General features: G+C 38.5%; 1 protein-coding gene across 1 annotated transcript; it reads left to right on the forward strand.

Annotated features, from left to right (window-relative positions):
* Nucleotides 1-599: 599 nt before the first annotated feature.
* On the forward strand, nucleotides 600-82,965 carry LOC139147551 (dynein axonemal heavy chain 5-like). The gene is given in 74 exon segments (XM_070718677.1): nucleotides 600-896; nucleotides 26,020-26,242; nucleotides 27,321-27,371; nucleotides 28,315-28,472; nucleotides 28,757-28,880; nucleotides 28,883-29,112; nucleotides 30,112-30,288; nucleotides 31,025-31,138; nucleotides 32,312-32,419; nucleotides 32,653-32,962; nucleotides 33,454-33,590; nucleotides 33,965-34,050; nucleotides 35,435-35,963; nucleotides 36,410-36,581; nucleotides 37,044-37,189; nucleotides 38,281-38,452; nucleotides 38,606-38,878; nucleotides 39,368-39,546; nucleotides 40,007-40,103; nucleotides 40,504-40,634; nucleotides 40,870-41,071; nucleotides 41,778-42,013; nucleotides 42,881-43,099; nucleotides 43,489-43,790; nucleotides 44,383-44,623; nucleotides 44,923-45,122; nucleotides 45,582-45,899; nucleotides 46,539-46,746; nucleotides 46,996-47,157; nucleotides 47,551-47,775; nucleotides 48,213-48,385; nucleotides 48,663-48,841; nucleotides 49,489-49,676; nucleotides 50,059-50,253; nucleotides 50,680-50,814; nucleotides 51,234-51,395; nucleotides 51,622-51,868; nucleotides 52,541-52,782; nucleotides 53,366-53,506; nucleotides 54,199-54,442; nucleotides 55,034-55,176; nucleotides 55,634-55,768; nucleotides 56,222-56,344; nucleotides 57,223-57,436; nucleotides 57,707-57,816; nucleotides 58,185-58,471; nucleotides 59,063-59,132; nucleotides 59,831-59,953; nucleotides 60,394-60,524; nucleotides 60,712-60,865; nucleotides 61,423-61,587; nucleotides 62,046-62,272; nucleotides 62,792-63,014; nucleotides 63,675-63,776; nucleotides 64,173-64,415; nucleotides 64,611-64,739; nucleotides 65,479-65,703; nucleotides 66,212-66,339; nucleotides 67,046-67,214; nucleotides 67,701-67,856; nucleotides 68,136-68,291; nucleotides 68,424-68,606; nucleotides 69,225-69,329; nucleotides 70,254-70,507; nucleotides 70,902-71,092; nucleotides 71,348-71,635; nucleotides 72,011-72,240; nucleotides 72,512-72,664; nucleotides 75,179-75,451; nucleotides 75,949-76,211; nucleotides 76,797-76,953; nucleotides 77,139-77,291; nucleotides 78,283-78,495; nucleotides 81,016-82,965. Coding segments are annotated over 74 exon segments (14,028 nt in total). The 5' UTR covers nucleotides 600-767; the 3' UTR covers nucleotides 81,403-82,965.
* The last annotated feature ends 45,220 nt before the right edge of the window (nucleotides 82,966-128,185 follow it).

The raw sequence follows: 128,185 nt of genomic DNA on the forward strand, positions 1-128,185 counted from the left end.
TCGCTGGAGAAAATCAATACGAAATCGATTTCTGAATGACTGCAACGGCCCGGGGCGGGAGTTGGCCACCGGAGTCAATGTTCGGATCCTATGGTGGGCACTTTTCCATCGGGGCAACTTTTATTAATTCGAGGTTGTTTAAATCTATTGTTATCGTTGTCGGGGACACGGTGAAGGCTTGCGAAACATGTTCAGACGACGTAGCATTGTCCGCTGGACCAGTCAACATGGGCTAGGGGTTTTGCTGGGAAACGCGACCACTGACAGGTCATACTCATAGTGCCAAGCTGGTATTCATATGCACACAACTCGGAGCTTGACCATTGTACCCGTCCACCCCTAGCTCCTGTGTGCGCCATTTTCGAGGGGTCTAACCTTGGAAAAGGGAACCTCAAAACCAGATTAAACCAACACAAGGTTGCGTTTGGTGATATAATAAAAATTGAAAATCGGGAATATGCATAAAATAATAACTTAAAAGCATCTGTGCCCCCTAAATGCCAAAGTTGGAGCTCTGCGCATAACGGAAATAGCAATGACCTACCCTATTTCACAATGCAATCAACCATGCTAATTGCCATGTCGTTAGGTAGAAACTTATAAACAGACCAAGATGGCGACTTGCTATGGTGACTAGTGTTGCAACGAGCAGTTGGAGGCGATTTTTTGACGTTATTTTGAATCTCAACTTGACTGAGACGGAAAATTGAACATTATACTTAATCGTACAGCTAGTGTCTCAGTCGTTTACTCGACTACAGGCGAGGATGTCGGAAATCGAAAAGCCGAAGTCGCCTGTCCAACCGCGAAAACAGAAACGGACGACCAGCGCCGACCCGAAGAACAAATCGCGGTTAGCAGCCCTCGCTCCGGGTGAAAACCTCAAAGAAAAACAGGTAAGCTATCGGGTTCTAATTCGACTACACTACAAACTGTGCCTGGCCTTGGTAAAGCAGCCAATTTACAGTAGCAGAGGAGACTTTTTTTTAATGTGTAACCGAGTTCCCTGGCTCCTGTGATGTGACAGTCGAGGTAATCCCAGAAACTTGTCTACCGTCTCTCGTCTCACGGTCACTCCACAAAGTGACCTTGCTCATCTACATCTCGTCTTCTTTATCAATCTATTCGCATCTAAAGAAGGCAGGTTAAATGACCATGCAACAACGGCCGTGATCGTCAGCCGGCTCAACAACTCCGTTAAAACGTTAGTGACTAAATTTGCCACGCATGAAATATTTACGAGAGGGTAGCGAATTGTAGTAGTGATGCATGCGATCTGTTGACGCGCTCTTTAAAATGGCACCATTTACTGGTGAAAGGGCCGTTAATAGCTCGCCAGATTGCCTGTTTTAATTGCAAAATTGAAACGAAGATCGACCCACTTATTTCATAAAGTATCTATTGTGTCATAGTGTCAAGCAACCACCCAGGGCAACTTCGTTTTTAAACTTATAAGTTGATCCCCGAAAACGATGTAAACACTCACTGAAGTCAAGTTTGCTTTTTCAAAATTTGTTAGGCGTGAATTCGTTACGGCATCAAGAAATGTAGCTAGGAAAACACGAGAAAATAATTAATGGCAAAATCGAAGTTTTCACAGCACAAGCTTTGGAATGTGTCATAGGGCAATGAGAGTATTGAGAGTGGTCAGGCGCACACTGAAATCTGCAGTTCGTTGTCCCTGGCATGCTTGACTTGGCGGCGTCGGTGTCAGAAGTCATCCGGAATATGATACCCTGTATAAATCGTTTTCTCTTGAATTTCATCCCATACCGATGGCAAGGCCCTTCCAACGGGCCAAGTACTGAGATTATACAACAGACGACCTTCCAGAGACTATGTACTTTCCTATAGGCATACCGATGCACAGAACGTCCAAACGTAGTGCAGATGTGGGCTTCCTCCTCCGTGCTTCAAAGACGGTTCCCATGACTCTAAACTAAGCATGTGGCAATATTCTCAAAATATGTATATTTTGGAGGACTTAATTTTTTTATCAAAAATTCCGGAGATTAAATCACCTGGTGTGATCACCGTATTACAATGAAAACAATATCACAAAGGAAGTTAGCACTGCTCTTTGTCCAAGTAGGGACGCTGCACTGCACTGTGTAGATACAAATGTGTAACATGTTGCTGGGCTAGTTGGCTACTGACATGCCATATACTATTCGTTACGCACACACTTCTGTTTATCCCCCACCCCTTAGTAACCACGAGCAGAGCATTTTAAAGATGTTTCTGAAAATATCAAAGAACCCAAATATTTAGTTTTGAATGTTTTCTTTGGACAATATGAAAGTAGGCATGAATATTGATGGATTCAGTTGTGGGGCTTCTGTGTTCTTGATATTTTTTTATGTCAAATCTGATTATAGTAACAGCAAATAGAGTTGTATTAATGTGGAGGTGTTGTAGAGCGTGTAAAAAGCGTGGTCCCTTAGCTCTTGACGCAAATACCTTGTCTTGTTCACAAGAACGAGCAAACTGTTCAAATCTACCTTGAGCTGAGCCGTACCGTAAGGCCTAACAAATACCGTATGTTGTGAGTTTGAACCTGATTGGTAACTAGCCGTACTTCTCCAGATCACAGTCCCATCAGACTGTGTCCATATATGCAAGTATGACAATGTTTCACAGAAACACAAACAGGTTTACAGAAAGTAGTGTTGTTAAAAATGTTATTGTTTGTAATTTGAAGTACGTGTATCACTAACAAATAGATGTGAATCTACACCTTTATACCTTGTATACCTTCATATATATATATATATATATATATATATATATATATATATTATACATATTATACACACACACACACATATATATATATATATATATATAGAGAGAGAGAGAGAGAGAGAGAGAGAGAGAGAGAGAGAGAGAATCTTCATTGGACATTACAGTGCTCGATGCGCTGTTATACATACATTCACTCATACACACATGCATGCATGACATGCACTTTCCATGCATGTCTATTAATGTGTTTGTACATGTACATGTATATGCATATTTACATACACACAAACATATAAATAGACATGTATGGAAATTATATGTATGTATGTATCAAATGTGGATACATACATATTTCCATACATGTATGTGTTTGTATGTTTTCAAATATGTAAGTACATGTACTGCACATGTACCTATATGGAGAGAGATAGATAGAAAGGCAGTGTGCTCTCCAAGCTTTAATCACTTACTGAGCTGAAGAAAGTTCTCTCTTCACAGCAATAACTTTCACATATAACTAAAACTTTAATTTGTTTCGACAAGGTGGTTAACATTTACCAAAACACTAACAGTTTACTATATTTTGGATAACAATATTTACATGTAAATGTTCAAGGTAAAGATTCCATCCGCGGTCAGAGACATTCCAGTGTTGGTAGTTGTACTGTAAACAGAGACCTTCTATGTACATTGAACATCAGTAGTGTATTTACCCTCTGAAATGATACCATGGCAACACTGTCTAATTTCCAGTGGACCAGAAGTACGTCCACACACACACACACACAATCAACAGTACCCCTTCAAGCATTAATTAAAGTTAGGCAATGATTAAAACTGACATGGGTGGCTCTAACCCATTTTTAAAAGGATCACCTTAAAAAAAAAAAATCCAAAAAACAGAGCATTTGATATTACGGCAGCTGATGACACAGACAGAGGGGGCTATTGAATCCATTTGATTCACAGTGTGTGTATTCATTGTTGACAGTTTTCACTAGCTGCCACTTCAGTGGAGAGCCCTAAGGTTGGCTAACAGACTCTATGCAACTTCTTCGAACGTGTTCTTTTCAATTTTCACTCCGTGACGCAAGGGTATTGTCTCGTGGAACAGAAACTGTATGTTCTTCACAGTAAAGCAGCATTAGCCGTATTTGATCAAGACAAATGATGCCGCTAGATCTGCGTGTAGGCATGTTGTCTTCAGTCAATTTACTATCACAACATATTTTTTAGAGCGTTTGGTTAGAAAAAAGATTAGGGTAAGATGGGAAAATTACTGAGGTCATAATTTTGAAAAAATGTCTCTTGTCTCCGTGCTACTTGTTTGGCACTAACTAAATACGCTATTGCGACAGACTCAGAAACGTATGAAGGGAAGGTGACTTTGAAATCTCCCCAATGGCATGTTGTCTTGAAACAAAAGAGTTGCATTGATGCCTTGCAGCTACCAATGACTCTACATGTAATTACAATATGGTCACACTCAGTGGTCTCAGACCTTGTGATACCTTGCTTCAGGCTATTGAACTGTAAGGTCTCAGGCCTAAGTAAGGTCTCTGTGTTCAATGGGTTCAATCATCTTTGCTGTTTGACTTCCACGATCTGAAACAATTGCCAGGTGTTCTTGCTCAATTAGCAATTGTATTCAAGGTCGGCGATTATTCTTACCCACTACCTTGGAGCTGGAAATCCTCTCCTCAGATCCGCACTTGAGCTTTTACTTCATTTCATGACAGGTTGGGTCAATAATACGTCATATGTATTATGTCAGCAGTCAAATCAGACAATTGTTCATTTAGATGAGATTTCTGCCAGAAAACTGCCATTTATTTGGCTATTGTGCCCTCTGTCAAACAAATTTGAAGCACCAATAATTTTCAATCATAGACAGTAGAGGGGTTCTCCACTCTTGCCCACTGGTATCTTTCAAGAATTTTCTAAACTTGCCTGAGGAATTTGGCAAGTTAGGTAGCATCCATTATTTACGGCTGGGGGTTTGGGGTCGGAGGATTGTGAGGGGTCACTTAAAAAATTGAAAGCTACAGGGGGGTTGCTCAAAATGTGGAGAGAAAGAGGGCGGTTAGTCAACTTTTGGTGCAGAATAGATTGAAACAGATAGATTGCACCATTTCACACATCAATTTCAAAAAAATCTTCAATGCAAGAGGGGGGGACACCCCCTCTCATGCTCTCCCCTCTTTGGGTGTTCTAACAGTTTTACCTAGTAAAAGTACAAACTGATAACACCTCTCAGACTGCACCAGACATCACAATTGCATACACAACAGACCCTAAACAGTAGCCTAGCTTAACAAAGAAAGTTGAAAAATTATCAGTATGTGTTCTTCTTTTTTAATGACATCATCAATAAGAAACTGCTGTGCCCTTACATCAATAATTATTTTCATACGAAGAAAATTTTTTTTCCCTAATCAAACTGCCATAATGACCATCAAGGCACAGACCAAACCTGATTATGGATAGGATGTGTAACATAATCTACATTTAAAAGTACCTCAACGTTTATCAAATTATGTTCACTCGGGTACATGTACTATCACAATCAAATTAACTTCACTCTAGTTTGAAAATAACTCTTTGAATACAGAACAGGCAGAAGTTGAAGTCACTGTGTGCAAAATGAAACTTATTGCCTCCTCACTTTTAAAACCTCAGAAAAAGAAATAATATTTAAATCAAATTTTACTGACCTTCCATTTCTTCATTCTGAATTGCTTAAATTTCTGTGTTGAAATAACAGCTGAGTCATCAACAGTCGATTTTAGAACATTTTACTGATTCAACAGTATTTCTGACAAAGCTCCCAGTCTAAATATTTGTCTCTGAGAGAGATGTTAAATAATTGTATGTTATCACCTTTCATTTCGGTGACTGTGTGCAGTATTGTGTTTGGTTAAGTGGCAGACCAACAGAAGTGACTTTATTGAGTCCACAGAAAAATGTAAAGCTGTCAGAAATGCCTCTTTCAGTACTTATCGAAAAAATGAAGGGAAATAGTGAGAAAAATGTTGACAAAAACATTTAAACTCGTTAATGTTCAGAATTTCGTATGAAAGAAAATCCACAGAAAGCAATGTTTGATTTTCAGGGTGAAAGACTTTGTCACATATGAATAGCTATTGTGATGAAATATCGAATATAAATATATGTACAATATGATTACATTGTGCTTTACATAAAGGAGAATCAATTTTGTTGAATTATTTTTAGTCCCATTCATACCAGAAATTTGAGTTTTATACATTTCAAAGCTAACTTATAAAGTCAAAGGGGAAAAAAATTGCATGTAGGCAGCTACACATGTATCATTTGAATGATCAGTAAGTTATTGATACTTTTTTGTGTCACAAGTTACATTGTAAAATTTACATTAAGTTACGAACAATTGATTGTTTTGTACATAATCTGACATATATATACTGTGCCATTTTGTTCAGTTTAATATTTCAAAATCAATTCCAGCAGTCTCCGAACATATAATATACAAGTACATGCGTGCCATCAAGTGGTTGTGTGATCAACTCCATATAAGTCACATGATTATTTTTTCGTTATCATGATTTTATTTTGTGCTGCAAACAAACGTACAACAGATTTCCTGTTCAGTGAAATTTTTGCAATTTTATTATATTCATCTTTATCAAATACTGCAAAGATTAATAAATAAAATATATTATAAAACAGTTGCAAAAATGTACTGGTTTGTAAAAAGAGTTAAAAGTTTCACTAACAAACATCTGCTTTCTTTCCGAGAAAAATGAAAGGAGGAGAATTTACATGTATTTCCCTTTCCAGTATTATGAAAAAAATTGAGTTTTATATTTGTACGTCAAATGAGCAAGGATAGTGCCAGTTGGACTTGAACTAAATTTGAACAGAAAAAGTGCTAAAAATAGCATGTAATAATTAGTAAAAGACATTCTGAGTCCTCTGAATAATTTCTTAGTCTTTCAAGTGAGTTGCTATGGAAACACCACCATCACAAGTGAAGACATGTCTGTGTGTCATGTGAAACCCTGCATGTGAATGAAAATCGCATCAAGCACCATTAAACTTGTAGTGTCTGCAATTGCCTGTGAATGGAATACCTCACTGTGATGTTTAACTGCTTCCTTCCCTGGTTCCTGTCAAACTGAAAAGCTGAAAAGCGGTCTTTTCTAACTCTAATTCCAAATGTGTTTCCTCTCAGTCATCATGACGTGACTGCACAATGAGGCTGTCGGCTGCTGAGCACAGACAGCGTTCAAACAAAACGGCCACATCATCCATACAGACATTTGGAGTGTTCTGTGAACTGTATGCGCAATGCTCCTTGTTCCAGTGCATCGCCCTGCCAATCAAAAATTCTACTATTTGATCATATTCTGTATCTATTGAAAGAGAAGAATCGTCGATTTACATGTGTGTTTTCATCAATTCAAATATTCATGCTGTGAAAATTGTGGTTTTACCCGGGCTTCATTCAAAATCTGCATCAATTTATTTTGGTTGCCCAGGTAACTGCAAACAAATGTTGGAAATTGTCATAAACAAATGTTTGTACGCTATGATTAGAATAAGAAAGTAAATAAGCAAATTCTACAGCTGTATTATTTTATGAGTACATGTAGCTGCAGCTATATTGTGTGTTATGTATCATGTATGCAATACAGGGTAAAATTTTGAGCTCATTTACATGTAAACATGCGCAGGTAGTGGACAGAAATTACATAATTTTTCGCAAGACCAGGAGGGTAGCTTGATAGTGCAACGCTGTAATGTGATGTGATGGCTTGTCAAAATAATCAGTCGTTGTGAACTCTTGTTCAAATGGCCATACCTGTTAACGTACCTAATTTGCATGGCTGGGGTTATTGCCCTGTTTGCATTTGCCTGTTCAATTTAACACCTTTTCATTTGTTTTCATTACGCTGTTAACTGCGGTGTTGCAACCTGTAAACTGTAAAACAATATTCACTCGCTCCTGGAGAATCGATTATTGGCTGTTTTGGGACTGTCAGTCTGTGTATATTGCATCCCCTGTACCAATGACAAAGCCATACAGTATGTAGAAAAACGGCTGCATATTATTATGAGAGAGGGCAAAGAGTTTTTATTGCAGACAATCTCTTTTGTATTGGCAACATAAATGGAGGAAAATAATTTCGAAAAATGAAAGATGTATAGTACAATACGAAAACAGCAGCAACATGTGTTAGTCAGCTTAAAATTTTATTACGGTCATCTCATCATTTCTGTACACATACTTGATACTACACAATGCATATTTGTAGTGTGCGATATAATTTACGTGTGTCTGCTGTGAAAATTAAGTTTTAAGAGTTTGTGTTTTTGTATGCATGATTGATTGATTAATCAACCTTTACAGGTGCTGTCCCATAATTCAACTGTCTCTTAAATTACCAGCAGTGGCATGGCAGCTGCCAAGTCTGAAATCTTATTTATCCAGTGTTACAGTAGTGTATTTGTGCAAGGTTACCTGTGTCACTGTCAATTATATCGGAGCTGTGACAGTGTGCATATAACACATGTAATGTACAGGGATTACATACCAAGCTATCTGTGATAAACGAAAACATGGTTCAGTTACCGGAGTAATCATATTTCTTTATAGTAGATATTCAAAACTTGTTTTGTCAAACGCAATCATTCATGTAACATGTCAAAAAAACCCCACAAGGGTATGGTGAGTTGCTTAGTCTGTGATATCATTGAGTTGGAAAGATCCTTAATTCTTTCATATGTAATATTTGTTTTGTGATTGGAAGTGATTTAAAAAGTGATATAACTGATACAGGAGTGATACTGTCGTCATGATACCAAATTTCTTCCGGCACACACTGGCTCTAACATTTTGTAAATAGAATAAACAACCCTTTTAATTTATTAAATATGGAATAGGGAATGCAGTGTTAGAAATTATTCTTTTGGGTAAATTTTATTGAGTTCAAAATTTCAAATCGACATTTTGTTGGTTTTAGGCTTCATTTGCAGTTGTGCCGTACTCCTGTGACTCGCATGCCTACAGAGTGATGACTCTTGGCTCACGGTGGCTTTTTGAAATGAATCCGGTAGCTAATAAATAAAGTCTTGAGTCAACCCCCTTTGAACCACAGTGGCTGCAACCAGTTATTTAATGAATGAGTGTCTTTGTTTTTCGCTGAGACTCCCGACACAGTTAAGGTATCAGCACACAGCTTCTTGGCAACTCTTTCATTTTGTTCCCCTAGGAACACAAATTGATTTTTTTATCAAAAGCACTCCTCATGACTTGTCTGCACTCTTTGCTAATAAATTGGATTGTAGATGAAGAAAGATGGCACGTCATGACTTTAACTATACTTGCAGATAAACTGACTAGTTCACACAGAATAGTTCACTGGCATTCTTGGTGACAAGAAACCATATCTAAATGTACATGTATAAGGTTGTTGACAATGTTAGGTACATTTTCGCCCTACACCAGTCCTGACGTGTTTTGATCTGATATAGTGAATCAGAATTTATTTAAAACATTAGCGCTGTCAATACTTTTGACTCAATAAAAATTGATTATTGTCAGTCTTTTTTTCAGTCATCTCTGAAATAATTATGAAATATTTACAAATGATAGCAAATGTTTGAGCAGTAGATAGTTGTTTGCTAACATGGTATCTTTGCTTGTATAAACATTATTAACCCACGCATTGATTTTTTATTTACGATATGAATTCTGTTATTTTTGTACTGAGGCAATTGTGCTTTTATTACTGTAAGATGTGAAAGAGGTATCATGAATAATACATTGAAACGATAAATTGTGCAATTGTTACTCATAAATTAATCATGACTGATAACCTTTGACCCTTCTCAGACTATTTGCTCTAATAAAACGTGATGCAGCCGCCATAAATACCATAACATGATAATGACTTCCTAGACAGGTCACCGCAGTGAAGCTTGACATACATGTACACACATGTATTCTAATTTCATATCTATTCACCATGATATTCTTAGTTGTGTCATTACACAAAACTACCACGTTCAACTCCCAGTGCGGTATTGCTGGCTCAGGACCCTGCTCTTGCAACACTACAACGTTTTAACATGATGCGCAATGGCTAGATTGTGTGTGCAGATTTAAAGATATGAGAGAAATTATTGGTTGGTGAAATCCAAAGGCAACAGTGAAATTGTACCTCTCACTTTTGACAAGTCATGCATTCATTCTAAGTTTGAAAATTGTCCAGTGATTAAACCATAAAGTGCAAGGATGTTTCTTGACGTACTTTGCCTGCTTTTTCAGTGCCTGAGGACTGAAAGACTTAAACTTTTGCTCAAACTTTTCTTTAAAAAAGGAATCTTTCAATATTCTCTTTCAAAATCAAGAACAAAAATCAGGGGTCACCATGCAAATTTTAGTACTTAAGAGAAACAAATTACCCAAGATTTCAAGATTTATCAATATTTGAAATTCAAAATGGCCGCCATCCCTGTGATAACTCTATCAAGAAGAAATAAATTTCTCGATTTCCTAAAAACTAAGCCGGTGAAAGTTTATCTTTCTCCAAGAGCTTCAGAATGAGCCCCCATAAGTGGTAGATCAGAAAAGAATTGTAAAGGTTTGAGTCCGAATACAAGTATGTATCTGTCCCAGAGGCGCGATCTATCTTAAATGTAACCCAGTCAGAAAAAGGAAATATTTTTGTACAGTGAAATAAAAGTTACAGTTACAGGTATGGACTGAAATGCCATGCCTTTGTTGAAATTTTGCTGTGACTTGTGTTATAGGGTTGGAAAGGAGAAAATAATGACTTCAACTATTTGAAGGCCCTTTGATGCAGTCTTACCGTGGTCAAAGTATTAAAACTGTAGTCAGCCAGACAGATATTTGAAAGACTCTGATAATAAGTTTTTAGACATGTCAAGTCTGATAAGATAAGTATTGCATCTGTGATAAAGTTGGCAAACTGAAATGATAGCAGATGACTATCTTGATGTACATGTACATGTACATGTAAACACAATAATTCAATGTGTCAAGATGATTAATTTTTTTCTCAAAATTATCTGGGACCCATCACGATGATTTGGATCTTTTGTTGTGAATTCGTTATATTTGTGTATTATTTATTGGCATGTTTCTTGAAACTTCCTGATCATTTTTTTTTGGCACATGTACAGCATCTGTACGTGTACAGGTGTTTATTTTGCAGTGAATGGTTCCAACTTAGTTCTTAGTGAGTCAATCTGCAAAACCCTGAGACAGCCAACTCCAGTCAAACTGTATTGTAAAGAGTGCTTGGTCAGTGTTTACACATCTTTCTTCAACTTGAGACAACATAGACACGAGGATTTACTGCTTTCCATGGATTGAAATGTCGTGAGCTACACGCATTGGCCTTTTAAATCCCTCCTGGTTTTTGTCTAGGGATGACCTTTGTCCTCCCGGCTTACAATGCTATCCTTTCAACACCAGAGAATGCATAAATCACGGAGTGTCGACCAAAGATTACTGGCCTTTTCACGAAGTAGAGAATTTGCAGTCAAGAGATTCCAGCGTTATAGAAACCAAAGTTGTGCACACCGCGGAATATTTATCGCCAGGATTTGATGTCGAGTCATGCTTGGTTGTATTTCTGACATTGTTTTATAATTCAGTGACGAATAATCAGAGGCGTTTGTAGCCACCAGTACGCACTGGTGGCGTTCAGAAGAACTTCAAAAACCAAACACAAAAATGCTCTGCTTAGCAACATATAAACAATACCGTAAACAAAGTTGGTAACCATGGCAACCTGCCCTGATGATAAAAATTCAGGGGTTTGTTAAATAGAGGAGAGGCACCATAAAAGAATCTATTATCCAATTTTTTTCAGGGTCATTGCCGAAGGTGCTCCCGTATGCTTTGTGTCACTGAGATCGGGACAATTCCTGTTGTGGGGGCTTTGTCTGAATAACGGCGTGCGCTTCAATTGTGGGTGGGGGCTTTTGTCATTCCCTTGCAGGGAGGCTTTTCATAACATAGAAGCTATTTGCTGCATATCACTTAAAATATAACGGTGAATCATCCAATGGTCTGAAAAAAAGGGAATTATCTCACTCTACGTGTTCAATGTACAATTCATACACTCCCTGAGATCGGTATAAATACACATGCATGCTCTTCTATTACTGCAGTACCTAACTGCAAGTTAGAAAATTCTATCGGTCTTTACAACATGTCTAGCGTGTCTCACTGAGTATGATTGCTGTTAGAGTGTACAGCTCATACATGTAACCAGCTGTATAATCTCCAGATGACATCATTTTAATTACTTTTTTATAATTTTGCAAGTTAACACCATTCTAACACCCACGGCCACACATTTTTACCGAACCTGTTCAGCCCCAGGTCTACAATCACCATTGAGAACAATGGTTTTGGGCTAAACCATGGTGGTGAGAGGGTTAAGGTAGAACGCACCTCGGGGACAGATATTCAGACTCTCAAACTTTTACAATATTCTTTTGGCCTACGACTTGTGGCCGCTCATTTTGAAGCTTATGGAGTAAATAAAGTTTTCACCTGCATAGTTTTGTGAAAATTGGGAATTTTATTTTTCTCTGCCATCGAGATAACACAGGAATAGCAGCCACTTTGAATATCGAATATCGGAAAATATTGGGTCATTTGTTTCTCAAGTGCCAAAATTTGCATGATGACCCCCAAATTTTATTCTTCATTTGAAAGAGAATGATGGAAAGTTTCATTTAGAAAAGTTTGAGCAAAAGTTTAAGTCTTTCATTTTCGAGGTGCAAACTACATGTACCGTACCTTAAATTGAATTCTTGACAACCGGAAAGTGTCTTGTTTACCCATCTTCACTTCTTAAGAAGCAGGGTAAAGATCACAGGAAGTTTGAATTGCCAGTGTTTGAGTTGCCATCCCAAGAGATTAAGCAGAAACTAAATGTTTGCACAGAAGCCATCTGTAGGTGGTCCTTTTGGACAGAAATATTTCATCAGCGCACTGTAACCTTGAAGTCAATGTCAAATAATGATACACTTTTCATAAAATGGTGAAATTTTATTTTATCCATAGCATTACTGCTGTTTTTATGTGTGAAAGTTTGTGCATAGTAGCAACTTTAAATTTAAAACATTAATAGTTTGCACTTTGAACAAATCTCAAATATGTACGTGTACAATATGGCATTTCTCCTGAAAATAATCATTCATAAATCTTACTACATATTGATTGCAGCCATTGCTGTATTGCCAAAATAAATTAAGGAAATATCTGTCAAAAATTGCACAAAAGGTTCGTAAGTCAGCGGTTCTACATGAACTAACAGAAAATCTTATATGTTTAGAGCGTTTCCAAACTTCTGAGCTCCTGTTGACCGTGGGTCGTCTCTGAGAAGGGGACCAGTGCACTGAACAATGCATCGCCGGTACAACTGTAAACAGCAACAACAATGGCTGACTTGTCACACAATACGTGACATGGAGTGGTAACTCTGTAGCAGCTGTAGCCATAACATCAGTTGTGTCAATGGTTTGTTATTCACATACAACAGCACACCAGATTTATGTATAGACATTATCACGTCCTGGTACGCTATATCGACAGTGTTTTACATGGCTCATATAGAGAGATAAATATCATATAATATTGGCACAGATTGCAGGAAGTGGACAGATCTCAAAATGTTTTGTGCACCTGTACAAGCAAAAAATCAGATAATCTGGTGGCATATCTGTAGGAGTGTATAGGAAAAATGGTATTACATGTATTTGTTTTTATGGAGTCAGTTATTTGCTGCCATTTGGTCACTAAATTCTGTATTACAAATTGACCATCATAAATAATAATAACACCAACCATGTGTGCACACAACATGAGTTTTTGTGTAATTCCAGCGTTGGCTTTATGACAGTTTCAGGGTTAAATCTGCAGAAGTATTGAAGAAATTTACCAGAACAGTTCTGTACCCTTGGTCTGTTGTACTGTCCTTATTTTAAAAATCACAAAGGCAAAATTCTGCTAGTACTGTGACCAGTATCTATGGTTTTGCGAATAAGGTGACATGATTAAACTTAGGACTGAGCCATGATAGTAAGTAACGTTTTTGAAATATCTCTTACAGAATATATGCAATATTGAAAATCCCTGTCGAAATGCAAAAGACTATATACACTATACTATATATAGCAATTGTATGCAAATTTTGCCTGAACTTCATGGCTTACAACGCTTTAAATAACTATTCGACATGTGGTATTGGATCTGACTGTAGTCCATTTTTGATCCCTCCCTGATCAAGCTTTTGTGTCAAAGGTCTGATATACAGTATGTCAGTCATGAGTATCTCAGCTACAGCACAATTTCAATATAAATTTTTTGCCCTACTCATCTTTCAAGAAAAACACAGTAGCAGCCGTCTGGCATGTGGTTTGAAGATGCCAAAACATTTTGACAGGGCAGTTGGAAGTGTAATCTGGGACCTCTACTTGGTTACATTCTATGGAAATGTATACGCGTGTGCCGTAACTGAGGAAAGCTAGTGGAAGTGATGCATTTGTGTGCTAAAAGATAAATTTATGCCTTAACATGATGTATCTTAATTGAGCTTGGGTTACAGTGACTTATACAGAAAGAAAAAAGTTCTTTTTGTCTGTACTAGAACTCTAACCTATTGAGTAACCATTGAGTACCGTATTTGTTAGGGCCTGCTGTTTTCATGGCAAACAGCTATGGAAGGCAATGGAGATACACACGTTATAAATGGCGTATGATGTGTAATTAATCCTTGTGCATGATACAGTCTATTACAGAGGTGTGTGTCCATCTGCAGTGTCACTTTTGGTGACTGCTTGCTTTTCTTAAACCAGTATTATGAAACCTTTCACCGCCATGGGGGATGAGACAGAAAAAGTCTGAGTGACTGTTAGTTTCTTTGCTAAACGAAAGGCTTGGAATAAAGTGACATGGAGGCAAATTTCATTACATGGAGAAAATGGAATTCAGTGATATTTATACAATATTTTATACAAATCTTTGAAAATGTAGTTGCAAAGATGTTTAATTTAGGTATCTGGTGCGAGAGATTGTGAAAAAAAGACCAGCTAAAGAAGCAAAGAGTGGAATAGTCACACAATTTATTGATTATTCTAATGAATAAGTAATACAGGTAGAAGCCTAATTGACCGCCCGGTTGGACAAGTAAATTGTCAACTATGTATGGCAGTGAAATCAATATTGAATGTCCTGGGTTGCATTGTTGAGACACGCAGTCAAAAGATACAGACAGACACTTCAAATACTACCAAAATAATAGTGTCCTCAAGGACTTTATCGCCTTTACACACAAATTGAAGTTAGGTTTTAACTCCAGATTGTTGAAATTTTCCGTGGGATGAACTGCACTTTTTCCTAACACTGTGAGACATTTGCGAGGGATAATCTGGTTTACTTTTAAGTTCAGGAATGTTGATGACAAAGGGTGCATGTCAACGGTGTCTGTGCATTGTATAACCTGACTTCCAGCAAAACCCAGCTTGTTGTCAGAGCGCCCTCTAGCGTCCACGTGGTGGTTATTTTAAACGTTGTGACCCTCTACCGGGTGAACTTCAGGCCTGGTTTACAATGTAACTTACTGGATATAACTTCGGAAATGTAATGTTATTATGATCTGTGATATCTGATGTGTATCGATCAGTTAACCGGTGAAAAAGTGATGGCAGCATTTGTAGACGTGAATGAAATGCAAGATAAATTACCTTTTCTCCTCAATGATGTAAGTTGCTCCTCAATAATGAAAGTTGATATTTTTGTCTTGAAGATGACTTCCACAGGTGAAGAGCCTGTGTTGTCACCATTACATCGAAAAAATAAAATTGTATTACACTTATAATCTCTTTTCTAACTTTTATATGTACCGGTAAATTGTGCATGCCTAGCACTATGTATGATATGTTGATACAGAAGATGATACAGTGAAATCATGTCATACACACTGTTGGTTGGTTTGAACTGTTTACAGTCTTTGCTTCTATCAGGCCTAACGTGACACTGTTGCCTGGGACAACTATAGTAAACAAAATCCCTTAGAAATACATGCTGTAAAACAGCTCATTATCAATTGCAGTCCCTTCTGTTGTAAACCCATGGCCAACATTGTTTACGCAGGTCTGTTCCCACAACCTCATTTCAAATCATGTTATTGAAATACTCCGCTGGATAAACAAATTAATGAATGGTGTATGCAGGTCTATTTTACTTCTAACAAAAGTCTGTGGTCGATAAATGTTACATGGGACATTATATGTGTATGAGAACATATGCACTTTGTACATGTCTTATAGTAGTCTATTGTACAAGATAAAATGTTTCACATCTTTCAGCACCAGTACTAGTAAGATAATGAATGGTTATAGTGGGTTGCAAAAGTATGCCCAACTTTAAATAGGCTGCATTGTAGTACTCTGTATGTCTCCCTCTAGAGTTGGAAGGGTAAAATATCTACAGTATTGCTTTGTGGGTACCTGACCCAATACCAGGTTCTGTTCCTCACTGAACTACACTATGCGAATATGTTACGTTTTCTGCCTTTCTTTGTCATCTGTTCTCACTACTTCTGCTTGTCTTTGTCAGTCAAATCTTTTGGGGCCACATTGTAATGTTGATAATTTTCCCTTTATTTCATATTGTATAAACTATATGTATACCATAGATAGTAGTACGGTACATGTAGTAGTGTCTCATAATGAACATCCTCCATATTAACTGTACACTGTCAACCTTGCAAAAGAAGGACATGCAGCATTGACTTTAAATTTACTCCGAAAGAATTATGATTGAGAAATGACAACAGAAAATGCAAATATAGTGGTAACATCTGGTTGTAACTTGTTTTGGAGCCTACATGTGTGAATTAAATTGGCTTGTGAACTTTGGTATAAACATTTTTGCTGTCCCCCTCACCGCCCTTAAAGGGAAGCCTTAACCTTTGCAGTGATAATTACTGTATATGTGCTAACCAGCTTAAATGAAAACACAGCAAACTGCTGTTTTATCATACATGTACATATTTGAGCGACACACTGGTAATAATACATGTAGTTGTGTTAGCAAACAGGATATATCAAACAGTTTGCAGGCATGTGTTTACAAAGATTTTGCTGATGTGAGCACCTGAATTTTTCACTACAATGCAATATACAGCATACATGTACCTGAGCAATACATGTATGTACATTGTATACTCAAGTAAAATTTATGCAAAGTATCAACAACAATTTAGTCACGGTAAATTGTGTAGTTTAATCACTGCCCCCACCGTGGGTGGAGGGACAGTGCCAATATGTACATTGTAGTTAGCTAAGCACAACAGAAATTCTGGAAAACCAACAGGGCTCTTAAATGAAAGTCATCAAATTTTTTGGGTTTAAATTTGTGTATGTGCAAGTTTGTAATACTGTTCAAGGAGCGAAATGTACTAAAACGTTATCATAGCTCTTCAAACCCAAGTTTAATTTATTTGATTTTATACCATCTGAAAGCATTACTGTAAAAATGATGTACATTTTCACTTGTTTTAATCCTTCTAGTGCCATGGTATCGCCCAAAACCATTTTTATAATTTGTGAGTGCGGACCTGTATATAGAGAATTGGGGTCGAGCAGGTTAATCAGTGTTCACTCACCTCAGACACTGACAAAATAGTAGTATCAGTAGTTTTCTCACCAATGGCTTCTGACCAGTAGCTTATGCTACCAGTGTTCGTTTTCAGGATTGTTCCGGATAAAAAATATTGCAATCCTTCTCAAAGCAGTCACAATAATCTGAAAGATTATGGTTTGAGATAATATAGCTATTCAACAGCCTAGCTTTGTACTCCTGTATTGTTTGTTATCCGAGCTACAATCAAAGAAAACGTCATTACCACAATGCCCAGTAATAACATACTGATGACATATTTCAGTAACCTAGGGTGTCCAGTTTACCTGTTTGCCTAGGTGGTCACGATGTGCATTAGTTGCCATGGCGTGGCATATATGACAAAGCACACATGAACATGTGCTGTCATTTGGGCCTTTGTTTATGTCGGTAACCAGTAGCAACAGCCCCGAAGGTACAATGTCAGGGCCAAATATAGATTGAAGTGATATGCTATTAAAGGTTGAGTGGGGCTGGAGTGTGTGTGTTTTCGTTTAATCTTTGATGGAACATGTAAATTGAGAGAGTCACCTGTGTTTAACGGCAACTGAAGCGTCATTGAGAGTTTTAGGACACTAGTGTTAGAACAGTATGGGCATGGAAGCGGCCGGCTAGTGTTATAGACGATGACCGAAATGCAGGCTACATGTACCGTACTTGAATAAAATAGCCACTAAACATTTACGTAAGAAACGATTCATTTAACAATGGTCGGAAGGTACTTACTCGAATAATACAAATAATAATTTTAAGGCAATTTTAATATTATCATAACTTATTCATGAAAGAGGAAATTGAGGGCTATTCCATTTTCACAGTAGAGGGGACAGGTTGAAAGCTGACAGGACTTTCCCTTACACTTGTTCAGGAGCAGTGAAATGGAAATATTGTCACAAAATGATCTGTCTCTGATATTAAATCGACATTTAATACCTTCTGAGATGCTTTGAATGTGCATTCTCTAATTTGAAGACAAGTTTCAACGCCCCTGCAAATTACAAGCTGACCACCCCTCTGCCATAATAAGGCTGAACTTAGCTGACTGTAATACCCAAGCTGTATTAGTCGTGCATTGACTTATTCTGATCTCGATCCACACTGCATGTGACACATATGCCTGTTTCCATGGCACTGGTGTAACGTGCTAGTATTAATTACAATCGTGGAGTTGCATGTAGTAACTGCTGAGATCTGGAGGGACAAAACTGAAATTCAAGCTGATCCATTTCAACTACTACCGGTGGCTCAGGTCCCACTGCTGGTATTTGTAATTCCCCGTTGAAAAAGGATCCCACACACAGCTAAAACACTGGCAGCCTTATCAGAAAACATGGCTTCTATGGTGAAGATGAAGACGTCAATGGTGGAGAAAGTAAGATTTACAGCACTGCTCTTTCTTTATCGTGACCGTCAAGACTCTGCAAAGTCTGTCATCGTTTCAGCAGAATGCTATAATGAATTATATAGTCTGTGAGCTATGATGGCTTTCCACTGTCACCCCTGCCTACACACTCTGTGTTTATTATCGCAACCAGGAGAGAGCTGAGCATTTTCACAATATTGATAGCGATGTTATTGACACAGTGACAGTGTGTGTGCCCTATGGCAAAATGTCAGACTCTGAAATTAATTTAGGTCACAAAAATGGCCACATACAAAGACGGTCTGTAAATCCTTAAAAAATAATGACTAAATTTTCATCACAATTAATGGAGAGAACATTTGCTAATTTGACTGGAGCAAACAAATTTTTATTCCCAGTGTGCCTAATTGTATTGACAATATATCTTTGAAAAAATAACAATCGATTCTGAAAAATTCTCTCATCAAATAGAATTATGAATAATGCAGAATGCTGTAATGAACACCCAATTAATGTGATCACTTTTTAAGATATGGATCGTAAATTTTGGAATTTGTATTCAATAGATAAAAATTAAGCTATTATACTCTGTCACAGTATCTCATAGACGGTTTCACACACTGACATATTTCAATAGCTACCCTTTCAGTCACCTAGACAGTCACGAATACCCGTGTAAACCTTCCACAATTTCTCTCTTATAAAATTGGCTGTAGGCCCCATCGGTGCAGCAAGCCCAACAAAAGAGCAATCAATTTGCACTTGACTGCTAAGGTCACTATAAATTTACATGTCAAGTCACATTTACACATGACAGGGTTGCGATGAAGAAATCCTGTTTTATTGCCCCTTCACAGTTAGGCTCTGATTATCCCATGTTCCCACACTGCAGAGAGTCTATTCACGTGTAGAATATTACTGAAATCTTTGCCCTCATCAGAATACCATATATCATTATAAGTAAAGGTGATAAATATTTCTTGCAAAAGCTGTATGGAAACCCATTATTTCGTGTGTTTTTCGTATTTGGGGTTTTCATATAATATGAAAAACTGAAATATAGTGCAATGTAAAACATAATATATTTTAATTTAGTTATGTTTCAAGATTCATTAAACTTTCAATATGCATTTATTATTTTTGTAATAAAAATCAGCTACTGATCTTGTTTTCCTAGGCTACGTACATAGTACACTCACTAGTGTATTTCTCATGGAGACTGCTGTGCATTTACATACAATTGTCCAAATTATATATCGTACAACCAGCCAGATAAAAATGCATGCATTGGTTGTACCGGGATTCACAGACGCATAGCTGGGTAACGGCAATGCAAATTTCTCATTTACTGCGAAATTAAATTGTTGTTAAGCAACATTGGCAAGGTGTGTCATGTGGGTTAGTAATCTGAAAGAATTATGAAATACGTAATGGTCAAAACGGGAAACAAAATTACAGAACGTTGGTTAGAAACCCTGCAATTCACCATCTCCCATGGTCTGCAAACTTTAAATTGAAATCTTTATGGATGAGGCTTCATTTTGCGTATAAGTACTATACATGATTACATTCAAATACGCGTGTACCCTGTATGAAATCGGAATTCTTCAAATGATAACATTGCATGATATAAAGTTAATGAAGTTTCTATAGTTGTAAATTTAACACAATGAATCAGACACGAGATTACAGTAGCTAGGCAGAAAACAGTTCAAGCAGGTACGCTGCCGTGGATTACAGTTTACCAAGTTGTGCATCAGTGCTCTAAAACGACGGACTGAAACATAGCAATCAGTGTACAGATGGAGAATGGCACCTTCTGTACATTGCTACAAAATAGTCTGTACATCATACCAATAAAAAGCCAGTGCTTGTATGTAAATGTTTTGTTCACAGTTGAATAGCCATTGGTATTGTAAAGTTGATGATGCTATTTTACTAGGGTTTGCCATTGAACTGGCAAAACTGACAGAAATCTTGCTAATAATTTGATGAGGGGGGGGGGGCGCGCGGGGGGAATACATGTAGGATATAACTTCTGAAGGTGAAACTTGTTCCAGAGGCATTCTGCAAAATTTTCACTTCTGAGCCATGAGCGTTCACAGTGGGCATGCACAACAGAACTGTTGCAGTAATGACTTGAAATGTTATTTTCCTGGCAGTGATAGCTGCACTGGGCTGTCATTACTGCAAGGAAATTTCTATATCTGTTGTTTGGTAAACCATTATGCCAGATAATTCCATCAGTATGTGGATCTTGACAAGATTCATGCACACATAATGCCATTTTACTGTACATCTCACGAGGGCCAGATTAACCATGCTGACCCGGCTAGTGTCTGCAGGCAAAAAACTGTCCAAGATCATTGGTACACTATGTTCAGGGATTGGATGTTCAGCATGGGAAGAAGTCGGCTTAAACTTCTAACATTCAAGTTGTCATTTGTTCTCCATAACAAATACATACATGTAAATAAACAAGCAAACAAATGGAGCCACTGTTACCTATGTTTATTATAGTACATTATCAGCAAAAACTACTGTATTTGTACACTGACATTTACTCAAGTTGAAGGTGCAATCCATACACCATGATACTTGACTTTTATCTGGTCATAACTTTTACGTAATGTAGCTTTTCAAAAGAGTATTTTAAATTTGGTTTGGTCAGTTTCAAGCGGATTACACAAGTACAAATGTAAATCTTTTTTGAAATTCTCTTACCTGTGAATGGTACGTAAACTATGAACATGTAAACCAAATCCCACCACGCTTGTAATATAATCATGGTGCGAAATACGGTTTGTCAGAAATCTTTTAGAAACGGAGACAATGCGAAAGCGCAGGCCATAGACCTGACACTATTGTTCAACATTTTAAGAAAGCAGATCAACCCTGAGGCTAGACTTTACAAGATTAACACATTTCTGAAGGAAATTCCCCAAACAAGGTCTACTTTTTTAGAGTCAAAGTTGAAACTAATCTTTTGTAGTGGATGTTTGGCAACAACTTGTTGTGGTATGCGTGTACCAAAATTCTACACTATACATGTACATGAATGCCCAATGACGGTAAATGTATTTAATGAATAAAAAGCAAATTGCAAGAACCTGCAGTGATTGCCCTTCCCAGTGCCAAAATGTACCGGAATTTGCAGAGTAGCATTATTTCAAGTATATTAGATTCATAGTACCAGTGGTAATGATTTAAAAAGATCACACAGTACAGTGTCCCCCCAGTGTTTAGGTGAAGGTGGGGAGTACAGTAACAAAACTAGACGAGATGATTAGGAAAGTACATGAAATTCAACATTGTGAATTTTCAAGTGTATGCTTTGTACTGTATGTATAAAAGTCACAATTATTGTCACTTTAAATTGTTAGGCACAGTATTAAATATGTCCAGTTTAGGTACTGGTACATGTACTGTACATCTTGTATACACAGGCCAGCAAACATCCAAGGAGAGAGGCGTGTAGGGACAAGATATATGAGTGTTGAAATCACGCCCGATCTTAAACATGTACTTGCATTAATGTGGTTTTAATATGTGCGTTAAATGTAGTTTGAACTGGCTATGTGAGGTGTGTAGTACTCACTGGTTGCCATGGCACAATTGCCAAACCATCTTCAAAGTCACAGTTAGAGATTGGAGTAAACAAATCAGCAAACAAACATACTCTGTTCATCCTCACAGGGGTCTGGTAAACAATCAGATTCAGAATAGATAGTGGCCAGCCTGTATTCTGATATCTTTGTCTTCACAAAATTTTGTGCAGAAAATGGCATCAGAATTCGACTCAGGATTTGGAGCAACAATAATGATGTTAATAAAGATTTTGTGTATATGAGTTTGGTAAAGCATGTTTTGCATGTATTTGCACCTGCACGGAAATTCGGTCTGGATCATTACAGAGGTAAATTACCAGATGCAGACTGTGGTCTTTTCTTGTCCAGAGCACACAGTTGAATATTACAGAGAATGGTTAGCTTTTTGTGTTGAAATAGATAAATTCATTGTTTGACCTACACAACAGTTGGGGTAGATATTCTGTGCCTCTACAAATTCAATGAAATAAATTTTTAAATGGAGAAACTAAAACCTTTTATTGATGGAAAGAAAATTATAGAAAGTCAGCTTACCCAAGGTCCATCCAATGCCGTGGCTTTACCATTGTGCAGTTGATATTGTAGTGCTGAGAGACTAATCCAATATTGGCAACTCAACTGTAATCACATGCAATCACAAAGTAAGAGATTGATAGTAAAGGAGACTGGGGTTGTTATCTGTTAGTTGTTAGGTGGCTATCAAGATAGGCATGAAAATCAAACAAGTCCATTGACGCATGTAGTTCATTACCTCAAAAACAAAAGAGAAGACGAGTTGCGTGTGTCCTGAAAAAGGAATAGCCCAGGGTGACAGTGTGCGGTATAAATGCTGAATAACCAACGGATGGTGTCAATATGGACGAGGAGAAGCCCAGTACTGATGGCCCTGTACATGTTGAGTTAAATCTTTTGATGTTCAGCATGCTAGCGGGGTTGAGTAAGGTAATTTCACACTGACAGTATCCCGGAATTCACCCTTCACCCTTCACGAGATCCTAAAGTAATACGACAGAATTATTTGAAGGATTTCAATAAGGGGTAGTGGGAAACATTTTGTCGATTTATTGTGACTTTCCATGTGTGTGAAGGCTTACAATTTAAATGCTATCTATATATATGGTGTAAAAATGTAATGTTGGTTAAGTTGTTGAGAGTTGTGATGATTGTCGTCTATGAAAGCATTGTGAAAATGATTATTTATATACACGCACCAAACAATAACTTCATAGTGCGTTTGTGTAATCTTGAGGGCATAGCAACCTGAGTCTTAGTGTTTTGTCTACCCTATAGATGGCTGATATTGATTAGGCAGGGAGAAACGCACATGTATTGAGGTGCTCGCTTACATGTACATGTACATACCGGTACACGGTACACGCATTGGATGCTGCCAAACATTGTACATTTCATGCACGTTTACCTGATTGTAAGTCTCTCGGGAACAAAAATTTCCCCATTATGTAGGTGTTTTGAGGAAACAATTTTATATTCATGAATCAGTATGTAAATGAAATCAGCAGTCTCCAACATACAAGCATGCACTGGTTAGAACTATTTGCCCATTGTGGCAAGTAGACATTATCTGGCTTTTATTATAATCTGTGTTGGCAGTCAGGAAGAAAAAGATTTACAAGTAGGGAACAATTGTTACCGTGGGTCTGTCATACTTGATTCAATAATATATAGATTACTTTAAGTTTTCAAAAATAGCATCAATTGTGAATTCCCAGATGTGACATCTCAGGTGCGTGTGTGGGTTGATATCCTGTTTGCCTGGCAACCGTGTTTGATTACACCGGACGCCATGGCAACTGGGCCATTCAACTCCCAGTCTGTCACTCCGCAAATTACAGTTGGGGAGATTTGAAATTTTTATGATTCCATGAAGTGTTTGTATTCAGTAAACATTTTGAATGACATTTTTAAAAGGTCAATGGAAGTCATCTTGATATATACCATGTAGTGTCGATCCAGATCTTATTTTTTCTAAGGTTGCCCACAGTTTTGACTTGTTCACAAATTTTGTGTGAATGACGCCAACTTTTTCACATTTCAAAATGTAAAATGTTAGGTCGCGACTGCATTTGGTATGATGTCAAATAATCAACTACAGTATTTTCTTTGGAAACTGCTTAAAAGATTCGATCACAGCCCCTCTACATAGATTTGATATCTCCCTCTGAGTCTAATGGTCCAGCCATATTGTTTTATGTGCCATGAATATGAATGGAGAAAGTCATTAAATTGCATTCCAAAGAATTGAATAAGTTATTACTACTTTTCACAAGTCTAAACAGATGCATACAAATGTACTTTCAAGTCACTATAAGCTATGATACCATCTTTGGTTAATAGAATAATAATTACACTGGCAAACGCTGTCTTTGTGATTTTGTACATGGCCTTACCTGTATCTACATGTCCATGCCCAGTGTTATTGATGGATCTTGGTGAATTCTTTTGAGGTTCATGTACTTTCCTGATGAACCTGACCAGAGGGTGGGTGTGTGTGCACACGTGAATATTGGTTGCCACAGCAATGAACTGAGATAGCTCCAGTTATTCTGTCTGTGCATAGTAATGACTTGCTAGAGTTGTCAGTGTACTGTAGACATTTTCAGACATGTCAAGTACAATTGTAGATATACATGTACATGTACGCGAGTCCTTTGACAGCTCAAAGGCACATAAAGTTAACTGTTGAAAGCCTTGCAAATGGTATCACAACTACATGTATAAACAATCACGCCTTATATAGATGTTTTATAGTCACGTACAAAATTCTAGAAATAATCAGATGTTTTTATTTGAAGTCCATTTCATTGTTTGCATTTTCATCAAAGCTTTAAAAATTCTATGAAAGAAATTTTTCTTAAAGTTGCATGATAGTTTATGCTTTTTCTGTCATTCATTTTCAATGAATTTGACTAACTTTTGTCAAAAAGAAGACTTGTGTATTGCGATCCAAACTTTCATTTTGTTAAATGTGGAAAGAACACTAGCCATCAAAATTCAAACATTACATGTAAATTTACTCACACTATTTAATAAATCAATGTTGCCTAGTATAAGTGTAGTCTATGAGACTTTCTTCTGCACAGAACCAATATTGCCAAGCGGATTCAGTTCCACTTTTCTTCATTTATACACAATTTTGAGTCAAATTGCAGGAAATATGATTAAAAGCCCACAACAATAAGTAATTCAGGTTGCACATCAGTGTGGTATTAAATTATAACTTTATTGGAAAACTAATGAATTCATGAACAAGTCTCATGGCGATAACTTAAACGTAAGTGGCTTTTGATTAAAGAAAATCAAGTAAAGTGTTTTTTATGCGAGGAGAGAGAGAAATACGATCTCACGTCACCTGTTACTGTGCCTAAATAATGGAAAATAGTGCTGGCAGAAAATTTCCAGATCCAGCCTCTTCAGAAATTTAAGACCCTGTAAAGAAATAATGTATATGATTTTTTTTAATAACAGTGTCAAAATGTGAAATTCTTTAAATTTGAATAAATAACGGAAAAAGTCTAAGGCATTTTTTCTACTTGACTGTGAGTAAAATGCTCCATTTTCTGGGTTCTTTTCAGCAAAAACTCAAAGAGGAAAGAGATGCCAAAAGGGCACAGCTGGATGCTCGGCATGAATATGTACTGGAAACTGTGGCAACAAACCTTGGTTTGGAGAAGTCGGAGACAGAAGATGCAATCCTGGACGGCACGCAGATTGAGGAAATGGATCGATTTTTCAACCCTGACGGTCCAACAACACTAATGTTCTTCTACCAAGACATTGATCCAGGCCCAGAACCAGGTAAATTTAACTTCAGATTTGTGATTTTTCAGTAATTTTTAAATCTTTAGAAATTTTTTTTTTAAATATTCCTTTTTTTTTGGATGACCTATCAGAAGTTTGATAATGAATTGCATCCTCCAATCAGAAAGACTTTTACATGCAAATTCATCCCATGCAAGCCAATCAAAGACCTCTCAATTTCATCACTGAAATCTCATTTGTTGTCATGACGCAGTCAAACATTACCAGCTTACACGGCTCAAGAACATTGATTTTCTGATATCCCTAACGATAAATTGTCAACATTTTTGAAAAAAACAATTTTCTACTTCTTTGCATGTGCAGTTTACTGACCACCCTCCTCAGATGACATTAATAATGGTGGACACATAATTGACTGTCATCAATAATCAATTGTCATGTAATATAATATATCACCTAGCATTGCACATACAAGCTGCCTGCTTTCTTATATGTCCAAAGGTTCAGACATGGAACTTTTGTGAGATCTGCCAAGGTAATTCTCATTGAAAAAGAAAAGTAGCAAAACTTTTTCTTTTAGATACACGGTCAAACTTTATTGGCATTTCCCTCTGTCTTTCAGCACCACACAATATTATGCATCATTTGCTCTGAATTACAATGTTCATTTCTCACCAATTTTGATAAGTTCATTCTATTTTGGTCTTCGATATATACCATTAATTGTAGTGCTAATGAAACATTCCTTTTTAGGTGGCAAAATTTCCAAAAATTCTCATTTTCAAGCTACATTCAGTTAATTTCTCTATCTTCAGAAAAATAATTAATTGCCAACATCCACTATACATTTCAGACTCTTTGCCAAACTCTGTAAATTTGAACAATTTTGTCCGAAATTTTCAGCACGACTGTCAACCTACATGTATACCATCAAAATCCCCCATCTCACAAGGGTTCCATGGCATGTTCCGGTACACACCAACACCAGATCCACACATCTGTATCTGCACTAAGAGATAGCTTGCTTGCAGCATCCGTACCTATAACATTCTCACATTTAAAAGAAACATTAACCGTAAAACCAACACCTTTATTTTCCCCCCTCTTCTGACAGTGGAGCAAGTCAGACAAGGGTCAGCCTCACAAAAAGATGCGGAAGCAAAACGTAGGCCATGTGTGTGTCTCTCTCTGATTCCCGTTATATATATGTGAAAGGGTGTCACATCGTCCTTGTCTAAACTCTCTCTATACATGTTTCCTTGTAATCCTCAGGGCCTTACTTTGTGTGTGGTTTATACTAAAAAAAAAGCAAATTTTTTTATAAATTTGTTGTGCACTTTTTGTCTAATTTATTCAACATTCAATAACATGTGATTTCTTTATACGTTACCCTAATTGAAACCATTCCATTCTGCACTTTGTTGTAACACCTGAGTTGAGTTGCAGTGTGACTGTGTTTCCTTTTTGACCAAAATCTAACAATATCTTGCGAAGCTTACAGCAAAACGTGACACTGTCTCCTAAAAACTATAATGCAACGAGAAAATAACATCAATGGTTTCTATCATGCCAAGTCACGTGCGCGCGCACACACACACACACACACACACTGAAACAAGTGTGACATATTTTTGACAAGTAAGTGTTAATGAACTTGATGTTGGCAATGAATCTCAATTTTGTACATATACATGTAATATATGTCTTTTATTTGCATCTAACTGGTAGAAGTATTTTTGAAACACATTTTCACTTTTTTGGAGTAATATCAAATACAAATTACAGCTGTCATATTCCCTTTCACCCAACATCGCTATTTAAAAATGTTGTACTGCAGACAAACACAATTATTAGGTGAATTCATCAAATTTCATAAGTGATTCTTCCCACCATGCTAATGCAGCCTGTATCGCATGACACCCATATCCCATACCACTTCAACCACATCTACATCTCATGAAACATTAAAAAGCCTTCCATCTACTCTGTTTCCATTCATGCCAAGTGTTGCTATGAAATGTACCGTGCAAATGTATATCTACGGTGGTACACCTGTAAAGCCACTGTTACGTTACATTGAATTTCAATATCACATTTCATTCTTTCAGCGGACCAACTCCGACTTGGTCCGTCCGCGGCGATGAAGAAATCCAACAAACCCAAGCTGTATGTGACAGACGGTAAAGACAGCTCTCTGCACGGCACTTGTCTGTTTTTCTCCAAGGCAGACTCCAGCAAAGCCTTGACGGTGGACAATATTACCAAAGTGAGTATTGAGGGGTACCGTGGCTGTTGTAGAATTTTTTGCCATTTGCGTCAATAAAACATAACTTACAATGTACATGTACCTTGTTCAGTGTCAAGTAAGTGGTCTTGACCTTGTACAATGAATATTTTCGTATTTTATAGTAACAAAATGATATCTCCCCCCCTTTCCAAGTCATTCCTAATTAGAACATGGGTTATTGTAAATGACGACCTACAGGGGGTCCTATGAACTTTGACACAGAACTTTCATAAGATACTTATTCGTTTGTTTTGTTCCCACAGGACTTAACCTACACAGTACTAGATACGACTGGAAATGGCCTGTTATACTCCGTGGAAAATCTGCTGACAAACATTTTCATTCCTTCACTGAGGAAAAACACCGGTGCCTGGGGAAGATTGGTGGCGTCGAAGGCGCGCACATACGGAGCGATTTCCTCAACACCCTGGACGCATTTGTCAGCGTCCTCGTCGCAGCTCAGGAATCATTGGACGACAAAGTTGAACTTAAGCCCTGCCAGACTTACAATCTGGCACGGCTCAAGAAACCCAATGATTACATAGTTGCGGCCAACAGCACTGAGTCCCTGGAGGCCATTGAGAGCTGCATAGCTGTGTGGATCAAACAGATCGAACAGGTGAGGGGTCGCAGAGAGGGCACTGCGGCAGTCAGAAACATCTGCATGTCTACCCAGCTGCTCTGATGTGGTTCATTTCAAGGCGTTTTGAATGCTTTTCGCTTTCTCCTTTTTGTAAATCAACAAATGTAGCAGGCATGCAACTTTCTACACTTGTTGTGTGGTCTTTCTCACTAACACTGAACCATGCAGAGCGGTATCACTGTGTATAATTTGAAATGCAGACAAATGGCAGATTTCTCTGACTTCAGCAGTGAAACGTTGCAAATAGTTGATTTTTATTCACTGAGTATATCTCTGTGGTGGTTTCGTTTGTGAACCTCAGTGTGCATAGATGAAGGAAGTGCTACAGGTTCTCTCACACGGTTCCACAGTGTCATCTGTGAAGTGACAGCAGACGGCATAACTCTGCTAAACAGTGTCCAAGAAAAGCAATAGTCAAAATGTAGGGACTGCAGCAATGACTTGTCACGGAAAGGTGCTTCTCTGGTGACAGTCACTGTCACACTTGTTATCATAACTACACTGTCACGGTCACAAGCATTACATCCTGACTTCCACGTCCGTGATTGACATACTGTAGCATCATTGACAGTGACCATAGACTGACCTGTGCTGATAGCTGCATGCTTCAGAGAGTCGCACATTAAGTCTTTGTCACCATAAGTACCACAACTACCACCACCATTCTATATATACACCACAATCCTTAAACAGAATCACACATGAGATGTGACATCACATACCCCTGTAGAAGTATATCGGTAATTATGCCAGCCTTAAAATCATCAGCATATGAGACCAAATCTTCAGTGTACATATATGCAGTTACCCATGTAAACACATTTAGAGCCATAATGGTAACATCACTGTCATTTCAAAATTTGCAAAATTCTGTACAAAATTTGCAGCCCATATTTTTCAGTCAGAAAGCATTCCAGTATGTTGTATAGCCCACCTCATCATAAACACAGAATGACCACTGATATTTCTTCCCAGGTACTGGCTGAGAGTGAGCAAATGCGCAAAGAAGCCGACAACATCGGACCCCGGGCAGAGCTAGAACACTGGAAGAAACGTATGGCCAAGTTCAACTACCTGCTGGACCAGATAAAAGGGTCAGAGGTCAAGGCTGTGCTGAATGTCCTACAAGCAGCCAAGTCCAAAACAATTAAGGTGACTTAACATGTGTAGCTATGATATTGAAATTATCATTCAAGAATTGAGTTAAGGTACATGTAGTATGCACCTCGAAAGTGAAAAACTTGAACTTTTGCCCAAACTTTCGCTCGATGAAACTTTTGACCATTCTCTTGCCAAGTCAAGAATAAAAAGTCAGGGGTCACCATGTAAACTTTGATACCAGAGAAACAATTTCTCTGACATTTACCAATATTTGAAATTCAATGGCCACCATCCATCACTGTATGGGGAAAAATGAAAGTTTTGATTTTCAAAAAATTAAGAGAATGAAAATCTTTCTCACTCGATGAGCTTCAAAATGAGCCCCCAAAAGTAAAAAAAATTTGAGTCTGAGTATCTGTTGCCGAGGCGCATTCTACTTGAAGAAATATCAATTTTGCAGAAGAATAATGAGAGGTAGGATATCTTTTGAAATGAAATGCACCAAGTGTGGTACAGTGAGAATTTTCAGAGGAAATTAAGTCGTGGAATGATGAAATTTTCACAGAAAGCTATAGAGGAAAAGAAAGAATTATAAAACAATTAATGTAAGAATTACAAAATACTAGTAGTAGTACCATTCTGAACTCTGCAAAAACTTACCAGCATTTGTGTAATGGAAAGTGTACAGCTCAGTCAGAAAAAAATATGCTGATTAAACTCCCTCTGTGTCCATTTGTATTGTTTACTTTGTTTTGCTTCATATATTCCAATGAATCTGTGTCCACAGATTTGGATGGACTTGGACAGGAGAATAACAGACGCCGCCAATGAAGCCAAGGACAATGTGAAATACCTTTACACCCTGGAAAAATTCTGTGATCCACTCTACAATAGTGACCCAGTAAGTCAACTCTGTGACAAGGCTTGATAATTACAATGACAGTAGCAGCATAGATAACTCTGTAGTTGATATTTAGTATATTTATTTTAGAAATTTCATGTGCAGTCAGTAAGCAATGTTGAATCACCCCGTATTTATTTTGTCTACATACATGTAGACTTGGGTTTGGGGTATTACATATGATGCAGTCGTCTGTGTTTGTTTCAATGGGCAACAGACATATCACGACCCAGACTATCAACATACCTCAGTTGTCATTGGTGAATTTATTGACCAACTGTACCGCTCTAGTATAGTGTTCATTTCAGTCGCTTGGGAATACCTGTGAAGGATATAGAATTTGAAGCCTTTGTTTAATTTGTATGTCAGATCAAACAAAAGGAATCAATTTCGATGTAAAATCTAATTAAATTGAAGAGATCAGTAGATATGTCATGCCAAACACAGTATGGGAGAGGGTCATATGTTACCGGTATATGTTGAAGTTACCCAGGAGTGACTCACAATTACTGTATAACCATATTGTCGTAGAACCAGAAAATGGTGTTACAAAAACACATGATGTGTCGTGTCCTACAAGATAATTAGTTTCAAGCCAATAATTGAACTTTATTTTTCTTCTGTACTTCAGTTTTATGACAGAAACCAATTTCTGTTACCAAAATTTGGTGATGAATTGGTCAAAATTTCAACTTTTATCAAACTTACTCAGAAATATGAGATGAGTCTCATTCTCTCATTTGTGCATTCGCTTAAGGTAGTATGCACCTCGAAAATGAAAGACTTAAACTTTTGCTCTAACTTTCCTCAATGAATCTTTCAATCATTCTCTTTCAAAATCAAGAATAAAAATAGGGGGTCACCGTGCAAATTTTGGTACTAGAGAAACAAATTACCCAAGATTTACCGATATTAGAAATTCAAAATGGCAGCATCCCTGTGTTAACTCTATGAAGAATAATGAAAATTTTCGAATTTCGAAAAACTAAGCCTGTGAAAAGTTTTCTTTCACCAAGAGCTTTAAAATGAACCCCCACATGTGGTATATCAGAAGAGAATTGTAAAAGTTTGAGAGTCCAAATGTCTGTCCCCGAGGTGCGTTCTACCTTAAAGCAGCATTGTTTTCTAGTTGTCATTAACAAGTTTGTTTTTTTTCTATCATCTTCAATCAAGCTCGGTATGGTCGGCACAATTCCTGGACTGGTCAATGCTATCCGTATGATCCACAGCATCTCAAGATACTATAACACCAGGGAGAGAATGACATCGCTGTTTGTCAAGGTAAGTTTCATTCTTTCTAAAATCAAGCCCAGAGTTGTTCTTCTTTTGTTTATTTTTTGTTTATGTAGAATTCTCACCATAGTGTTGATCAAATGTTTTGAAAACGGGAATTCTCTTCGCAGCTTCAATCTTGGAACGTGCCCTCAAATGCCACAATGCATGTACACAATTAGGAAGAATTCAGTTCTACTGAGCTGTCCAACCAATCGTAAATTCTAATATTTACTTTTCAGGTCACCAATCAAATGATCACAGCCTGCAAATCCTACATCACCTGCAACGGAATGTACAACATCTGGGAGCAGCCCCGGGACGAAGTCATCGAGAAACTGCAGGCCTGCATCAAACTCAACCAGGAGTACCAGCGCTGCTTCCAGAAGACGAAGCAGAAACTGGAAACCATGCCGGAGGAGAGGCAGTTTGACTTCTCCGAGATGTACATCTTCGGGAAGTTTGACACCTTCCAGAGGCGACTTCTGAAAATCATCGATATCTTCGATACGATTCAGATCTACCTGCAGCTGGCTGACTGTAGAATTGAAGGTGAGTGAGTGAGATCAAGATTTCTCCAAGGGTTAATAGTACATCAATTCTGAGTCACCTTTCCACCCATCAGGCTATTTGGCCATCCAAGAACAACTGGAATAGTTTTCTAAGACTTATATATTTTGAATTCTTGTTCCACAATAATAGCATTGACATAATCAGAAAGGAAACTATCAGAAACTGCAATAAGAGCATTGACATAATCAGAAAGGAAACTATCAGAAAGTGATGTAATTAGCTTGTGTTGCCATGCATAATATAAATTACATGTTTCTGAAAAAAAATGAAAGCAAAGCGAAAAGTCAAATCAAGGCTGTTGAGTTTATTGAAAATTGCATTAATACATCATAAGAAAACCAGAATTTTGTATTTATTGTCACGTTTTGAAAACTACAACAATCAAGACAGAAAAAAATTAACATCATTATGAAAATATTCTGGTACTGTTGTTGAATATATGATTTACTTGTGGCAATTCTACCCCCTAGGCATGGAATTAATGGCAAACAGATTCCATGTCATCATGACCAGCATGAAGAAGAAACCGTACGATCCTTTGGATCAGAGAAAGATGGACTTTGACTCGGACTACGATGAATTTAAAAGACAGTGCTCTGAACTCCAGGTGAGAGCCCGGACTTGAACCGTCATCAAAACTTACACGTGAAACAACCAGTGTTATCAACATGTAGAGTTAGACCTGTGTACAGAAACTTGTAGATGGATAAACTGAACAAAAAAAGCAATTGAAAATGAGTTTTATCATATGCACCTGAAGTGCTTGTTTTGTTGAAACAGTAGCAACATTGACACATTGAAACCAAGTAACCAAGTAAGTAACCTTAGGCAGTATGTCAGCACCAGTCTGCTGATCCAACCACTTTTTACGGAGAAAAAATTTGAAATTTACACCTGATGAATTCTAATAATAATACTCTAAGTAATTATTATCAGTACTAGTGAGACAATATGTCAGCATTTCTTGTTTTTTATTTACAGACCCAGATCAAATCTTTCATGGACCATACATTTGACAAGATTCACAATGTTGGCAGAGCTCTGCTGCTGATCAAGAAATTTGAGAGGTGGGTATTAAACTCCGCTTTTGTCAACACAAGTGTCACAGTTTACAATGAATGCTTAATACAAGGTCATTTTGATAAAAGACGGTTATAGACGTGAAGTCAAGCTTTTCAGTGGCCCATGTGTCAAAGGAATTTATGACACCAAGAATCTTTCCATGTAACTTGTTTATAGACATAGATTTAAGGTGTACAGTTTTCCTTGTGAATTTTGCCCTGGATACGGCAAACTTCATCTCTGTCCAAATGGTTGGTGGTCATCTCTGCAAGAACTTTCATTGGAAAACCCTTATGTACACTGTAAATGTGACACAAACATGACTAACAATAAGTCATGTCTGTGTATTAGGCCGAACAAAAAAAATTGTGCTGTTCCGATAACCCGACCTACCCTATTTTTTACCTGCCGGCGGTCCTAAACTTTTTAAAGCGAGGTAAACACGGAAGTAAAAAAAAGAAAGAAAAAACCCCCAAAATCATGCGTTCTTTACTCGGCATTTGATTTTTGCTTGAACGAGGATGTCTTTTGTGGTTTTTTTTCCTTTTATGTACGGTACATTTTTCTGGAAATGTTATGGCCAGTGTCTGACCGCCCTGAACTCCTGAAAAATGCATATTTAAAAATAAAAATATTTTGGAAAAAAAATCCCTGCTGACCTACCTACCCTATTTTAAAAAACAATGTTATCGGAACAGCACAATTTTTTTTGCCTTAAAATACAAGTGTAAGGGCAGAAACATATATGGAATTCTTAAGGATGTGTATGCTATGAGAACAATGTCACCATGAAATAAAAGTGACATCCATTTCTTCTTTTGCCAAATGCATAAAACTCTGCCAGTAGCAGTTAACGGAAAAGACATTCTTCAGCCTAAAAAAACTTTAAAGTCCCTGCACATAGTTTTGAGATGATCTTCATTTAACCCTTTGAGCGCCAAAGTCAATTTTTGTCACCTTTATAAAATGTACCCCAGTCAAATTTTTTTCAGAATTTTGCCAAAATTTTGGTAAAAATTTATAGCCAATGAAATGTGATGTCCATTTGATCCAAAATTATAAAAAAAAATACAGAAAAATTCATAAAAATTGGTAAAATGTTGCACTAAACTTTTGGTGGAAAAAATCACAACACTCAAAGGGTTAATGTCTTCACCCATTAAAACACCATGTTAGGAAAATTCATGCTGACTCAGCTCTAATTCTGTCTGTCAAATACAATATGTTCCTGCATAAAAGTATACGGCAACCACAATATTGCAATGACACTCACAGAGAAGAATGTCAGAGATCAAATATCGATAGAAATATACAGTACTGTTATCTTAACAGATCATTAATTCTTAAGCAATATTTCTCATAAATGGTTGTCTTTATTGAATCGCATAGATTGAACATTGGAGACTTGGGCATTGAAGACAAATACTCCATCATCTTACAAAAATATGGAAGAGAAATTGACAACACATCACGCAACTACCAGAAGAATAAAAACGACCCACCAGTTGCAAGAGATCTACCACCAATCGCTGGCAAGATAATGTGGGCAAGGCAGATGTACAGACGGATCCAGGAGCCGATGGAAATATTCCAGCAGTTCCCGAACATCTTGCAAAGTCCGGAGGGAAAGAAGATTATCAAGAACTTCAACAAGCTCGCCAAGGTCTTAATGGAGTTTGAAGTTCTGTACCACCGCGCCTGGCTGCGTCAGGTGGAGGCGGCCAAGTCTGGCCTGCACGCGTCCCTGCTGGTCCGCCATCCCGAGAGCGGTGACCTGTATGTGAACTTTGACCCACAGATCTTGACCCTGATCAGGGAGACGGAGTGCATGGCGAGGATGGGGCTGGAAATCTCCATGGCAGCAAAGGGTTTGAGACAGAAGCAGGGCTATTTCAAAGAGAATTACAATAAACTACAGGTGAGTGGAATTGTATCTGAAAACAGGAACGACAGCTTTACCAGACATCAAACCCTACTTGATGGAAAAGGAAAATAGGATCAATTAGGCCAAAACTAAGTGTAAATACTTGTTGCATAAAAAGTTGATATTCAAAGAGTAGCTCATGAACATGTTTCATAAGTTCAAGTTTGCTGAAGATTAATTACAGAATGATGTAGTCGTACGATAATTAAGTACTGTAATAGATGATACGTAGGGGCTTAAGAAAGTGAAAATTTGATTCTGTGTATACTAGAATGACTTTGTTTTTCAGTAAAGAGACTGTGAACAAACCACACGGTAAAGACCTGTAAACCTCAAGACGTATACACATATTGAAATATCAGAAATATCAGTGAATCCAGACATCCATTTGCTATGTATCTGTGCCCTCATTTGACTTTTTTCACTTTTGTTTTGTACAGATGTTACTGTCCGAAGTGAAACGTGTCCGCGCCAAGATCCATGTAGCTTTTGAACCCCTGATGGCGCCACACCTGTCCAAACTGGATGAGGCCATTGACCCCGGCCTGACCACGCTGACATGGACTAGCATGACCATCGATTCCTATGCAGACAATGTCTATGACTCTCTAGGTAATGTTGCACATCCCTTCTCATACACTTTGAGGTTTCTTTCTCTTTGATGGCGTGGCCCATTCTGTTGGTTCTAGGACATGTACCTTTGAACATTTACACGACACTCCCAAACCCTATTCCTAACTCTGGCTTATGGGAACTATCCTGTCAGTAAATGTCTAGGGGTAACCACCCTGAAATTATTTCATTCAATGCCATTCTCTTTACGTACGTGTATTTCTGCTGTGGTGAATTATGCCTTCAAAGTCTGTTTTTGAATCGTCCAAAACTTTACCCTATGGTACACAGTGACTCACTTTCTCAGTAACCTTTTTATGTGCTGCTCAATTTTAAGCTTGCATTATGTTGTATGAATATTAGTCGAATCAATCCAAGCCAGAAGACTAAATTGAAATTTGGATAGTATTGTTGAAATTAGCAAACCTAACTTGTTTCTGGTTTTTTCTTCTGTCATTGCAGGTGATCTTGAACTGTTGATGGACCGTGCCAATGACCTTGTACAATTCCGTATCAATTCTGTCCTGCAAGACATGAGTACAATCTTGCTCTGTGAACTTCCAGAGGAGGAACCGTGGACTGTGGAAAAATTCCTCGAGAAAACACAGGTAAAATGAAACAGCTCAATTCTGAATTTACATATTTTGAGAGCATCTGTCTGTAATATCAACATACCTTAAGGTAGCTACATACCTTTTAGACACTTTCAGATTTTTATTTTTTTCATAATTGAACACGTCCCAAACCCCGATACAGTATACATTTTCTGAAAGCCCTGATATAGAGCTATCCGACCAAGCACAGTACACGGTCATTATTTGCATAGGAGTCACGTGACAAGCGTTTTGCTGAACCTTCCAAAAATCGGTTTTTCCCGCCCTATGCGAACACGCTGCAAGATTTCCGGTTGGAATTTCTTCATTGACAAGCCTTGACAATATCCTTCAAAACCGTGTCTGGGATTTTCTTTATATGCCTTTGTTTTTTTTAATGCGCTCTTAAAGGCGTTAGATGAAGGTGCTTTTCAAGGAATTTTAATTATCACGCCATATAATTTGAATGGAGCCTCCGGGAAAAAATCGCAGACACTGTTTTGAAGGATATTGTCAAGGCTTGTCAATGAAGAAATTCCAACCGGAAATCTTGCAGCGTGTTCGCATAAGGCGGGAAAAACCGGTTTTTTGAAGCTTCAGCAAAACGCTTGTCACGTGACTCTTATGCAAATAATGACCTTGTACTGTGCTTGGCCGGATAGCTCTATATCAGGGCTTTCAGAAAATGTATACTTCATTGGGGTTTGGGACGTTTTCAATTGAGAAAAAAATAAAAATCTGAAAGTGTCTAAAAGGTATTTAGCTACCTTATTCAAATGCTGATCCAACCACAGAAGTTATGCTTAGTCAGATAGATTTTAATTGCATTTCAGTCTTCACGTTAACTTCACTTGATTGTTTTTGCTTTCATAGTGCACTTTTTGAACTTCTGTTATGTGTAGCATTGCCCTTTGTTGTTAGAAAACACAACACACTGGTTTTGAGCCTTACAAAACTTGCCGAAAATGCAGACAAACAAAAATATGTGATTTGCCAGTAATATTTTACAGATTGTGAAAAGTTTTTTTTTATGAAACTTGCAGAGCAAATAAATATCGAGCAAAAAAATTAACGTTTCTGAAAATTTTCTCCTCTCTTGTCACCAGGAATTGTGCAACAGGGGTGCCATCACTCTGCAAATTAAAAGCACACAGGTAGAAGAGGCTGCAAACGAGCTAATCAACATGCTGATCATTGATGAACAGGAAGACGATGATGAAGAGATGGAAGAAGAGCACAAAGAAAAAGAGAAAGATGAGGATGAGGATGAAGACGAAGGTTAGATCATAAAAGATCAAACTTTATTGTATTTCAATTTTCTATATTCAATTTATTATCGCCCAACTCTATGCAAATAGCATGACACTTCTGCTACTTGGCAAATCTGAAAGAGCCATTTTAGTGATGCTGAAATTTTTTTTTATTCAACAGATGAAGATTCAGAGAAAAAGCGCCGCCATAGCGACACCGCCTCCCGGGGCAGTGGACGCAGTCACAGCAGACACACATCCAGGGTGCAGTCGGCGGCCGCTGTGACCTTGGCCAAGAAAAAGAGGGAACAGAGAGAAACGCTGGAAGAGTCCGCCCAGGAACTCTTGTCCCATTTCAATCATCGCAACCTGGACGCCATCTTGAAAGTGACGCGTTCAACCCTGGACTCAATCAGAAGACGTATTACATCAAGTTCTCATCTGGCGTATGTTGGTGAGTTTTGAAATGGATGAATTGTTAAAATGAATGCTGCTAAGGAAAGAGGCATGTCAGTCACCAAAATTCTGATCTGTACAGCGCATGTAACTTTCAAAGTCAGTAACACCAGTGCAAGGTGAATTAATCAACACATGCGTGGTTGAACCTTATGACTCACTGTCAATAAAGTGTTTCTAGAACTTCTCTCAGATGGAAAAAAGAACCAATAATGCACATATGTTGTCATACATCCTTTCTTTTAAGGTAATTTTGATTTCAAGTTAATGAGTAGTGATAACAAACTTGAGAAACTATTTGTTGAGGAAGGGTAATATTTATACATTAGTGAGAAAAAGATGAGTTATACCGGTGCTCTGTCAGGAAATTACAAGAGTTTTGCAAACCAAGATTCATTTTACTGACAAGAGATTGAAATAAGTCAGAAGTTGCAGCACCATGTACAGGAAATGTCTGACTCAGCTTCTTTGCCATTTCTTTTCACAGAGGAGGACAAAAGCAAGAAGGAATCTCCGTTCTTCCGTTGTAACGTTGCCCTGGCCATTCCGCTGATCGTGATGCAGCCAGCGCTGGATGAGGTACAGCAGTGTGTCAACAAAGCGGCACAGATGGTTCTGAGCGTGGCCAAGGGTGTGGCACAATGGTCCAAGGAGAGAAAGAAGAAGGTAAGATGCAAATGATGATGTGTCAAACAGTAAAAGTCTCTTCGATTTTCAAATGGTCCTCGTTGTTTTGGCTTTAGAGATGTTCTATTTTGAAGTGAAATGAAGTTAGTATAAATGTGTGTAAAATTTCTGCATCTGTTGCTTATTAATAGAATGACAGAGAGAGAGAGAGAGAGAGAGAGAGAGAGAGAGAGAGAGAGAGAGAGAGAGACTCTCAAAGCAAATGTTAAAGTTAGGAGTATTTCTGCACTCCTTCTATGTAAATAGAAGACCGTGTAAAGGTGTTAGATGCCTGAAAAAGGTATGAAAAGGACATTGGTAGTAGAGTGAAAATTTCAAATTGCGATGTATGAATTGCAAAGAAATCTTCCTGGGGAATGGAATCGACATTGACGGTACAACAGAATTGGTGTGGACAATTTGAAAGAATTTTGAAATATTAGCACGTTATTCTTTGCAGAAAAAGCAAGATGACGTACACAGTGAAGACCGTGAAAGGCGTGGCAGTGTCATCAGTATGGCACACTCTGAGAGCTCTGCATCATCCAGACTTAAAGGTAAGATTTCCGTGTCTTTCTGAGTAATCCACCAAAATGATAGTGATGGGGCTATAAGTTATGTTGAACTGCAGTCAGTCAGTCTTGCAAATTTTACTCAGATTGAAATGAGAGATAGAAACTCAACAATTAGTTTGATATAATTGAATTATTTATACAAGGGACAGCCTGTTTAAATAGGATTGTTGGGTACCAACATGAAAAGGCTTGTACCGTATTGCTTTCTTGTAAGTTGTTGGCTGAAAGTTTTTGGCTCTGTAGGCAAAGATTTTTAAACAGCGCCCCCAATGGCAGGATCTGAAAACAATATCAGGATCAATTCAAATGGTTAAATATATGCCAGCAAGTTGAGAACAGGGCTCTATTTCTTATTTTGAGCTATTTTTTTCTATCAAAATAGGTAAAAGTGAAGATCCATATTCAATGGCACCAGCTCAGCCTAAGAACAACTACTTCAAGAATGTCAGCGAGAACAAAGAAATTGCCAAGTTGGTATCGCTTCTCTCAACAGCCATTAACTCCCAGAAGAAGGTGAGTAAATTAATCAAGTGTGGTGGTTTGATAAAATGATTATCACAGGTAAAAATTGCTTTTGTTTGTAAAGCTGCGATTCTGTTATGAAAACCTACACCAATTGAAAGTGTAGGTATATAAAGTGTTTCTGAGCGAATTCTGAACGAGAGAAATAACATATGTACTGGACATCGACAATACAAAAAGCATGCATCCAACTTTAATGTTGATGTCTTCCCTTTTTACCTGACAGGAAGTAACCACAGCGCTGGATCGGTTCAAACACTACCACGAAATCTGGCAGAAAGAGCGAGATGAAACTCTGGAAGAGTTTATGAAGGAAGATCCAAAACTTGGTGATTTCAACGCCATGATTCTCTATTACATTGACCTTGAAAACCAAGTCAGGGATGAACCCGAGTTCTACAATGTGGGCGCCATTGCTTTGTACACACGTAAGTATGGACAGAAAAGTTGAGGAAACTTTCAAAAAATATCTTAATGAGAGATAGATACTTTATAATGTAAGTTACCGTGTTGGCATTTTCCTCATTCTTTTATTTTTTTTCAATTCGAAGTAAATTTTGTTACAAGAATTGTCTTTGCCTTCTAGTTTCACAGCCTCTCAAAGTTTTAAAACTTACCATAACCTATTAAGGAGCTATCTTGTATGTCAATTTTCGATATCAAAAAGGATTTTCAGGTTTTTTCCTCTGCAGCACAAAAACATTGATTCATTAATGTACAGGTAAATTGTAAATCGCAATCTAAAAATGACCACGGTGAACACAGCTCACCGCCAAGAGACACACAAAGCTTGCCAAGGAAGAAAATTAATGTTTACAGACTATAGCTACGCTTAAGATATTTGAAATATTGAGAAATAAAATATCATGAATGAACATACTGTACCGAAAAAGACAAAAAATTTTTTATCCTGTCTTTGAATTTGCTAAATATCCTACTTGAATGTATGTCATAATATCAAATTGAAGTACTCCAACTAATTGCGGTCAATGATTTATTTTTGCCTTACCAAATTTTGTAAATGTTATGATAAGGATTGGAATTTTGGTATGCTGGAGTTGATAAGGTGTTTTCTAATTATTAGAATCGCAGTGATTACATAAAACGAACTTGATCTTCTGTTGCCAATTACAGAAAACTTGAAGCTTGCTTTGACCACCGAAACCCGCGCCTGGGTCATCCACTTCGGGAAGTACTGCAACGACAAGTATCGCACCATGATGGAAGAGACCTTCAACTTCATCGAGGACATCACAAAGCGGCTGAGCAGACCGATAAAGGACTTGGATGACATCCGGGTGGCCATGAAAGCACTGAAGGACATCCGGGAAAATGAAATCCGCATTGACATGGAAATCGGGCCCATTGAGGTGAGTGTGGATTGTGAAATAGGTTTATCCTACATTTCGCACACGTCAACAGTTGAAAAATTAAACCAAGACCTTACGTCTGCAGTATCTTAACATCATATGAACCGTCATTAAGCAATGTTTTTGTAGATTTACTGACTTCAAAAAACCCTACTTGTGAGTTCTCCCGAACCATTTACTATTGTGCAGATGCAATTCCAACATCATTTCTTTAGGGTTTGTGTCGTAACATTTTCTCGAGAGGTGACATGAATTGTAAAGTCAGATTTCTGATGAAAATAAATTCAATGCGCTGACGTCTTGGATCATGATTTCATTTGCTCTGACCTGTGAATTTGACGTTTTACAATTCCAACAGACCAGTAAATACTAATCATATTCTGTCATACTGTAGGATAAGATTACCACAATAGCCTTTAGATCACTGAATTTAGCTGGATACCTAAGGTGGGTATCATCATCACATAGAAAAAGCATTTGCTCACCACTAATGAATCACATACAGGGTTTTCCACAAGGGGATTTGTAGGGTTCGCCTCTCCTCTGTTTTTTTGTACAATCTATTTATATGTTTATAACCATACAAGTGAATGCATTTTCACAACAAAGAAATATGCAAATTGTGTATTGTTATGTAAATTGGCCTCCCTGTGTTTTTCCAAGCTGTGGAAAACCCTGATCATGTATTCTTAAAGGCCTGTGCTGGCGCCAGATAGTCTTGCAAGGAAATATACTTACTAGATTACAATTTCAATTGAAAAGAAAAGGCTATGACACGTCCATAATCCTCTTACAGACTAGAACAAACTTGATCCCGGGGATCAAGTCCCTGGCCTTTAACCCGATCTGTGTATGTTTGTATTCCAGGAATCCTATGCCATGATGCACAAATATGAACTTGCCGTGGCCAAGGAAGAGTCAGAAAGAGTGGACTCCTTGAGATATTCCTGGGAATTGTTGGTTGCCTTGGCATCAGAGAGATCTGGCTACCTGCTCAAGATACAGCCTCAATTCCGTGGCAACCTGATTGAAAACGTCAAAGTATTCATCGTCGACTGTGACAAGTTTTATGAAGAGTATGATACAGTAAGTACTGTCTGGCTTAGAACTAAGAGTTTCTGTAGATATTGAAGGATATAAAGGATTGCTTTGTGCTTTCAAAAATTTACAATTATATGCAATAGTTTTGATATTCCATTCACCCTGCATCTGGGAAAAGTACCAAATTCGGGTTCCCCTTTTGCTTTGACATGGGTGCTGCCATTGGATGACTTTGAAGAGAAAATCCTATTTTTCTTCCCATGACCATGGAGGTAGGAAGACACCACCTACCTCCATGCCATGACAAAAACTTTGCAATTTGTGCAGTTGCATGAAGATGATTTTCCAAGAGTTTGTTAGATGTCTGATAAGAAATGTTGATAAAGTGCACGCTCCATAAATTCACTGGAAATTCCCATTCACCATCCATATAGGTTGGTCCCATGGTACCAGGCGTACCACCAAAGGAAGCTAGCGACAGACTGGTGATTTTCCAGAACAACTTTGACACCCTGTATCGCAAGTACATCACCTACACTGGCGGAGAAGATCTGTTTGGTCTGCCCGTGACGTCCTACCCCAAACTGCTGGAGATCAAGAAACAGCTGACCCTCCTCCAGAAACTGTACAGCTTGTACAATGATGTCATCGACAGGGTCAATGGGTACTATGACTTTTTGTGGACTGATGTGGACATCGAGAAAATCAATAACGAACTGCAAGACTTCCAAAACAGGTAAAATATCTAGATACTCTCATCATTAGCTAATGTCTGAGTTCTGTTGGATATCTAGATTGTCAACCTAGCAGGTTACATCTTAGATATGTTTGATCCCATAGTGAGGAATGTTCTCATTGAGTTACCTAAATCTTATCATAGTTTAACCCTTTCACCACCATGGTTTGGCCCAATTTCATTGTTATCAATGTTTACTGTGGACCTGTTCACAGGGAATCGGGGTTGAACAGGTTAAGTTCTGAAAGTACCGGTACATGTAATTTCAGATACTGTAAATTCCTTACTTATGTGCTGAGATGTAGGATCACAATGATGGTACAACTCGATGAAGTTTGGTTTTGTTACCATCCCTGACGACCAATGTTTTTTGTTATTTGTTTCTACTGACTCTTCTAAAATCGACAGAGAGTGTCATATCCTGCTGCTGGTACTTTCAAAGTTGATTAATAAATGTGAAAAATTGTACAAATCCATATACTGTTATAATAACGGCGATCATAATTTCAAGAAAAGACCAAGCAAACAGAATTCAAAAAATGTGCATTGAGTAGTATCCCAATAAGATCGTCTATTTCTCTGTGGAATACAGATGTCGCAAACTCCCCCGAGCTCTGAAGGAGTGGCCGGCATTCAACGACCTCAAGAAGACCATCGATGACTTCAATGAAACGTGTCCGCTGCTGGAACTGATGACAAACAAGGCCATGAAGCCCCGTCACTGGACTCGCATGCAGGAAACGACTGGCCATGTCTTTGATGTGGAACGAGAGGACTTCACCCTCCGTGAAATCATGAGAGCTCCCCTCTTGCAATACAAAGAAGATATTGAGGTAAAATTTCACTCTAATCAGGCTGTGATGACATGCTGAAAATGGCTATTTTGCCATAATGTGGTTAGCAAACCAAGAAACTCTCTGATAACTTAGTAGAACATACCGGTACACAAGAAATTTTCAGTAATTATGGTTACTGCATCTGTAAGGGAATTGATATTCTTATCATGATGTTTGATTATGAATGTGTCAGTGCATTATGGGATACACACAACCACGACCCCCGACCCCATACTGGGATGTTGTACTGACGAGTTGAAACTTCCAACACGTTATTTTCAAATTGATCTTTCCAGGATATTTGCATCTCAGCTGTCAAAGAGAAGGATATTGAAGCCAAACTGAAGCAGGTCATTGCTGACTGGAGCTCACAAGTTCTCACCTTCGGCAACTTTAAGAATCGTGGTGAGCTTCTGCTCAGAGGAGACAACACATCTGAGATTGTGAGTCTGATGGAAGACAGCTTGATGGTTCTAGGTTCGTTGCTAAGCAACAGGTATGCATAAACAGATTGTTTATTTCTAATTGGATTCCAGCAAAACAGACTAGCAGATTCACTTGTTTTGCTTCTATTTTCCTTGTCAAAATTTTATTATCTCTCATTTTGGATACGTCTTCTGTGAAATCTTGTCCTTTCTGGCATTTTATCAATTGCAACTTGCCAGTTATCCACACATATTTTTAACATCAAGGCAAACATTTCTTGGCAGAAGTCACCTGTCCATCCACAGCCATTTTGAATATCAAATTTGGTTTCTGGTATCAATGGTAAAGCATGGGACAAAGGAGATTCTTTCTCTGAACATTTTGAAGAACAGCTCAGTTTTATAACATTTGCGTAGTTTAAAGAAATCTGACTCCATTCAGATGATCAACAATCTGGATGAAATTTTGCTACCACAAGAACAACTTCGGAAACAATCTCATTCATGTCACCATTGCACCTCAACAACAGGTACAATCAACCATTCAAGAAGAACATCCAACTGTGGGTTCAGAATCTGTCCAACACTACGGACATCATTGAAAACTGGATGCAGGTGCAGAACCTGTGGGTGTATCTGGAGGCCGTGTTTGTCGGCGGCGACATCGCCAAGCAGCTACCCAAGGAGGCCAAGAGATTCTCCCAGATTGACAAGTCCTGGGTGAAGATAATGACAAGAGCTCATGAAAACCCCAACGTCGTACAGTGCTGTGTTGGTGACGAGACCATGGGCCAGCTGCTGCCCCATCTCCTTGAACAGTTGGAGCTTTGTCAGAAATCTCTGACTGGGTAAGTTTTGTCAATTGGATTTGTCTATTGTGAAATTTAACCCTCTCAACACTATGGTTTGGCCCAAACCCTTTGTTATCAATGGTGCTTGTCGACCTTTTACAGTGAGTTAGGGGTGAACAAGTTTATTTCCAATTTTCCCCTTTCACCACTGAAGATTGGTACATCCCCATGGTTGTCAGCAAGGTGGAAAGGTCCATACACAGAAAAATAGGGGCGTGAAAGGTTTCAACTCTTTACAGCAGTGATTGAAGAGGTGCTATTCTTTGAAATCTAAGAAAATTTTGATCTGTGTAACGTGTTCACTATTGTTTTTGAAAGAGGAGTGAAAGAAATAGCTTTGTTCATTTTTATCTTTGCTTTTTCCAAACGAAAGATTGTAAAACATTGAAGTATTTTGTGAAGATGTGCAATATGTACATAGAAATATATGATAAGAATGGTGTGTCGTCCTGTATTTATGTACAGCACCATTTTACAGTAAAATTCTTAAGCATACAGTGTAAGTGCTTCTATTTACTAGTATATACCACACACCTAGGGCTGCATGTTATAATTGCTGCCCTCTACAGGCAAGAGAATTGTATATGATATATACAAAGTAAAGTATAATCTAAACCTTTTTTCTCTTTTTGACAGTTACCTTGAAAAGAAACGTCTACTGTTCCCAAGATTCTTCTTTGTATCTGATCCAGCACTGTTGGAAATCCTGGGTCAGGCCAGTGACTCTCACACCATTCAGGCTCATCTTCTCAGTGTCTTTGATAACATCAAGACTGTGAAATTCCACGACAAGGACTATGACAGAATGCTGGGTATTTTGTCATCGGAAGGTGAAACCATAGATGTAAGCGTAGCCCCCTCATTATCCACTCATTCACCCCCAAAAGTTAATGGTTAGGTCCTGTTTTTTGTGTCGTTTTCTGGAAGTGCAAATTTATCATGCTTGCTCATTTAACTAAAAATTTGGGAATTTTTTCAAAATTTCAATTTGTACCTTTGTACCTTTTACCAAACAGATAGAGAAGTCAGTAGTTCTTCCTGCATGTTTTTTATAAAAATGACATTTTTTCAACTTTCCTTCTTCCTCTTGTAGCTTGAAAAACCAGTGCGGGCAGAAGGCAACGTTGAGATCTGGTTGATGAGCTTGCTGCAGATGTCCCAGCATTCATTGCACGTCGTCATCCGTACAGCAGCCATAGCTGTGCAGGACTCCAGCTTCCAGTTGATTGAATTCCTGAACACATACCCTGCACAGGTGAGTCGAAAGACAGACATACTGAGATTAGGCCTTCAGTCTGATCAGACACTCACCTTCATGTCATGCATATTCCTTTTCAGATTTGCATCTGTCAGAATATTTAAATTTTAACTAGTACTCAAGTAGTGATATACCTAAAAGTTATATTTTACAACTGACGATTCCCATCTTTCAGAAGAGAAATTATAGACCAATCATAACACTTATAGTTTGATTCCAGCTGCATTTTTAAACAGCGCCCTCGTGGAGCAAGTATGATATTCTTTTGTTTTCATCCATGGATATCTATTTTGTTTTATACCTCTAGGCAGCAGAATGTTATCAGATGCTATCATGTCTTGTTTACATATTCAAAACCATTTAATCACATTTCTATTCACTTTATCCTAGGTTGGCTTGCTTGGAATTCAGATGATTTGGACAAGAGATGCACAGGAAGCCCTGACCAATGCCAAGTATGACCGCAAGGTCATGCAGCAAACCAACCAGGCCTTCTTGGAGTTACTGAATGTTCTCATTGACATGACAACCAAAGACTTGAAGAAAGTGGAGAGAACCAAGTATGAGACTCTGATCACCATCCACGTACATCAGAGAGATATCTTTGATGATCTGGTATGTGATTTTCAGATTGTAAATGACGCTTGCGTTCTTAATCTCATTGACATGATATCCAGGTACATTGAACTGTGTGACAGTGTTATGTGAAGTTTGGTACAAGTCGAAGCCATAACGGTGTCATCTTCTAGTGGAAGTTTGAATTTGTTACTGACGATAATGATAATGATAATGATGATGATAACTCCACCTGCAAGACGTTGCTGTTGATAAATGTCAAAAAAGAAGAATAGATTCAAGCAAATGCAATACATTGGCATATTCTTCTTTGTATCTTCAGCTGTCCAAAAAACTGATAAAACAAACCAATATTTAATAAGATTGCTGCTCACAAAGTGTCCAAGTTGAACATTATTGAACTCATTATATCATTACATATAGAGGCATTATCACGGAAGAACTCAAAAACATGCGTGCACTCTTCTCTTCCATAGTGTCGTATGCACATCAGAACACCCACAGACTTTGAGTGGCTGAAACAGTCACGTTTCTATTTCAACGAAGACAATGACAAGATGGTGGTCTCCATCACGGATGTGGACTTCATCTACCAGAATGAGTTCTTGGGATGTACAGAGCGTCTTGTAATCACACCGCTGACTGACAGGTGAGACAGCAAACATACATGATCATTTACATCAGAAGTGGACAAAATATCACTTGTTAGTGGTGGAGGAAAGCTGAATGTTTTCCCTCCGTCTTTTATGAACATGTCTAACAGAGTGAAGAAAGCTCAGTTTTGACAGATCTTATGAAAGGTGTACTGTTTACTGGTTGATAGGATTTCAGTTGAACCCTTTTCAAATCTTTAACTGAAACTTTATTGTTTGCCAGTGTCAGGAATACCTGAAACTCAAACAAAATTCATGATTTTCATCTTACAGATGTTACATCACCTTGGCCCAAGCCCTCGGAATGAGCATGGGCGGTGCTCCAGCAGGTCCCGCCGGTACCGGCAAGACAGAAACCACAAAGGATATGGGACGTGCCCTCGGCAAATACGTTGTTGTGTTCAACTGCTCTGATCAGATGGACTACCGTGGTCTGGGACGTATCTACAAAGGTAAAAGTTATACACTCCATTCTTATTGATGCTATTTCAGAAACTAGAATGCTGATAAGAAATATCGTTCTGCATTCTGCTACATGGCCGTCTTTTTCCTATCATAAAAAATGTTGTGGGTAATTTCATGTCCCAGTTCCCTAATAAGAAAAAACATAAAAGCATAATAGTAGACACATCTTCAACAACCAAATATTGTTGTTTCTATAGTCGAAAGCAGAAGCACCTTTCTGCACTTTAACATCTCTTTGAATGTTAAGGTAGTGTGTGCCTCAAAAGTGAAAGACTGAAAATTTTTGCTCAAATTTTCCTCAATGAAACTTTTCACCATTTTCTTGCCAAATCGAAAATAGAAATCAGTCACCGCATAAAGTTAAATTCTAGAGAAACAAACTACCTAACCTACCAATATTTGAAATTCAAAATGGCCGCCATGTATCTACGGGGAAATATAAAATTTTAGATTTTCGAAAAACTAAGTATGTGAAAATTTTCCTAACTCCAAGAGCTTTAAGTGAGTTCCACAAGTGGTAGATCAGAAAAGAATTGTAAAAATTTGAGAGTCCAAATTTCTGTCCCCTAGGTGCATGCTACCTTAAAACATGCAGTCTCGCTTACTAATGCACATTTCTTGTCCTTGTCATCAGGTCTTGCCCAGTCTGGTAGCTGGGGTTGTTTTGATGAGTTCAACCGTATTGAGTTGCCTGTGTTGTCGGTGGCAGCACAGCAGATTGCCATCGTACTGGCTGCAAAGAAAGAAAGGAAGAAGGCTTTCATTTTCACCGACGGTGACAATGTGGACCTCAACCCAGAATTTGGTATCTTCTTGACTATGGTGAGTGAGTTAGTCTGAGAGGGGGATTATCATCATGTAAAAATGTAGGAACATCAGAAGATCATGAGTACTCTTTGGTACAAGTTACAAACTCCATAAAACGTGAAGGAATAATCCATTTTTCTTTTATAAGTATCTTTCCATGTTCAGACGTCTCACTAATATCATTTGAGCTTTTAATTAATTTTTGTGCTGTACACAGAGTTGAGTCAAAATATCAGAAATTTGCAAGTAAATAGTCTATGCAGCTTTGTGTTGCCTGATGTTGTTAGCAATCATCGCTTTCTTTCATGATTTTATGTACAGCATCATCTTATTCTCAGCAACAAAAAGATACATTTTGGATTAATATACGCTTCTGGCATCTTGTTACTCTTTCTAGAATCCTGGTTATGCCGGTCGTCAGGAACTGCCGGAGAACCTCAAGATCAACTTCCGTACCGTTGCCATGATGGTGCCGGACCGTCAGATCATCATCCGTGTCAAACTAGCCAGCTGTGGTTTCATGGAGAACATCATCCTGGCCAGGAAATTCTACACTCTGTACAAACTTTGTGAGGAACAGTTGACCAAACAGGTAAGAGTTTCACGTCACGGTTTGAAACATGCTTTAAATAATTTGAAAAATTTGTTTCATCCTTATTGTAAAAGAGAACAATGTACTAAAAGCAAAAAAGGACCTATTCTTGTTATTTTTTGGTAACTTATTTTTAAATGATAGTACTGTACTGTAAACTGGCAACAACAGTGTATTGATTAGCATTGATTATCATGTAGTAGTTGTAATATTTTATGACAAGGACATGAGGACTTACTGCCCTCCCTGCCAAGTGGACTTGTATGTCGGCTCAAAAAAAAATTAACATGACAGTTATCCTCTGTTTTGAAAACGTTACAGGTTTCATTCATTGACAATTATTCAAATCTAAGATTGTAAAGTGCTGTGTATTTAGTGTATCCGTCATACCAATGATCAAATTTGGTCAAATTTTGCCCCTACCAGGTCCACTATGACTTTGGTCTGCGAAACATTCTGTCATGTCTGAGAACACTTGGAGCTAACAAGAGAGCCAATCCCACCGATAGTGAGAGTACAATTGTCATGAGAGTCTTGAGAGATATGAATTTGTCTAAGCTGGTGAGTAAAACATTGGAACCTCTTGATTTCTGTCTGTCTGTCTGTCTGTCTGTCTGTCTGTCTGTCTTTATGCCTGTTTTAATGTATATTGATGCTTGCATGAATTTTGTCTGTGAATGTCAACAATGTCAGTTTTTTAAACCCAGCTTTCTCCATCTGTATAAATGTCTACAATATGTCTCTACATGTGTCTGTGTTAGGCTGAGGTCTAGCTCAACTTTCTTCATTTTTGTATGCACTTGTACACATTTCATTGGTATTTCTGTAATCAGACTTTAAACTTGTGAGAAATTGGCGCCATATGTACCGAAACAAGTCTGTAATGGACAGCTCTTTGGTTTGTGTTACTACTTTAGAATAGACAGACATAAGTCAATGTGATATACTTACCATGTTATGTAAATTCTTTCTCTTACTAGGTTGATGAAGACGAACCTCTCTTCCTGTCCCTGATTAGTGATCTGTTCCCTGGCATCACACTGGACAAGGCTGGCTACCCAGAGCTAGAGGGCGCTATTGTCCACAGAGTTGAAGAAGCAGGCCTCGTTGCCCATCCATCATGGAAACTCAAACTGATTCAGGTGAGATATACAACAGTGGAAAAATCAGAAGATAGTAATCTTGTCAACCCTTGATTGGAGAATATTGATCTTAGCAATTGTTGTAGTCCCAGAACTCAAACCACTTGATTTTACCAGCCTCCATGTACTCAACACAGAAAGATAATTACACTTCACCAAGCCCTATTGTGTTACAAAAAATCAAGCTTCACTCACATACATGCAACAACTCTTCCAATCTCTCCAGCTGTTTGAGACACAGCGCGTCCGTCACGGCATGATGACTCTGGGCCCCAGCGGTGCCGGCAAGACCTGCTGCATCCACATGCTGATGAAGGCCATGACTGACTGTGGAGAACCACACAGGGAGATGAGAATGAACCCCAAGGCCATCACCGCGCCACAGATGTTTGGTCGACTGGATGTGGCCACCAACGACTGGACAGATGGTATCTTCTCCACCCTCTGGAGAAAGACCTTGAGAGCCAAGAAAGGTTGGTGAAATATCAATCAAAGAGCACATGCACATTTGCGGAGAGGTCTAGATTTTAGTTTCATGAAGCCTGCTACGATAATTTGTCCCTTCTATACAAAAACTCATCACAAAGTAACATTTCGCATTTTAATGCAAAGAGTAGAGAAATTATATTTTGCTCTGTAATAAGATGGTTTGCTATACATCAACCAGACATAAAATTTGTCACTGCGCACATAAGCTGTATTGCCTATGTTTTTTGACTCCATTAGTCACTGTTGGGCATTTCCACATGTTAATATGTGTCAGTATCTAATGACCTCAGATTAGCATATCAAAAGCCCAGTGCTTGAGGGATGGATGTCCTCTCAAATTTTCACATTTTGACAGTATGAAGGAAATTTGTGATTAAACCTAGTATCTTTTCACTCACACTGGTGGAAAATTTTTATTGATACTTTATGATTGACATAAGTGTATATTTGGTATTCCACATTTTGAAAATTATCCTTGATAAAAGAATAAATTTCGTGACGTCCCTCTTGCACGTGTAAAGTCAGTGATATCAATATGTCAATATCACACTAGTGAGCGCTTCCAATTCTCTAGTTTGTTTCATGATACCCTCGTCATGTTACCATGCTGGTGTGTTCTCATGATGAAATTTCTCTTTCACAACAATAAATTACAGCTGAACACATCTGGCTGGTTCTTGATGGCCCGGTAGACGCCATTTGGATTGAGAACCTGAACAGTGTGTTGGATGACAACAAGACACTCACCCTTGCCAACGGTGACCGTATCCCCATGGCACCCAACTGTAAAATCATCTTTGAAGTGCACAACATTGACAACGCCTCACCAGCCACTGTGTCACGTAACGGTATGGTCTACATGAGCTCCTCTGGTCTGGGTTGGAAACCAATTCTACAGGTGAGAAAGCCCTGTTGCCTATTGATGTGTAATTCTTATATTGTCTACTTTCCTTTGATTTATGGGAAACTCTCAGTTGACTTTATTGAGTGAGCATGGATTCCAAACAGAGGATCCTTACGTTCCTGAATGTCTTTGAGTTATTAAACCTGCTGGAAAGTCTTGGAAAAGTCCCTGAAAATGAAATTAAGTCCCGGAAAGTCCTGAAAAATTGATAATTCCCACAATTTTCAAAAATGACTAGATAATCTGTCATGATATTGAACAAATGATAACATAAAAATGATATACTTGTAAAAATGATATCTGAAAAATTTTATATTCGACCTAAAAAGTCCTTGACAATTGCTGAAAAAGTCCTTGAAACTCTTGGTGTTTTGGTGACTTTGAGTGTGTTGACCTTGTAAACATTCTATTGCATAACAACCATGAATACTGACAATGCTTGTCTACCTCTGTGCATCCTCGGTTGCTTCCGTTCCGGATTTTTTTCATTGTCACCATCACAGTGTTAGAGAGTTGACATTTCACAGTTACCAATGGAAATTTAATACTTTTATACCTTTTGATATTATTTGGACAGGGTTGGCTGAACAGACGCTCCCCACAAGAATCTGCCATCTTAGAAGGCCTGTTTGACGGGTCATTTGCACTGATCTACAGATACGCCACTCAGAATTTGGAATTCAAGATGGACATTCTTGAAGCCTTTGTCATTCAACAGGTAAGTCTCAGCTGACTTTGTGACAGAGCCAGATTGAACCTCTGATTTCCGTAGCAAGTGGTCCTAATAAAAGTCAGAATGGCATTATTACAGAAGAATTGGGAGAAACCAATGTAAGTGTGGGTGACGACGGGGGTTATTCTGGCTCGGACATTATATGTTCCTATCAATATCAATCCAAGAGATACCGATTGAAGCTGTGAATTCAACATAGTTACACTCTGCATATCTTCTCAAATTGTAAACCACTTTGACAGTAGTTCACAATGTGTAGGATAAAGGCAACTGGCAGTAACAAGAGATGTGGACATATGGATGGATGTACGAGACACATGTAATATGAGAATGATGTTTTTACAAGAAAGTGACAGTCAGACACTAGAATTACAAAAATAATGGCTGTCAGATGCAAATGATGCAAAAAATGGTTACAGAGGAAAGCAAACAAACAAAAAAGAAATTACAAATAGCCATCAAGACAGACTGAATGGACTTACCAACCCACTTAAAAAACAAATATTCACAAACATAGACAGAAAAAATACTCATGAACTTGGTAATGTAGGTCATGCAACATGAATTGTACCTGTAACCACAAAAGCCTTCTGCCACTTTTTGTTTTCAATGATGTAAACACAAAATTGTGATGTCAAATGTCACTTCAACCCCCCTCCCCTCCCCTCCCCCTCCAGGCAATCACACTGATGACTGGTCTGGTAAACAAAGACGATAAGGACAGCGGCAACATCACCAATGACTTCCTCAGCAAGGTCTACGTTTTCATTGTCATGTGGAGTATCGGCGCCTACCTGGAACTTGAGGACAGAGCCAAGATGGCCGAGTTCATGAGAAACAACGAGGAGTTCACGCTAGATCTCCCTGACATCCCAGCAGATTCAGAGGACACCATATTTGATTTCTACGTGGATTCAGACGGTTAGCAAAATTCATTTATTTTCTGCAGCTGCAAACTCTTTGAACATTCCGCCGAGATATTAAAACAACACTCACATTATCAAGAGGACATTTGTCTGTGACCATGCTTGTGCGACACTAGCCAACAAATCGCTTTAGTGATATTATCTTTGTTTCAATAGAAATCATAAACTGAATCAGTTGCTCTCACTTCTTTCTCACAATTCGAGCACTCTCTGTACAGCATCGATGGGCGTATGCAAAGGTGATAGGCCCACCAAGCGGCTCACCACTATGATACAATCACAGTTTCCTCAACTAACACGTTCGCTCCACCTACGTGATAATAAACTCAACCAAGTTTTAACTGATTTGAACTTTGTCCTTTTTATTTTGTCTATTAAGAGACAGACGAGCCCATAGACTTGGGGCAAGTCTTACTATTTGACAAGTCAAAACACAGAAATCCTTCACAGTGTCTTGACCAGCTTGTTCCCACCTTTGTATCCACCTCCACCAACCTTTTATAAAGAATGGAACATCCATCACAAAATGTCAGTGTCATCCCTCAGATCCGTGAATTTCAATGGTATGCAATTTACTTTTCCTCAGGAAAGTGGCAACACTGGGACACAAAGGTGGAAGAGTGGAACTATCCCAAGGACTCCACTCCGGAATACGGATCAATCCTGGTACCTAACGTGGACAACGTAAGAACAGATTTCCTCATCCACACAGTGGCCAAGCAATCCAAGGTGAGAGATACAGTCCCATTTTCTCTGCAAAATGGATTCAGAATGAATTTTAATACAATATAAAAGTCAGGCATAACAGTTTAAATTATTGATGTTCCAGAATCAACTAGATCAAAAGCATTTTTTCTGGTGAACATAGACACTATACAATTTGAATAAAGAAATGAACATGTTCATATCCAGCATTATGAAACATTGTACGCGTGTGTTCTAGAGCTACCTGTTGTCCTCATGCGCAACAAATTTGACAATATAGTCATCGACTTTCGATGATATCATGATTCATGCTTTGAGAACAAACAGAGAACAATCATCATGTACCACAAGCTATCCGCAAGAACTGATTCATGTATTTAAAAGTAAAACAAAGTTCTATTGCTGCGAAGTGAAACGTGTATCGTCCTACCAACTGACACAAGTTGAAGTAACGGGTAGAATTTTATGACTTGATACCTAGGCTGTGTTGCTGATTGGTGAGCAAGGTACGGCCAAAACAGTCATGATCAAGGGATACCTCAACAAGTACAACCCGGAGGTTCACATGTCGAAGAGTTTCAACTTCTCGTCTGCAACAACCCCAATGATGTTCCAGGTGAGCTGGCCGACAATGTCAAAATAACTACCGTAACCCACAAGTTGTGGAAAATATTGACACAGCAATTGTAACCCATTGTCAATTCATGTGCTGGGGTTAGTCTTACAAGAATGCAATGGAAAATATGACCGGCAGAAATGCTCAGCACAAAATAGTCATGCAAGAGATGTGCAGCCCTCAAAGGCTGTGACCACAAAAATCAAAAGATATTCTCATTTTTGACAAATGCATATGAATATATTCTTAAATGTAATCGATGTGTTAATTTTTGATATCCCAATGATAGTAAAATACGACTATCAATTATTGTGTGTAATGAGAGATAGCAATTCCGTGACTCGTTTTCCTTGGATCCATGTGTGCTATGGAAGACTTCGCCAAAAATTATAAAACCACTCAGATTCTTAGTATTAATGGTATACGTTTTTTCGCTTTGTACATTTCCAACAGCGTACCATTGAAAGCTATGTTGACAAACGTATGGGTAACACCTATGGTCCACCAGCTGGCAAGAAAATGACAGCGTTTGTTGACGATATCAACATGCCAGTAATCAACGAATGGGGTGACCAGGTAAAGTACCTCTTTATAACCCTTTCACCACCATGGTTTAACCCAAACCCAGTGTTATCAATTTTGATCAAGGACCTTCTTACAATGATTTGGGGGTGAACAGCTTAATGTATTGTGAAAGCTGTCCATCTAGAACATGCTTTGTATGGCAGAAATGTCCTTAAAGGTATACAGTCACCTGTAATCTAAATATGCCCATATATGGTCAAAGGGGTATTCCTTTGAATTAAAAAAGTCAACGTGAGGGCGCTGTTTTTAAAAGCGGCACCCGCTTAAAATCTGTGATTGGTTAGATTTTCTCTTTCATGGTAACTGTGGCAAAATTTGAACAGGTGACAGTATACCTTTACTAGAGAGGTGTTCTTATAAGAAGGGTAAAATTTGATTCAACTTGTGACTATTGGCTTGAAAACCTTTACAAAATGCCCTGAATACAAAGGTGTCTGTGTGGATAGGTTTTCTCTGCATTCAAGAGGATTCATCGAAACATTGAGACAGAAACTCTATTCTGCTACCATATGATGGATGTAATAATCAGTTGATGGTGTATGCTTGTACTTAACAGCATGTCTAGTTCCAATCCTTGTGCTTGATCATCAGATCATCACATAAAGTTGACGTGCACCAAAAATTTGAGAATTTAACATCATCCTTTGGGACTCAAAGGGTCAAAGGGTGACACAAATGAAGTGAGTGACATGAGAAGGCCCTCTAAGACTGTTGTCAAGAAACACTGGCCAAGGTGTCATTTGCATTTGTTGTTGCTTCTGCTCAAAAGACATGTCAGATACCGCGTCCATGAGGATTGTCAGTCCTTTTTTTGAACCGGATAGTGTTTCAAAATAATGGAAGCTCAATAACTCTGCTATGTCTTCTAGATCACCAATGAGATCGTACGTCAGATGATGGAGATGGGAGGTTTCTACAACCTTGACAAACCCGGTGACTTCACCATTATCGCTGACATCCAGATGATGGCCGCCATGATCCAACCGGGAGGCGGTCGCAATGACATCCCTCAGCGTCTGAAGAGACAGTTCACCATCTTCAACTGTACCTTGCCGTCCAATGCATCCATCGATAAGATCTTCGGTAAGTAGGAGACTTGAAGCTTACTTTGAAAATTCACAGATGAACTTGGTGACCTTAAACAAGGTCTGAGTATAGTGGTTTCTGTGGTGTTAAATAGATTTGCAATTTTGTATTTCAAGGGAGTGCTCTCGTGGCCACATGTAGTGATAGAAATGTAGGTCAAGATCAGTCACAGACTGATCAAGGTCAGAGATAGACATGAAGGATTTTGCTGACTTGCTATAGGTTGTCTTCGTTCTAATCATCTCTCCGTCTTCTTGTTATTCACAGGTGTCATTGGTACTGGCCATTACTGTAAAGAAAGAGGTTTCAAAGAAGAGGTCATTGAACTTGTCACCAAACTTGTACACATCACACGTAGATTGTGGCAGCTTACTAAGGTAAAGTTAATTTTGTATTTGTTTGTTTGAATGTTTGTTTGTTTGTTTGTTTTTTCCACATACTCTAGAGGCTGGAGTTCTGGCTCATTAAATATGCTTCTAGATTATTGTTTCCCAACAAGAGGGAGGGCAGATAACATTGGCAAATAGAAATGTCTCGTGGGTTTTTGGTACTTGGTTTGCAAAGAGGGTCTTCAGTACTACTGCTGCATTGTATATGAAAAAAATGCCTTTTTGACAGGATTGCGACGAAATTGAATCCTTGCTAAATATTTGCTGATTCGAAGTATTTTTATTAGCCTTTGATTTTGGTATGTAGGTGTAATTATGTACAATTTAATCATATTGTGTCTTTGTAATTCCCACAGATTAAAATGTTGCCAACACCAGCCAAGTTCCACTACGTCTTCAACTTGCGAGATTTGTCCAGAATCTGGCAGGGTATGATCAACACCATCTCCGAGGTCGTCAATGACAACAAAGTCGTCATGGCGCTGTGGAAGCACGAGTGCACCCGGGTCATCGCCGACAGATTCACAAACAAGCCGGACTGCGACTGGTTCGCCAAGACCATGCACCGAGTCGTAGAGGAAGAGCTCGGCGAGGAGATCAAGACGTATCTGGATCACGATCACTACTTTGTGGACTTCCTCAGGTGAGTTGGAGATCTGCCTCTGAAAGAAAGATGGATGGTGGCAACTGTCAGAGAAGACAGTCCAACTGTACAGTGATAATCGTTTTGCATGTTTCTGCAATATCAACAGCCATGGTATCTCAAATATGCATGTAGACCCTTTCACCGTTATATTTTGGTGTAGCCACGGTGTTGTGTAGGAGTTTGACCATGAAAGAGAGAAAAGATGGTGAAAAGGTCAATTTAAGAGGAATGGCTGAATAGTTTCCAATGACCATTATTTTGGAAATACGTACTGTTTTGTCCATTTGTATAGCCTGCAAAGTGATTCCAAAGAACATCTCGCCAGACAGTCTCATAGAAAAGTGCCATTGATTATTTATCTATATCATACTAATCAACACAGTTACACATTCATTGTTGAACAATAGTACATTTAGCTAATCACACTTTTATTGGAAGGCGAGGGTGAGCTGACTGAAAATAAAAACAGACTGAAAATGTTTCAAAGCGCAAACTCAGACACTTGCAGTTACTGGCAGTGTTCGTCACAAATGTATTGCTGTTTGGTACAATTACTGAAGACTGATACTGAGTGTTTTCAATTTGCAGGGAGGCGCCTGAAGCAACAGGTGATGAGCCTGAAGACATGGACTTTGATGCGCCAAAGATTTATGAACCGGTATTTCACAATTTCTATATTTCTAAATCTTGTTCTTTCTTAATGCTGAAATACGTTTCAATTGGCCCTATATTTCAGTGATAAATACGGGGCAAAGTATCCTGTAAAAGTTATCATTGGAAGGCTCTTGTAGTACAACATCATAAATTCAATGGTTAGAAGTGACAAGACGTCTTCAAAGCTTAAGACTTGAAAGTGTTTTGAGTGCTTGAATCCACATGATTATTCAAATTTGGCGTGTATCTACCGGCATGCATGTGTGACGGTCAAGGTTTAAAGACCATGGGTCATGGTCACACCAAAGAAGGCTACTTTACAAGAACATTTCATCAAAGCTGAAAGTTCTGCTCACTGGACATAGATGACTGTTTAAATCCAAGCAGACTTTACTTTTTCCAGTTACTTGATCCCTAACCTTGTTGGAGTAAGTTGCGGATTGTGTCTTTTCCTTAAAGCTATTTCTAAACTACTTGTATTCCTATAGGAGTAGGTGACATTGATATGCATGGCTAAAAACACAATTCTGCACCTTAAAGCCTTGATGACACCCCGCTGTTGTTCATGTTCAAAGTTAAACCACTCTGCAGGAATATTGGGTAACAAGGTTTAAAAATCAACTTCAATGTTTTTCATCATGACCATCAAGCATGCCATGTGGGCAAACTCACTGCAAATATTTGTTTCCACTTTGCCTGTAGATTGTGTCGTTCAGTGATCTGAAAGAGAAACTGGTGATGTACATGCAGCAATACAATGAGACCATCCGTGGTGCTGGAATGGATCTTGTCTTCTTCAATGATGCCATGACTCACCTGGTCAAGGTAGGCACACACTTTTCCGTCCGCTAAGATTGCAAGGGCAAACATTCTCCCAAAGAAATGGATAATTCAGATCTACTATACTGTGCTGGACAAAGACACATCTGCCTGATATTTTGTCATGGTAATGATCTTAGTACACTTGCCCATCGTGACTCAGTGACAAGACTGCACTTCACCTAACAGGCGTCTCACATTTGGTAGCAATGTTCTAAAAAATGGAGTTCAGTGTTTAACTACTAGAAAATTACATTATGTCAACCAACTTTGGCTTATAGGCGGTTAATTTTCTTTTCAAAATACTTTCAAGGAGATATCTTCTTGGTATGAAATGGAATTTTTCAACAGCACAGATATATTATGGAGTGTCAGCAACTGAAATATATGGCTCATTAGATGGCATATTATGGTTAAATGACATGTCTCTTCATCTCTCTTTGCAGATTTCCAGAATTATCCGTACGCCACGTGGCAACGCACTGCTGGTCGGTGTCGGTGGATCTGGTAAACAGAGTTTGACTAAGCTAGCCTCATTCATAGCTGGCTACAAGACGTTCCAGATCACCCTAACAAGGTGAGGAAAACATTAACTGACTAAGGCTACATGAATCAGAAATTACAGATTGCACCAAACTGGCAGTCTGAGAGAACTTGAACTTGTTGCACCATATTAGTCCGTGTCAGTGTGAATTCAAGATTTATATTCTGATTCAGATTCAGATTCAGAACATTAAGCTTGAATATTTCTTTCAACTTTTCAGGTCATACAATGCGTCAAATCTGATGGACGACTTGAAGATCCTTTACAAGATTGCAGGTCAGCAAGGTCAAGGTGTGACCTTCATCTTCACAGACAATGACATCAAGGAAGAGTCCTTCTTGGAATATCTCAACAACGTACTCTCATCTGGAGAGGTGAGTAATCAAATAACAAACACCCAATTTCTTGGTCGTTATCTACTGTCTATGTCAAAATATGATAGATCTCTGTCATGGCAGTATGCTTTGGATGCTAGTAATAATTTTCTATGCACTACTTACATCTCAGGTTTTTTCAAAACTAGATGGAGTAGTTTCTCTCCGTGATGAATACATTTCAAATTTCATATTTTTGACATTCATTTCTTAGCTCCCATATGCTATATGTAACTTTAGGAGGTATTCGTACAGCAAGAGAAAATGTCTGTGATCCGTATGCCTGTATGTATGTATGTCCATCCAGATCAAAAACTTGAAAACCGCAGCACTTAGTATTTTTCTTATTTCTAGCTTTTGATATGCAATATTGGAATGTGCCCGTGATAAGTGTTTAACAGGTTTATCAATACCTAAACGGAGATACACAACAAACACAAAAAGCCTTTTTCTAGAATTTCAGAAAGCATTATCAATGCATCACAGCAGATAGACAATGAGTCTCTTTACTGCTAAGATATAACATTAAAATTTTTCCCCGATTTTTTATTACCAAGTTGTCTAACTTATTTGCCCGGGATGAGATGGATGAGATCATGGGTGAACTGATCCCTGTCATGAAGAAAGAGTTTCCAAGGAGACCACCAACCAATGAAAATCTCTACGATTACTTCATCACCCGAGCACGTCAGAACCTCCACGTTGTACTAGGCTTTTCACCGGTAAGGTCATCTGCAAAGAACTTATGTTTTCAAAACTGTTGTCTCTTCCAAATTTACCTTACAAATACCTTCACCATAGACTGATGGGGATTGTGAAGCTGTGACTCTATGATTCATTGTCTTTAACCTGTGTGTCATAGGTCAACGGGGAGTCAGGGGTTACCAGAGGTTCAGGGTTCAAAAGGTTAACAACATTGGATGTAAAATTTAGCAGTACCCGTATGTCACATTGGATTTCATATCCTTTCATTTTTTATACTGCCATAACCAAACGGAAAAAAATTTTCCATTTATGTTGATATCTGTGTAATATCACTGAATGTGAAAACGTTGGAAATTTACTGTATCAATTGTAATTGTATCAATGTAATTCCAAGTCCGTGGCAGGGTTGTGCAGTATCCAAAGGGCTCAGTGTAGCCGAGAAAAAAGTTCTTATTGTATTTGTCACCATTTATAGGTTGGTGAGAAATTCCGAAACAGGGCCTTGAAATTCCCTGGTCTGATTTCCGGCTGTACAATGGATTGGTTCAGCCGATGGCCGAAGGATGCTCTTATCGCCGTAGCCGAGCACTTCCTGTCATCGTACAACATTGTGTGCTCTGATGAAGTGAAGAGACAGCTGGTGCAGGCCATGGGAACCATTCATGATGGCGTCGCAGAAACTTGCGTGGACTACTTTGAAAGGTTTGTTAAGTTGTATCTTTCTCTGTAAGTCAAACAAGCCAAATCAAAAGTAACAGAATTGAAAAAAATAAACAGTGAATTGTTGCTCCGTTTTATCTCCGTCAACAACAGGAAAAATTGTAGAGTGTATGCTCACCTCATTGAAAAAAGTCCAATCTATACCTATACCAGAGAAAAATATCAAGAAATTGACATACGAGTTAAATTTTTTGAAATCATCATAATGAATGCATTAAGATACAACAGCATGCACACATCTACTGTACATATGCAAAGTGTGTAAATGATTGCTGTGTCATATGCAAATTTTATGATGAGGATTTCTTTTTGTTGGAGATGATTCTGAAATTAAGTGTATTTCACTGTGCACAATTGACAGGAGGTAAATGTGAAGAAATTAAAAGATTTATTTAACTTTGGTAGATAAACATATTCAATTATTCAAGGTAGCCCCAGAATTTGTAATGTATCTCCTATCATCGGGTCTTACAATTCTTTCTCTTTTTTTTCACTCCACAGATTCCGTCGTTCAACTCATGTGACGCCCAAATCCTATTTATCGTTCATCAATGGCTACAAGCAGATCTACACGGACAAACACAACGAGATCGGTGAACTGGCCAATAGGATGGACACCGGTCTGAACAAGCTGGTGGAGGCCTCACAGTCCGTGGCACAGCTCAGCATAGAGCTTGTCGAAAAGGAGAAAGAATTGGAAGTCGCCTCCAAGAAAGCTGAAGAGGTCAGTGGACGCACCCAAGCCCTTCCAACAAAATTCCCAGAATGCCATAAGTATTAAAAAAGGCAACCTAATCTCTGACTTTCAAGTGTATTCTCAGATTTCACAAAAATTATGAGACTTTTTTGTTTAATAAATTGAAAGTTGAAAAAAAAACAAGAAAAAAAGTAAGAAAACATTGAAAATAAATGTTATGCAAACAGTTTACAGTAGGATAGGAAAGTACGACAGAGAGAGACAGAGACAGATCAGACAGAGAGAGTATCCAGTCCCTACCTGACAACACACTCGCCAACATTGAATGAAACACAGTTTCTGTATGTACAAAGGGGAACAACATTTTCCGAGTGGGGATGGGTTTTGTTCTTTGAGAAATTAAAGAGTCGATATGGCCCACATCTTTTCACACCATGGCTGTACTGGTAGTGTGCCTTACCAGCAATGCAAATAGCATGATGTACTGTGAGAATGGCCTTGTAGAAGGGGAAAAACATAGTGATTTAGAGTTGCCTTGTCCAAAAACCGCAAAAGGCTATGGAAGTGAATTTCAACATTGTCCATGAGGACTGCTCGGAATCTTTTTGAGTTTCTTGAAGAGGGTTGAGCCTGATTGGAAGAACTGAACATCTTAGGAACTGGTTTTGTATTTTCTTATCATCGCAGGTATTGGCTGAAGTGACTGAGAAAGCGCAAGCCGCTGAGAAGGTCAAGGCTCAAGTACAGAAAGTGAAAGACAAAGCCCAGGCCATTGTGGATGACATTGCTGTAAGTTTAGTGGCTTTTTTCCTGTCAGGTTTTAGAATAATTGAAGCAAGATCAATTACAACTTTTAGAGTTTTCAAAATTGATGTCAAGAATTTTCACCGTTACATCTCGAAGAAGGAAGGAATTCTAATGAACCAGTTCTCAGAAATAGCAATTTAAGGCTTAAAAAGATCATTCTATATATTTCCCCACATGCACTTGAGACAATGTAAAGTAAGTATTGAAATTTTGCACATAAATTGCATACAAGTGTCAGTGATGTTTTTTTAAAGTAATTCCTCAATCTTTTAAGCTGCCATGTGAGTTTAGAATCCTAAATTCTTAAAAAGACATCTAAAATCTTTGATCTGTAAGACTACAGCAGCAATTAAAAATGGAAAATTCTGATTTTCACAGGTTGACAAAGCAGCCGCTGAGGAAAAGCTGGAAGCTGCTAGACCCGCTCTGGAAGAAGCGGAGGCCGCCTTGAACACGATCAAACCTGCTCACATCGCCACCGTCAGAAAACTCGGCAAACCGCCTCATCTGATCATGCGTATCATGGACTGTGTCTTGATCCTCTTCCAACGAAGACTCGACACAGTGACACAGGACCCAGAAAGACCCTGTGTCAAACCATCCTGGGGAGAGTCTCTCAAGGTTAGTGGACTGTTTTCTCACCGTGACAACTGTATGTCATAGTGACTGCATGTACCCGTCCTATCTGCTCGTTTCCTGTCAATGTTAACATGACACTCAATAACAAATGTTAGGAAAAAACTGACGCAGATAATCAACTTAACTCTTTGTATAACTTTCCTCCGTCTAATTTTGCAATACCTTTTCTTTTTCCAGTTTATGGGCGGCTCAGGATTTTTGAACGGTCTGTTGAACTTCCCAAAAGACTCCATCAATGCAGAGACAGTGGAGCTCATGGCCCCTTACCTAGAAATGGAAGACTACACATTTGAGAACGCTAAAAAGGTGAGCTGGAACATTTCACTCTCCCCTGGGCGAGGGATTGTGTGGTATCTACATTGGAGCACAAAGCTGTCGTTTTTGAATCATTTCTGTCATAATAGATGTGTATCATAATCTGTTATTACACTAAAGAATGTTGTTGTGAAAAGGTGGAATAATATCATAAGAGGTAAAGGACACAAAATGTACAATTACAGGGAGCAAAGTTACACTTTATTCATGTTCTATTGAGATCTTAAAATATTTTTAAATATGGAGGGACTCTTTTTTGTACTTCCAGTCCATCATTATTTATCAATTAAGTAAGAATAAATGACCAATCTCATCTCTTTCTTCAAGTATAACGAACACTACAAGATAACTTAACCCTTTGAGTGCTATAATTTTTCCCACCAAAATTTCAGTGCAACATTTTACCAATTTTTATAAATTTTTCTGTAATATTTTTGATAATTTAGGATCAAATGGACATCACATTTCATTGGCTACAATTTTTCACCAAAATTTTGGCAAAAATCTGAAAAAAATTTGACTTGGGCACATTTTATAAAGGTGACAAAAATTGACTCTGGCGCTCAAAGGGTTAATACACCTATTCTAGTTGTTTAATGAGTCATTTTACTATGTATGAGTGGGCAGTTTTTACCTGTCAGTGTAGTGAACTGAAACAGTGTTCCCCCCCAAAAAAATTAACAAAAAAATGTGACTTACAACTTAATTTTGTTTCCCATCGTGCTTGTAGACTTGTGGTGACGTCGCAGGTCTATGCTCGTGGACAAAGTCCATGGCGGTGTTTTACGGAATCAACAGGGAAGTACTGCCCCTCAAAGCCAACTTAGCTGTCCAGGAGGCACGTCTCAACATTGCCATGGGTGACTTGGCCACGGCTCAGGAACAACTGGATGCCAAACAGAAAGAGTTGGACATTGTGCAGGCCATGTACGATGCAGCTATGAGAGAGAAACAGGTATGCCTCACAGACAAACTCAGTATAGGTAGTACGCACCTCCAAATTGAAAGTCTCTAACTTTTGCTCAAACTTTCCATACAGAAACTTGCAACCATTTCATTTTGAAATCACCAAAGAAGCAAATCGGTCAGTATTGATCAAACTCAAAATGGCTGCCATCCTTGTGTTAACTTTATGGGGGAAAAATAAAGTTTTCAATTTTCACAAAATTATCTACGTGACAATTGCATTCACTCTAGGAGCTTCAAAAGGCTTTCTCATCCAAATTTGACACAAAGCCATTAAAATTTTATGTTACACAGTTGGACCTGTCAGCGGTCAAGTGTAAGTGTTGTGAATCAGTAAAGGTTCCCTCTATTGCACACTGTGCACCAGTAATTATCTAGCCTGTGTGCTGATGGTAACTTGCATACCAAAACCCTCATGAAAGAAAGAAAAATTGTGAAAGATGAATATTTATTCATAAACTAAGATATGGCTGACATACTACTTTGTGATTGTGTAGACACTTTTGGATGATGCTGCGACTTGCCGTCGCAAGATGGAAGCAGCGTCGGCGTTGATCAACGGACTCGGAGGAGAGAAAGAAAGATGGACAGAACAGAGTAAAGAATTCAAGGCACAGATTGGAAGGTAATGTGACATGATTGTCAAATCTCTTTCATCAGCAGTACAGAACAATGCTTGTGGAACTGCACAGACAACCAGGGATGAACAGAGTGGCATGACATCAAGCAAAAACTTTGACACTGATTTCAATATAGATCAGCCGCATGAAGTAGACATTGGTTATGCATGTAGCTTCAGAAACAGACATGCCTGGACAAGTTTCTTGCAGATTAGTTGAATTTTGACATTTCAAGAGGCAGGGCATGACATACCTAATTCTGTCCAACTTGGTAAAAGGACATAAACCTATGCCATTTATACTATTAGTAATGTCTACTTGTTTACAATCCAATCCAATATGGGCATCAGTCACAGACAGGGCTTTGGTTACCCGCATTTCTTTTTTCATGCGCATCATATCGACTTCAATTTTGGTCACTTCCAGTGACAAATTCCAAATTACAAGGGGGACTATGTCATTGTCAATGACTTGTTCCATATGGTACAGTATCCAAATTATGTAAGAACTCATATGTAACATTAGTATGATAAAGTTTATTTATTGGTGGAAAATTTATTTTCACAGACCCTGTATTTGATTTAAACTTCCAATGCTCTGACAAGCCTGTCAGACCCACTGCTCTCTACAACACACCACTGACATAGCACATTTTTGTTTTCATGAAATATCTTATGTTGATTATCTATTTCTAACTTTTTCGCGATTCAGACTGGTTGGTGATGTACTGACTGGGACAGGGTTTTTGTCCTACTCTGGTCCATTCAATCAAGAATACAGAGCAAGGTTGGTTAAACAATGGCAGAAAGAGCTGAAGACCAGAAAGATACCCTACACTGCTAGTCTCAATCTCATCAGCATGTTGGTGGACAATCCAACGGTGAGTTGGTATCCTTATCATCAACTCTTCATCCCTCAAAATAACGCCTTGTGATTCATTATTTTTTTAAGGAGAGAAAGTGCTGGAGAATCAGATAAAGTTGGCACATTGTGCTTTATACCGGTATACCTAAAGAGAAGTTATCTAATGACTTCTTGGACTTTGAGTATGGAAAGTATTCTATGAATGTTTTGTTATTATCAACAGGCAGAAAGGCTTCATTGCCCATCAGGAGTTGAATTGCCCAAGAAATTTTCATAATATGAGTATTTTGCCTGTGAATATTTTGTAATGTTGGAGCTTATGTCATTTTTGTTTTACTTTGTTTTGTTTTTTAACCAGTGCTGGTGAGAAAGCAGCTAAAACAAACATAGAGTAGTAATTTTCAATACGGCCAATAATAAGACTAAATCACTTTCTACAAGAAGTACCAAAAAATTGCACCCTCACAGTCATTAATTTTCACTCCGTTGTTTACCATTTCAGATCAGTGAATGGAATCTGCAAGGTCTTCCCAACGACGAGCTGTCCATCCAGAACGGTATCATCGTGACCAAGGCATCCAGGTATCCATTGCTGATTGATCCTCAGATCCAGGGCAAAACATGGATCAAGAACAGGGAAGCTCACAATGAGCTGCAGGTAATTGCTGTGGTGTCACTGAATTGTCCTACATTTAAAGAGTTTTGAAATATGTTTTCATGAGTCAACTTTCCAGTAAGTTTTTTAAATCTCTGATTAATTGACTTATTAACAAGAACATATTTATTTTGTTTACCGTAAGGTTTGTTTAGTACTTGTCATTTTATTTCACATTTTCAAAGAAAAACAAATTTGATTCATGAAATTGATTGACAAGGTCATAGGTCAAAGGTCAGCTTCAAAATTACAATTTTCACATTTCTCTCCCCCTCTGGATAGATGACAAACTTGAATCACAAGTACTTCAGGACTCACCTCGAGGACAGTCTGTCACTTGGCAGACCACTGATGATTGAAGACGTCGCCGAGGAGTTGGATCCGGCTCTTGACAACGTCTTAGAAAAGAACTTCATCAAGACTGGTAGCACACTGAAGGTATGATAACACCCTGATTTGCATTCCTTGATGTATATTCTGGAAGACAATTGCACTTGCCAGAAACACATAAAAAAACCTTGTTCTGATTATGATATCTTGTATCCATGATATTTCCACTACCCTCAACAGGTGAAAGTTGGAGACAAGGAGTGTGACGTGATGGATGGCTTCTGCCTGTACATCACAACAAAGCTGGCTAATCCGTCCTACACGCCTGAAATCAGCGCCAAGACATCCATCATCGATTTCACTGTCACTATCAAAGGTTTGGAGGATCAGTTGCTGGGAAGAGTAATCTTGACAGAAAAGAGCGTAAGTTGTCAATTTCCTTTTTTTGTCATTTTCACCTATTCATTACATATTCATTTCAATAATAATATTTCCCGTGTCACGTTGCATCTGCTGTACCTTACAGGCTATTATTTTCTATGAGCTGTATAAGTTGCTTTCAATGTGAAACGACCTTGTTGTCTGACGCAACAAATCTAAAACAAATATTGTTTCATAAAGAGAGATTCTTTTTTGAGTTAAAGCACATCTTCCGTGCTCTCAGTCTCTCTTTCCATTGACATTGTGATTCTAGTAATTTTCGGCCACATACTGTATTTTTTCAGTTGTGATACAGTTGCTAGTGAGACATTTTAGCTTCTGAACACAGACCTTTCTTTTTTTTAATTCATTCTTGCCATGGTTCAAGAGCAAACAATATTAAATGTGGCATTTCATTCTCATTTTTGTAAATAATGTATTAAAGAGGAGACGCTATCAACAAATTGACACTATTCAGTTATTCCATTGATACTTTTCAACCTTTTACAATTTTTACCAAAATCAATCAATCAATCAATCAATCAATCAACCAATCAAAATGCTCATAATGATATGATCGATTGCTTACTAAATACTCGTTTTCTTTCTTCACTCCTTCAGGAATTAGAATCAGAAAGAACCAAACTGATTGAAGATGTGACAGCCAACAAAAGAAAGATGAAAGAACTTGAAGACAATCTGTTGTACAGACTCACCAACACACAGGTAAACAAGATCGCAGTGATTTTTCAGAAAATAATGTGATCAGTGTCTATTTCAGTAAAATATTGCCATGAAAATATTTTCTCTGTACTTTCAAGAGATGTTTTGCCAGATCAGAAAAAGCTAAAATTAATTTAAAAAACTTTGATTTAAGTTACTGTAGTTATTAGACATGAACTCTAGTACTCTCTAGAACTGTTCACCCATAATTATTGCATTCAGTGACATGAGGGCTATAATTGCCACGTTTCTCATCCAAAAGATTTTAGACCGTATATACTAACAGTGAAAAGTCTTTGGGATGACTTACACTCAACACTTAAGTTGGATGTTGTGTTCAGTCTTTGCACACAATCGTAAAAAAGCCTGTGATATTGTGTAATCTGCATATGGCCAGGTGGTGAACCTCATGCAGACATCTCTTATGCACTGTAGTGAAAAACATTTACAACAACTTAAGGTAATATGCACCTCGAAAGTGAAAGACTTAAACTTTTTCTCTAACTTTCCTCAAGGAATCTTTCAATCATTCTCTTCCAAAATCAAGAATAAAAATAGGGGGTCACCGTGCAAATTTTGGTACTAGAGAAACAAATAACCAAAGATTTACCGATATTAGAAATTCAAAATGGCCGCCATCCCTGTGTTAACTCTATGGCGAAAAATAAAAATTTTCGAATTTCAAAAAACTAAGCCGGTGAAAAGTTTTCTTTCACTAAGAGCTTTAAAATGAACCCCCACATGGGGTATATCAGAAAAGAACTGTAAAAGTTTGAGAGTCCGAATGTCTGTCCCCGAGGTGCGTTCTACCTTAAATTGAAATGCAGTTGTTATCAGTACTTTCCAACTGTTCAAAATGGAAAATGCTTGTAAAATTCCACTCTGGTAATTAACATAGCAACAATATGAATCGTGATTCACCAACAGGGATCTCTGGTAGACGATGAATCCTTGATCACAGTACTCAGCACCACCAAGACAACAGCCGAAGACGTCAGCCAGAAACTGCAGACTGCCGCTGAGACGGAGATCAAGATCAACTCGGCCAGAGAGGAGTTCCGTCCGGTGGCCACCAGGGCCAGCATCTTGTACTTCTTGATAGTTGAGATGAGTCTTGTCAACTGCATGTATCAGACTTCACTCAAGCAGTTCCTGGGGCTGTTTGACCAATCTCTGGCTAAGTGAGTCAAACACTGTAGTAATTTTTTATAACTCTGTTATCATAAACTGTATGCAGAGATCATTGGATTGGGATCAGCTATAAGTGACTTAAACCATACCAGTGCAAGTTAAACTGTTGGTTAAAAAGCAAGTCTTTGTTGTTACTTATATATAATTATAATTCACTAACATAAAGGTGCACATCCTTTGTTGGGCAGTGAATCTAGACATTGCAGAGTATGACATCATTGTATTGGGATTTTTCAAGTGATCACATCGGTTATAATCGCAGCAAAACAGACTATAGTTTCTCTATCTTCACTGAAACATTCCAGAGGAGTACTGCCTAGCCTTGTTCTATATGTTTGAAATGTCTGTTTTTAAAAAAAATATATTTTCAATATTTACTTTTAGCTCCACAAAGAGTCCAATCACCAGCAAACGTATCGGTCACATCATTGAATTCATGACCTTGACCGTGTTCAAGTATGCAGTCAGGGGTCTGTATGAGAGAGACAAGCTGAGCTTCACCCTGTTGCTGGCATTGAAGATTGACCTGCAGACAGGCCGTATCAAGCACGATGAATTCCAAACACTGATCAAGGGTAAGTTCACAATAACATGTTACATCATAGATAGTTGAGAAACTTCTCTACTCTTGTCTATGTTTCTCCAAAAAAGCAGATCTGAATTTTAGAAATACCAGACGAAAATTTATTATGTATACAGAAAACAAGCATGAAGATTTATGGTGTACAGAAAAAAAGAGGAATATTACCAATGCTGGCATATACAAATGCCAGTAACATGTAACAATGTGATGGTTTTTGGTCATCTTACTTTCTCTTTTCTACCACAAGGGGGCGCCTCGCTTGATCTGAAGGCCTGCCCGCCGAAGCCAGCCAAATGGATTCTTGACCTGACGTGGCTCAACTTGGTGGAGCTGTCAAAACTCAAGCAGTTCAGTGACATTCTGAATCAGATCTCCAGGAATGAGAAAGCATGGAAGCACTGGTTCGACAAGGAGGCTCCGGAAGAGGAGATAGTTCCGGATGGATACCATAACTCCCTGGATATCTTCAGGAGGTTACTGCTGATCAGGTCATGGTGTCCGGACAGAACACTGGCACAGGCCAAGAAATATATTTGTGAGTACATTTGCAGATGCATGTGAGATGTTTTGAGCAATTAATGCAGTTCTTAAAAAGCTCAATTTATAGCATTGTGGTTGTACATCTTTCCCTCTTGGTGTCTTCCTTCATTGTTGTAGCAAGCTGACTATCAAAACATAGGTGTAAAAATGGAGTAATTATTTTCAGATAATAAGGGAATAAATTTTAGAATTTCATGCTCATTAAGTATGCATTAGTATTAGTGTTAGATTGGTAAAGTCTCAAATTTCAAATCATCAGAAAGTATCAGTTTCTTCATCTGAAGTCTAATACAAGTGACCAATGTTGATGTAAATTTTGCAATCGCCAATGGAACACCGCATAAACTAGTTTTGTTCTTTGACATCACAGCTGATGCAATCGGTGAGAAGTATGCGGAGAGCGTCATCCTGGATCTGGAGAAGATGTGGGAGGAGTCGGACACCAGGACACCAATGGTGTGCCTGCTGTCCATGGGGAGTGACCCTACCATGCAGATTGAGACGCTGGCAAAACGGCACAAGGTCGACTGCCGGGCCATTTCCATGGGTCAGGGTCAGGAGGTACACGCAAGAAGACTGCTACAACAGTGCATGACAAATGTAAGTGGGAAATATTCTAATTGATCGAAGCAGTGTAAGAGTATTATCGTCTTTTATAGAATGCTTTCATAGAACTGTTCCTAGAACACTTTCATAGAACTGTTCCAATAACACATCACATGATAGAGTGAACAGTGAAGTCCTTTCAAAGATCTATCGTATATTAGACAATGAATATTTAAAATTTTCCTGCAAACTATGTGACCTTTGACCTCATACTGTATTGTCACCTTTGACCTCACTCCCCTATCCATGTCTTGTGATTCCACAGGGTGGCTGGCTCCTGCTGCAGAACTGCCACTTGTCCATGGACTATCTAGAGGAACTCATGGATGCGCTGCTGGAAACTGAAACCATCCATGATGAATTCCGCACCTGGATCACCACGGAAGAACACAAAAAATTCCCAATCACACTGCTGCAGGTGAGAATTATGTGTTGAGTATCAAATCTTCCAAGAAAAGTTACATTTCTTTTTTTCTTTCTTTCTCTCTCTCATTCCTTCTTTCTCACATAAGATGCATCATTTCAAGGATTGGTATTGCTAGTGAAGGAAAAAGCAATTGCATAAATATTCGTAACAGATCAGCAAGGGCAAGTATCCAAACTTCCACATTGCTGATTGATATGCGAATATTGTCAGTCATATACTAGGATACTCTGAGTTTGTCAGGAAAAGGGTCTTTGTTAGTCCCCACGGACACCGTCCGGGGGGACTTATAGGTTTGGTCATGTCCGTGCGTGCGTCCGTGCGTGCGTGTGTGCGTCCGTGCGTCCGTCCGTTCACGCAGATATCTCAGAGACGCCTGGAGCGATTTCGTTCAAACTTGGTACAAGGATAGTACCCTACCTCATACAGATGCACATCGATTTGTTTCACAATGCGATCAAATTTGGCCGTGTTAGAGGACTTTTTAGTTTTCACCTCCATAGACTCCCATGTATAAGGCAGTCCATAGACTTCCATGTATAAGGCAGTCCATAGACTCCCATGTATAAGGCAGTCCATAGACTCCCATGTATAAGGCAGTCCATAGACTCCCATGTATAAGGAAGTCCATAGACTCCCATGTATAAGGCAGTCCATAGACTCCCATGTATAAGGCAGTCCATAGACTCCCATGTATAAGGCCAAGAAAAATAAAAATTTAGTTTCTCATCGTATTCATATTGCAAAAGGATGCAGTTACACAGTTTTTAGTCCCCAAAGATAAAGTCAAGGGGGCTTTTAGATTGGGTCATGTCCGTCCATGAGTCCATCCATGAGTCCATCCGTTCACGCAGATATCTCAGACACTTTGACAAAATGTCACGTGCCTTGGTGACCTTTGACCTCGAATATACATATTTGTCCATAACTCAGTAACCACAAGTGCTAAACCTTTCATATGTGGTATGATGGGACACCCTATGACACCACATATTGTACCTCATTAATTATGTGCATATCTAATTTTGAGTGAGCCAATAGAGCTAGAGGTCTGATTTTTTGTATATATGGATAACTTAGCAATACAATTTTTTTGACAAAATGTCACGTGACCTCGGTGACCTTTGACCTCAAATATACATATTTGTGCATAACTCAGTAACCACAAGTGCTACACCCTTCATATTTGGTATGATGGGACACCTTATGACGCCACATATTGTACCTCATTAATTATGTGCATATCTAATTTTGAGCAAGCAAATAGAGCTAGAGGTCTGATTTTTGGTATATAGGGATAACTTAGCACTACAATTTTTTTTACAAAATGTCACGTGACCTCGGTGACCTTTGACCTCAAATATACATATTTGTCCATAACTCAGGAACCACAAGTGGTACACCCTTCATATATGGTATGATGGGACACCTTATGACGCCACATATTGTACCTCATCAATTATGCACATGTCTAATTTTGAGCGAGCCAATAGAGCTAGAGGTCTGATTTTTGGTATATAGGGATAACTTAGCAATACAATTTTTTTGACAAAATGTCATGTGACCTCGGTGACCTTTGACCTCAAATATACATATTTGTCCATAACTCAGTAACCACAAGTGCTACACCCTTCATATATGGTATGACGGGACACCTTATGACGCCACATATTGTACCTCATTAGTTATGTGCATATCTAATTTTGAGCAAGCAAATAGAGCTAGAGGTCTGATTTTTGGTATATAGGGATAACTTAGCACTACAATTTTTTTGACAAAATGTCACATGACGTCGATGACCTTTGACTTTAAATATACATATTTGTCCATAACTCAGGAACCACAAGTGGTACACCCTTCATATATGGTATGATGGGAGACCTTATGATGCTTCATACTGTACCTCATTAATTATGCATATATCTAATTCTGAGCAAACCCATAGAGCTGGATGACTGTCATACATATGCACATAGATTTGTTCTGTGATACGATCCAATAAGGCCGCCATGTGGCCATTTTATTACGTTTCTTTCATGTCCTGAACTACAGCTCAGACATGTATCAAGCAAATTTATTCAAAAGTATTTTTATCACAGACCTAATGAAGAGGACTCTATCCTCTCTGAGGACCTGTAATCAAAGTACCCATTAACAAGTGGGGACTGTGTCATCAACGATGACTTGTTGTAGATGCAGTAGTTTGAGGTTCATAATAACAAGGCCAGGTGATGAGATGCTCAATATATTAAAATATTCAGTATTTTTGTTGACACCAAATATTACCAGGATGATCAAAATTTCTCTATCATTTTCCACAAATAAATTTTCGATCGACAATGTAATATTAACAATCATAAACAACAGTTAATAATGCTGGTCATTCACAATTTCAGTTCTGAAATTTATGTTTAAAGTCATTCACATGATTGGTTGATGGCAGTTACCATGGCAGCAGCATCCTTTGCTTTAAGTTACTCAATCGGTCTTTTTTCTCTGTTTCTGCAGATGTCAATCAAATACACCAATGAACCGCCTCAGGGTATCAAGGCCGGTCTGAAGAGAACGTACAATTCCATCACTCACGACCAGCTGGAAGTGTCCAACATGCCTCAGTGGAAGCCCATGCTGTATGCCGTGGCCTTCCTCCACACCACCGTGCAAGAACGCAGGAAGTTCGGCCCCCTGGGTTGGAACATCCCCTACGAGTTCAACACGGCAGATTTCAACGCCACTGTTCAGTTCGTGCAGAATCATCTTGATGATATGGACATCAAGAAGGTAAGTTCTTGAAAGTTTTGGATATCATTGAAAGTGGTCATTCTGTATCAAAATTTGGTTGGTAAAGTGTCATTTGCATAAATTGACGACTGCAGACTTTGGAGCAAGAAGTTATCACATACCATTTAATAAAGATGTCTCTTTCAAAATTATAACATTTAAACTCTAAGCCCAAATCAAACATTTCACATGTAAGTTTTAATCAGGCCCTGTTAGTTTACAATATTTGAGAACTACTCCCCATAGGTGCATTGTTCTCCAGAATATGGAGAAATAAAATGCCATGAACCGAATATTTGTTACGTCATTGCTATTCAGGTTTTTCGTTTTGTTGCACTGCATGGTGTAACTAGTCTCAACATAGCGATATGCAGTTTCCAAAGAGCTAAAACCCATCCGTGCAGACTCTATCCCAGATCAACCCAAACATCAGTCTGTCATAAAAACATCTCTGCCCTGTGTACGCTTTTGACAACTTAAATTTCTCCCCCACACAGGGCGTGTCATGGAACACTGTCCGCTATATGATCGGTGAGGTGCAGTACGGTGGCCGTGTGACAGACGACTTTGACAAGCGTCTTCTGAACACCTTTGCCAGGGTGTGGTTCAGTGAGCAGATGTTCCAGCCCAGCTTCAGCTTCTACAAAGGGTACAGCATTCCCAAGTGTAACAACATCAATCAGTACCTGGAATACATCAACAACCTGCCGGCTACCGACTCACCGGAAGCCTTTGGATTACACGGAAATGCAGACATCACGTAAGTGACACAATTATAATTAACCCTCTCACTGCCATGGTTTCACCCAAATCCATTGTTACATGTACTTATGGTGATTGTGGACCTGATCACTGGGAATTGGGGGTGAACAGGTTGCATCTACTTTCTGACCAACAGGCTCAGAAAAGCAGTATCTGATGAAGTTTGCAATGCAATTTGTTGTTAAATAAAACGCATGACTATGATATGAACACAACATTACATTATGTTACATGACATATTAACAAGTGCATGTGCCTTGCACAACACTGTACAGTATGCTAGCAAACCATGGCGTGTGTTACTATACTTAATTTACATTTTCATTATTTAAATTGTGAAAGTTATCATTTTTGAAAATAAGGGTTTCCGAGCCTGTGCACTTAGAATCTGTTGTTATTTGTTATTTGTATATTAGTTTGGCAGTACATAAGACATTTTTATACACAGATCTAAACATAGTTTTGTCAAGAGTAAGTAAACAATAAATTAAAGACAAGATAAGTTGTCAAACACATCATATTGTAATGGCTCGTTCAAAAATATTCAATATTTCTACTCTCATTGGTAACCTTTAACCTCTAGATATCAGAGCAATACAGCAAAGCATGTACTGGACACAATCCTGAATATCCAACCGAAAGACAGTTCTGGAGGTGCCGGGGAGACTAGGGAGTCAGTGGTACAGAGGTTAGCTGATGATATGCTGGAAAAACTACCTAAGGACTACATTTCCTATGAGGTGAGACACTATGTCTTCTTATCCATCAATGGAAATAAATGAGAAGTCTATAAAATGCCAAACTCTCCAACAGTATTCACAGTCTGTAAGAAATCATTAAACAGCAATGATGTGTCAGTTTTTTTTCTGCATTCTCCCTAAATCAAGTTCAATTGTATTCACACACTTTTTTTATCTACACTCAGGTCAAAGAACGGCTGCAGAAGATGGGTGCTCTACAGCCGATGAACATCTTCCTCCGACAAGAAATCGATCGCATGCAGCGTGTGATCACACTGGTGCGAAACACCCTGACAGATCTCAAGCTGGCTATCGACGGTACAATCATCATGAATGAGGTAAGCAAGTGATTGCATTGAATCATCATATTACGTGATGAAAGATTGGTCAAATGTCATGTGCTCCACAACACAGGTGTTACTGAAGTATATAGAAATACATGTAACACTATGTTTAAGCAATAAAGCACACCAAGAGACAGAATACCACGAGATTTTGACCAGTTCGCGACATATATGCATGAGTGATAGTGAGTGTATCATATATGAAGTGAACTGGTCAAAATCAAGTGGTGTACAGTCACTTGGTGTGATTTATTGCTATTATATCATAACAGTACATTGAAATTCTGGAGTGGAACGTCAAAAATTGACTTTTACTCAAGCTGAGAGCTCGGGTGTATGCCAGCCTTGGTATATCGCAAATATACCACGGTTCTTATCGCATTTCAACCAATCGGATTGCTGTATTTGCGCCATCAATATACTGATATGATATAATAAATGTTTTAGCGTGTACAAAAATTGCAGAGTTTGAAGTGAAATTTCATCTCTGGTACTGTCTACATATATCTATGGAATGATATTTACAGTAAAGATAGAAATCTGAAGAAATTTGTAAATTACACGCAGTAGTATACATTTACATTAAGACTTTGACCTGTTCATGCACACCCTTGTACACACGTACATACATACATACATACATACATACATACATACATACATACATACATACATACAGACAGACATACAACAGACAACATACATGACATACATACATACATACATACATACATACATACATACATACATACATACATACATACATACATACATACATACATACACACATACATACATACATACATACATACATACATACATGCATACATACATACATACATACATACATACATACATACATACATACATACATACACACATATGTAAATACACATCCAATCATCCGCACACCAACCCTCCCAACCACCTTCGTGCCAGTCTTCTATCAACATTCATCACTATCGTCACCATTCTTGTTATCCAGGCATTGCGTGATGCCCTGGACTGCATGTATGATGCCCGTATACCGGCAAAGTGGAAGAAGATATCCTGGGAGTCCTCAACCCTGGGCTTTTGGTTCACTGAGCTGATAGAGAGGAACACACAGTTCGACAGCTGGTGTTTCGACGGCAGACCCAACACTTTCTGGATGACTGGCTTCTTCAACCCGCAGGGATTCCTCACCGCTATGAGACAGGTATGTTTCTTGACATCTTAGGTTCAGCACATGCAATTTATTTGGAACAATTATATGATGCTTTACAACATACTGATCAGGAGTGGTTTTCAGGTAGAATTTACCTTTGGGACAGATATTCGTACTATCAAACATATAGTATACTGTTTTGGTATACCACTTGTAGGGGCATATCTTGAAGCTTATAAAGTAAATAAAGTTTTCACGGCTTATTAGTCCCCACGGACACCGTCCGGGGGACTTATAGGTTTGGTCATGTCCGTGCGTGCGTCCGTGCGTGCGTGTGTGCGTCCGTGCGTCCGTCCGTTCACGCAGATATCTCAGAGACGCCTGGAGCGATTTCGTTCAAACTTGGTACAAGGATAGTACCCTACCTCATACAGATGCACATCGATTTGTTTCACAATGCGATCAAATTTGGCCGTGTTAGAGGACTTTTTAGTTTTCACCTCCATAGACTCCCATGTATAAGGCAGTCCATAGACTTCCATGTATAAGGCAGTCCATAGACTCCCATGTATAAGGCAGTCCATAGACTCCATGTATAAGGCAATCCATAGACTCCCATGTATAAGGAAGTCCATAGACTCCCATGTATAAGGCAGTCATAGACTCCCATGTATAAGGCAGTCCATAGACTCCCATGTATAAGGCCAAGAAAAATAAAAATTTAGTTTCTCATCGTATTCATATTGCAAAAAGGATGCAGTTACACAGTTTTTAGTCCCAAAGATAAAGTCAAGGGGGCTTTTAGATTGGGTCATGTCCGTCCATGAGTCCATCCATGAGTCCATCCGTTCACGCAGATATCTCAGACACTTTGACAAAATGTCATGTGACCTTGGTGACCTTTGACCTCGAATATACATATTTGTCCATAACTCAGTAACCACAAGTCCTAAACCTTTCATATATGGTATGATGGGGACACCTATGACACCATATATTGTACCTTATTAATTATGTGCATATCTAATTTTGAGTGAGCCAATAGAGCTAGAGGTCTGATTTTTTGTATATATGGATAACTTAGCAATAAAATTTTTTTGACAAAATGTCACGTGACCTCGGTGACCTTTGACCTCAAATATACATATTTGTGCATAACTCAGTAACCACAAGTGCTACACCCTTCATGTATGGTATGATGGGACACCTTATGACGCCACATGTTGTACCTCATTAATTATGTGCATATCTAATTTTGAGCAAGCAAATAGAGCTAGAGGTCTGATTTTTGGTATATAGGGATAACTTAGCACTACAATTTTTTGACAAAATGTCACGTGACCTCGGTGACCTTTGACCTCAAATGTACATATTTGTCCATAACTCAGGAACCACAAGTGGTACACCCTTCATATACGGTATGACGGGACACCTTATGACGCCACATATTGTACCTCATCAATTATGCACATGTCTAATTTTGAGCGAGCCAATAAAGCTAGAGGTCTGATTTTTGGTATATAGGGATAACTCAGCAATACCATTTTTTTGACAAAATGTCATGTGACCCCGATGACCTTTGACCTCAAATATACATATTTGTCCATAACTCAGTAACCACAAGTGCTACACCCTTCATATATGGTATGACGGGAACCTTATGACGCCACATATTGTACCTCATTAGTTATGTGCATATCTAATTTTGAGCAAGCAAATGGAGCTAGAGGTCTGATTTTTGGTATATAGGGATAACTTAGCACTACAATTTTTTTGACAAAATGTCACATGACGTGGATGACTTTGACCTTAAATATACATATTTGTCCATAACTCAGGAACCACAAGTGGTACACCCTTCATATATGGTATGATGGGAGACCTTATGATGCTTCATACTGTACCTCATTAATTATGCATATATCTAATTCTGAGCAAACCCATAGAGCTGGATGACTGTCATACATATGCACATAGATTGTTCTGTGATACGATCCAATAAGGCCGCCATGTGGCCATTTATTACGTTTCTTTCATGTCCTGAACTACAGCTCAGACATGTATCAAGCAAATTTATTCAAAAGTATTTTTATCACAGACCTAATGAAGAGGACTCTATCCTCTCTGAGGACCTGTAATCAAAGTACCCATTAACAAGTGGGGACTGTGTCATCAACGATGACTTGTTTTTGTGAAGATTAAATATTCAATTTTTTCTTTAAATGCAGGAATGGTGGTCATTTTGAATTTCAAAGTAAATGTTGGGTAATTTATTTCCCTAGTAACAATTTTTGCATGTTGACCACAAGGAAATGGGTTAAAGTGTTCATACAGAATGTTTGAGCAGAAGTCAAGGTCTTTCAATTTGGAGGCATGAACTACCTCAAGGAATGTACGTCACCAGTGCTGTCATGGCTACTATCAGCAAAGAGCGTGAAAATGTAAAACAGCTGCCAGTCAGCTGGGATAGTTTACAAGTATCTAACCATTGTCAAAATATGCATGCCGAGGATTCCTTTCCGTAAAACTCTGATCTCTCTGACTGTAGAAATTCTGTTTTTACATTCACAGGAGGTAACAAGAGCTCACAAAGGATGGGCCTTGGACAGTGTGGTACTGGCAAACGACGTGACACGTTTCATGAAAGACGACATCGTCCAACCACCGGCAGAGGGTGTTTACGTCTACGGCCTGTACCTGGAAGGTGCTGGCTGGGACAAGCGGAACTGCAAGCTCATCGAACCCAAACCCAAAGTGCTCTTCGAGAACCTTCCGGTCATTCACATCTTTGCCATCAATAGCACCGGGGGAAGGGACACACGGATGTATCAGTGTCCAATTTACAAGAAACCCAAGAGGACAGATCTGACGTACATTGCACCAGTCGACCTGAAAACGACGCAGAACCCAGACCACTGGATTCTACGTGGCGTTGCTTTACTTTGCGATGTTAAATAAAAAACCCCAATCGTTTACTGTATTTTTTGTTGCAACTTTTTGAGCAGTTTTATTATTTCTGTCACTTGTACATTACAAGATGAAAATGCATTCCCTCCAACCATGTATTTTAACTTTAATTTTCCAGTAAGTGTATTTTATTTTCAGTCGAGTCAGAAATGTTGAAATTGTAGAAATATTTTTTACACACTTAGAGATATATACATGTGCCTAATTATACGCACACTAGGAAGATGCCATTTTATGTGCACTAGATCATTAATGCATCTATAATATTTCATAATTTCGTAACATCATTACAAAAGAAAGTGCACAATGTGTTTCATCAATATATACTTGCTACAAATCTGTTGCCCAGGATAATTTGAATACTTATGCAATTAATTATTAGTGATTATTGGGTGGGTGGGATACACCACAACAGGAATAGCTTTTAGAAATATTATGATAATAAGTAATGTTGTCATTTTACTGGACTGCATCACTGAATTTTTCTTCCCGTCCAAATTTTTATTTACTTTTCCTCTCAGTGATGCTTGTGTAAATACACCAATTTTGGTGACATAGTTTTATCCATTGATTGTCTGTAGAGATGCGAAATGTGACTTTGTCATGAAAAGTTATCAAAGTAAATAATATCAAAACAATTTTATCATTACCAACAGAGAACTTTATAGCAGGATGGTAAAGATATGCAAGATTGTACTGGGAGTGATAGCATACCGTGTAAAAAAGAATGGAAAGTCAATCTTGAAGTGTAAATAACAAGTTTCCGCCCCTATGGGTGTTTTTATCCTTTTGCCAACAGAACATCAAAACTTGTGTCATCAGAGGACTTACCAACAGTGAAATTGTCCAATGCATAATATACAACACAATTTTGTTCATTTATACAAAGTGTATTAATGAGCACTGTTTCAGTATGCAAATCTGTTGATGATTCATTATCAGTGTTACACAGTCACGTACCTCAGATCATGCACTATATTGTCACATGTTAAAGGTCAGAGGTTAAAGTTCACAAAGTCTACCTTAGCTAGCCTGATATCCTTGATAGTAAATTACTGTCATTATGCATTAGATAAATTCCAAACCACTAGTAGAAACTAAGTTAAAGCTGCTTCAAATTTCAAAAGGACACACTATCCTACTTTTTCAGGGTGGAAATGACATTTTCTTGTCAATTCGTACGATAATAGTTCCCTCCAGTAAACATTCATCACAGCTGTACGTTGTAAGTAACTGGGTAAGTAACCCAGCATGTAAATTACCACAATTCAAAGTAAAATTGATATTTTGTATTCTAATCCTTTCTTGTCATATAATTGTAACTGCAGCACAAGCATTTATGTTTGCCAACACGGTGTAATATAGGATTGAATTTTTTCTCTGCTTTTACTAAAACAATTATTTACATAAACCTTGAATTTCAACCATTCGCCAAATACAATGATATAATGCTTAGTGATGTAATCAGAGTACATAGATTTTTTAGAAAAATTGAATTGTATCATATTTCTCCTTTATTTAGATAATAAAGCTTGTGTACATGTAAAATTGTCATTGTTGAAGTATTGTGGTATTTTAAAATCCTTCAGGACAAAACATTAACAGTTCTACCCTTACCATGAGAAAAGACAACAACAGTAATAAGGAAGGTTTCTATCTACCCAAGGTAAACAGATAAATTAAACACTAGAGTCTAATGCTAAATCCTGGCAACTTGCTTGTTTGTTCTTATGTTTCACTTCATCTCTCACGCCAAAGATGGAGCTCCACCTTGAGATATGAATGTACTCCATACAGTGCTTTTTGTTGAATCTTTGGCAGTAAGGAAACTACACATACTGTCAAACTTAGGAGTTGCCATAACTCTCAGGTGTAATTATCGTCAAGGCGGTGTATTATGTCAATTGCGAACAAATAAACTCTACGAAAGTTGAAGCACTGTCTGAAAGGAGGTGGCACGTTGTCAAACAACACCCACCATTCGACCAACCGACTGTCCAGAATGCATCATTTCAGGCGTTGTTTGTGCTGATCTAGTGGTACTGTTTTGACTACATCTGACCTCTTTCCAGTCAATGTTTCAACTTTCACAGAGTTGATTTCTTTATGATTGACTGATATTAACCATGGACATTAGTACACCTGATAGTGTTGGCAACTCCTCAATTTAGACATTATGTCTAGTTTCCATATTGCAAACTGTTCAATGCAAAGCACTGTAATATCACGAAGTTCACTACGAAGCTGCAGCATAATAGCAATATTAGCAAGCCAGACCAGTAGTGGCTGAAAATAGCAATAATTTTATATTCACAGGAACTTGTAAGTGCTGACACAATAACATAGGCAGTAGAAAAAGGAGACAAGTATTGAGCTATTTGGTAATTTTAGCTTCAGAAAGAGGTCTGCATTAATGCATAAGGTGTTACAGATTGTAAAAGTATACTTTAAAATGAAACTCAGTGATAATTACTAAGTAAGAAACAGTGTTTAAACCATTTTTCTTGATAACATACATTATTTTTTTTTTCAAACATGATTACTGTCACTGTTATTGAACTTCATTTCATAGAAAATAACCATTATGGAATCAAAGTAAATTAAGACTGACTAAAGCCGACCTTTTAAGCTTAGTGACCAAGGAACAAAACTAATTTAAGACTCCGCTTTGCACAATATTTTTTAGTTTAAGGCAAATAGATGTACCTGAAGGATTGTTTGCTTCTTCAAGTCAATTTTTACCATAACATAAACGTTGAGCTACCCCCAAAATCTCTGAATTGTTTTTACTGGAACCCTTAACCTCTTTACGACTTGCCCACAATTCCCATGCAATAACTTTGAGAAAGTAACCTATAGAGTTGAACCAGATTTTAGAATTTGTGACTTCACCCGTATCAGTCAACTTGAATATGAACAACTGTTTGACAATCCTATCCTGACATACTTTATTGATAGACAATTGATAAACATTTGCTAAACCATAAATTGATGTTTTCTTGATGTACACTCCATGGAAATCTGGACAGCAGCTACAAAAACTTTGTTGATAACGCACCATTTTTTGAGGAATTTCAGGCATTTATGTCTGGGAATTTATGCACGGATGTCAATGGTGTCATTTTTATGACTGTTACAATGGATCATTTTACGCCAATTGATTATTTTTGTGTGAGGCTTAACCCTTTATTGATTGTTTTTTAGCTCACATCTGGTATATGTACGTATACCAAAGAGAGCTTGTATGGTTTGTCGTTAGCAACCAATATACCGTTATATGTGTGTACGTCTGTATGTTTGTATGTCTCTCCGTCCAGATCAAAAACTTGAAACCACAGCACCTACCATCTTATTATTAGGTGTACAAGTGCACTAAGGGATAGAGATCTGAACTTGCTAAAATGAACATGTTGGTTTCAAAAATATGCAAATGAAGGCAAAATCCTGCTAATTGTTAAAACTGTAACCATAGGCCAGATTTGGTTGAATCTTGATATGCAGGTTCCATTAGGTGACCTTAGTTAGGTGTTTCAAATTGTGGTTAAATTGCATACTTGTAATTTAGGGACAATATGCCTAGTTTTTGGTCAAAAATCATCTTCAGCCGAATTCATTGTCCGAATTACACGATTGGAAATATTTTGGGATAATTGGATCTTACTATTTTTCAAATTTCTCAAAAGTGTTAGGTGCCATATAGTTCTATTCAAACCGTGACAACACCTGCAGTACTGCATTTTGGGGCAATAATTGCTGTTTTTGTCAAAAAGCACCAAATCTCTCTTTTTTTTTATTCTTGCCCAACTGTAAAAGCATTACAACAGCTGCACACCTCATCTTTGTATTTGTACTTGGTGTAGATGCATGCTCACAAGGTAGTAAACGTAATAGGCACACACTACAGATACTAGACACAGGTAAGGCTTGTATAATGAAAAGAAGTTTAATACAAGACATTTATTGATCATATTCATAACTTCTACACTAATAATTCTTGCCACGCCCTGTGGTCAGGATGGATTGAAAATTGAGTGTGCAAGTACTTGAAGTAGACTTCGTATGTGTTGGAACAGCTTTTAGGTGGTACACAAACCCCTTGTTGCAGGATCCTAAAATACATGACCATATTACTGTCATTTCATTCATTTTGACCTTCCCATCAATCAAATATGAGCACAGAATTCTTGATGCTATATTTTTTGTTCAAGAGCTGGTCACAACCATACGAAATGCCTTTGCATACATATACCGCTTTCCTACTCATCACAAGTACAATTATCACCACTGCAATATTTTTATTAGAACAGCAACCGTAAAACCAGCTCTCACATTCCTTGGTAGTAAAATACCTTTGCGTGAAATATATATCATTTAGGGTAAAGGCCGCCGCAAATACATTGTGTGCTCAGTGTTGCACGTCAGTTTTCATTTCACAAAATATATCAGATAATAGCACAAGTGCATGACATTGTACAATAATTCTATCATATAGTTAAAACTGAAAAAGACAGGACTGAAGTGTAAAATGAATCACATTTCACAGGTTTAAAATGCCTGGTATGTCGCGCTCTACAGCTGTGGAATTTACGATTATATTAATTACTGTATGTTTCAGTTTTCGTGACAGTTACAAGCTTACAGCACCAAAGTGAAATAATCACCAAAGTACTTAGAACACATTTAGGATTCTTCATTGTTGGTTTTTGGCATAATGCCAAACACTTAAACTACATCTGCTTCTTTTGGAGTTTAATTCCTCCTTACAACAGACATATCCCAAAGTTATAATTTAAGGTATACTTCCTCTCCTTCTTCCGTTATTTTTATCAAGCTAGAATATAAAAAGATTTTGTCAGATCAGGCGCATATGAAAGAAGTATGGCAACACATAAATTCCAGTAGATACACGTTATATTTCAGCACCACTTCCAAAGGGAGTTTTTATTGCGGCTGCTGTTCTCGACCCTGCCTCAAATCATTGACAACTGTTACAAATGTAAAGCAAATATGGCTAGTTTTCAATTGGGGTCTAACCCACAACATACGGCATCAGTCGCCAGCGGAGATGTCACAGAGAAGACCGCTCGGCTAAATCTTCAGCAATTTGTGCAATTTCAAGTAAATTTTCCAGACGTCCCAATCATCGAAACGGCGGTAATATCAGTTGTAAACCCTGGTAAGCTGTCTTATCCTGAGGTCACCAGTTAATGAACGATTGATAAACTTTTGCAAACTGTAATACTTCTATTAAAAAGTTGACACTTGGAATTTGAGGGATCTGCACAGCGTGAACAAACCTGCGTAGAATACAGACTCTTATGTGCAGGATCGAGGTTGCCATGGGTGATTGTACACTCATGTATGTGGCTAAGCATTACCTCTGTATTGGTAGTGACGGGTTTATATGAATTTAAAAGTCTTTGATTCCATACATTTGTTATGAGGATTTCCAGACATTTACAGTATGGGGAATATATGCAAATGATTGAAACGGGCGTATACTTCGTATAAGATACAGCTGTTAACATGGACCAATTTTATACCAATCGACTATTTTATGTGGGGTTTCACATTGTATTTATAATTCAGGAGTTAGCAAATAAACTGCATGCACATTTTACATCTCCTTAACTTTAAATCGATATCGGCTATTCTCTTCAACGCTCTTGAGATTTTTACAGCTGCAACCCTTGCGAATTGTTACCGGGGACATAGTTTACATTCTCCTAAAATCATCAACAATTACTTTTGTTCGACTTTAATGTTACGGAGGAGTTATGAAAAACGCAGAAAGGAGGACTTGCACTGTAAAATGGAAGGGGAATTATGCAAGTTCAAAACACTAGTTATTACACCTCACTCATTCAGCGTGCACTGCCATTGGTTAAACACGACTCACGTGACATGTAAAAGTATACACATATTGACTGGCTATGAGGGCAACAGCATACGTCTGTACCCCGAGGGACTGTGAGTCACCCCAAAAACAGACTGTTTCCCGAGGCCGTAGGCCGAGGGAAACAGTCTGTTTTTGGGGGTGACTCACAGGCCCGAGGGGTTAAAGACGTATGCTGTTGCCCTCATGCCAGTCAATATGTGTTTTGTAACACACCTCATCCGTAGCCATGCATAAGAACGTACTATACACAAAACTTGTCGCATGTAGGTCTATGATGTAATATGTTGGAGTGGTTCAGTAAGAAAAGTTTTTCCTAAAAAGACCGCAATACTTCTGCAAAACGTTCAATTCACCTTTGATTATAGTTTTGTCCGTATCGAGTCCTTGTTGGAAACCAAAGCATTCAATTCTTCTTCAGAAAGTAGGATAAACCAATAAATTTCTGGATTATCGTTTCGATCGGCCGCAGACGACATCTTTGTTTACATTCCGGTCCGCGTTCGCGTCAAATATCGTTTTTGACGTCAGCGGGCATCATTTTTCAGAACTGATGCCTGGCAGGCAACAGTTCAACGAATGATGCCTGATGACGTCGTTTACGTGGATCAGCACAAAAAGAATGCATCCCACGTGACTATCAATTGGCGAATTAGAATACAGACTGCGGATGAGGTGTGTTACAAAACGTGATGATGCCCTCTGCGAATGTGATGATGCCCTCTGCATTTGATATTACATGGATGACGTCATTTTACTTACTGCGCATCCTTTCTGCGCAAAACAAATTGTCGTTCGCTTGTTGTACTTTGCAGTTGGCAACTTATGGCTGCGAAACGTCATGCAGAGCTGTCACCGGCACAGTTAGACGATATTTTGATGCAAGTAAACAGCAAACGAACGAAAATGGCAACAAGGAATGCAATTTCTGTGTTCAGCGACTATGCAAGCAACGAAATTGGATACGCCACCGAGGAGATCGGCAAACTTTAGCGGCAACCCTAGATTCGCACACAACATTTTACGCTGAGGTCCGGACTCGGAAGGCGAACTGTACTCGAAGAAGTCTTTGTGTTTTTGTTTCTTTGCATGTTTGCTTGTTCGGTGTAATAAAAATAATAACACATGAGAGCTTGGGCAAGATCACGATTTTTTGCCTGCCCTCGGGCTGGTGGTCATGATCGAAATACTGATGATGCCCTCGCCTACGGCTTGGGCATCATCAGTATTTCAATCATGACCACCATCCCTTGGGCAGGCAATAAATCGTGATCTTGCCCTCGCTCTCATGTGTTATTATTTAATTACATGTTTCTCTGCTACGGTAGCTTAATGAGGCCACAGATGTAATTTTATATTTCATACTTGTAATTTTTTTATTTCATACCTGTAATTTTTATCATGCCTGTCATCTCTTTTTCATGCCTGTAATTTTTATTACATACCTGTAATTTTTTTTCATACTTGTAATTTTTTTTTATACCTGTAATTTTTATTCCATGCCTATATTTTTTTTCATGGCTGTAATTTTCTTTCATGCCTGTACTTTTTTTTCATACCTGCAATTTTCATTTCATATCTGTAATTTTTTTTTACATACGTGTATTTTTTTTCAGGCCTGTAATTTTTTTTCAAGCCTGTATTTCTTTTCATGCCTGTAATATTTTTTCATGCCTGTAATTTTTTTATTTCATGCCTGTAATTTTTTTTATGCCTGTGATTTTTATTTCATACCTGTAATTTTTACTTCATGCCTGTAATTTTTTTTCATACCTGTAATTTTTATTTCATACCTGTAATTTTTACTTCATGCCTGTAATTTGTTTTTCATGCCTGTATTTTTTTAAAAAGTTTTTGTGACCTTTAAACCTACTGGTGCTGTTTGCTGTCAGCCTGGGTCAAAAGCCTACTTTTGCCTCAAACATAGCATTGTTGAACCCAAGAAGTATTCATATTTACATGCGCTACTCAGTTGCCCTCAGAATTGATGTTTTATTTACTACACGCTGAAAAGGCTTGTTGTCCGCACCATGCTACATAGTCGATGGCTGTCACAGGTATGTTTACAGGTATGAAAAAAATTACAGGCATGAAATAAAATTACAGGCATGAACTAAAAATTACAGGTATGAAAAAATATTACAGGCATGAAAAAAAATACAGACATGAAATAAAAATTATAGACATAAAAAATTACAGGTATGAGAAAAAGATTACAGGCGTAAAAAAATACAGGCATGAAATAAAAATCACAGGTATGAAAAAAATTACAGGCATGAAATAAAAAAAGTTTCAGGTATGAAATAAAAATTACACCTGTGGCCTCATTAAGCCACCATACTCTGCAGCACTGGAATTTCCGGTACCGTAAACGGTTACGTTTAGTTATAGATGATAAGGCGACAGTGACTCTACCGCTATAATCACAGGTATTAGCATAATACTTTGTACAGATTAAGAATTCTCCAGCGTTATTAGTTTGGCGCATTTCCACAACCTAAACTACATCTGCGCCATTTACAGTTTTCCTTATTTCGGCTTTCCCGGACATTTACACATAGTTAAGGCGATACCGAAGGATTCAACGCGCGTGCGATCGCTAAGGCTGGTAGTTTTCCCAATCCGCGCTATTACGCATGAAAATCGTCACTATTTACATACTTTTCTACCATGGTGGAGCGAAGCGACTCGATGCTAAGTCACATCGAGGTCTGCTGCTGGAGACGAATGTTGTACCTGAAGGAATTATTTTCTTCATGAAATAAATTTTTACCATGACTCAACATAAACATTTACCTACACCCAAATTTTATGAGTGAGTGTTTTTGCAATTCTTAATCTCTTTACGATCTTACTTATCAGCCTATTCCCATGTAATAAGCTTGAGAAAGTTACCTACAGAGCTGAAGCAGATTTTAGAATTTATCACTTCAACCGCGTCGGTCAACTGGAATATGAACAACTGTTTGACAATCCTATCCTGCCGTATTTTATTGATAGATAATTGATAAACATTTGCAAAACATAAAATGATTTTTTCCTTGATGAAGTTTAATCCATGGAAATCTGGAGAGCAACTACAAAAGCTTCATTGATTATGTATCATGTTTTTAGGAATTTCAGACATTTATGTCAGGGAATTTATGCATGTATGTGCAATGACTGTCATTTTTATGACTGTTACAATAGACCATTTTATGCCAATCGATTATCTTTGTGTGAGATTTAACCCTTTATTGATTGTTTTAGCTCACATCTGGTATATGTACATATACCAAAGAGTGTTTGGATGTTCTGTCGGCGGCAACTATGTATATATGTGTGTACGTCTGTATGTTTGTATGTCCCTCCGTCCAGATCAAAATCTTGGAAGCCATGGCACCTACTATTTTATTATCAAATGTACAAGTGCACCAAGAAGTAGAGATCTGAACCTGCTAAAATGAACATGTTAGTGTCAAAAATATGCAAATGAAGTAAAAAGACGGCAAAATTCTGCTGATTGCTAAAACTGTAACCACAGGCCAGATTTGGTGGAATCTTGATATGCAGGTTCCTTTAGGTGACCTTATTTAGGTGTATCAAATTGTGGTGAAATTTGTATACTTGTATTTTGGGGACAATGTGCCTATACTAGTCTTTGGTCAAAAAATAATCTTCTCCTGAACCAATTGTCCAAATGTTCTAAAACTTTAGTATGCATGTTCCTATAGGTGAGCTCAGTCAGTTTTTTCAAATTTTGGTGAAATGTTTGCGTTTATATTTTGGAGCAATTTCACTATATTTGGTCACAAATCATCTCTGAAATCGCTTGTGTGATTCCTTTAAATTTGATGTGCGTGATCCTGGGGATAATCTTAGTTAGGTTTCTTCATATTGTGGTGAAAATTGCATATTTTTGTTCCATTGCTTTGAAACTGTGTGTGCATGGTTGTAGGGGTGACCTCAGTCATCTTTGGTCAAAGTGTGGTGAAATGTTCATATTTGTATTTTGGGGCCATTTCCCCCATTTTTTGGTAAAAATCTCCTTCTCTGAAACCATTTGTGCGCAATGAGATTGCTTTGAAATTTTATAAGCAGGTTAATAGGGATGACCTTAGTTGGGTTTCTTCAAAGTGTAGTGAAATTAGCAAATTCGTATTTTTTCCTGTTTTTGGTCGAAAAAATTTCTCCAAAACCGCTCTTCAATTGCTTTAAAATTTCTATATAAAGGTCCCTACTGATGATCCATTTCAGTTTAATTGAATCCATGACAGCACCGGCAATACTGCATTTTGGGGTAATGTTTGCTGTTTTGGTCAAAAGTACCAAATGTCTCATTTTTTAATTCCTGCCCCAACTGTAAAAGCATTACAACAGCTGCACATTTCATCTTTGTATTTGTATTTGGTATAGATGCTAAACTATATATGGGAATTTGTTCAAATGAAGTTTTCATGTACCAAAAATGTGCAAATGAGCAGGACAATGTAAAATTGGTACAAAATCAATAAATGCCGGTCAGGTTGCTTTGAAATTTGGTATGCAAGTACCTGAAGTAGACTTCGTATGTGTTGATCAGCTTTTAGCTGGCACACAAACCCCTTGTTAAATTCGTTGAAATTTGTTTGCAAGGTCCTAAAATACATGTAGATTAATTTGTATTGGGTATTTCTCCATTAGGCTTGAAGACACTGCCATCCTTGTCTTAGAGGCAGTTTGGTACATATCATTTGTGATGTAGGTGTGAAACCATTGATAACACTGTCAGATTGTACATAATAGTTTAAAGGAGCTATGTATTTAAAGAAACTTGACCAGCCCAACACCATAGCTGTCATTTCGTTCATTTTGACCTACCGCATCAGATCAAAGACGAGCACAGAATTCCTGACGCTTTTTTTTTTTGTTTAGGAGCTGGTCACAGCCATACGAAATACCATTGCATACATATCTTTTTAACTTTTGAACCCGCTTTCCGACTCGACACAAGTAAAATTATTACAACTGCAATATTTTGTTATTAGAACAGTACTTTATTTACCTAAAACCGTAAAACCATCGTTCACATTCCTTGGTAGCAAGAAAACTCTACGTTAAATATATATCATTTATGGTGAAGGCCGCAAATACATGATGTTCAGTGTTGTACGTCAGTTTCCATTTCACAAAATATATCAGATAATAGCACAAGTGCATGACATTGTACAATAATTCTATCTAAGGGACTGGTCAGTTTCTTCGGCCTGGGGGGGGGGCGGTGGATTATTTTTTGCCGACGTCAAAAAGTGGCTGACCCCCCCTATTCCAAATTTTGAAAACAGGGTGACCCCCCCTATTCCAAATTTCGAAAACAGGGTGACCCCCCCCTCGGCGCGCGACATAGGTAAAAAAAAAGGTGGACATAAATTTATATATATATATATATATATATATATATATATATATATATATATATATATATATATATATATATATATTATATTTTACATTTTACATATATATTTATATTTTAAATAGTCATTCTATGTTTTAATGAAATTGTTAACATGTCAGTTGTAAGATAGGAATTTCAAAGTGTCAATCTTAAAGTTTGAATACAGTACATTTTGAATGAGCTGTATTTTGAATGAGCTGTGAACGTATTCACACTTTCTATGCTTAACCAGATGTCCTGAACTGTTGTACAGAAATGGATGTCAATCATTAATATCAAAGAGGAAAAAGCAGTGAATCAAAAACTTTGATGGGTGTTAAGACTTGCCAACCATCCAATTAAATCTCCTGAGGAGCCATAGAGAGCTTTTTTAGCCAAATCTGATGTGTACAGTGTCTGAGAGGACCTTTTCTTGTAACATTGAAACCATAAAAGCACAGCTAATAATGACAAAAACTGCCTTTTTTAACTGTTATTTTGTTCATAAAAAAGCATCTTTCTACAGAAAACCTGTGACACAAAGGAAATAATTGCATCAATGAGAAGGAAAGATATCTTGTCATTTTTCTATCTCTAAAATAAGTCACTGTATCAAATATATATTGTGAAATATTTGTTCATGTTGCTTTCTCATACTGAATTCTCATGGAGAGAACAGAAAAGTATCAGGAATTTGTCATCCTTAGTAGTAAAGTAAACGTGGTCAAATGGGATGAAGTAAGAATTTTACACCCCATTTTATTCATTTATCTACATGAAGCGAAGGAAAAATTAACCATCCATGTAACTAAAGTATAACCCTGACCTATATACGAACTCACGCACGCGCAACAGCTGGCGCAGCAGTGCATTGTCCTGAACTAAGCGGGAAATTCCCTGCTGAGTCACACACAACATGTTTATACATGTACGGGAAATTCCGTGTGAGTCATCACCATCAAACTAGCCTATATAAAGGCTTTTTTTTTTTTTTTACCCGTGTTGTCAGTCAGTCGCGGAGTCCAGCTGATGTGAATTTTTTCCTACTGCATGACTGAGGTCTGAATTTCCGGTAGGTTTTTTTGAACTCGGAGTTCCTATCGGTGCGAACTTGTTCACCTGATAGATAAAATTTTAGTAATTTCCTCCGAACTTAAAATATGTCGGAAGACCATTACTTCAAACAAAATGAGACGTTTCAGATGAATAACACTGATATCTAAAGTGTTCACTCTTTTATCTCTACGTACAAATGTAGTTCCTAAGTAGTCGTTCTCTATTCTATTCCCACCAACAAAACATTCAATACTCATTTCCCCTCCCCGATCTTTATCAATACTTATGATAATATCACAAGTTGTTCTGTTATCTGTTTTCATAGCATAATATCCAACCAAATCGTCAAATTCATCTCCCGTAGCTAACTTTACACATCTAATGAGAACTGTACCATGTTGAAGTATTTTCATATTATCAGTCATCTGTTGATTTACTGTCTGTAAAGTTAATTCAGCTGCCTCATCACCGACGCTTTTCAGACCCAGTTTCTTTAAAGTTGTGTCCCAAAATAATCTAACTGGAACTCCGCTAGCTGTATACGAGCAATAATTCTCCCCCTCGTTTATCCACCTTCTTAGTGTATTATCTGCCTTCATTATTGTATTAAGAGGACTAATTTTAAGATGAATTGGTATACCAAGAAGTGCAATGTATGGATTCGTAGGAGTAAGCCAACTACGAAATCTAACAATTTATATTTGTTTACATTGCTATCAAAATAAATCACATTCGGAGTTCCTGGTGGTTCAGCAACACCTCCTGCAATTTCACTATCCAATATATCTAAGATGTTACGCGGCACATTATAAGGCATGAATTTCTGACTATCCCCATCCCATGTCAGAGCAAAAGGAGTAGGATCATTCGAAGCCTTTGTGGCGTCAATTACAGTTTCATCAATGTCTTTAAGTTCGGAAATTCTACAGCATGCTCGTGGGATTGCACCGCGGCATTGGCTAAAACGAAATATTTTTCGCGGTCTTTAAACGAAGGACGTAATCTTATTCCTGTTGCTTGTTCTTTGTATTTTCTTCATCCTTTTGTTTGTTATTTTTCTTATAAAGAAGGACGTAATCCTTATATGATTAGCAGCCATCTTAGTATTATTGTTAACTTTAACATCACTCAGATCTTCAAGCTCAAGATTTTGCATACGAATTGTACCTAGACCGAAGCCACTTGGATCAGACATACTCCGTAGGGACCTATATACAGTGAAAATTAAAATAATACCTTGTAATATACAATACACAGTCATGGCTTCAGCTATAGGAATGACAGTTCTCGGTGCTGTATTAAATGCAACGGCATTCACAGGAGGAAATATTATCGGACAAAAGCTTTCTGGTAATGGTGATGCTCTTATTGAAGAGAAAGTCCGACATGATAAAGCATTAGAAAAATTTGAACATGATCGCAACGTCTGGTCAGAAAAAAGATTACTACAGGCTGACTGGGAAAGAGAAAATCAAGCAAAGGATGCACATGCTGCGGCAGAATTAAGAGATACAGATGCAGAAATCCTGGAAGAAGCAGAAGCGGTGCAAAGCAACTCTACGTCAAGTCCAGCGCAAGCGTTAGCGCAATTCTCAGATTATTATCAACCCAGTCCTGAGCAAAAGAAATATGAGATGATCTATATTGCTGGAGGATTGGTCGTGGGATGGTTTATCTTCCGATAGGGTTACACCGGCCCCGCTTCGGGACTACAGCAATTCAATACAAAAGCTAATTGGCCAGTTATTGAAATCGATCATGTTCCCATCCTGATCTGTTATCCAGATACGCATTGAATTCATGTAATCTCCCCCTTTTCTCAATGGCATAGAAATTGCTCCGTTTTTAAAATCGTAAGTAACCTTTTCACTTATTTCTCTCGTATCCCGGATGGAAGTATTTGTAAACAGTTCGATACTTTCCCTGTATGTATCCTCCGGAGGCACCCGAACCAAATGAAACATAATTTCCAGTAACATCGACTACATCTGAATGAACTATATATTTAGTGACTGTTAAGAAATCCACTTTCTTCGGACTCATAGTACTTTTTATAACTGGGTTGTCCTCTGGCTTATCTGAAAAGCCGACGACGTTGGCGAAGCTACCTGTAGCATTGAAATAAACTTTAACATCTTTAGCCAAAGTTAGAAGAACGTGGTTTGTCGGCAGATGTTTTTCAAAATTAATTTTTTGCTTCAACCCGATTGCTTTGTTTAACGTATCGATATTGTAGTTACCTGGACGTATTGATTTAGTCTTCTTCGGTTGGTCACCTTCTTGATATTTTATTACATTATTCGTCGATGTTATGTTATGCCATGAATTATATAGTCCGCACTCTAGCAGTCTTATCTTCGTAAACTGTGTCGTGTCAATGCAAGGGTAAAAATTAACAGTGACTGGTTCACCTGTTTGGCTTTCAATCCAAATGATCATTGTTGTACGTTGTATATATTACTAAGTATAAATGTTCGATGAATATTATTATTATACGAAGTATAAGGTTCTGCAGGAATAATATTTTTTCTGTTCAAGGAGATCTTTGGTCGCAACCGCGGCAGCAGTCGCACCGCCTAATTTTGCCAATCGAGTTAAATTTGGTCGACTTGGATCGCCAACCTCTATTTTCAGAAATTTGCTGGAGATCATAAGATATCCCATCGCAAGTCCTGCGATTACAATACCATCGTACATTGTGTTTACAACTGTTTTAATATCCATGATTGCTGACTAGTATATAAAATAAAAAATAAAAATAAAAAATATGGGGAGTTAATCCATCTCATACAATGTAGAGGAGCTGGTAACCCTCTCCCTCTCCCTCCCCCTCCCCCTCCTCCCCTCCCGTCGGAACTGTTCTCGGAGGGAGCTGCTACGTGCTCTGTTTTTTTCGCTTTCTGGGGAGGATCTTTTCGAGGGGAATGGGGACAGGGGTATGTCGAGCACGCCCCCAATATAGTCCTAATGCAGTCAATGAAACTCCCACAATTCCTAAAACAAGATAACATTTATTATACCAGCGTTATGCGTGAGCTATCACACTGTTCTTTCATTGTAGGCGGTAGTCTGCTACCGCATCATTCCCCTCCCCCCTCTCCCCCCCCTCCATTGCTTTTAGTTTCTTCTCCTTGTTTTTCCTGTTCCATTCCGCTAATTTCTTGCCCGCAGCAACTCTCCCTGGATGCTTCGTCGGTAACGAACACTTTCTCTATGTTGCGCTGTGTCGGAGTCGGGAAGTCGTCGTTTGCGGTGTGGGCTCCGTCGGCGGGGCTTCTGACGGAGTCCCTGGCGGAGCCGTTTGCTGAGTCGGCGAAGTTGAATCCATTTATTTCAGGTACTATATTAAACCCGATTTTTTTAAAATTTAAATGTTTACCCGTAATTAAACCGGTGGAAATTAGAGCAATCAGGGGCCCCCACGTGTACGCTATCCGTCCTGATAATCGTTTTATTTCACTGTTTAGAATAAAATCCTTTTTAAGATCAGTGGCATAGTTATCTCGATCATCGATTGGAACTACCTGACTGATTGCGCGGGCTCCTAGATCTATGAAACTTTGAGTGATGGTATCACTTATAAGAGAACTGTATTTCGCTTCATAGACTTTAAAGGCTCGTGTTATGAATTCATCTTTCCACGTTTCCACTTCTCTAACTGTAATCTCCTTACCAAAAAATAACTTGCTTTGACCACTTGCGATGACACAGAGTATTTTTTCACGTTTCGTCTCTATTATGGATCGATTATTGTCCGACGCTGCGGTTGGCTCTTCGGAATGCGCTGTCGTATTGCCGCTGCCGATGACTTTATTAAATTCTCCATTGTTTGCAGTATGTTATCTATTCTTAGTAAAAAATAAAAATTCGTTTAAACCTGAATCCGAAATATAATATTAACATGGTCTGGAATGTTAGTACAATCCGAAGTATGGAAAATTCTCCTCCATTAAAATCTATCTGTATATAGAAACACGAATAATGAGTACAGACTTATTCCCAGTTGCTTTTCAATTGAATAAGACGAGCGTACCGACAGTACAGCATGCTGATACCCCCCTTCCAAACCGGACGGGGGAATAAAACCTATTCTCATGGACTTAGAAATATATGTAACGCCGACAGATAAATTTACTTTTCATCCACGGGATATATTTAAAGATAACGTAATCACTCATCGATCAGCGAAAGAAAGTAATGTCTGGCTGGGCGGTCCAACATGAAATACTGGGACCAGCAACTGAATTTCGCTGTATGGTGCAGCACTACTGGTTGTGGTATATCATTCGCCCATCTCTTCGATAAAAAATTTCCTGCCGCAAATACGATCATTCTGCCGTTTCCATGTATATTTTACAATACGTAGGATCCTTCACGAAATGGGCGTTGCACTTCCAGACGATACCCCCACCTTCAAAGCGGGCGAAATCCGTACAATCTCGTCCAATATGAACTTCTATGTACAGAATTTGGAAATATAAGTCCAACGAAGTCCGACTTTCGTTATCGAAAAGGTCAAAATAAAGGTCTTGGTTATGGTTATGAATATTACACTAATCGTGGGCCCGTTCGACAGCCAAAAGCGATATACAACGGTCGGGACTTTTTCCTCTCCGCCGACGGAGGCGTTTTCTATACACATACAATTTTTGGAAAGAAAAAACATGTACTGTCCGACAAAGACGACCGCACTACTATTTCTTCCGAAATGATGGATCGGAGGGACAATACAATAGTTTCATTCTCTGAAGGGAGACTCGGGACTAACAAGGCCGGTCTCGCCCGCCTCAATGAAAGCCTTGAAGCCTACGTATATTGCATACTTGGCGCACAAGCAAATATTCGTAGTACCATAGTGGTCGATACTGGCAGTGCACAGCAAGTCCGAAAAGAATTCGGTGTTCTCCTCGAAGATGAAATTCGTAATACCGACAAAGTAATTAGTTATAGGCGATATCAAGACACAATAATGAATACTGGTGTCAAACTTGATATGGCAGTCTCACCCAATTTACTTCTCTTACCGTCTGAGATGGTCATTCTTTCGGGCCCGGCAATCTCGGTTATAATAATGAATTGCAATACGCTACAGAATCTATGTCCTTCGGGGTGAACGGTGATATAAACACGGAAGTTCGAGAAAGTGCTGTACAGAGATGGAGGGGAGGAGGATCCCGTGAAGTGGCAAGACGAGCCCGGAGGATCACCACCACCTCACAATGACACGACTCGGATTCGGTCCCCTCCCCTCCCCTCCCCGGAACGGGCAGCATCTACGACCAGCGTAGACCCTATTCACGAATATGGTAAAATGGTTTGTTATCTTTAGCAATATTCATTACTATTGTAGGTACTGGAATAAAGTCACTAACTATATAGTTCATTCAGATGCTGTCGATGTGACTGGGTTTCATCTAACTCGAACCAGTAACTTAAAAGAAACTAGAAGAGATTCATTAATTTACAGTATATAGATCCAGAGGAAATGTCAATATACGTAACCCCACCATTCAACATGATTATAACTGGACCGACATATTCTGGCAAAACAGAATTTATGTTGGACCTCCTCACCGGTCCGTACTTAAGGAAATTCGAATATGTGATATTCATTTGCCCAACATTCATGAATAATAAAGCGTATAATAGAAGATTCATTTTCACCGATGATAATGTGTTTATATTTCCAGTCGGACTCGATGCAGTGGATGATACATTAACCTACGTGCATAAAGAATGGGCCGGCACGAACACTTTAATAATCCTCGACGACTGCGCCTCGTCCAAAGATATGAAGAAGCGCAGTAACGTTTTAGTCCAACTTGGTTTCAGCGCAAGACACGACGGATTATCTGTCTGGGTTCTGACTCAACAATATACTAGTATTAGTAAACCATTCAGGGAAAACATACAGATGTTAGTACTATTTTACACACCGAACAAGATAGACAACAAAACTATTATAAAAGAATATGGAATGGAGGTGTCAGAACGGGAAGCCGTGGGCCTAATCAAGCAATTGAAAAGTAGGCCATTCAGTAAACTAGTATTTCGTTTACGGCATCCGTATAGTATGAGATTTATAGAGGGTCCGGTGGCCGCCGATTTTGGTACTATATAGATGCCCTCCGTACGACATAAAATTATTCGTATAATATAGCAATTATGGAAGCTGAAGCCGAAGGCACCCCCGAAGGTACTCTTAGAGAATTATATTACAACCCGAAAACTGGTTTTGGAGGTGTACAAAAATTGTATGACGCAGCACGGGCCAGCGGACTCCACGTCACTAAGAAAGAGGTGAAGGACTGGTTAAAAACTCAGCTAACTTATAATCTACATAAACCGGTACCTCGTTCTCATGCTACGGGCGGCCGGCGCGTTTTTGTAACATCGATAGACTCTCAATGGCAAGCGGATCTCGTGGAATTCCCTCCCCCATTCGCAAAAGAGAATCATAACATTCGATACATGCTAACAGTAATCGATGTACTCAGTAAATATGCCTGGGCTAGGCCAATACAGTCAAAAACGGCCGATGACACTCTGAAGGCGCTACAAGACGTGATTAAGAAATCCGGGAGAAGGCCCGACAAACTTCAGACAGATGAGGGGCGGGAATTTACTAATCGAAAAATGCAGGGGTGGCTCCAGGAGTCAGGCATTCATTGGTTTCACACCTACAGTGACAAAAAAGCTAGCGTCGTTGAACGTTTTAATCGGACCCTCAAGACGATGATGTGGAAATACTTTACATACAAACAGACACGTTCATGGCTCTTCTATTCTACCCCACCTTCTCGAGAATTACAATAACACCGTTCACGGAAGTATCAAATGAAACCCAGGGACGTAACAGAGGAACGATTGGCAGGCATTTTATACACTATTCGGTCCTGAGTTAGCAGCCGGGGAGTTAACCCTGAATTCAAGCCGGGAGAACGGGTTCGAATTACAAAATACAAGACCACTTTTAAGAAAGGATATTTACCAAATTGGACAGAGGAGATTTTCGTAGTTTCAAAAGTTGTGTACGCAGCTGGCTTGGAACACCACCAGTTTACAAAATAAAAGATCTGAATGGAGAGGAAATACTCGGCACTTTCTACTCCGATGAACTTCAGAGCGCCCTTTCGGACGAGCTGTACAGAGTAGAACGAATTTTGAAGACGAAAAAAATTAGAGGAAAGAAATATTATCTGATAAAATGGAAAGGTTATCCAGAAAGTTTCAATAGTTGGGAGCCGGAGGAAAATGTTATTAGTACTACGTAAGTACTTCGTAAGTTCCTGTGCTGGTACTACGTAAGTACTTCGTAAGTTCCTGTCCATGGTACTTGTCAAGTACTACGTAAGTACTAACGTAAGTATTTACGAAGTTATTCAATAAGTACCATGGAAAAAGTCTTAATTTCTTGAAAGCCGAAAGTGTCAGTTTACCACCCCACTTCCACCCCCCACCTGGCCAAGTATTTATCATGTACTGTCGTAAGTAATGTTCACTTACTGCATCTTTTTCGGCCGTATGTGGATGAGGTGGGGCCCCTCAGTTCCTCCGGAGGCACATATTAAGTTTGCAAGATCTTCAAAACGACTTCTCATGTTACCACAGTCCGTTCTTTCGAGTCCCCCTTTTTCAGCTTTATCGATAAGTTCTGGTTGAAGTATAATGTACACAACTGACATGAGCCATAGACAAGTAACTTCAAAGTCCGGTGTTACAGAACCGTAGGGTTTCATAATGTCAAGTGCTCGTAGGTCAAACGAAGCATTATAAGCACACACAGATTCACAAGCGTTAAGAAGTTTGTGTAGGTTCTTTAGTGAGACTCGAGGTTGTTCTAGTTGTTCTTGACCAGGTGGGAAGTACGCTTTTTCAAGTTCCTCCTCCTTGAAACCGTCTATTAAAAATCCCTGGCTGCCGCTATCGCGTGAGCTGCCCCATGCAATTCCAAAGTCAAAAGCTCGTGGATATTCTACTGGTCCGACTGTCTCGGTATCAATTGTTGGATTAAGTATATTCTTGAGAACGAGGGGGTAAGAGCGTTCCGAATTACCAAACATGGAAGTCTGTAGTCGTGGCAAATTTCTAAGAAAGTCTGTTTGAACTTATTGTGAATCTCTTCTAGTTCTTCTAAGGCGGTGATTTCGTACGACCTGGCTCGAGTCAACACATTCCGCCTGCAATAATCCCAAGGCATATCTTTGAATATGATAATGAAACTGGGTAAATGGTCAAATGCTCTAGAAACAATCTTTTTTTCTTCCGACTCCGTGGAAACGCCCCGGATTCGAGAAAAAGTCAGATGTTGAATTATGGAAGAGTCACAAATAATGTATTGTTCTGAAGGGAGGGAGGAGGTTTCCTCCTCCCTCCTCCTCCCAGCCTGACATTGTAAACTAAGCGTATGTTCTATAAACTGGTTCTGAAAATCAGCAATCGAAACGTGGCGCCCATTATAAAAGTCGGCAATGTTGCTGGAAAAACTAGTGTCAAATTCTGGTACGTGATACGGATCCAATTTATTGCATCGTAACTCTTACCACTTCCAGTTGGTCCATTTATGAATATGTATGACATTTTAGGATACTATATCATAGAAATTTTTTTTAAATTTTTTTTATTAAGATATATACGATAAGACAATGACAATCCTTTCTATTTCAGATGCAATAAAAATACTTGAAACCGGAGAAAACATCAAAATTGATGATGGAGGCAAATTAGTATTTGGTGAATATGTAGATCCTTTCATATACGTAGACAGTGACTAGAAGTAGTTTTCAACATCGGACCTAAGTATGGTTCGGGAGGTGATCCTGCTACATGCGATGGGGTGTGTGTCCGTTGGCAACTGAGTCTTCAAAAGTTTACTGATTTAATAATATTCCGTACCCTAGGTGAAAGTTTCGATGCATCTACTGCTAAAAGTTATGCTCTAAGCCTGGCCGCTCACTCCAAGAATAATTCCTGGGATTTTACAATCCATCTAAAGTGTATCAGAAGCGAGGGAGCGAGGCACACCGGGCATGAGGTATTTTAAATTTCAGTTTAAAAGAGGGAGAGGGAGAGGGCTCACGATTTCGCTACATGTATTGATATGGTTCAAGAAATTGACTGCGGTTTTAAAACAGTGAGTCCGTTACTACCAGTCCGAGAAAATCCTGCTATTGTACCTCGTAATATCCGAAAAGGTAGTAAGATAGAATTCTTAGCATTTAAACCGCGCTTAAGTAAGCGTGCTCTTTCTTTCACTGTTGAGAGATTATTTTGTGCTGCGCCTAATAAACCAGAAATTCAAGATGTGGAAGAACTAGTCGACTTAGAAAGATTAGGTGAGATATATAACAAATAAATGCTGACAAAAATATTATAGTGGATTTTGATGACCTATCATAGAATAATTATTTTTTCATTTTAAAAATTTTTAGGATAGTATATATCATAAAGATTATTATGGCCCGTCGATTACATACAGCATTCAAGGGAGCAGTTTTACGAAAAGAATTTCCTGAAGTCAAGCGAGTCAAGGATATCGGGGAGCTGGTGGATATTGAAGGTATGGTTAAAGAAACGAACGAAAGATGTACTCTGTTTATACCGAAATGGAAGTCAAATTATCGGATCCGAAAACTGGTAATACACAACCGCGTTCATTGTATGTTAAATTAAATGATACATACACAAAAGATGTAAGAGGATCGGGATCGGATGTGGGGCAACAATTAATAGATCGCTACGATCGTATGCTTGATACAATTGAAAATGTTGAGGGTTCTGGTCTCGTTCTCGAGGAGATACTTAATTTTGAAGTAATTCTAGTAGAAGTTTTACTCGGGGCTGGGGCTGGCGCAGTCCAACTTCCTGGATGGTTAAAAAATAAACATTGTGTTAGCGATCTGGTGCTACCTTCGGGCAGCGAGAACTGTTTTCAATACGCCATCGTAGCAAGTTTAAAGTTGGCCGACCCCGAGTTTCGTGAAAAGAAATGTGGTCAGGTAAGGAGAAAATGGAATACGTACGCCCCATTTATGGCTGACTACTGTTGGGAAGGTATTCCCACGCCCACGCCCGCCGATCTGACTGTATTCAGGCGCTTCGAGCAGCAAAATCCGGCATCAAACTTCAAGTATTTCAGATCTACGAAAATGATCCCGCTCCCCCGTCCGACATAACTGTGTTATATAGTGCCCCTGGCGGAGCCCCTGACGGAACCGTTCCGATAGGGGAAGGTGAAGCCCGTTCCGAAGGTGGATAGGAATCAAATAGCAAATATCTTACTGATAGTTGGTGAAGACGGCGGCCGTTCTCACTTCGTACCAATTACTGCGGAAAATCGCCTTCGTAATTCTCGTACTAATCGAAAGAATGAGCGCAGACGGAAGTGTATTTGTATGGTTTGTAAAAGAGGTTTTAAGTCAACAGAAGAATTAGAAAAACATCAGGTATACTGTGGAACAGACACTGCCCAGCCAGATTTTCCTAAGGAAGTGTGTCAATTTGAAGGACATCGGAAGAAGGTTCCTTCTCCCTACGTCGTCTATGCAGATACTGAGGCAATTATTGAGAAGGGGACCGGCCGGCACATTCCAATTTGTCTTTCGTATGTTATGGTGGAACGGGGGTGGGGGGCCCCTTCGGAACGAGGGCCCGGGCCGACCCACTGTTTATGGTAAAAGAACATTCACAGGTCTCTCCTGTGTTACAGACTTTCTAAAGGATATGAAAGAACGGGCCGAGTATTATTCTAAATCGTATTATTGGAAATAATACCGATGAGGGATCCTTCTAATTACCGGCGCGACGGATGTGATCCAGTCTGTATTGCATGTGGAGAGCCGGCAGGATACCGAGTAGTGAAGGAGGAGGCGACCTTCTATTGCGAAGGATGCCGGCCGTCGAGAACCATTCCTATCTACTTTCACAACCTCAAGGATACGATGGTTCTTTTATTTTGAAAGAATTACATGAAATCGACCGAAGGAGATGATGGGGCGGACCAGAGCCTAAAATAATAGCTAAGACGAGCAATGGAGGAATTATGGGTCTCTCGAAAACATTTATTTTTCACGCCTCAATTGTTGTTGCCGGAGGGAAGAGGGAGATAAAGAGACGTTTCTTTTCTATAAAGTTTATGGACAGTGCTCAGCTGATGATGGGGTCATTGGCGAAGTTGGCAAAAACTGTGCCGGACCACGGATGGACGACGGTACCACTTACGTACCCGGACATTCAAAGGGCGAAAGGTTTCTTCCCCTACGAATATTTAGACTCGGTTGACAGACTGGGAGAGGGTGAGCTCCCGGAGAGGGAGGAATTTTATAGCGAATTGACGGAAGAGGGGATTTCAGAGTCCGATTACGAACATGCATTAAGAGTATGGGACGAAGTTGGATGTAAGACGATTCGTGATTATATGGAATTCTATTGTGAGACGGATGTTCTCCTTCTTGCTAATATATTCGAAATTTTCGCGACACAGACATGTTTAGAAGCATATAAGTTAGATCCGGCCCATTACATGTCAGCGCCTGGCTTGACATGGATGCTATGTTACTTTACACGGGTAATAAGTTTAAACTCATTCAAGATGCTGAGCAGATGACTTTCGTACAACGGGGAATTCGAGGAGGTATCAGCCAGTGTAATATTCATTATTTACAGACAAATCATCCGGCTTACGCTGGCCCCGCCGGCGGGAATTACGATCCAGAGAAGCCGGTGACCGAAATAAAATATCTCGATGCAAACAATCTCTACGGCTGGGCAATGAGTCAGGCAATGCCTACGGGCGGACTTCATTGGATGACGATGGAAGAGTGGGAGGAATGGGAAGAAGGGGGCGGAGCGGGGGGCGGAGCGTGGGGACCCGGCGCCACCTTTCCACCAAGTTTTCTAGAAGTAGACTTAGAATACCCAGCCGAATTACATGAAGAACACAGCGATTTGCCATTAGCACCGCATCACTATGAATTTCCGAGGCAGGGCGGTCGACTGATTACAAGTGTGATGGATAGAGAGTCCTATGTCTTACACTACAAGTTGCTGGAATTCTATCTTCGGATGGGAATGAGATTGAAAAGATTTATCGGGTGCTTGCTTTCGATGAAGCTCCATGTCTCGCGAAATATATTGACTTTAACACTAAAATGAGGCAAAGGGAGGACAGATTTTGAAAAGAATTTCTATAAGCTGATGAATAATGCAATGTTCGGTAAGACAATAGAAGATGTTCGAAAGTACAGAGACTTTAAATTTGTTTCGGACTGGAACGGCACGGATAGTGGACGTAAAAAGATTCAGAAGTATAATCCAAAGATGAAACATATAACTTTCATAACTTCCGAAGAGGATGGCGATTCCTGCGACAGTGCCCTACTGGAACTGAAAACGGATGAGCATAGATATGTAAAACCAGTTTTCATCGGCGCCGCAGTACTGGAACTTTCTAAGCTGCTTATGTATGAGACGCATTACAATTACTTTCGAGACAGTTCCCTGGAATACGATTAGCCTACATGGATACTGACAGTTTTGTTTACAGTGTACCGCTCCCGGATCCGGACGTAACTTTCAATGATATAGTTCGGGAAGATGTGGAAAGAATGGTGAGAAGTCTATATATGATACTAGTGGGATGAGTGGACCCAACTTTCCGAAGATTAATAAAAAAGTGATAGGTAAATTTAAAGATGAGTTGAATGGTGAACCTATTCTTGATTTTGTCGGCATACGCTCGAAAGTGTATGCTTTTCGAACTCCAACTTCGGAGACGAAAAAAAATAAAGGGGTGAAAGATGTTTGTGTTAGAAAACATTTGAACTTTGAAGATTATAAAGATCTATTTGAAACTGGGAAGAAGCCGGAGCCGGCACAATTTGTACAGTTTGTACGGAAAAAGGCTGGAGAAATCCGTAGTGAAAAGCGTAGTAAAATCATGATGGCGCCAAATGATATCAAACGTGTGCAGCTATACAATCCAGACACAGGCGAATGGTTGGCAGAAACATGGCCGATAGGACGGACGACGGGTTTAAAATTGTAAAGACTTTAATCTACTATTTTCAATAGAGACCTGGGCATCACTGATACATAAATGTGGGCAAATATATTATCATTGTGAGCGTCATCGCCACCCACGCGGTATCTTTCTTCAGGATCTCAAGTTGAATTCCGTCCTTTGTGTTCATTACTTTTAAACCATTTCCATGAAACTCAATATCTTTAAAGCTACGCAGATCGATAAACAGACAGAATTTATTCTTCAAATAATCGGCCTCATCTATATCAATTTCACACCAATCTTTATCTTCAGCAAAATACCGTCGCACCTCTCGCCAAAATTGTCTTGGTATCATCTTCTGAGCGTACACTTTATTTGCAATGCCTTCAATCATTACAGACACAGATTCAATGGATGGGTTAAAGAAAAGTTCACTGTTCAGTTCTGACTGATTCTGATTTTTAGTGAAGAGTATAGCGATACCTCTAATGCTACGTCGTGGTACATTTATATTTTCATTGATAACCGTGTCCGATTCTTTGAATGGGATTGTTCTAAAATAATGTATATGCTCGTAAAGGTAACTTTTTCCACCGTTGTAATAACCAGCAGTTGACCTCGCGAGATTGAGGTCAGAAATTGTCTCGTATTCCATTTGAATGTTTTTTAATTTATAATTGGTTGTAATCAGTTTATTACTGACAAGTAATTGGGGGGCGGTGCCAACGTAATTTCCCATTCAATATGACTCCCTAACGCTTTGGATATGCAACTCCATGCCTGTTATTAGGGGGTGAGTGAGACGAATAGCATATTTTGTTTTATATGTGTCAAAAAGTAAATTATCGCCCACGACGGCGGCATCTGCATCGGCCGAACCGCTTCTTAATTTTCTTAGATTTTCGTTCTGAATTCCGTACAGTGTCATGTTCGTTCTCTCCTTTTTATGTTTGAAGAGATCGCGATAACATTCAATAAGGTTATATTTATTCAAATCGAAAAGTGTCTGACCCTCAAATGTGAGTTTCATACGCTCCACCAAATTTTTTGCAACATTTTGTACTACACGGGTAGTTTCATCTCCCATTACTTCGAGATCAAAAACCAGGTCGAAAGTATCTGGAACTAAGAGTACTCCGCTTTCTAACTTCGGACATCGTATGATAAGTGTCTGGCCTGGATCTGCCTCACTTGGATTATGAGCAATCACGTGATGAGTTCTTTCTGACTTTGTTCCATTCGGTATTCGGTTGGTGAAAGTCGGTGATAATGTTCTATCGTACCCCATTTTCGTGTAATGTATATAGTAGAAGAAAAAAAGAAAATAAATCACATCTTACGTTTCACTTCGTGTATATAATGACTTAGAAGAAAAAAATCACATCTTCACATAAATATTTCCGTCTGACTGAAAGATAAATCGATTACCTGTGTCGCGAATCAATCGAAGAACCCAATATTCTTGGAGATGATGAGCCTCTTGGTCATCCTCAGTATCCTGGAATACAGCTATGAATTCTAGTCGCTTAAAGAAGTTAGTCTTCTGACATTCCTTCACGAAAGCTAAAATGTTATGATATAGATTATCATCTTTGAGTCGGACACCTGGATTTGCTCGAAGTATATGTCGATTTACTCGTCGGAGTTTGCACCATTCCAATTCGACGGAGAAACCAAACAGGTCTTTATTTTTAGAAAGAAACTTTGCAATATTCTTTTCACCAAACATGTTGATGCCATATTAATACATAATTTTATTTATAATGACTAATGTTAATCCAGTTAAAAATATCCATAGCTGTTCTCCAACAAATCCGACAACCGATCCTGCTGTTTTTAATAGAAAACTGACGAGGGAACCGATTAAACCTGGTATTGCAGCAGCACTTTTTGCGGCCAATGTTTTTAACCATTCGCCAAATTGCTTTACAATTTCTTTCGCTTTTGTATATACTTTGGGCGGACCTGAACCTCCTGTGTTTGCTCCTCCTCCCCCTGCTCCCCCCTCCTCCTCTAGTCACAGCCAGGGCAATTGTTGATATTGTCATTCCAAGGGCAGTCAGTATTGCAGCGATTGTAATACCATTTCGTTTAAATAACTCTGTCAGCTTCAGCCTGAGTGACAATTCTGGATCGGAAATTACATCACGAAGAGACCTAGTCGTAGCTAGACTTTCACGTGCCTCACTGATCTTACCATGTTCGTATTCAATTCGATTGTCAACTTTAGCTTCTCTTGTTATGAGTTCAGCTAGTAGTTTCTTGGCTTTTTCTTTTGCTTGGGTGTGTTCTACAGGAATTTCCTCTAACTGTTTTTCAACTTCTCTTTTCTCTAGCCTTATTTTAACTTTTTCATTGTTAAGGTCGCTAATACGCATATTCGCAATCCTTAATTCATCATTAATAGCTCTATATTCTGGGTTTAGATTGTTCCATTGTTCGATTTTATTTTCAAAAGCTTGTATTTTATCTGCATTACCAGAAGCATCTTGTCGTAACTCTGTCAGTTTATCTTGTATATACCCATGTCTTCTGGCGTCATCTTCTCAGTCGGTATTTTATCGTTTTCCACATCTTCAGAATACAATGTACGACTCACAAATTCGGGCTCTGCGCTGCTCCCCCTCAAACTGTATACTTTACTTACAAATTCATATCCTCCTTCTTCTCTTTTTACTGTCTCGAGTGATCTAAATCCACGTCCTATAGTTTTTGATAGCCTGAGGTTTTTATAATACAGCTTTCCATCCCTAATCTTGCATTCAAAATTAATTCGTTTCGTGCTGATCATCAGTAATATTATTCTCATCTAAGAATTCTTCAGCCATATTTTGTATAATTCTATCTCTGTTCAATTAACGATCAACCTGGGGGCTAGCCAGGAAAGGATCAGCTTCTGCAAGGGCATTATCATCGTCTATGAAGTATGTTTCAGCAGTAGCGTCATCATCATCATTTAAATTTGCATCATCGAAATCCTGGAGTGGTATATCTTCTCCTCCTTCTGCCATATTGTATTTCTATATTACTACAATTATTTTTTATCCCCCCTTACATATACAGTAAAAATGCACATCTCAGTTGTTGAAAGCGTTGAACAATTGGCCGACTATATTGAAAGAACAAGTGCTGCATATCGACGAAGTTATAAATTAATGGGTCGAATTGATATGGCTCTTAATATTACTAAAGGAATTCTTGTAAGCTCTGCTGTAATAGCAGCAATTCCAACAGTTCCGGTACTGTTAGCCTTAACTCCTATACCAGGTGTTGTTATTGATGTAATACAAGGGAAAACGGGTGTAGCAAAGAGACGAGAGAAATATAAACATTATTATGTTCAATATAAACAGCTGCTTACACAAATACAAGAAAAAGGTGCAACCCTTCGGAACGAGGAGGCTCCGGGGTCAGAACTTATTCAGGACATATTTCATCAGGCGCTAGAAATTCAAAAACAAGAAGGATTTAGTCCGCCGCTGGAGCGATATCTACGATATTATGGATTGAATGGATATGAAAGTTAGTTCGTACCGATAGGAACTTCGTGTTCAACATCAGCTAGACTCCGCGACCGGCCGGCCGGACTGACAACACAGGTAAAAAAAAAGCTCCTTTATATAGGCTAGTTTGATGGTGATGACTCACACGGAATTTCCCGTACACCTTCGGAACGTGTATAAACATGCTCAGCAGGAATTTCCCCGCTTAGTTCAGGACAATGCACTGCTGCAATGCGCTGCGTGAGTTCATATATAGGTCAGGGTATACTTTAGTTACATGGATGGTTAATTTTTCCTTCGCTTCATGTAGATAAATGAATAAAAGGGTGTAAAATTCTTACTTCATCCCAGTTGACCACGTTTACTTTACTACTATCCTTTTCATATGAAATGCAGATTTCATAATGTACACTTTCACTTTGCAAACATCAAGATATCTCTGATTTATTAAAGTATGGCGCCCGAAGGGCGCGCCGAAAAATATGAAACATCCTGATATCTCTGATATATATGCCTTGTATATTTAAGTCATGCACCTGAAGGGCATGCTGAAAAATGTCTGATATATTAAAGTAATGAGCTTGAAGAGCACGCTGAAAAATATTGAACATACAGATATCTCTGATGTATGTATGCTTGATATGTTAAAGTTGGGCGTGCTGAAAAATATGACTAATATTAAAGTTACGCGCGCGCGAAGGGCGCGCCGAAAAATACAACTGAAAGATGAAATTTGTGGCTGACACTAGCATTTTAGGCAATGATGAGCCTGTGTCAAAATTCAAAAACACACTGACCCCCCCCCTATTGGGTATTTCAAAAACATGGTGACCCCCCCTATCACCAAAGTCAAAAAACATGGTGACCCCCCCCCCCCCATGAATCCACCCCCCCCAGAGCTGAAGAAACTGACCATCCCTAAGTTAAAACTGAAAAAGACAGGACTGAAGTGTAAAATGAATCACACTTCACAGGTTTGAAAAGCCTGGTGTGTCGCGCTATACAGCTGTGGAATTTACGATACCATATGTTTCAGTTTTCATGACAACTGCTAGCTTACCGCACCAAAGTGAAATAATCACCAAAGTACTTAGAACACATTTAGGATTCTTCATTGTTGGTTTTTGGCATAATGCCAAACACTTAAACTACATCTGCGTCTTTTGCAGTTTAATTCCTCCTTACAACAGACATATCCCAAAAGTATTATTAAAGATATACTTCCTCTTCTTCGGTTATTTTTTTATCAAGCTAGAATAAAAAAACAGTGTCAGATCAGGCGCATATAAAAGAAGTATGATGACACATAAAGTCCAGTAGATACACGTTGTATTTCATTACCACTCCGAACAGAGTTTTTATTGCAGCTGCCATTCTCGGCCCTGCCTCAAATAATTGATAACTGTTAAAATTTTAAGCAAACTTTCAGCAATGCGTGCAATTTCAAGTAAATTTTCCAGACGTCCCAATCATCGAAACGGCCTATTGCGGTAATGTCAATTGTAAACACCTGGGAAGCTATCTTATCCTGAGGTCTCTTGTTGATGAACGGTTGATAAACTTTCTTGCAAACTGTAATATCGCCATTTAAAAGTTGATACTTGGAATTTGAGGGATCTGCACAGCGTGAACAAACCTGCGTAGAATCAGATCTATGTGAAGGATCGAGGTTGCCATGGGTGATTGTACACTCATGTATGTGGCTAAGCATTACCCCTGTATTGGTATCTGATTACAACAGTGACGGGTTTATATGAATTTAAAAGTCTTTGATTCCTTACATTTGTTATGAGGATTTTCAGACAAATGATTGAAACGGGTGCCGTTTGCAGCATACTTCGTAAAAGATACGGCTGTTACCATAGACAAAGTTTATACCAATCGACTGATTTTATGTGGGGTTTCACCTTGTTTTTATTATTCCGGATTTAGCAAGTAAGCTACATACACATTTTTGCACGTACGTCTTCTTTAACTTTTAATCCGCTATTCTGTCCAGCGCTCTTGAGATTTTGACAGCTGCAACCCTTGCAAATTGTTACCGTGGACATAGTTTACATTCTCCTAAAACCATAAACAATTACTTGTGTCGACTTTAATGTTACGGAGCAGTTATGAAAAACACAGAAAGGAGGACTGCACTGTAAAATGAAAGGGGAGTTAATTAAGCCAAGTTTCAAAACCCCAGTCGTGTTTCTCTGCAGCACTGGAATTTACGGTACCGTAAACGGTTATTTTTAGGTACAGGTGATAAGGCGACTGTGACTCTACCGGTATAATTATTAGCATAATGCTTTGTACAGATTAAGAATTCTCTATTGTTAGTTTGACGTATTTTCCCAACTGAAACAACATCTGCGCCATTTAATGTTTATTTCCTTCTTAACTCGGCTCACCCAAAAATTTACATTCTGTTATTTATCATGTGAATGTTTGATGACCATTTTTTTCTGTTTGTCGTTGTCCTTGCATTTTTTTCCATTTTGGATGTATGGTTGGACAGTGCTAGAGGTGTTCGACACCTGTTTGTCTTAACCATTTACTGGCTTCTGTTTTCAGTCTTGGCTTTGTATGTATTGCTCAATTGTGGTGCAAAGGGTTTGCTCTTGCAGTATAGTCGTTTTATTTTTTTTGGATGTCTATGTTCAGTCTTGTAATCTTTGAATGCCAGTGAGGAAGTATAATAAATAAATACATAAATAAATTACACATATTTAAAGGTGGCCATCCACAGCTCCATCCATTTAGCGTTATTTACAAAGATGCTCTCTCTCTCTCTCTCTCTCTCTCTCTCTCTCTCTCTCTCTCTCTCCCCCCAGCAGGATTTGATAATAAATTTACAGAGCACGTTGACAACGTGTATATATATATATATATATATATATATAATATATATATATATATATATATATATATATATATATATATATATATATATCGGTGTTTCTCATGACATTAGATTTGAATTCAAGATTAGGTTGCTGTTCATTTTACACATGCTCACACGTTGTCAAGAATGAAATCATCAAAGAGCATTTGTTTCCATAATTTTTATTTTTTCACTGATTACATTGTTCCATTTTCATTACTGACACAACATATGACTTCATCACCCACCATGCATTGAAAACAAAAGAAAAAATTACAACATCACCTGAGTTAACAAATCAGACTCATGTTTTAATTTATACCCTTCTGATCACAATCCCTCCTGCATACGGACAGCTAAATGACGTCGACTGAGATTAAATAACCGAAGTCAAAACTTGTATGATGCTTTATTGCCCTGTTTCTATCGATTCGATATGTTAGCTGTGAAGTCCGTCGACTTGTAAATATTCAGCACTTTTTCAAAGTGACTATCGCTAGATCTATATGCAGAGGTACAATGTACAAAAGTGATTTTTTTCAAAAGGGGCGTAGACAGAAATAAAAACTACAGAAGCTACTTTTATGCACCACAAAATATCCTTCCGATTATATAATAACACATATATGTGCATTGAGATGACAATAAAATAAACGACGCAAAATAACACCATGGAAACCCAAAAGGTTGGTATGCCTGGAAATATCTTTTTTGAATAGAAAATACATGTTATCAAATGTTTGCATTCATATAATCTATTTATAAACAAACTTACAATTTAGATATAAGCTTATGTTCATACATGCATTTAACAAGTTGGCTTTAAACGTAACTCTCAAAAATTACATATTTTCTAAAGCATGATCAGTAAATATAGTTTGCCTCTGCTTTAACTGAATAGTCTAGAATAAAATAACAGTTTCTGGCTAGTATTTCGCACACAAAGTTTCCTTGTATCTAAAGATGCATGCAAGGACGTAACAGAACTTTGAATTCAAACATAGCTTCTTTGCAGAAAATATTCGATAAAATTTAAGAATTCATATGGATATATAAGTTAAACCACTCACCAAGGTTTGTAAACTTATCTTCTGAAAGATGTTGGCACGAGCGAAATTTAGAAGACAAAGACAGTGTTTTGCATTATCGACGAGTAGCCTAGGGAGTTGCTAGGGTTCGTGGTGGAATAAACATCTTTCAAGCCCCAAAGAAAACCCTCCAACTTCGTACATCTTAACTTGTGCCAACGTATTCCAGCATTTCACCCGCAGGTAACACTAAATTCCGATCGGTATAACTGAAAAAATTAAATCCTTGACAGAATGATGTGTATATTCCCTTTAAAATGTACAAACTCTGACTTAAAACTAATCATACAGTAAAATGTGGAAAAGGTTAGAATTGATTCTAAAAAAGCTATCCATATATACTGAACAAAAATTTATGTATACTTAAAGTCGTTTGCAAATTCACATGAATACACAATAAGCAATCGCTGTCATACCGGTAGTACAGCTCAACGTTTTCTCTTCCTCCCCCCCCCCCGAAAAAAAATAAAAGGGCTGCAGAGACTAAAATGACGTCTAGGTTCCATTCTACCATTACTGCTCTTGAATTTTGACATAACATTATATTGTAACTTTCACGTCTTTATATGCAGAGACGATGTATTCTTAGGTAATTCACATTTGTAAATGGTTTTAAATAAAGCAAAGTGCCATTGATCACTTCCTTGAAAAATTCATATATTAGTAAGATTACACAATGAACGTTTTGAATGCAACGTTCTCAACATGATGACACATGATGTACGAGTAACTTTAGCTAACATTCAAACCTATGATACTGAAAAATATGCGAGTTCACATTGACATTCCCTTCGAAATAATTCAAAACAAAATATGCGAAAGTACACGTCAAGAAGTATAAAATAAGTAAACATCCATGATTTAATGGTAAGGTTGAACCTATAATCGATACAATGTATTTTATTTTCTTTGCATATTAAACAAGTGCAATGGGATTGTTTTATCTTGCACAGCACTATTCTAATGAAACAGTTACAATTTAGTGTAGTCATGACGTCAAACACTTTGATCACCCTTCATAAATATCAATAACAATGAGGCGAACAATACTTTTCAGATGTTACTTAAAAGAACCATTCTTTAGATGAGTAGTGTGTTTGCTCTTTGTTAATGAGCTATGGTTTAATCACACTCTGAAACTGACTGTTAAAAACAGAGCGAAATATTTGGAGCTGGCTCTAACACGATCGTATAATGGTATTCTAAACTATAAATTAAATGTGTGTACATCTAGCCATTTGAAAATTCACATGCAAGGACGATAGATTCTTAAACAGTAAAATGCTAATGATCTCTTCATCGAAAAATTATCATTTGTCAGTAAACGTACACAATCAAGATATCTTTCCTAGACGATATAAAAAATTGAATATAACATTCTCATTATGTTGACACTTGAAATTGTGATGAAAGTATTATCTACATCTAAAATTATGGCACTAAAATACGGGACGATTAACTGATGTATCAGGATAATGCCAAAAACAAAATAAAAAATTACAGAACAAAATAACAACAAAACTCCGCTCATAATATCGAGATCAATAAAATAAAACACAAGATAGAGGCGTGGGTTGAAACAATAATCTATGCAGGCAACATGTGTTTGACAAAGAGTACACTCTTTGGGGGAAACTTATAATCATCCCGCTTAAACTTTCGCTTACAAAAGAGAATATATGGTACTTGTATTTGGTTTTACTTCGTATCTATTCAACAAAGGCTGTGAAAATGTTGTTCCTTCTTGCAATCTTACAATCATAGGAATCCTACACGGACATGATTTTGATGTTACTTTACATTATTTAATATTGTGATCATGACATCAGAGTTCTGAGAACACCCCTAATAAATACCACCAAGAGTGACGCGCACACTACTTTCTATATGCGGTCACTACTTTTACTAAACCCATACCACGACCGGTTTAGTCATCTTACCTTTAAAGCTGAAGGTTACTCTCACAATGCCTGTCTCTGGCGGTCTAACGTCGAGAATGCCAATGTTTGTGTTGTATGCATCGAAGGTCGTCAACAAGTTGCGATATTCTTCGTTGTGACCTTGAACGCTACCCCATATTCCCACTTTGAATTTTAGTGATTCTAAAGAACACTCTTTGCTCTTCATTTTTCGACCAATCGGTTTCACAAAACATTCGACAACTTCTTTCAGTTCTGAGACATGCAGACTTTGTGCCATGAAGCAAAGTTGGGGGAAGTCTTTCTGTTTCGCACTATCGCCGAAATACCCACACCGTACAACCAACTCTCTGAGGGTGTCATTTGCCAACAGTGACTGTAAATGGATTTCAAAGACTCGGCATTGTAGTTGCTCATACAAAAGCAGAGAGACCTCATGAACGCGTTTTCTTTGATTAGTTCACACAGTTGGGGCACATTGTCATGTGTGACTGGTCCGATACCGATGTGATCCAAGGTTTTATTTGTGGAAAGACTTTTCGCGAGTTTGTAGTCGTATCCACATGAATCGAAAAAGATTTCCAGCGATTTTAAACAACCACTGGAGTATTCAATGGCATGCATTAGATTCTTACTTAGATTCGGGCTTTAGATTCGCTCCGCCATGGGAAAAGACCAGTTTGATGGAATCTATTACTTGGCAATGTTGAACGAAATTACACAATGATTCTCCTCTATTCTCGTTAAGCGTATCGGAAATCCATAGTGACACCTTTCGAGGCCCGTCTTTCTTTAGCGTTTCGAAAAATGCACTGGGAAAAGTGAGACGCTGTGTTTCCCCTACACATGGGACGATTTCCAAATGATCCAACGTACTGTTATAAGCCGCCTGTTTGGCTAAATTCACGAGATATTCATCACTTTGACTAAGACCGTGAAGATCCATGCTCCCACCCGATTCCAAAGGCCTGAACACGACCATCAAAGATTTGACTTTTGCATTTGCAATCATTGCTGTGACACTATCAAGGGCAAGTTCATCGCCAAGTTGTGCTACATCAAGAGCTAAGAAACTTAACTTCACTGATTGCGCTTTCAGCTCTTCGCAAAGGAGAATTACGTCACTCGACTGATGGAAATGGAAAAACGCCCTCGTCAGCGGCTCTCCATTTGTCATTTTCTCCTGCAATTTCAGAATGTCGACAATATCAAATATTCCACAGTTTTCCTCAAACAGACACGTCGATTTGTCAACATATGATGTCATCAAATGTGTTGTTGGAAGCTGTAAGGGATAAATCACTGAATTGTGCCCGATATACACTAGACTCTTTGGAAGTGAAGTTGCTATCTTTTTGAAACAGTCTTCATTGCGTTTTGTCTCCAACAAACATTCGAAACACGTAATGATAGCCTGTGGATAGCAAGACTCTCTAAAGTTGTGAACTGTATATTTTTCTCTTTCCTCTTCTACCCATTTTCTTAACTCTTCGAAAAATCCCAAAACATCTTCTCCCTCGAGAAACCCAGCAATAAATCTGAGTAACGAATATTTCTTACTCGATCTACAAATTTCCATATATTCAATATAGTTAGGTGGATCCGGCAACTTTGCGATGTGATAGGCCACAAAATATTCGAGCCACGTCCTATCATAGAAAAAGCAGAGCTCTCTGGGACATGTTCTGGAAGGACCCATGTCCCTGACTAACAAACCGAGCTCAAACGATATTTCGTTCGAGATGTCAGACGTGTCTAAGTTATATCTATTTTGTGTGTAAGCCCTATACGAATCTTTCGCCAAATTGTCCACGGCTTGTCTGACATCTGAATGGATGACATCTGTATTCAACGGAAGCTCAACTTTTGCAGCATATCGTCTACAAATGCAGGTTAATATATCATCTTACAAACCAGTAACTGTTGTAGGAAAATGTTGTATCTCTCTGGCACTGTAATCTTCCCAAAGAATACATAGATATGAAATGTGCAATGGGTTTCTTAAGAGGTCGTTCAAAACTCTGTCATTTTTCTTACGTTTCATTTCTTCGAGCTCTTCCAAAAGTGTTTTTCCCACATTTTCATTTGGAGAGAAATACTTATCTATGTATTCTTTGGTTCGTTCTTCTGTGAAGCCCTCGGCAATCAAGTGAAGGTCACAATCGTGTAAGTACCGATCACATTCATGAGGTCTCGTCGTGACAACTACCGTCACATGTTGTAATCTACTTTCAGAAATAATATCTTGAAATTCTGAATCTTGTAGTATAGAATCTTTCATCTCATTTAAGCCATCAAAGAGAAATAAAATAGATTTCTCGTGCTCCTGTAAAAATTTTGACAGAACTTCCTTTTCAACTCTGACATCTTTAGGCAAAAGCTGATTAAAGATTTCATCAATAACCGTTTTATCTCTTACATGTGTCATTTGTAATAAAAACAACAATTTAAATTGTGCAAGCCTACCATTAGCCCAATCGTATGCCATTCTCATACACAAAGTAGGTTTGCCCATTGCCGGAGCTCCTTCGAGCCGTATACGTCGTGCTTGATGCTCTGTGCTCGATGGGTAGAAAACATCATGGATATCGGCAACGGTCTCTCTCGTTTTTTGGCTTCCTCTCTCTATCTTCACCACGTCGATATGGGTGTAGAGTGAATTCAAATCCAGATGAACTTGCTCATTCCAAGAAATTGGTTTTATTTTTGTGGAACGCAGTTTTGTAGATGTTTTTCAACAATCCAGCTATCTTCAAAATCTCTGGATTCTCATCTGGAAGGGAAATAATGATATAATATATTTGCTGGTGAAATTATTCAGTCGAGCGACCACAATTTAGGGAGGGTTACGTTATTATGGCTTGAAGGAAGCTGATAAATTCTTGTTGTACCTCTGAAAAAAATGAAACCTCTTCCCGACACTTGAAATTCAAAGTAGTCGCCAATCTTGTGTCTAATCTGTGGGGTAAAATTAAGTTTTCATCTTTCGCTAAACAAGCCGCTAAAAACTTTAATTACTCATTAACTTCTTAATGAGCTCTCACAAATGGTAACCAGAAAATTACTACTGTAAACGTTTTGAAAGTCCGAAACATCTGTCCCCAAAGCGCATTCTACGTGCATCGTTGTAATTTCAATGCCAGAGAATGCATTTCCGTAGTGAACACTCACCTCAGGGTTCTTAACTTTGCGCTGGATAAAATACAAAGCTACAAATGAAGTTTAACACGAATACCTAAATGTGTTTGTGTGTTTGTGTAAGTGCGTGTGTGTGTAAAAGTAGAAAAGGAGAGCGATATAAACACAATACTTCAAGTACAAAAAATATCTGTAACGTAATTTCATGCATCATAATGAAATGAAAAATATATACATAAGGCCAAAAAAAAAAAAAGAAATGTTTCTGGTCAGGCCTTACTTAAAAAAATGGTGCGGCGACGCGGATTTTTTTTTTCTTTTTTTTTTTCTTTCCCTCCTCCTCAAGGGAGGGAGGAGGGTCAGTTAAAGCGCCAAAGCTGTTGGCTAATTTGCATAATCATTTGCATATCATTAATTTATATTTGCATATGGATGTAAGCTTGCACATGCACCCACATATACATGTACATCACAACAAAATGCAATGGTAACACACAAGTATGCAGTTTGAACATCATGGAAACTCTTTATTACACTTAAAAAATCATCACAGTATTGTAATTACCATGTGCAATTAAAACAGAAGATTCAGATTGAAACTTTGAGAGCAAGAAATGGTTCATCTGATTGGAGTTTTATTAATTGCTAATAAAATTGTCAAAATTTTGTCAACAAGAGGAAAATTCACAAGTTTAAGCTTTACACAATTCAAATGTATGAAATTGAGTTTTATATTATATTTGAACGACAAAACACCGAGAATAATTTTTCATCACGGGATAGATTTCAACAGCAAGCCCGCCCCCCCCCCCCCCCCCCCCCAAGCCGGTGATATCGCAGCGTACGATAGTATACTAGTGGCTGTATCGGAACGCGCTCGGGTCATTGGGGTCACTGTGGCGATGACCCCAATGACCCGAGTGCGTTCGATACATGCCACAAGTACCGCTGCGATATCACAGCTACCCCTACCAACGAAAAGTTGGCGTCATCCTCATCCTCATCCTCAGCCTCAGGTGACCTTCTAGCTGACGCTGAAAATGACGCTGCTCAGCGTCGGCTTCAGCGTCGTATCCGAAGATTGCCGAAGTTGCGCTACCCAATGAACGGATAAATGATAAAATTCACCAAAACTTAAGAAAATAACAACTCCATCCTTTCTCAATTTCTTTTGAAACATAAACCTGGTTCGCAGGTAATATTTTATCTTTAGAATATCTCATACAGACTAGTTTTTGGAAATGTTCGTAATTTTCAGTCCATGGATCCGTGGATATGTTTGTTGGTATCCTCTCAACTCTTGCGTTAGGATTTTCCAAAAATTCGTGCAAAAAAAAGTATACGTGGTCCGAAATGTGTAAAAATCGCCACCATGATAGGCGATATGAAAGCCCTAATTATTCAGAGGAACTATAAAACAATTAACTGGTATAACTATGACTTGAGGCCTGAAAAGTCAAACGTATAAGCATACAACCTTTGAACTTTAAGGAAATTAAGGCTGAGAATGTTGCTAATAACTACATCGTGAGAAACGGATTTTAAGATGATAGGTTACTAAATATTATGAAATACATACCCCACTGTATTTTGATTAACATTTACAGTGATATGAAACTTGGAGCACATTTTTAAAGTCGTTTTTACACTTATCATTCCATCAGACGCATTCGGGAATAATCGGATCTGACGCCGGTGAAGCTGACGCTGTAGCGTCATCCTCATCCTCATTTTCGCGTGACCCCTGAGGCTGAGGCTGAGGATGAGGATGACGCCAAATTTACGTTGGTGCTACACCTCCCCCCTGCATAACCTCTACATATACTGCCACTGAACATCGTCGTTCGATTCTTGATTTTAAAAAAAAAAAACCAAGATGATCACAAGACATGAACTAAGTACGACTAGAATCACTCGAAAATCAGGTGTAAAATCTTTCAGAGAACGAGTCAGAGTGGAACCACACGCGACGCCAGGATCAATGTCAACACGTTATAAGCATGTCGGCCAACATGGCCGCCGCCATATTGAAATTTATGCAATGTGAACTCGATCGCGATCGTGATCGTACTCAGACAAAACTCATCGTTGTAAAATCATAATCAACCTCACCAGTCAACTCTTGTTTCTTTTGCGGTCCATTTCGTTGATCAAAGCATGGGAATGTGATCAAAGGCCCCGCTAGTGCTACACCGCCTACCTCTGTGAACACTTGTCCGCGATGCGATGTATGCTGTGTATTAAAAGGTCTTTGTTGGTCGTAATAGTCGTTCTGGAATGAAAATTTGTGAACAACCCAGCCGATTCTTCTATTGTTTTAACGTTCCTCTCAACACTTCCGGACAACTTATCTGATGCATACCATACTTCACACCTTCCACTCTTTCACCAGGTTGAAAGTTGCAGTGAGCGCTACATTACAGTGTAAGTGTGTAGACAATGCATGCAACAGCTGGTAACTAGAGGATGGCGGGAATATTGTAAAGCGTACGGGAGAAGCGAAAGCGTAGCGGGGACCACTATGGCCTTGGGAGAAAACTGAGTTTATATAGTTTTATCAATATAGTAACATTTAAACTGTTCATGCAGTCACTGATCATGTGCCCCAAAGAATTTTCTCTTTCTCTTCAGCCGTTTTGGTTTGGTGTTATAGTAATCAGTATGTAAGCTAGTTTGCCACGGCCGCCGGCCACAAACCAGGGAAAAAAAGGGTGACGCGCTGTTGTTCAAGTGACGCGCGCGCTGACCAGAAACATTTCTTTTTTTTTGGCCTAACATATATTCAAATTAAATCAGAGCATTTCGACTCATTTTCAAATTCCTTAAAAGAACTTACATATTTTGGAGGTGAATTATAATTTGAACGGACGGGGGAGCTATATAACCGACAGTGCTTCCGTAGAAGCTTAATATTATTATGATAAATCAACGTTTTTTTTAGTTTTACTGTAGACATAATGTACTACGTGTACGTACGTTCATACATATGTACGTACGTATGTATGTATAGGTACATACATACATACATACATACATACATACATACATACATACATACATACATACATACATACATACTACATACATACATACATACATACATACATACATACATACATACATACATACATACATACATACATACATACGGAGAAAGAGATAAACAGACAATACATTTTCCCACCAGACAATACATTTTCCCACCATCTGATAAGATTCCATTTTCATCGACTAATAGCAAAAGATCACTTTTTTGACCGATCATTTGACATTGGTTGAAATCAGCTGATCTTTTAACGGTTAACAGAATATTTATTCAAGAGAACTCACAAGTTATTCTAACAGACTAGCTCACTAGTTTATGGGAGTGTCGTGAGTGCATGTCTCTGGGTACTTCAAAATGCTCTCACATTTACAGATACATATATTGCCTCAATCGTTGAAATTAAGGCAAAACAAAACCACCGCATAAAGGGATGCAAAAAGTTTTGCGTCAGTGAAATCGAACATTACATAGCCAATGGCATTACAAGTTGAAGTCGCTTACATCACTAATATATTCTCTGTCGAGAAATGTTACCACCAGATAGGATGCTGAGCAGTTCACCTTACTTAATATGAAAGAATTAGGTTATTTTTTCGAAACGCACCCCCCATTGTGAACATTACCATTATTTATTTCTCCCACCAGTGAGATGTAAAGATGTGACATAGAGCGAGAAGTTTAGATCGCAAAGTGTACCCTAATTATGTCCCATGGTTCACCGATATTTCAGTGGTAGCACAGTCCCTCGTTGGCTATTCAGCTCTGGGACTATTCGCCCCATAGACGTGTGTTCTCGCTTATGTACACACGTCTATGGCGCGATAGTCCAGAGCTGAATAGCCCACGAGGGACTGTGGTGGTAGAAAGCAAGTGGTTTGTGTAAATTTCACTCAGAATTATAGTGTATGAAGTTGAGATGCTTCTGGAGTATGCAATAAAGCTGCATCGCCAAGTATTTAAGAATTATGAAAATAAATTCTAACTTTAAGAGAACAAGTATGTAATTCGACCCTACGATAACATTGTTTACATAAGGGTTGGTGACTTTCTGGAAGCATGGCAACGTTTGAAAGTTACTGGTGATCTGATCAAATTTCAAACACATGCGTACTCGGCGAGATCGTCAGAGGGGTAGTATCAATTCTGCTTCATACTCTCCCATGCCCGTACGTAACAAATTTTTATGAGGGAATATTCCATTTCTGGTGGTTTGTTGGGCGGAGGTTTGTCAGGTAAAATTTGTTTTCGGAGACCAACTACGAGGTCTATCTAACAGGCTCAACTTATCTGCATTATGAATAGTTTCTTCCGTCAGACAAATATTGTATTTTTACCACATTCAAGGTAACTAAGCAACATCATCATCTTTGTCAATGTGGCGAAAAATAACGGTAAGCAAAATGTGGTACTTCATGTCGGACTATAGTCATTCAGTGTGTTTGCTCTTTGAACGATAATGAAATCGTGTGACTTATCCGGATCGTATTTAACGCCCTTAATACTATGATAATGCTCTCAGATTTCGTAACACTGGCGTACGGCCAACGATTTGAAACTTATACACGGACTCTGCGTCACTGTTTCTCTGTTGGTGATTAACAATGTTAAAGGAAGTTTTTAGGGATTCGGTTTTTTAACATGTAGTATGACGTTGGTCTGTCCGGCTCCAAGTTAAATTGTTTATTTCACACCATTTGCACATTTATTTCATTCCTAGGTTACTGCACAGATTTTCTCAGTGGTGGGTATGGTCACTCATTTTTGTTGTTATATGGAAGGGTCAGTATTTTTCATCATCAACTTTGAGATCAGTCAATGTTTTGGCACAAACCTTTATGACAATCAAAAAGTCACGGATCAAAAGGGTCCGAATGCACTTTATATATTCAAGTCCTTAAATGGTAACTGTGCCTGCCGAATATCACAGTCACATTACAATGGTAGAGTCGCTGTCCTCCGTGCACTCAAAGTATAGTTAACCTTAGATTACTTCCAACTTTTGCTCGTGGAATACATACCTCTATTTGGCCCTTTTGCGATGGTAAATCTTCCAAGAGAGGGACGTATACGCCCAATCCTACATCGCGCAAAATATCTTCCAAAAAGCTTGTATTTTTTTCGGTGATTACTTGCCTCTGTCTCAAGAGATCGAAGAGCTCGAATGGACCTCTTGCGCGATCTAATTGTGCCCCAGGTACTCGCCTCCCACATAAATTTCGTAATTGCGAAAATTTGTCTGTTGATTTAAAAATGAGTATATAAATGAAATTTGACCATTGAGTTTTATAGAGGAGAATATTGCGGATGTGGTAAAACAGAAAGCCAGTAGTTCCAAGAGATTTAAAAAACCAACTGATAACAAAAGCTTGAGAAGTAGGCGCTCAAACAAAACAAAAATCGTAATACGTCAAGGAGTATGCTAGTATAATTATATATAATGAGCACTTTGACCACTTGAGGACTGTGCGTAATACAAAATTCTACCTGGTGAATTGTATCTGCGTACACTGAGTTTAAAAGAGGATTTCATGTATAAAATGCACCACTTGGTTTATGGGACAAATGAATTTGGGAACCATTTTTTCATACATTATGTCGACTTTATGTATTTTCTAGGCAGGATTAATCGCGGACAATGTCATCGAGTTCTGACAAGTAACAAAACTCTTGGGCCGATGACGCCGATAGAAAAAAAATACATCGTGTGTAATATCGCCTATGCAGAGGTATAGCCTTGACTACTCACCATCTATGATTTCTTCAGATATTTTCGTGAAGCAGCTTCACGAAAGGGTCAGCACCACCATGGCTTCGATCTTCCCAAGTTACCGACATTTTGTTCAGTGTACTGACATGGAAGTTTACAATGACGCTAATGTTAGATTAGGGGTCCGAAAGCATTATAAATAGTAAGGAATGTAAGGGGTGAATCGAGGTGCATATGGCAGGGTGGGTCCTCAAAGCGCGCGATCAAAATACAACTAATATGTTTGTTTCAAACCAATGCATAATGGACACCTATTTGTTCTTTTTTCGTTTCAATTTAGTTTTCGAATTCCGTTGAGCCAGAGAGAGGGGTGAGGGAGATAATGAGAAATGGATAAAGATTCAATGTATCATTGTGGTTTTAAATTTCAATACTACATGCACGGTATTGTCGAGGAAAAAAGATGTAGGACTTTTCTTTTTGTAAAACTTTTAAGTTGTTTTCTCTCGCGAGGTAAATAAAACTATATCCTCAATTTTACTAGGTTGATCATCTTTCCATCAACAACGCTTTCATGATTTCTACAGCTCATCACATAATGGTGTGCTGTCGTTTTGGAAATTTCAGATTACCTTATCAGTACGGATTCTGAAGCCAGGGCGTGCTTAATATAGAAAATGATTTTTTGACCTTATTTCATGTGTAACCAGTACACCGTTTTGCAACTAAGTATATGGGAATTACTAAGCTAAACATTTCCCTCTCCATACTTATAATGTGTAAAAAGTACGAACCCTTAACAGTGGCAACATAAGTAAAACAGTTACCACTAAACAAACAACCTTCAGACGAAATTAGCATCGAGTGGGGCATTGTGTTGTGTTTATTTACACCAGTCACCATGGCAATAACCTCTGTTGTAAAGAACAACGTGCTAATTGTTCAACAACCTTTACGTGCAATCACGTACGACAAAAAAGTTTGTCTTCTGAGTGGCAGAAGGATGGGCATTTTCCGTACCAGCGGGTAGGGAACAGATAGTCGGGCACTTTTCCCAATAGCCGGCTGGGGAATTTCTGTATATAGAGCTGAGTGGACATTTTAGAAAAGGCCGTGATATGTGGATAGGGAATGTTTTAAAATTGTTAAGGAGTTTGTCGATAACATAGCGGGCTGCACAAAATGTCCGTCTCAACAGGCAGGGGTGGGGCTTAGGGTGAAATGTCCGTCCCCAAGGCAGGGGCGGGGTAGGGGTGTCTCTGGCCCAGCACAGGGTCATTTTTGCTATGGTTTATTTATTTTAATATATTTGACTATGATATGTATTGCCAATAAAGAATACTGCCAACCTTTGGTGTATTGTTCATATGTTAGCACTGGTTTTGTAACAATTTCTTTTCTCCTTCGCTGTGTCACGTATTTGTCCTTTGGACAGTCTTACGCGATGTTTGTCACTGTGTTGCGTCTCTTATCTTCATGCGTCTGATTGCCTAAGGTACCGTTCAGTTTTTACTGCCGGGGGGGTGGCAAATTCCAGGGGGGGGGGTCATCATAATTTTGGAATCCGCAAAGGGGGGGGGGGTCATCGCTTTTTCACTGGTAGGAAGGGGGGGGGTCACCACATTTTCAAAACATAATACCAACAATAAAGTTCACTTTATGCCATAGCCATGGTCGACCCTCTTTACCGGCGGGCCGCCTTCGGCGGCCCACTACAATAAATATACATTATGTATTACCCATGACCCTCTTAACGGGCAGACGCCTTTGGCGGCCCACTCCAATTAGGTTTACTTCATGCAATGGCCATGATTGACCCTCTTTACCGGCGGGCCGCCTGCGGCGGCCCACTACAATAAATTGACTTTATGTAATACCCCACGGCAATCTTACCGTAAAATCCCAATTGAAGCCGCGGCTTGTATTAGAAACATTTTTGAGGGACCCCTGGGATCACGCACTGAATAATGGTAATGGCCGCGCGCTTCAGCCAGCCCTGTCCAGTCAAGTCTACTTTATGCAATAGCCATGATCGACCCTCTTTACCGGCGTGCCACCTTTGGTGGCCCACTAGAATAAAGTTGACTTTACGTAATGGCCCATGACCCTTTAACCGGAGGGCTGCCTTTGGCGAACCACTCCTTAAAGTTTACTTTATACAATGTCCATGGACATGAGTTGTCTATGGAAATGAAGTTAAAAATTGCCTTACAGTCGTCCTAATTAACAGACGTTTCAATGGATGTGGCTGAGAAGTTTGTGCACTGGCATCAAATAAAGTGCGCCGCGTACCGGAGTTCAAATCCAAACCATGCGGGTAAATTTGACATATGGGTTTTGGTTATTTTTCAGGGGGGGGGGGTCATCAATTTTTTTCGTCTGACAAAGGGGGGGGTCATCTTTTTTTCACAAAAAATGCAGGGGGGTCTATATTTTTTTGAACACCGGCGACAAGATTTTGCCGCCCCCCCCCCAGGCCATAAAAACTGAACGCTCCCTAATGAGCCAAAGCAAGCAAGGATAAATTACTAATCTGTGGACCGCTGTCAGCACATTATACCGGATTAACTTTGACAAAGTCAACAACGAACGCACCAGTAGGTCTTCTGTTATACCTGTTACAAAACCAGTGCTACAATAAGACAAAACATCAAAGGTTGGTAGTATAATTCTTTATTAGCATTACATATCATATTCAAACGTATTGAAACAAGCGACCTAGCAACCGATATAGCTCCGCTGTGTTATGTAAAGAATAACTATTTTTGACACGTGCAGATGAAGAAGGTGGTAATCTTTTGTAGCTCATTTCAGTGGCCGAACAAAAAAAAGGGCACATATAGCTGCAAAAATACACAATTAAAGACTTCATCATAATTTGAACATATCACATTAACCATTTGAGTGCTGTAATTTTTTCCCACCAAAATTTTAGTGTGCAACATTTTACAAAATTTGTGAATTTTCTGTAATTTTTTGTCAATTTTTGACCAAATGAACATCACATTGTATGTTTCAAATTTTTATCAAAATTTCAGCCAAAATTGACTGGTGTATATTTTGATATAGGCAACAAAAGTTAACTTTGGTGCTCAAAGGGTTAAGATAATCTTTAAGAACATGTCAACCTAAACTATCTGACGAGCAGTTTTTT

Source organism: Ptychodera flava, chromosome 13, assembly GCF_041260155.1.
Source record: "Ptychodera flava strain L36383 chromosome 13, AS_Pfla_20210202, whole genome shotgun sequence".
In the NCBI taxonomy this organism is placed as follows: domain Eukaryota; kingdom Metazoa; phylum Hemichordata; class Enteropneusta; family Ptychoderidae; genus Ptychodera; species Ptychodera flava.